The sequence below is a fragment of the Gymnoscopelus microlampas genome (assembly GCF_963454915.1).
Source record: "Gymnoscopelus microlampas genome assembly, chromosome: 20".
Lineage (NCBI taxonomy): Eukaryota > Metazoa > Chordata > Actinopteri > Myctophiformes > Myctophidae > Gymnoscopelus > Gymnoscopelus microlampas.
In genome coordinates, this window is record NC_139957.1 from 2976183 (window position 1) to 3098078 (window position 121896).

The window sequence follows — 121896 nt, forward strand, 5'->3', positions numbered from 1 at the left end:
GTAAGGGTTTCCGTTTGGTTGCGTTTGTACACTCTCTGAGATACAGACCTGTAAGCGTCCATGTGGAACACCCCCCCCAAGGAGCCCTGAGGATCACTGGACCCCACTTTGTGCTCATTCAGGAGGTCCTGGTCTGCAGCTGGACCCTGTAGCTTTGCCATGCTGGTCTTGAAGTCCTCTTCTCATCACTTCTTCATTATGGAGGAGATGTCCAGGAAAACACTCTGAAATCAACAACGAAAAGTAATGCTCAGTTGAGAAGAATGCTGTTCACTCATGAATCCCTCATGTGTTGAGATCATAATACAGCACCCCCATAACGGTGCACACATGTGCACTCTCAGGGTAACAGACCTGTAAGGGTCCATTTGGAACCCTGGGGGTCCTTGGACCCCACTTTGAGAACCGCACAATAAACTGTGAGTAGCGCTGAAGAATGTGCGACATTTAAGCATCATCAAGCTATCCTATGTGAAGTTGTAAAGTGCCATCATTTTACTGATGTGCAAAATGACATTTAACTGTTTAAACGTATAAAATATGTGATGTATACAATTTTCATCTGATAATCCTTGTAGAGTCAGCAGGTGAGCAGAGTCAGCAATAGGCTTTATGCACAGCAGCCATATTATCACTTCCTTCACAGGTGTTACCAATGATACTAATGAAGGCTCTGTTCCATTTAGTCTAGCACAGTGGTTTCCACGACCCCCATAACTCTGAGAGTGTACAAATGGAACCAAATGGACCCTAACGGGTCCATTTGGTTCCATTTGTACACTCTCAGAGTTACACACCTGTAAGGGGCCATTTGGAAGCCCATGAGGGTCCCTGGACCCCAACTGTAGACCCACTGGTGTAGCAGAGTGTTTCCAGTGAGCCAACATGCACAATATCAGCACCCTGACTCTGTTTGACCAGAATGGAACAGAGCCTTCATTAGTATCATTGGTAACACCTGTGAATGTCTTCATAATATGGCTGCTGTGAATAGAGCCTATTACTGATGACTCTGCTCACCAGACAGAGTAGAAGGCGCTTGTTGTGTAAGAGAACACACTGACCCCTCTGAGAGGAGTAAACACTGTGCAGTACAACAAAGGTTGGAGTTACTGACTGTGAACCGTAAACTGCTTACTATGCTTTGAGTGTGTTTCCCTCTCGGTACGGAACGACGGACAAAGACCAAGTGAACCCCCAGTGAGTGGACTGCCCGCGGTAGAACATTGGACCTCGGATTTGGATCATGGACCAACGGACTTGTAAGATTAACATTCCCTTGCTGCCCACATTGTTCTCACACCTGCTTGCTGTGTCTCCCCCCACATCAACTCACCCTCCAAGGCCAAATGACGGTGCCCCCCCCCATCTCAACACCCTGAAGCAAATATCATTTAAATATTGCTATTGCTTTTCCAGACAATTACTTACTGTACTTATCTGCATTCAATAGGATATTGCTCATAGATTATTTGGGGAACAGCATTGTCTATTTATTTATTTTACCGGGGAGTGAGAGTAAAAGTCTTAGCATGGTTTCCCCGCAATCATTTTTCACACCACTGTTAATTTGTTTGCGGTCACTTGTGAACTGAAGGGCGTTGCAACATCATCAGCAATTAATTAGTTTCTTCTCATTAATTCTAGTGAGGACATTTGCTGGACAGGTCACAGTCAATGCTGCCAACTCATCCTTTTTGGATCCATCTCTCTCTCTCTCTCTCTCTCTCTCTCCCTCAACCTCTCTTCTCTCCCACTAATTGTATCCCCCCCCCCCCCCCCCCCTACATTTGTGTTAATTTCAAGTAATATATGTAACAATGTTCCTTCTTCAGGTCTGGATGTTAAAGGAGAAATTTGCCTACTGAATATTTAACTTGAATCCTACTGTATCATTCTATTGTCAGAGGTCATATGAAAACCCTTCCTAGTCTGTCAGAATGTTAGTCAAAAGGAATATATATACTTTTTGTACCAACCAGGTAATTTAGGAAACGATTATTTGCTTGCAACTTTGCCTTGACCTCAAAGCAAAAACATTTCTGCTGTATTCATGGTCAGACAGTCTAGAGAGTGAGCACAGTAAGTGGGACAACATACAACATGTCCCCATTCTGGAATAAAACCAGGGATATTCTCTGTTACTGTATATGGGCAAAGCTCCAACTGGTTTGCAAATGAGTAAAACATGTTTGAATGCTACAACAAGTGAGGAAACAAATCAGAGATTTGAAAGCGGCCATCTTTGGCATTTATTCACCATGGACATCCTGCGACCTCCGGCTGGTGACATCATGGACATGTCCCCGTGCAGAGAGCCCAGTTCATCGGACTCCTCGGAGCTATGGACGGAGTTGCTGGAGCCGCTGATGTTGGACATGCTATCGGACGGCGGTCGGGCCATGAAGCTGGTCTTCCTGGGGTTGGGGAACAGGAGACCACTCCCCAGTGAGCCCCTCCAGGCTTTAACCTCCTCTCTTACCACGACGCTGGGCCTGTGGACCACGGTGCTGCTGGACACCAGAGCCTCCATGGAGCGGGGCTGGAGATGATTTCCGCTATGCGGATCATCGCGAGGAGCCCGGTTCTTGGGATCCGCTTTCCCGCCGGATGGAGCAGTTCTACAGGTTGGCAGAATGTGCTGTTCTGCTGGGCTGCTGAGAAGCTCCTGACTTTCACGGCACTGAGGGCCTTCAACGGCGGGCGCAGACAACGGCGGGCTGATTCGCTGTAGGGACTCGATCGGCTGGGTTCCGGTGGAATGAGCCGAGCTGTTGTGACTCGATGACTCGTGGTCGGGTTTGACCTCTGTGTTATAATGAGGAGGCCTCGTGTTCACCTCCGGAGTCAGTTTGGGGACGGTTTGAGTCGAGAGCCCGCTCTGCCGTGACACGTGGCTCATCACGCAAAGGTGCTGCGCGAACGGCTTGTTCAGAGGCTCGCTTGTCAAGCTGTCATCGTCCGAATACTTCTCCCCGTTGAGCGTCTGTTTGATCTTCCTCGCGCCCAGGTGCGATATCTCCAGCACGTTGAGGAAAAGCGACACGCTGGCGATGGCGACCATGAACACCATGAAGATGGTCTTCTCCGTGGGCCGCGAGACGTAGCAGTCCACGACGTTGGGACACGGCAGCCTGCTGCACCGGTACAGCGGGTCCACCCGGACGCCGTACAGGACCCACTGCCCCAGGATGAAGCACACCTCCACCACGGAGCGCGTCAGGATGTGGATGATGTACGTCCTGAGCAGGGAGCCCCTCAGCGGCACCGTCTTCACCCTCCTCCGCTCGTGGAGCCTCCGCAGCTCGCGCTCCATTCGCTTGTGCTCCTCCTTCGGCGCCGCCTCCGCCTCGTCCATCTCGTCCATCTCCTCGCGGAGCCGCACGCGCCGCCGGTGGCGCCCCTTCTCCAGGTTGCGGATGCGGTAGAGGGTGTGGCCCATGAAGAAGAGCGAGGGCGCCGACACGAACACGACCTGGAGCATCCAGAAGCGGACGAGGGAGATGGGGAAGGCGCGGTCGTAGCACACGGCCTTGCAGCCCGGCTGGTGGGTGTTGCACACGAACTCGGCCTGCTCGTCCTCCCACACCTCCTCGGCGGCGACCCCCAGGACCAGCATGCGGAAGACGAAGAGGACGGTGAGCCAGATCTTGCCCACGATGGTGGAGTGGGCGTGGACGTCCTCTAGGATGCTGCCCAGCAGCTTCCAGTCACCCATGGTCAGCTGCCGAACTCTTCACTGCCACATGCCTTCTGTCTGCGAAGAGACAAGCATGCAGTGGTGGGAAAAGTACTCAAATGTTTTACTTAGTAAAAGTATCAATAGTGCAATGTAGAAGCACTCTGTTACAAGTACAGTAAAAGTCCGGAATTCTAAATTTACTTGAGTAAAAGTAGAAAAGCATTGGTATTAAAATGTACTTAAAGTATCAAAAGTAAAAGTACTAAAATGTTTGAAAATAGCCGATCTACAAGATGTGACGTGTTGTGAGCTTGTAGATCTACTATTTTCAAATAGCCTAGATATATAATAGGGCTGAAGTGGTTAATATATGTTTTATAACTTAATGATTTTATATGCAAAGTAACTAGTAATATAAAGTTTAAAATAATTGTAGTGGAGTAAAAGTACAATATTTCCCTCTGAGATGTAGTGGAGTAGAAGTAAAAGTACTGAAAACTGGAAATAATCCAGTAAAGTAAAAGTACCTCAAAATTGTACTTAAGTAAGTAACTAAGTACAATGTACTTAGTTACTTTACACCACTGGAAACAAGCAATGCAATATACACACACACACACACACACACACACACACACACACACACACACACACACACACACACACACACACACACACACACACACACACACACACACACACACACACACACACACACACACACACACACACACAGGTGACTGAATAGGTTCCCAGATTGACCATCCCCAAACCCCTGCCAGTGCAGCCCCCTGGGATTTTTCACAAACAAAAGTGAAACCGACCAAATTTTTTTCTTTATCTTCTCTTTTCTAAGAAACTTTAATAGACAAAGTTCTGACTATAACAAATAACTGCGTTAGTGACAAAAATGAATGCATGTATTGTTTGATTCGATTTTCAATTCAGGAGTCTCAAGTTGTTGTCGACTACTAGTCCACACTCTTGCATAGCAATTCAATGATTTATGTTTTATTGATTTATTTATTGTAAACAACATGCAAACAAAGGCAGTAAAATGTTGCACAGTATGTTGTCCTACAGCACCATCAAATGACCTAAATATTACAAATAATGAAAATGTCTTTCCCCTTTTCTGCCAATTTAGTCATAATGCCAATTCTTCTCATTTTCTCACACAAAGTCACTGCTAACCCCTATATAGTTGGTCATGTGGGAGGGTGTAAATAACCACGTGTCTCTTCCGATGCACGCAATACATATAGAGCAGGGGTCTTCAGCGTTTTTCAGGTCAAGGACCCCTTAGCTGAGAGAGAGATAAAGCAGAGACCCCCACTACACACAAGTTGTGTTGCATATTAAACCTTTAAACCCTCCCAAATCTACGCCTAGATCCGTTCAACTCACAAATACACAACATCCTCAATCTTACGGTTGGTGGTAATCAACATCTGATAGCTGCAATGCACTTTATATAGTCTGTCACCCAAGGTTACAGTTGCAGATTCAAGCTATTGAATTCAAGTGAATCATCAGTTTCAGTGATGTTATGGAGCGGATAATTTGAGCATTGTTTTTTAAGGTTACAGTATTACTGCATCAACCAGCAAGAGAAGACCAGAGTTTGAAAAGTGCAATTCGCCTAATTCCACTTCCAATCAATCAATACGCCTGTCACTGTGCATTACACAAGTTGTTTCAATGTCACACTTTTCCGTATGAGTCGAAAGGAAAAAATAAAACTCAATCGGACTACGTTGGCAAAAATTGTATAGCTACCGCAACAAAAACAGACCACTTACATATCAATGGTATGGGTTCCCTGTGTCGTTGTTGATGCCGTTTATCATGTTTAAATGGACTAGGAGCAACCAGAGAGTCACTGGCGCCGTGTGATTACCCCATGGAGAGATCTGGCGGTTGAAGTCCCATTGCACCGGTCAAAAACACCAATCCCCATCCCTGTCATCGCGGGTTGTTCGTCCAGTGTGCCTGTTTGAGCGAGGGGGTCTGCTCTCCCGTGTTGTTGCATGCAGGATGTGGACATTGATTCTCCCACTGATAGGACAATGCCCCATGGCACATCTTGCCAGGCAATTGGTCCACCCCCCCCCCTCCTATATCCCTGTTGTTTGCACCATGCAGTGCCATGCACGCAGCCCAAACCAGGGCCCTCTAACTCGGTCAATAACATGACAACTGGACGCTGGCTAAACATAGATGTAACCAGGGACGTGCTGGGCCCCTAATTCAGCCTGGGAATCTCAGAGGCCCGTAAATTGCGGCACCGGATTTTTTACTTAATTTAGGCCGTTTTCCACTTAATTTCGGACGTTTTTTTTTTAACGGCGGGCCTGGTTGGCCTGGAATGGAGAGGCCTTTCTGGAATTGTCCCACATTTCCCAGTGGCCAGCATGTCCCTGGATGTAACTGAAATACTATTCTGGGGGACTTTGGTTTTGAAAGTAGAAACGTATTTAAACAGCCGTGCCTCCTCCTGTCTGCTTAATCGCAACGTCCCGTCCCAGCTCGTGATTTTCTTTTGGAGTCGTGTTGGGAGGGAAGCGGCTCGGGAGGTAGAGCAGGGAACCGGAAGCAGTGGTGTAAAGTAACTAAGTACATTTACTCAAGTACCGTACTTAGGTACCATTTTGAGGTACTTTTTTACTTATCTGGAGTATTTCCAATTATCAGTACTTTTACTTCTACTCCACTATATCTCAGAGGCAAATATTGTACTTTTACTCCACTACAATTATTTGAAAACTTTAGTTACTATACATTGCAGATATAAATGATTACATTATAAAACATAGATTTACCACTTTGGCCCTATTTTATACATAGGCTATTTGAAAATAGCCGATCTACAATCTCACAACGCGTCGCGTCGCATCGCGACACGTTGTGAGCTTGTAGACCTGCTATTTTCCAACATTTTAGTACTTTTACTGTTGGTAGTAAGTACATTTTGATACCGATACTTTTGTACTTTTACTCAAGTACATTTTTCATTCCGGACTTTTACTTGTAACAGAGTACTAGTTTGAGCAAGACACTGCACTCCTAACTGCTCCCGACGGGCAGGTTGCTGGTGCCTTGCAATGGATGCATGGGTGGCCTGCTCTACTGTCAGTGTGATTGGTAAGCGTAAGCGTGCCACGGAGGGCGTAACAAGGGCGTAACACACTATCCCTCCAGTTCCGCTCCCTGCTGAACAGGTGTAGGAGTCACTAGTGCAGAAACAAAGAACGCCCTTACTGTGTTGACCCAAACACGGCCAATGAAGTTTGTTGGTGCGCCCGGCCAAGCCGGATGCACCATGATCTGAACACCAGTCTCCACTGTGGTGACGACGGCTGCACGTCCCGGAAACCCACTTTTTAATAATTCAAACATGTTGGCCCTGTCAAGTCTGCCACTGGCAGCAGGTGACGGGTAACCCCACGTCAATGTCAATTGGTCAGCGTTTCTGTTGATTCTGGTGATTGTTCCCACTCGTTCCCTACCTGTGAGAGGTTTGGAAAAACCTCACAGAAGCGATTCTTTTATAGGTTTAAAAACATTCAAATAATGATCTCTTCGTAACAATTTTCACATTTCAACGCATGAGTTGAAATGTGAATAAATGTTTTCGCATTTGAATTATCTGTAAAGAGTTGACAACAATTGTGAGTGTGCGGGGGAATGTGAAAAAAAGAGCGGAGCACTCACATTCTCCAATTAATTTTAACGACAGCGTTCGGCGCCCGCAGGCTCTTCGCCGCGTCAAACGAGTTTGATCTGACGAGGAGCCTTAGGCTTGAAATCAATCTGATTCACAGGCAGATTACTGAGAATCGGTATTGCGAATTTTCACATGAAACACAACAGGATCAACAGCCTATACTTATACGCTGTGCCACTTATTTGAATGTACTGTATGTAGCCCACTGAGAAAAAAAAAAAAAAAAGAAGAAGCTTGCTCAACTGAATGTTACCCCATGAACCCAGCCACACTACGCGGTAAAGGGCAATAATGCAGGGTTGATTTGAGAGCAGAGGTGATTGGCTGCACCGGTCGTGCCCGCGGGCGCTTTAATTAGCTTTCCATCGCGTGCTGGCAGAGTCGATGCCATTGATTTGATTTTCCCTTCTGAAGCCACTGTTGGCAGTTGCTGCCACCGTGGCAGAGGCCAGATGTCACAGCATGATCGTGATTGGGGTGGGGTTGGGGGGGACGTTACGCAATGAACGGCTGGTTCATCAAGTGCTCAGCAGCCGATGCTGTCCATTTGACCTGTGCCATGCGATCGAATGCTGTGTAAAGTCAGCCGAGCGCAAGCATTTCACTTCCGGTATAGACTTTCAATATAAAATTTGGGTCGACAGATCATTTTTACAAGTTATATACTGAAAATATATCGTCGCTGTCGGGCAGAAACCTCTTATCTCCATTTTAAATGTCTGTGTATTTTTGTAAAGTAACGCCAGAGTCACACAAAATCATTAAAAGTAGCAGATCTGCAAGCTCAAAACGCAGTGCAAAGCGACACGTTTCAAGCTTGTCGATCTGCTACTTTTGCTATTTTTGTGGCCATATTTGATTAAACTTTTATTGGCGACATATTCTTTGCAGGTACTTCTTTCTTGTCTTGTAGAACACGTGTTATTAATCACGATGGGGTCTCATAATGGCATGGCTTACCTCTACCTCTGATGTCATAAAGATGACGTGATATTGATTAAATCCTTCGCCCAAATATGGAGGTGGATCTGAGATTTCCAATAAAATGTTGTTTTTTTTTAATTTTCACACAAAGAAATATTCACAATATGAAACATATTCTGGGATTTCATTCCTTAGCCTACTGGCAAGACATTTGGCACTGATCGTTCCAGTGTTTTGCAAGATTAGCCTTGGACAGACAGACAGACAGACAGACAGACAGACAGACAGACAGACAGACCCTCTTCTAGATGTATCACCCTCTAGCAGTGGTGGAAAAAGTACTCACATTTCTTACTTAAGTAAATGTATCAATTTCCTTGAGTAAAAGTACAAAAGTATTGGTATCAAAATGTAGCCTACTTAAAGTACCAAAAGTAAAAGTACTAAAATGTTTGAAAATAGCAGATCTACAAGCTCACAACGCGTCACATTGCGACGCGTTGTGAGCTTATAGATCGACTATTTTCAAATAGCCTATGTATAAAATAGGGCTGAAGTGGTTAATGTATGTTTTATAATATAATACTTTATATCTGAATAGTAACTAGTAGCTAAAGTTTTCAAATAATTGTAGTGGAGTAAAAGTACAATATTTGCCTCCAAGATGTAGTGGAGTAGAAGTAGAAGTATTGAAAATAGGAAATACTCCAGTAAAGTAAAAGTACCTCACAATTTGACTTAAGTACAGTACTTGAGTACATGTACTTAGTTACTTTGCACTACTGCCCTCTAGCAACCATACCCGTGCCTTTTTTTTGAAATCCACAGACTGGAAGTAAAATGCTCATGATGGTCTGCCTTGACACTGGTTTTGTGGTTTATTTTAAGTGGGTTGACTGTTTGCTGACAACCCCATCGACCTACATATAATTTAGATCAACAACCAACGCGTAAAACCCTCGGTCAGTGCTCTATCTAGTGATGTGTTGTAGTCCTCCATGACCGTGGGTGGTGTTTATTTGTCGGTAACTCCTTAATTGAATCATTAGAGACACTCTGGCAAGACAGAGATGGCAGATTCAACACCTACCTGCTTGCAATAACAATATGCAATGTACCTATTCAATATTTGCCACTACCAAATTGCCTTCAGAACGACTGCATTCACATACAGTAGCATAATATATGAGACATGTATTGTGTCAGTAAATTAAGTTTAAAGTATAAGATCTAAAGGATTTTGCCTGTAATCTCATATCACATGTAGGTATTTTACTTTATAGGCCTATGGCAAAATATTTTACATGCCAAATTAATAAAGCCAGAGTAACCTGTTACTGAATTTAGGTGATGCACTGCTACACCGAACGGAATGAACAGAACATTACAATACAGTATATGCACGCACGCACGCAGACAGACAGACAGACACGTGCTGTGAGAAGGGCCTTATGTGACAGGGCCTGACATCCATTCTCCAATTCTACTTAATAATCAGGCTTTTTCTTTCTCTCCCTGGGAAGTAGGCTAGTAATGACATAATAATGACAAACTAACAGTCCAGTTTAATGTAAAATAAGATATTTGGAAATCAATGACACGTTTTCTAAATGATATAAGCAACACAATACACAATAAAAAGCTTACATTTTAATTGTGGGTGTGTGTGTGTGGGGGGGGGAGCCCGTATATTGGATAGGGGGTACTGGCTCAAAAAAGGTTGAGAAACGTATACAGTGTCACACAAAAGTATCTGCTTTTTTGTATCCTATTTTTTTGTTGTGTCTGTAGGTTTTATAAGATGAAAAGTCTGAACAACATATTGTGACTAAATAATAACTACATCCTTCGAAACACAGGTTATTTTTTCCACCCATTTTCCCATTTCTGTTTTTTGGACAGAAGAGGTATCCCCACCGACAGTGATGATATCCTCTCTGTCGTGTGGAAACCTCATATGTCCAACTGTTGCTTTTCAGGATTCAAATTCAAAAATAGCAAAAGTAGCCGATCTACAAGCTGAAACAGCGGCGTTTCGAGCTTGCTGATCTGTGTGATTTGTGTGACGCTGCAGTATGATCAAGTAGGGCGTTCATTTACTGAAAAAAACGCCACAAAAACTTAAAATCTGTCTCTGTTCCCCACGTGTCTTCAATTTGCTGCAGCTGTGGGTCATGTTCCTCTAAGTGGTCATCAGTTTCGGTGTCCGCAGCTCTCTGCGTCGCCATTGGTCCTGAGCTGCCGTAGCTCCTCCTCCAGGCTGACGATGCGCTGCAGCAGCTGCTCTCGGTCCTCTCGCGCCACGCCCTCCGTCTGCTGCCGCGCCTCCAGCACCTTCCTCTCGTACCAGCGCTCCAGCTGAGTCGACACCGTCTCGAAAAAACGCTGAGTCACCTGACGGCACAGTGGTGGAAAAAGTACTCAAATGTTTTACTTAAGTGAAAGTATCGATAGTGCGATTTAGAAGTACTCTGTTACAAGTAAAAGTCTGGAATTCAAAATTTACTTGAGTAAAAGTACAAAAGCATTGGTATCCAAATGTACTTAAAGTACCAAAAGTAAAAGTACTAAAATATTTGGAAAATAGCAGATCTTCAAGCTCACAACGCATCACGATGCGACGCGTTGTGACCTTGTAGATCGGCTATTTTCAAATAGCCTATGTATAGAATGGGGCTGAAGTGGTTAATGTATGTTTTATAATGTAATACTTTATATCTGCAAAGTAACTAGTAACTAAAGTTTTCAAATAATTGTAGTGGAGTAAAAGTACAATATTTTCCTCTGAGATGTAGTGGAGTAGAAGCGCTGCGCGCGCGTGCATGTGTGCCTTGTTGGGCACCCGCTAGAGCTTATAAATATCGGCGCCCCTGACTCAAGTGGTTAAGACACACAAGATGGTGTGTGTGTGTTTGTGAGTGTGCACGCACGTGCGTGTGTGTGTGTGTGTGTGTGTGTGTGTGTGTGTGTGTGTGTGTGTGTGTGTGTGTGTGTGTGTGTGTGTGTGTGTGTGTGTGTGTGTGTGTGTGTGCATGTGTGTGGAACAGGCCTGGCATCACGGGGGGCATGAGGGGGCAACGTCCCCCCCCAACGGCACCATCTTGACCCCCTAAGTCAAGCCAGTTAAAAAAACAAACCTTTTGGTACTTTTTATGTAATAGATTTTTGGCATCAAGCCTTCCTCAAAGTGTTAAGAAAGTGATCAGTGGTGTTGTGTGTACCTAGCCTGGTTCCAGACCCTAGACCCCACCCACTCTCTGAGTGAACTTCAGTCTGATAATAGGCTCTATGCACAGCAGCCATATTATCACTTCTTTCACAGGTGTTACCAATGATACCAATGAAGGCTCTGTTCCATTTAGTCTAGCACAGTGGTTTCCACGACCCCCATAACTCTGAGAGTGTACGGGTCCATTTGGTTGCACACCTGTAAGGGGCCATTTGGAAGCCCATGAGGGTCCCTGGACCCCAACTGTAGACCCACTGGTGTAACCGAGTGTTTCCAGTGTGCCAATATGCACAATATCAGCACCCTAGCCTCGATTTCCAGGCTTTTATTGTTTAGTTTTGCTAAAAAAGAAAAGCCTGGAGGAACGCGTCGGTGTACCCGGTATGGGAAGTGTTTCGTTCCCCCAACCAACCAGAGTGCAGTGGGCGTCGCTCGTAATGTTGTGTTAACGGGGCGGGGGTTGACGGACAGATCGGTGAACCAATGGGATCAGGCACAATCTCTCCGCGCCTCTATACCCGCCCCTCTATACCCAAAAACAGGAGCGCTGGTGCAGCCTATCAGCACCCTGACTCTGACCAGAATGGAACAGAGCCTTCATTAGTATCATTGGTAACACCTGTGAATGTCTTCACAATATGGCTGCTGTGAATAGAGCCTATCAGGCTAGTGTGTACCTAGAATAAAAAAGAAGGATGGATTACAGGGGCGTGTCCTAGCGTAGTACCGGGGTATTGCACATGCGCAGTGTTATCAGGAAGTGCACGACGGAGTGTTCCAGCAGAGGCGCTACATAAAAACCCCCAGGATCCCTTCTCAGTCGGTCGATGTGTGTGTTTGTTGTTCTCTCCACTCAGCACCTAAACAGCTGGAGGTTTGTAATTCTAAAACACAAGTGGACTAAATGACTTACATAGTTATAAAGAACAACAACAAAGTGACATAAACCCCCATATCCAAGTTTGGGCTAATATTCATTCAGTGACATGCCACACAATTTAACATTTAACATTTAATTTCAGCAAATAAAGATCTTCAGCAGGTCTCCGTGGCTACTGAAGTGACACAAAACAAACACTACCGTTTAAGGGTCACACGCTGCCATCTACTGAGCCTTTTTGTATGTTCAGGCAGGATTTTACTGCGCATGTGCAATACCCCGGTACTACGCTGGGACACGCCCCTGTAATCCATCCTTCTTTTTTATTCTAGGTGTGTACCAGGAGGGACTGATAGACAGACAGACATGACAAGGACTTCAGCTGCTGCCGGTAAAAAAAATAATAGAAAAAGAAAACGGGCAACACCGTAGTCGGCAAGAGGGTCTCAGCATGTGTCAAATGTAAGAAGGAGGGACTCCAAGGAAAAAAGGTATAGCGAACTACTGTAGAACACCTATATTTCAACCCTAGAGACACTAAGGCGCTCACTTCCATGGCGTGCAGGTTGTTTCTCTCCTGGATGAAGGTAGGCTCTGAGGGCCGGTCGATGAAGAACTCCAGGGTTCCGGTGTGGTCTCTGGGCCTCCCCGCTCCGTGTCTGTGGGCCAGGATCCGCTCTCGCAGACGCTTCCTTTGGCTCCAGTCATAGCCGCGGCGCTGGTACGTGGGCCCCCAGTCGCTGCTCGCTGACTGGCTGCTGCTGGCACTGCTGGGGTGGCCCTCTCCCACCAGGCCCACCACGGCCGTCGTCGTTGTAACTGGGCGGTCTTGCCGTTTTGGAGGCTGCCAAAAGGGGTCAGCAGAGCTCAGCAAGGGCAGAGGAAAGATGGCTGTGTTCTCGTAGTCATCTGGCAAGAGGGACAGGGAATGTTGAAACATTTTGTAAAAGCAAAAGTAAAAAAGTGAAAATGAACTGAACACCTAGCTAGAGTGAGCCATTGTTTTTCCCTTCTGTTTATGTTTCCCTTTGTCTTGCTCTCATCAGATTACTTTTCATTATAAACAAAAAAGTCCAACATTTATGAATCTTCTGTTCAGTGTTATGTCAACTAACTTATCCCATTCTGATTTCAAAATCTTGCAGTAGAACCAACCAACACTTAATATTCTTCTATGAATTAATATAATACGATCATTCTAATACGCAATATTATTGCAGGATTTCTTTTCAGGAGACTTGAAATAGTACAAACCAGGCTCCTGCCTGCATGCACTGTGTTCCTCTGCTTCTCCACCAGATGTCCTCAGCGTGTCATCTTCATTTGTGTTCATTACCCTCACCTGTGTTGATTGTGTATCGTGCTCACCTGTGCCCCTGTTCCCCTCATGTATTTAAACCCCACCCTATTCAATGTGTTTTTAGTTGCTCTCTGAGTTTGAGTTGCAGTTTTGGCCGCTACTCTCTTAGTAGCATGTTTTCTGTGCCTGTCAACCTGTTTTAGAGTTTTCCTGCCTGCGTTATTTGTGTGCCTGCACACCCATACCTGTCTACTTGTACATCGTTTGTCTGCCTTCTGCCTGTGTGTTCTCCATATTGGTACTCTTTCTATTCACCTCGACAACAAACATAGTTCCCAACTTCAGGGATTTCTCTGGAGTCTGGGGAAATCCCTGCACTGTAGGCTGCTCATATTATATACTGTATGGGAGTATTTGTCAAAAAGCATGACAAAGTTGACAATTAATTGTCACTCAAATAATTGCGATTTAATTGTGTGCTTGGCCATTGAACATTGGAACATATGAAGCCTTTAAGGCTTCGTAATCAAAAATTGCACATGGCAGATATGACAAATAACTGAAATTATTGACATATAGAAAAATATAAAGAAATTATTGACATATTTAATCATTTTTATTCATGTAAAAATAGCAGAAATAGCTGATCTACAAGCTTACAACGCACCACTTTGTGACGCGTTGTAAGCTTGTATATCTGTTATTTTTTCTTTTTTTTTATATTAGAAGATGTACGAAAGTCTTTCAACATAAAAAAAACGATTATGACGATTATGCAAAAAAATTCGATTATTTCAAATAATTGCTATTAGACGATTATGTAATAATTGTGACAGGCCTGCCAGAAGCCCGTAGTCCTTCACTCACCCGACGACCTGTCTACCTTGACCTCAAAGTACTTCCCGCTGGCCGTGTACTCGTGCTCGGCGCCCACCAGGTTGTAAGCGCCGTGGCGCGTCGGGACGTTGACGTACGTGGCCAATGAGCTGCTGCTCTCCTCGGACACAACGGACAACAGGGGGAGGGACTCCAGGTCGCCGTCTGACTGCACAGAGGGCGAGGGGAGGAGTTTGTAGTACTGGGGGTTGGCAGCGAGGTCGACGTCCTGAGACATGCACAACGTCTTCAGCTCGCGGCTTAACACCGCCTGCTTTTGACAAACGAAAAAGAGGCTATTTTGGTAATTTATAGACGGAAAATAGGGGTCTTGTCAATGCCTTAACACCCTTTAAGACCGGGAACGCATCTGTGTGTCATTTTAAGATTTCTTTGGCTATTCAAAAATCGCAGATATACAAGCTCATAGCGTTCCATTTGTTCACTCTGAGAGTGAACAAATGGAACCAAATGGACCCTAACGGGTCCATTTGGTTCCATTGGTACACTCTTAGAGTTACAGACCCATAAGGGTCCATTTGGTTCCTTACTATCCATCATTTAGCTGGGGACCTCCTGGAACTCCCTCAAGGACCCCTGGGGGTCCCCGGACCCCACTTTGAGAACCAAGGGCCTATACTGTACTGAGGGTCAATGGGGAATACTGACTATATGGCAGTGGTTCTCAAAGAAAGCATCACAATTATTTTAATCAATTCATCCATTCATACGTTTGGTTATTCAAAATACACAAGCTCACAGCGCATCACTTCGCGCCGCGCTGCAAGCTGTTTCGTTTTGAAGAATATCGAAAATGTTTGGAAACTTCTGAATGTGTATTTTGATTATTTTCTTACATAAATCTTCTCTTCTGCGGGTCCCTGGCTCAAAACATTTTCAGAAGTGGGGGGGGGGGGGGGGGGGGGGGTTCCGCGGGCCAAAAACATATCAATTTGGGGGTCCATGGCACAAAATTGTTTGAGAAACAGTTCTCTGTGGAACTCTCAAGTAATGACGTCCATCACACACCTGTCTCCTGTCAGCGTCCTCTCTGCTCCGAGCAGCCATGTGGTCTATTCTGTACAGCATGTCCTGTTTCTCTGCAGACACTCTCTCCTGGTTCAGCAGGTCCAACACCTGGATCTACAACACAACACAGTTTAATGTTTGGAATGTTTTCAAGGCGTGGGATGAGCTCCGTGCGGATGCAAATATGTCATCATTTTCCAAAACCTTTCAAACATTTTCAAAAAGTGTGAAAATAGCCAACCTAGATACACACTTACAACTGTACTGTTGTGGGCTCGTACAGTGGTAAGTGGGGTCTGGGGACCCCCAGGGGTCCTTGAGGGGGTTCCAGGGGGTCCCCAGCTAAATGAGAGCTAGTTGGGAACCAAATGTACACTCTCTGAGTTAAATGAACACTGATTTTACAGTGTAGTTCAGGCTCCCAGAGAAGGAAAACAAGCCAAAAATGTATGCATATCAAATGGTGGGTCCTTGAAATTAAGAATCACTGCTATAGCAATGGTGGACCCTGGCATTATCTTTTCAAATGGGGGCTGCGCGGGCTAGTATGTGCCAATCAGGAGGGGAGGTAAACTCATTTTTCCCATGAAAAGGAGGTTCACTGCCGACATGTTGTACTTTGTACATAAGAGTGTTTTATATTTGTTGATGATATGTATGTTGGTGTTATTTTAAAGCCAAGTTGAGGAATTGAATACACAGGACCACAATGAAAACAAGTCCCCAGGACTTTTTTTGTGTTATCCTTTTAGCCTAAATGTTCTGACTGACTGTACCTCGTGCTGTTTACATTTATGACTAATAATATTCAATCAATCGATCAAATTTGAAATCAAACCGGACCTGGTGTCTGTTCCTGCGGTCCATTTTGCCCAGCCTGCAGCTGACCTGATCCTGGACTCGCAGGACATGCAGCTTCATCTCCTCCTGGGTGGCTCTGAGCTGGCCCTCCAACTTGCTGACCAGCGGCTTACACTGGCAGCCATTTGCCGGTCGCTGGGGGAACAAAACATCAGACAACCAAAATCAGGTCGGATTTTTACAAATCCTACCTGAGCCACATTCAGAAGTAGTTTCAAATCTGACTCATATCTGATTTCTAAAGATTTGTCTCAGTCTGAATGCAGTAACCTGATCTAACCACCCATGTCGCATATCAAACTGTCCAAAACGTCACTTGCAGCGCGACGAGCACCACTGACCTTATTACAGAGTGTGAGAATTGATTTAGATTTACGAGAGCGCAAGGGGTGTAATGAAAACCAAAGAATAGTGCAGCATAAGTTTTACAGAAGAAATGGCAAGCAGCATTCAGTGGACAGACGGAGATATTCAATGTCTCCTATAGCACTTTGGGGGGATGCCTCAGTACAAGCGAAACTTGTTGGAATGTACAGGAAGTCAGGAACAAGGCAATATATGAAGACATATCTCGCGGCACGACAGAAAATGGGTTCACAAGGTCCTATATGCAGCGCCAGAGGAAAATAAATAATTTTAACAACACGTATAAAGAGAAAAAAGTCATGACGTCAGGGCGCCTATGTCCTTACCATATGAAAAATAAATTGCATTATACTGAACTAGAGTTTCGGGGGGCTACGCCCCCCTCAACCCCAGCCGCGCACGGGGCCCAGCGTGGGTGCGTGTATATTGGGGTACCCAAATCGCCGGAGTAAAAGTGTCCAAAAAAAAAAAAAAAAAAAAAAAAAATTGGAAAAAATGTTAATAGTGATTGTTACTTTGGTGGTCCGCGGACCCCCTGGTGGTCCGCCGACCCCTGTGAGTGTTGGGACCCCCGGGGACCCCCCTGGAACATGGCGGACCCCTTCGGCAGTTTTTTTTTTTTTCATGCACGGTTTGCTTGTTTCTGTCGCTTGTTTTTTAAAACCTGGCAGCAAACTTGGCAACCCGACTGACATCACTGACCTATCCTTGGTATTTGTACTTCCGGGTTGCATAATGATGACATCACTGTCGAGTCCTGTGGTGTCATGAACCTAGGCAGGTTTGTTTACCAGATGACCCTGGGCAGCGTGCTGTGCTGTGGCGGTGGCTGTTTGTTTTTGTGTTTGGGATGAACATGGCACGTGAAGGACGGACATATTGTGATCGAGACATGAGTGAAGTGAAAGTAACGGCCTGGGTGGAACAAAGGAGGTACGTAAGAAGGGGGGGGGGTTGAAGCAAAGGAGCTGTGTGTGTGCTGTTGTGGAGGACATGGGCAGAGTGCAATGGCGGCCGCTCGTGTTGTTTCGGCGAAACCCGTCGCCGTGCGGTGTCGGTGGTGTGCACGGTAAACGGTACGAAGCTGCCTCCCCTTCCGTTTTGTCCGACATTTGGTGAGTAGAATTAATTATGTTGCGCGGTGGAAAAGGTGTAGTGAGCAATGAGAGGTCCCCTACGCGACGCGTAAATTCAGCGCCGCCGCCGTGGCGAGTCAGTTGGCGACATGTGGTCTGGCGGTGCGTTGTTTATTCGATAACAGAGCTGTGGGGTGTCGCACCTAGGGTGCGGAAGTCGCTCGCCATTTATATAGTTAGATGTGACTGCAGTCTAAACGGGGCCTAATCGTACTCCTCGGAGGCATAAATGCATGCTACGTAATGACAAAATATGGCATGAACATGGATACGGTAAAAAGAAAAAATCACATGGAATTCTGTACAAATCAGGGAATAGAAGTGCTGGACTTACAGCAACACAATTAGGGCCAATACTGGATTCACCTTTTACTGTACCTGTACTTATCCAGGGATTTGTTGCTCTATATACACACTTGTTCTAAGCTACACTGTGTGTGCTTGATATAATAATAATAATAATACAAATAATATTAATAATACATCAGACTTATATAGCGCTTTTCTTAGTACCCAAAGTCGCTTTACAAAACAGCTTAAAAATAATTTTATTAGGAGCAAATGAAAAAAAGAAGTTAAAATGCTAAAAACATTAAGCTAAGACTAAGGAGCAGAAAGGGAGATTTGGTTTGAGTTAGGTGGGGAAAGCAAGTCTGAAAAGGTGGGTTTTGAGGGAGGCTTTGAAAACGGCAAGAGTGGGGGCAGCTTTGGACACTTACAGTATACAGACAGGACGGATAGGACACTTATACAGACAGGAGGGATAGGACACTTACACAGACAGGAGGGATAGGACACTTACATAGACAGGACGGATAGGACACTTATACAGACAAGACGGATAGGACACTTATACAGACGGATAGGACACTTATACAGACAGGACGGATCGGACACTTATACAGACAGGATGGATAGGACAGTTAGAACATAGGAATTAGAACATTCCCAACATTCCCAACACAAGTCTGGTAAGAGTGAGGTAAGACAGGAACAATCACGAAATGGTTGAGAAATGGCGGATACTGTAACAATTGGATAGGACACTTACACAGACAGGACGGATAGGACACTTACACAGACAGGACGGATAGGACACTTACATAGACAGGAGGGATAGGACACTTATACAGACAGGACGGATAGGACACTTATACAGATAGAACATTCCCAACATTCCCAACAGCGGAGAGTTGTGCTCCGAGGAGCACTTTTTCTAGTTGATATTGAAATGCCAGGCACCCAAGGGCAGCTGCTAAAGTCAGCAGTAAACATTTGTGTGAGGAACAACATTTGGGCTTTTGCATCTATTATGTAAAATTGTGAGTCACTCATTCACCTGTCTAATGTCACCGTCCTTGTCCCGGTAGAGTGTGTAGAGTTGATAGGCTTTCCCCTCCAGCGGAGACGGTATTTCTCCATTGTAGGAAGACAGCTCGTTCTTCCCAGGGTACTCTGAGACATCATTCTCACCTCTTCTGAAAGTGTCTTCTTCCAAAACCTGGCATTTAAGAGGTCTCGTCAAAGTAATAACTGTTACATGAATATATTTAAATTTAAGTATGAGTCATTAACCGAGAATATATTGAAACATTTAGAACCAACAACCGACTTAGTTCTTCTATCAATGAATTGACACAGAAAACACAGAAGAAACCTTGGGTCTCCCCTTAGCATTGTGGTCTGGAGGACGCCCTTCTGTACTCCTACCCACCAGTTCCCTGAGCCTGTGTCTCTGGCGCTGCCGGTGAGGGCTGCCGCCGGCGGCATTCAGGGCCTTGCGGCGGTGGTGCCGGTGGCGGCTGTGGAGGCCCGTCCTGATGAAAGCCGTTCTGCTCACCAGCTGGTCGCTACTCAGAGTGTCCTCCTCCGCCAGAGAGCTATCCTCCTGCTCCTGCTCAGGACAGACAACCAAGAGGGGGAAGGGGTTAGCATCCATGCACAAGTTTAGGAACTAACTGGGAACTTGTTCAACTGTAACTGAAAAAAAAAAGAAGAAAAAAAGAACAACATTATAAATACTTTTTAACAATAGGGTTTCAGCTACCAGAGGTATGTTAAATGAGAGTTAAAGGATGACTTCACCCATTTTCAACCTATCTTCATATAATTGGTCCTCACTATGCAAGGGCTAATGTACGGCGAGGTGGTCATGAAAATTAAAGCCCGACAGGGTGATTATTCACCGACACGGAGCGGAGGTGCATAATCACCCTGAAGGGCTTTAATTTTCACTAATGACCACCTCCCCGTACATTATATTAACAAAACTAAGTATTTCCTTGCTTACTCACTCATTTCTCACTTCAAATGTTTTCAAAAACATTCTTGAGAGCAACGTTTAGTTGTAAATTACATTGTTTGTGTGTTTACATGGCTGTCACGTTGGATTACAGCATAAAACCAAGCAGCGCAGGTTGACATGAGCAGGCGCTCTGAGTCTTTGATTAGACAGCGGTCTGTTATAGAGCTCATCGGCCATTATACACTGATAACATGCCCAATCAGAATCAAGCATTCAACCAAGCCGTGTAATAGTTAAGCAATATTGTACGAGAGGGTGTGCTTTACCGTCATTATTGGCACGCCAGTGATGCGGTCAGGAACGAGGCGGAGCCGAGTTCCGCAAGCATCACTGAAGTGCCAATAATGTAGGTAAAGCGCACCCTTGAGTGTAATATTGCGATTATACAACAGTTACCAGCAAAACACATCCAAGTGTATTCATATTGTGGGGCAATTCATAATAAAAATGTTTCGCTATTATCCGTTTCCCTGTAAAGAGAAGAGTTTATTTGACTGAGACATTAAATAGTCCCTGTAACAGCGCTCTGAGGCACCGTCTCATAAACACATCTGATTCCAGTAGGCTATATGCTCTGTCGTACGACCGTGTCACGTGGCCAAAATAACTGATCTACAAGCTGACAACGCGTGGCGATGGCGTCGCGTTGTGAACTTGTAGATCGGCTATTTTCGCCGTGCGACCAAATAAGTCAAAATTAACAACATAGTCCATTTTGCATAGCTGTTTGTTCTCCGGTGGCGGCGGTGGGTCAGGCTACTGTCTGTTTGTTTTCCTACCGTGGGACAGCGTGATGTCACAGCACAGCTGTGCCATATATGGTCTAATCAGGTGCGGACTGCAGTGCGGAGTGATTTATTAATGTGATTAGGCCCGTGCTATCATGCTGGTTTGAAGCACGGCTAGATAGCTATTTCAACCAATCAGATTGCTTGGTCGGAACTACTGTTGTATAATGTTCATTATAATATGGTACCATTTTTGTCTACTCAGTCTGTGTCTCAGAGGAGGGCTATGGACAGTTCGGAAACCCGCCTACCGGTCACGTCATCGATGGGGAATCCGAAACCGCAGGCTTTCCTATTCCTGGAAAGCTAGCTATGAAAGTTAGTTATGCTAAAATGGAAGCCATTGTTCTAGCGTTAATAATACAAAAATGTTGAAATCGTGTCGGTGTCCACAGCCCTCCTATGAGACACAGACCGAGTAGAATAGGCTCTATTCACAGCAGCCATACTGCCCTGCCAAGCCAAAGTGCAGTAACTACGTTTTTGGACACACCGACTTATTTGTGTATCCCAAAGGTCAAATTAGCCTTTGTGATTTTGGGGGATAAACAATTACCTCAAGAACAGATGTACAATTAGTGTAATATCACTTGTATGCCGATATCTCATTTGGCTGACCAGTTGAATCACTTTTAAACCCATTTTTCAGTGTTTTTTGTTTTCGTAGTTACTGCTCTTTAGCTTGGCAGGGCAGCATAGTATGAAGACATTCACAGGTGTTACCAATGATACTAATGAAGGCTCTGTTCCATTCTGGTCAAACAGAGTCAGGGTGCTGATATATTGTGCATGTTGGCCACTTCATTTATACAGTCTATGGTTGGCCCACTGGAAACACTCTGTTACACCAGTGGGTCTACAGTTGGGGTCATGGGCTTACAAATGTCCCCTTACAGGTGTGTAACTCTGAGAGTGTACAAATGGAACCAAATGGACCCGTAAGGGTCCACTCTCAGAGTTATGGGGGTCGTGGAAACCACTGTGCTACACTAAATGGAACAGAGCCTTCATTAGTATCATTGGTAACACCTGTGAAGGAAGTGATAATATGGCTGCTGTGCATAGAGCCTATTTATCATGAGCATTAGTGAGGACCAATTATATGAAGATAGGTTGAAAATGGGTGAAGTTGTCCTTTGACACCATTTAGGCTTTCTTTGCTACAACATGAAGTTATTAGTAGGCTATACAGCTAAAACCCTGCTCCGTGCTGCAAGGTTTTTTATTTTTCTGGCAAGCTACTCACTTTCTGTGGCAGTATTTCTACTCTGGTGACGGACTGGGTCCTGCGTTCGGCCTTCAGTTCCTCTCTCCGTTTCCGCACCGTTCGTCCTCGCAAGAAGCGATGTACCTGCACAACACGTGCGCAAGTTAACCCTATTGCCAAGATATACTGTATATATGCCATTGCTAATGCATACACCACAGAGTCACTGAGGTTGTTATGGGTAACAGCAGTGGTGGAAAAAGTACTCAAATGTTTTACTTAAGTAAAAGTATCGATACTGCAATGTAGAAGTACTCTGTTACAAGCGAAAGTCTGGAATTCCAAATTTACTTGAGTAAAAGTACAAAGTATTGGTATCAAAATGAACTTAAAGTACCAAAAGTAAAAGTACTAAAATGTTTGAAAATAGCAGATCTACAAGCTCACAACGCGCGTTGTGAGCTTGTAAATCGGCTATTTTCAAATAGCCTAGGAATAAAATAGGGCTAAAGTGGTTGACGTATGTTTTATAATGTAATAATGTATACCTGCAAAGTAACTGGTAGCTAAAGTTTTCAAATAATTGTAGTGGAGTAAAAGTACAATAATTTGCCTCTGAGATGTAGTCGAGTCAAAGTAAAAGTATTGGAAATAGCTACTCAAGTAAAGTACAAATACCTCAAAATTGTACTCAAGTAATTGTAATGCGTGTGAATACAACCACCAACCTGTGGGGCTCTGGCCAGGAGAAGGGCCACATCTCTGTGGTTGTTATCCCTGGCTTTGTCTAGGGCTGTCTTTCCTGCCTGGAGGTAACAGAATGCAGGCACATTTACACCATTATTAGAATGATTTCCTTCCTTTTCATGTTTTGTCATAGGCTTACAGCACTGTTCCCCAAAACACTGGGTCGGAACCCATTTGTGGGTCACGGACACATTTTTATGGGTCACAAGTGAATGTCCCTTCATTTTTTGTTTTCCTACATTTTGTTTTTATTTACTGTTATTTCAAAACATTTTCAAAAAACATTCCAAAAACCGCAAAATTTGTCATGAATTAAAAACAAATTCAATGGTTTTTCAAAAATAATTTCATGAATAAATCAAAATAAAATCAAAGAAATTCCATAAATTAGAAAACAAATGTTTAAGAAGTAGTGAAAATCTACAAGTTGTGAGCTTGTAGATCTGCTATTTTCACTAGTTTGGGTCCTGGGGAGACATCAAATGTCATGTACAACATGTAGCGTTGTGTTTAGCTTTGTAACGTGTTGTATGGAAATAAGAGAGGTTTAACAGTTCACTGAACTAAATCAACTTAATCAATGGGGAAGGTGTGTTGAACTAATCAATATTAAAATACATGCTCATAAGTTGACAAATGGCCGGAGCTAGATGAATTCTGTTACTATTCTTCACTGAAAAGAACACTTAGGTCTTAGCAATGGCATGTTCATTTCATAGTTCACATTCAAAGGGGAACGTACACAGTTTTTGACGTTGCCGTCAGTCCCAGCCTCTAGTAAAAGCTGAACCGTCTTCTTATGGTTGAGGAAAGCCGCAACATGGAGGGCAGTGTCCCCTGCCTGGAGAGTCAAAAACATAGAAAGTGCACCGTAATCAGAATTTACAGTGTTGTGTTGTTGTCAGTGGTGTAAAGTAACCAAGTACATTTACTCAAGTAGCCTACTGTACCAATTTTGAGGTAGTTTTACTTTACTGCAGTATTTCCAATTGTTAGTACTTTTACTTCTACTCCACTACATCTCAGAGGCAAATATTATACTTTTACTCCACTACAATTATTTGAAAACTTTAGTTACTAGTTACTTTGTAGATTAGATTATTACGAAACATACATTAACCACTTTAGCCCTATATACATTTCGGCCATTTGAAAATAAACGATCTACAAGCTCACAATGCGTCACGATGCGACGCATTGTGAGCTTCTAGATCTGATATTTTCAAAATATTTTAATACATTTTATACATTTGAATACTTGTGAAATGGGACATTCTGCATAATGAGTACTTTCTACTTTTGGTATTTTAAATACATTGTATACCAATACTTTTGAACTTTTACTCAAGTAAATGTTGAATTCCAGACTTTTACTTGTAACAGAGTATTTCTACATTGCAGTATTGATACTTTTATTTAAGTAAGAAATCTGAGTACTTTTACCACTTTTTTTTTTTTTGGTTGTTACATATTTGTGTTTTGTTCTGTTTCATGTAGTGTCATTTGTATGCACAATGGTACGTATTGTATGCATAAGTGTTAATCCCTGAATGAAAATAATAAGCTACTGTATATAAGCCATGAGTAAAATGCCCTACGTAATCATCAATTATACTTTCATGTGCTTTAACGCACTGTTTCTCAATGTCGGTTCCGGGGACCACTAGGGGCCCAAATGGACCCTTACAATAATGTAACTTGTAAGGGTCCCTTATGACCCCTATGGTTACATTTGGTTCCATTTGTACACTATCAGAGTCATAAATGACACTGAGGATTTTACAGCGTAGATTGTGGTCCCAGAGATAAAATAATAATGATAACAATAAAACAAAACTGTATCAAACTGGGAGTCCTTGAAATGAAACAGGTTGAGAATCACTGGTTTAGCCTGCAGATATACAGCACCTGGTTTTTCTTGGACACGGAGCACAACGCTCCGAGGAGAGTCTTCACTATGGTCAGATTGTTGTAGCGAGCCGCCACATGCAAACATGTATCACCCACCTGAAACAATCAATTCAATCAAGTCAATTCATACTCACTTTACTTGTCTAATAGACTTGTCACAGCAGCCATATTGGAAAGAAATTGGGCCTCTTCTTACTTCCTTCACAGGTTTTACCAATGATACTAATGAAGGCTCTGTTCCATTCTGGTCAGGGTGCTGATATTGTGCATGTTGGCTCACTAGAAACACTCCATTTTGTTTCCCAAATGGCCCCTTAAGGTGGGTGTGTAACTCTGAGAGTATACAAATGGAACCAAATGGACCCGTCAGGGTCCATTTGGTTCCATTTGATTTGTACACTCTCAGAGTTATGGGGGTCCTTGAAAATAAGACAACCACCGTGCCATGCTAAATGGAACAGAGCCTTAATTAGTATTATTGGTAACACCTGTGAAGGAAGTAAGGAAGGGGCTCAATTCATTCCCAATATGGCTGCTCTGCATAGAGCCTATTCCCTGTGTACTTGCATACGTACAGAAAATGAAATACTGCTCCCCCTTAGACACTCACAGTGCAACATTAAAGACATCAACCATCCAACAAATCATAAAAAAACAAGATCTAAGAACAAGTCATTTGTACATTTCTGGGGTGGCTATTTACGGAATAACTAGCTTTACGGAATAACTTCCTTATCAACAGTGACCTGTTCACCAAAACCAGCCTGTCTCAGGACTGCATCCTGCCAGTATGCAGTGGATTCATTCCCAGTTTCCAGGTTTTCTTCACAATAGCGAACCAATTTAACCCTGACATCGTAATGTTGGCAATGCGATTATATGAAAAAAAAAGTCAAAAGAAAATAGCTGATCTACAAGCTCACACCAGACACGTTGTGATGTGTTGTGAGCTTGTAGAAATAGTTTTTTTTGTGGTTAATGCAGAAATACTATCGTTTTAAAATGTGTAGCACAGTGGAATAGACACTATGGCACATTAGGAGTCCATTATTATACATTTAGGGCTAGGCCTATGTGGTTCAGGAAAAAAATATTGACCACTTATTTTGCATGTCCGTGGCAAAAATAAAATATTGAGGAAAATGTCCATCACATGGCATGGTGATGACCCAACAACAACAGGCACATCATGCAAAAATGTTTTTAATTTTTTTTGTATAATTTCTTTTTTTTTGTTTGTTTGTTTGTTTTTCTTAATTTTTCTTAATTTTTCATATATTATTTTTAGGGGGTGCTGCAGCCCCCTCAGCACCCCTACTTCCCACGGCTATGCGCTACACGTCCTACCGGGGAAACTCCCCCCCTGTCAGGTGATAAGAAGCGGCTTGCTAGCTCCTCATGCATTGAAGGAGGCATGAGCTCAGTTCGGGGCTCTCCCCGGGCTGGCAGAGGGAGAGTAGCGCCCAGGATTACATAGGCAATAGGCACTGGGTGAAATAAATGGGTTTACACAATCGTGGGATAAAACATTTAGAAAAAATAAAAAATAAACAGTGAAATACAATTATCATTATTTAAAAAAAAAAAAAAAAAGGTTTCCCCAAGAGTCACACACTGTGACTGTAATGTTGTTGACGTGGCATAACGGGATGGACTCACTCACATTGTTCTTGGCGTCGGGCCTGGAGCCTCCCAGGAGAAGGACCCGAGTCGACTGAGAGTGAGCGTTCTGACAGGCCAGGTGTAGGGCCGTGTTTCCTGCCTGAGAGAGGGGGGAAAAAAACATATAACTGTTACACAGGTGTTGTGTTAATCCCAGAGTACATTTATGAATGCTGGAATACAAAAAAATGCAATCTACTGCTATATGACATTGGTTCTCAAAGTGAGAAGGGGTCCTGGGGGGGGATACCAGGGGGTCCCCCAGCAAAATGTGTTAATATAGCTTCATAATAATTTTAAGGTCCTTGAGATGAAAAGGTTTGAGAACCACTGCTACAGTACATGACTCTGAGCAGTATGACTCAATATGGGCTGTGTGTGTGGGGGGGGAAACAACACATTCTCGCTCAATACCTGATGAATGCTTGGTCAGGTATCTTCTTATGCTGAGGCAGAGGACTCCCTGCACTCACTCCTCAGTGGCTCTTAAACTTAATTTCAAAGACCCCCCCCCCATAACTCTTTCTGAGAGTGTAGAAATGGAACCAAATGGACCCTTCCATTTGCACACTGCTCATTCCATTTGCACACTCCCCATAATAACCACTCTCATAACTTACCTTGTTCTTGATGAGGACGTCAGCCCCCGCCTTCACCAGCAGCTTCACACACTGACAGAAGCCATGCCACGCCACCTCATGGAGCGCAGTGTTACCATCCTGGTGGAGTCACGCACGCACCCACACACCCCACACACCCACACACACACACACGCACGCACGCACACACCCCCACGCACCCACACACCCCCACACCCCCACACACGCACGCACGCACGCACGCACGCACGGTCGCACGCACGCACGCACGCACGCACGCACGCACGCACGCACGCACGCACGCACGCACGCACGCACGCACGCACGCACGCACACACACACACACACACACACACACACACACACACACACACACACACACACGACACACACACACACACACACACACACACACACACACACACACACACACACATATGCTTTAAAAAAATGTTTGAAGATTTTTGTAAATCTTAAGTCCCTGTCAAACTGGCTCAATAAACGTTTTAATTGAATTTGAATTGAAAATATTTTTTTAAATATTTTTTATGACTCCCCCCCCCTCCTTCTTTTCCTTTTTCGCCTTTTCCTCTCCGTTCCATCGGGCCCCCTGGCTCCCACTTAGAAAAAATCTGTCCAATTGAAACAGAGCAAATAATCAATGGCTTAACTCATTGTTTCATGTCAGTATTGACTCTCTCTTCCATTCAACACAAACAACTAAATACCACAGAGTTCTCTGATGGTAAGTCACGTCACGTGTCCATGCTTGTTACATGTGAGGGTTCTTTCTTTATTTCTATTATTGTATGTATTACTATATGGATGGCAGTTATATGGCAGTCCCACTGGACTCCTGCTTATCCAGCTCAGGGCCTACGTGGGAGGAGACCTGGTTGAGGAGGAGACCGTTCATCTGACCAGTGGACCAATCAGGAGGACGCCTGGCCATTATAAAAGCTGTCACCAGCTGTGCACTTTGACAGTGTAACATGCGATCAGTGCGGTTACATGCTGTCCTACTGAATGTATCAAAAGTCAATACACGTACTTGTATATATGAATTCTGTGTTACTTTCTGTCAGCATTAAAAAAAAAGGGTCAGAACCAATAAAGCTCATTTCACTCACGAACTTTATGTCACAGTCCTTCACTCCTAGACTTAAGGATCGTAACAATGCATCACTCACATACACCAGAGGATAGCTAAAATCCTCATTTCCAAAATCTTAGTTCTATTCTTTTAGCTACAGTGACATCATGCCCTATAGTATGCAAACAGGGGAAGGGACTCGGCGTATGTACATTGCACTCATGTTTAGGCTACTTATACTGTCTACTTTTTTACTTTTTATGAGCGGTTGTATTCCTGAATTTTGCACTCCTTGGTTTTAACCCATTCAATCCGGGAACTCATCTCTGTCATTTTAGATGTCTTTGGCTATTAAAAAAATAGCAGATCTACAAGCTCAAAGCGCGGCACTATGAGCTTGTAAATCAGCATTTTTTGGGGAAAAACCGTGAAAATGTGTGCCGACATTTTATTTTTATTTATTTTTTTACTCAAATCTTTGCTTCTGGGGGGTCCCTATTACAAAATATTTTGTGATGGGGGTCCACGGTCAAATGCATATGATTTTGGGTGGTCCTTGACATGAAAAAGTTTGAGAACCACTGATATAGAAACATACGTTTTTCAAAAAACAGTAGGATTTAGAAGACCTTTGTAGAATCGCCAGAATCAAAGATTTGAGTTGAATGCTTTAAGATATATATATATATAATATTCAAAGATTTTCACAAACTTTCACGATTTTTCAAAAATAGCAAAAAAAAATCTAAAAATGACACAGATTCTTTCCCGGTCTAAATGGGTTTATGTGCAGCCCTTTGGGACATAATTTGTGATATTGGGCTATAATAACGTTTGACTTGACTTGCTGGTGGTGCATGTGGGCCAAAGCACTGAGAATGTCTTTAGACAAAGGTGCTTCTTTCGTAGATTTGGCTCAGGAACTTGAAGGAGAAATAGTTGGATGCACCATCTTCATTTTTCATCAGATCGGTGGTTGTTTGACTTCCCTGCACTACGATACATAACCATAGTTTTGTGCTCGGACAGAAACACATACGGTATCACTGTATAAGATCTGTCTCACAAACTCAATGCTTATACCTGTGTTGTTTGTACCTCCATGGCCCCAAATACCCTTTTGTGTGTGTGTCTCCAATAATCACATAAAAGACTACATGTATGTACCAAGTATGCCTCTTTGATAAACGATACTCTCCTTCAGCAGGGTGAATAGGCTCTATTCACAGCAGCCATATTATGAAGACATTCACAGGTGTTACCAATGATACTAATGAAGGCTCTGTTCCATTCTGGTCAAACAGAGTCAGGGTGTTGATATTGTGCATGTTGGCTCACTGGAAACACTCTGTTACACCAGTGGGTCTACAGTTGGGGTCCAGGGACGCTCATGGGCTTCCAAATGGCCCCTTACAGGTGTGTAACTCTGAGAGTGTACAAATGGAACCAAATGGACCCGTAAGTACACTCTCAGAGTTATGGGGGTCGTGGAAACCACTGTGCTACACTAAATGGAACAGAGCCTTCATTAGTATCAATGGTAACACCTGTGAAAGAAGTGATAATATGGCTGCTGTGCATAGAGCCTATTAAAGCATTGGTTCTCAAAGAGCTGTCCAGGGACCCCCAGGGAGTCCTTGAGGGGGTTTCAGTGGGTCCCAAGCTAAATGATTGAAAGCTAGGAACAAAATTTGACCCTTGCTGGTCTGTAACTCCAAGAGTAAAATGGAACAAATGGACCCTTATACGCGTCCATTTGGTGGGAAACTGGGGGGCCTTGAAATTAAAAAAAGTATAAGAACCATTGATATAAACAATTGTGTAAAGTAAAGTACATTTACTCAAAACAAATATTTAGGTCCTTTGACTTTACTGGAGTATTTCCAATTTCTTTATACTTTTACTTCTACTCCATACGTCTCAGAGGCAAATATTGTGCTTTTACTCCACTAGAATTATTTGAAAACTTGAGTGACTAGATACTTTGCCGATTTGGATTACTATCACAAAACATACATTAACCACTTCAGCCCTACTGTATGTAAACTTTGGCTATTTGAAAATAACAGATCTTCAAGTAAATTTTATTTTATTACCGGACTTTTACTTGTAACAGTGTTTCTACATACATTGCAGTATTGATACATTTTCTTTAAGTAAGAAATGTGAGTCATTTTCCCACCACTGGAAATAAAGAACCACACATGTGTGTGTGAGCTGTTCCTCTGACTCACCCGGTCTTGTAGATCCATGGCACACCCTCCCTGGACCAGGGCAGACATGGTGTCATAGTGGCCCACCATGGCTGCTCTGTGGAGGGCCGTCTGGTGGCCCTGGGCAGGGCATGGTTGTGGGGGGACATGGACAAGAGCCTGCTCACTCATCACTGCTGTTATGGACAGGACACACACACACGTTGTTGTATTTCAAAGGATAGGTGCGCTCAACTCAAAGAGTCTAACCAGGTGCAGATTCTTAACAACCAGAACAACAAAAGAAACATCCGCAAACACAAGTTTAAAACTAGAAAAAGTGCTCCTCGGAGCACAGGTCTCCGCCAGGTCTGGTAGGTTATTGTGACCTCCTGGTGGCGCTATAATATGACACTGCATTCATGATTTGAGTCATTTTTCCCCCAAAATGTGTGTTGCTAAATTAGGCCTGCTGGTGGCGCTATAACAGGCCAATGTTAAAAGGGTGACATTTGTTCCTCAACATAGTGTGAATGTGCGTGCAAAGTTTGACCACAATCGGACGCTGCGCTCATGATTTGCGGTATTTTGTTGAAAACAAGCCACCACTGCAAACTTGGAGTATGGAATATGAAAAATGTATCCGCCTTGATCACATGACTATAGAGATCATGTGTACCGATTTGCGTGAAATTTGGATAAAATAGTAACATAAAAGTAATATAAAAAAATGTTTTACATAAGTGGACCTCCTGGTGGCGCTATAAAAGGCAGATGTAAAAAATGCAGGGTAAATGTTTTACCTTGATCTCTAGGGAGTGTGCATACAAAGTTTTACACAGATCAGTGCAGTTAAAGCTAAAAACACGAATCGGCCTGTTATAGCGCCACCATGAGGCTGACTTGAGAAGTTTCAAGCGCCATTTCTTCCTCGGCCTATAGTGGGAATGTGCATACTTTCCTGGTAATTGCATGCTGTGTTCATGATTTGAGGCATTTTGTCCAAAACGGAGCACTACTGCAAACTTTGGAAGCCATTTTTAGCCAATCAGGATGGAATATGAAATGATAGTTAAATGTCATGTTTATGTGAGCCAATACAAAAAGTGTGTGTGTGTGTGTGTGTGTGTGTGTGTGTGTGTGTGTGTGTGTGTGTGTGTGTGTGTGTGTGTGTGTGTGTGTGTGTGTGTGTGTGTGTGTGTGTGTGTGTGTGTGTGAATGAATGAATGAATGAATTTTTATTTCCGTGTCTTGTCAAAAAGACCCATCCCTTACGGGATTATTAGACACCAAAACATAAATAAACAATATCAAATTCTCTTCATAGAAGACTGCACAAAGGAAAACGTTTGGCAAACACCCAAAACAAAACAATAAATAAAATAAATTACACTTCACATGTATGTTCTTTTTGCCCGTCTGTCCCAGGCCCCTTCCAAATACTCTGCAAGTGCAAATACCCTGTGCTCAAAAATCCATGTAAATCTCTGTGCGTCATCCAACCAAATCAAGTCCGCGTTTCTACACCTCTTAAATATTTTTTGACGCAAGTCATGATACAAAGGGCAATAAAAAACAAAATGGAACTCACTCTCAATATCCGCAATGTCACAATAAATACAAACCCTCTCCTCTTCCACTACTCCTCTATACCTACCGGTCTCAAGGTGTAGGGGCAAGATCCCAGAACGGAGTTGGGCACATAGAGATCTTTGTCTTTTGGACAATGGAGCACAAACATACTTTTCTCTAGCATAACAGCTTTTTAACGTAACAAATGTTCTAAGCTTTGGTTTATACAATATGTCCTGTGACCATTTGCCTTGATACAAACCATAAAGTGTCTCCTTCACCACAGAGATGTTTGCAATGCTGTTATTTTGAAAACTGTTAAGCAACCCAGCCCTCAGAAGTATATCCTCTACTGTACTTGCCCATGCACCTTTTATCGAGACATCCCAATTAAAGATTCTTGGCAACTCTATTCTCTGGCATTTTGATCAGTCTATTCCATAAGGCTACCATGCTGCCTTTCCATCTGATCTCACATGCCTCCCATCCCATGTCTCCTGTTATTGCCAGTACAGGTGCAAATTTATGTACTCCAAGGAAATAACGTATAGCCCTATTCTGGACCATTTGTCCTTTCATATTTGTGTTTAACCCCCATATCCCAGCCATATAGTCCATGACAGGGCAGACACAAGTGTGAAATAATTTGGAGTAGGCAGCATATCCCAGATCACCAAGCTGTTTAGTTTTTGCTATAATACCACCCAAAGCTCTGCTTGCAGATCCGGCCAAGACTGATGTACCATATTCAAAATGTAGATGTTCATCCAAGTTAAGACCTAAGTATTTGTAATTCTCAACATACTGTAGTTTTTGTTCCCCTAAATAAAACTGAAAATCACTCCTCTTTACTCTTGCTTGTCTAAAATGCATGATCTGAGTCTTATTATGATTAACTGTCAGTTTCCACTTTTTACACCAGTTCTCTGTACACATCAACATTTTCTGTAAATCATTTTCATTTTCTGCTACTACAATTATGTCATCTGCGTACATCAGGATATCTAGTTTGGTACTGCCATCATAGTGTAAACCCAATCCGAGTTGTTTGATTTCTTTGGCCAGATTGGTGATGAATATTGCAAAAAGTGTAGGGGAGAAACAATCCCCTTGCTTGACACCAGATGGCGTTGGGAACCACCCTGAACAGTAATCATTTACTCTAACACATGCCTGGGGGGCTTTATACAAAGATTGTATGGCCCAGTAAAACTTTCCGTGTATACCCTCTTCCAGAAGACGATAACCTAGTAGATCTCGGTTAACAAAATCAAAAGCCTTTTGGAAGTCGATATAACAGGCAAAGGATGACTTGTTTTGCATGATTCTGTTGTTAACTACGGTTGTAATGGAAAATACATGATCAATACAGGCTCTAGTCTTTCTAAAACCATTCTGTTCTTCTACTAAAAGGTTATTTTCTTCTAGGTAGTTCATAAGCCTGGAATTAAGAATAGAAGTATACACTTTATATACTGTGCTCAAAAGACTAATGCCTCGATAGTTTAAGGGTATTCTGGGTAATTTTTGGCGGATTTTGGTATTGGGCTTACAATAGATTTATACCAAGCTGAAGGAATAGTCCCAGTTTCAAAACAAAAATCAAATAAAACATAGAGTGCCTCTGTGAACCAGGTACTTTTGAGTATTTCATTTGTTATTTCGTCAAAACCTGAAGCTTTGCCCACCTTCAGAGCAGCAATAGCTATTTTCACCTCCTCAATATTAATAACATTGTTTAGAACATTTCCATGATTAAGAGTGAGGTGAGGTGATTGATTTTCTAGCTGGGATTTAAGTAAACAAATATTATCAGCAAATGCTGCATCAAAATAGTCTCCCTCTTGGTTCCCTGAAAACAAATCCCTAAAGCACCTTTCCCATTCATTTAAAACCATTGGAATGTCAGTTACTAATTGACCTTCATCACCATACACCTCTAATGGTATTTTCTTCTGCCTTTTTGGACCGAGTTTATTTATCTGATCCCACAAACGTTGTGGATTGGCTGCGTGTGTTTCTTCCAAATGTAAAATATATCCTTTATTATACTGCCTTTTAAAATAACGTACCCTTTTATCAAACATATTTTGACTTAACTTGAAATTTACTCTATAATGTTCTCTCTGAATCTTATCTCCTTTATATTTCAAGTAAATATGTTCTGCTTTACGCATTGCCTTCCACAGACCATTTAACTCTTCATTCCAAAACGGTTTATTTGGCCTATGAATTTTATTTTGAAAGTTAGACCGGCCCTCCTGCCTTTGGCCATTCCCCAACTCCCCATACAAAAGTTCACAGATTCCACTATACCAGTCGTCAAGTTCATGCTGTGTTTTTTGCATTGTCCGCATCTTATTGACCTGTTCTTTTAGACATGTTTCCATTTTAGATGAACAAAATGAATTTGGTACACATCTGCACATTTTAAGTTTAAATGTATTATTACTCACTTCTTTATTTGGAACATGGTTAATTAATTCATCAATACAACCAACTTGTGGCCGTATGAAATTTTTTATAAATAATAGTGAGTGGTCTGGAGCACGACACCGATCACCAATTAAATCAAAACATTGGCAGTCTGAAATAAGTTTAGTTGAGGGTAGAACCTTAACATTTAAGCAAGTCCCCAGACAGTCAAATGGTACAGCTATATAATCAACTACAGCCCTTCCTTTCGTTGAAATGGATGTAAAGTTATCTTCAAGTGGGTTTATACGGCCGTTTAGTACGCACATTTTAGAGTCAAGTAGAAATTCTAAAAAGGCTTCGCCGTGTCGGTTCACACAGTCAACGAAACTATAATCTGAGGGTTTGTGCGTAAAGCGGATCCCTATAATCCCATCCACTGTTTTATCAACAATTTCAATTTCAAATATAGCTGCAAGCAGCAATGAGCGGTTTCGAGAATAATGGCAGACTGGCAGACTGTGACAGAGTGGCAGACTGGCAGACTGGCAGACTTTGACAGAGTGGCAGACTGGCAGACTGTGACAGAGTGGCAGACTGACAGACTGGCAGACTGTGACAGACTGTGGCAGACTGGCAGACTGGCAGACAGACAGACTGTGGCAGACTGGCAGACTGGCAGACAGACAGACAGTGACAGAGTGGCAGACTGGCAGACTGTGACAGACTGGAAGACTGGCAGACTGTGACAGAGTGGCAGACAGACAAACAGACAGACTGTGACAGAGTGGCAGAGTGGCAGACAGACAGACAGTGACAGAGTGGCAGACTGGCAGACAGACAGACTGTGGCAGACTGGCAGACTGGCAGACAGACAGACAGTGACAGAGTGGCAGACTGGCAGACAGACAGACAGTGACAGAGTGGCAGACTGGCAGACAGACAGACAGTGACAGAGTGGCAGACTGGCAGACAGACAGACTGTGACAGAGTGACAGAGTGGCAGACTGGCAGACTGGCAGACAGACAGACAGACAGACAGTGACAGAGTGGCAGACTGGCAGACAGACAGACAGTGACAGAGTGGCAGACTGGCAGACAGACAGACAGTGACAGAGAGAGAGAGAGAGAGAGGGAGAGGGAGAGGGAGAGGGAGAGAGAGAGAGAAGGGGAGAGAGAGAGAGAGAGAGAGAGAGAGAGAGAGAGAGAGAGAGAGAGAGAGAGAGAGAGAGAGAGAGAGAGAAAAGAAAGAGAGAGAGAGAGAGAGAGAGAGGGAGAGAGAGAGAGAGGCAGTGAGAAAGAGAGGCAGTAAGAGAGAGAGCGAGAGAGAAGAAGTGAACATGCATTAATTAACAAAGTCATGATTTTTGTTCAGTAAATTATATTTGGACCGGTTAAATTGAGGTTTGAACCAGGGACCTATAGACTTGTGGGTAGACAGTGTAAAGGATAAGGATAATTCCAGGTCCGTTCATGAAAGTCCTTGCGGTCTTGTTTCCAATGAGGGCCTGTGAGCAATTAGGGGTTAAGAGTCTTGCTCAGGGACAAATTTCATTTCATCGACACATTTGCTGGCCTGGCCTGGAATCGTACCTGGGGCAACCAGGGCCTCTGGCTCCCTAGGTGGGCTCACTAACCACTCAGCTATGGCCACAGTACAGACTGAGCCATTGGATAGACAGAATTGGATTTCATATGTGGTAAGTTATCATACAGCATGGGTTGCTTATTATATACATACAAGCTCATAACGCGTCACATTGTAGATCGGCTGTATGTGGTTACTGTAGGTGTTGTATTAATAATTACATCTGCAAAGTAACAAGTAACTAAAGCTGTCATCTGCTGTAATTGCAGTAGAGTAGAGTAGTAAAGTAAAAGTACCTAAAAATTGTACTGTGCATGTGGCAGGTGTGATTGGTGATGAGTGAGAGGGGTGGATCCAATCCATGGGAATAGGGGGAATTCCAAATGATGATCACCTCAACGCATTGTTAGGGACAGGGATCGAACCAGCGACCTATGGATTCACAGGCTGCCTCTCTTCTCATTGAGCTAGAGATATGGCCTCCCTGATGGTGTCTGTTGACACTCTCACACTCTACTGGTGGAGCTATTGAATCGACAGCATCAGATAGTGAGAAAGGAGAATCCAACAACACAAAACAAAAGGGCAAATGAATTACGTCATACATTGAAAATAACTACTTTCAAGTATGCATTTCTCGTTATCTTTAACAATTGCACATGCATTGATACAGTCATGTTGTGTGCAATGCAATTGAGTTGAGGTCTGCATGAGGTGAGATTTGAACCAGCGACCCTGTGGTATCAAGGCAGATGATTAAGCCATTAGGCCAACAGACCCGAACTGATGAAAAAGGAGTTCACACACATGACACACTTTCACGCAAATTGCTCAGAAATGCTGGATTTAAATGTTTTTCAAACTGCTCAAAATTGCAGACAATCTAAGGGCGGAGCTTACTGGTCAAAGTGATAGATATATTCCTCATTGATACAGTCATGTTGTGTGCAATGCAATTATAATGAAGTCTACCTGAGGTGGGATTCGAACCAGCAACCCTGTGGTTTCAAGGCAGATGATTAAGCTATCAAGCTATTGAACCTACACACCTGAACTAGTGAAAAGGGAGTTCAAACACATGACACACTTTCACGCAAATTGCTCAGAAATCCTGGATTTAAATGTTTTTCAAACTGCTCAAAATTGCAGACAATCTAAGGGCAGAGCTTACTGGTCAAAGTGATACATGTGTTCCTCATGAGTCAAGGCACATGTGTAAGCAGGTTTAACGGCTGTCGGCCAAACGAGGCATGACTTTTGCCTGTTTAAAGTTTGCATTTTCAAAAAATTGCTATAGCGCCCCCCTTTGACCAATTGGAGTAAGATTGGTTTCAGTGATACTTGGAATGACCTTCTACAATATTGCAAAGTGTCAAACAAATGCGAGTCTGCATGTATGTTTTAGGGGCAGATGAATAATTGTCATAAAACTGCAATTTTCATTGGCTTATAAAAAGCTTAACGTTTTCACTTATGGAAAATCTGCTTGCTCACGTCTGTCGGCATTGGTCATTCATTGATACAGTCATGTTGTGTGCAATGCAATTGAGTTGAGGTCTGCATGAGGTGAGATTTGAACCGGCGACCCTCTGGTATCAAGGCAGATGATTAAGCCATTGGGCCAACAGACCCGAACTGATGAAAAGGGAGTTCACACACATGACACACTTTCACGCAAATTGCTCAGAAATAGTGGATTTAAATGTTTTTCAAACTGCTCAAAATTGCAGACAATCTAAGGGCGGAGTTTACTGGTTAACAATTGCACATGTATTCATTGATACAGTCATGTTGTGTGCAATGCAATTATAATGAATTCTACATGACGTGGGATTCGAACCAGGAACCCTGTGGTTTCAAGGCAGATGATTAAGCCATTGGGCCAACAGACCTGTACTAGTGAAAAGGGAGTTTACACACATGACACACTTTCACGCAAATTGCTCAGAAATCCTTGGTTTAAATGTTTTTCAAACTGCTCAATATATTTCGGAATGGAAACTAGTGGAAAATAGTCGATCTACAAGCTCACAACGCGTTGCTATCTAAAAAGGTGTGAGATTGTAGATCGGCTATTTTCACAAGAAAGTATGTCATACATAAAAAACAACTACTCTCAAAAGCATTTCGTGTTATTGTCTAAACATTGCACATGTCTGAATTAACAGGGTCATGTTTTGTACAATGCAATTTAAATGTGAACTGTAATAAGTGGGATTCGAACCAGGGACCTTTGGCACATGAGACTCACACATACTGGTGGAGCTATCCAATACACAGCCTTAGACAGTGAAAAGGGAGAATCCAACAAAACAAAACAAAAGCGCGAATGAAGTACGTCATACATTGAAAATAACTACTTTCAAGTATTCATTTCTCGTCATCTTTAACAATTGCACATGTATTCATTGATATAGTCATGTTGTGTGCAATGCAATTATAATTAAGACTACCTGAGGTGGGATTCGAACCGGCTACCCTATGGTTTCAAGGCAGATGATTAAGCGATCAAGCTATTGAACCAACACACCTGAACCTGTGAAAAAGGGCCTCAAACATGTATTTGACACAGTTTCATGCAAATTGCTCAGAAATCCTGGATTTAAATGTTTTTCAAACTGCTCAAAATTGCAGACAATCTAAGGGCAGAGCTTACTGGTCAAAGTGATACATGTGTTCCTCATGAGTCAAGGCACATGTGTAAGCAGGTTTAACGGCTGTCGGCCAAACGAGGCATGACTTTTGCCTGTTTAAAGTTTGCATTTTCAAAAAATTGCTATAGCGCCCCCCTTTGACCAATTGGAGTAAGATTGGTTTCAGTGATACTTGGAAGGACCCTCTACAATATTGCAAAGTGTCAAACAAATGTGAGTCTGCATGTATGTGTTAGGGGCAGATGAATAATTTTAAAAAAGCTGCAATTTTCATTGGCTTATAAAAGCTTAACGTTTTCACTTATGGAAAATCCGCTAAGTTACGTTTGTCGGCATTGGTCCAAAGTTCATGTGTATACAGTTTCGTACAGATTGCTCATAAATCCCAGGAGAAGTGATTTTTTTACTGCTTTTTACTGCTTTTCATAGAATTCGAAATGGTGGGAGATCTAAAGGTCAGAGGTCAAAAGTCAGAGTGTGAAAGTTGTTAGGCATGAGGAGACGCATGTGTGCATCGAAGTTTCATGGCTGTAGGTCGAACAGGGCATGAGCTGTACCTGTTCAAAGTTGGCATATTTCAATTGAGTGCTACAGCGCCACCCTTTGGCCAATGTTTGTGAGTTTCGGGTTTTCGCCGTTTGGCATAGCCCTCTACCATATTGCCGAATTTCATAAGAAGTGACCACGCGGTTAGGCCAGAACTGGCAAAACCGGCGGAAGAATAATAATGAAAGTGTAGAGATGTAATAGGGTTCGAAGCCTTACAGGCTCTCGAAACCTAATAATGAAAGCCAAGGAATGCAATAAGGCTTCGAGCCTATTGGCCTCGAAACCTTAATAAGTGGGATTCGAACCAGGGACCTTCGGCACATGAGACTCACACTCTACCGGTGGAGCTATCCAATACACAGCCTTAGACAGTGAAAAGGGAGAATCCAACAAAACAAAACAAAAGCGCGAATGAAGTACGTCATACATTGAAAATAACTACTTTCAAGTATGCATTTCTCGTCATCTTTAACAATTGCACATGTATTCATTGACATAGTCATGTTGTGTGCAATGCAATTATAATTAAGTCTACCTGAGGTGGGATTCGAACCGGCTACCCTATGGTTTCAAGGCAGATGATTAAGCGATCAAGCTATTGAACCAACACACCTGAACCTGTGAAAAAGGGCCTCAAACATGTATTTGACACAGTTTCATGCAAATTGCTCAGAAATCCTGGATTTAAATGTTTTTCAAACTGCTCAAAATTGCAGACAATCTAAGGGCAGAGCTTACTGGTCAAAGTGATACATGTGTTCCTCATGAGTCAAGGCACATGTGTAAGCAGGTTTAACGGCTGTCGGCCAAACGAGGCATGACTTTTGCCTGTTTAAAGTTTGCATTTTCAAAAAATTGCTATAGCGCCCCCCTTTGACCAATTGGAGTAAGATTGGTTTCAGTGATACTTGGAAGGACCCTCTACAATATTGCAAAGTGTCAAACAAATGTGAGTCTGCATGTATGTGTTAGGGGCAGATGAAAAATTAAAATAAAGCTGCAATTTTCATTGGCTTATAAAAGCTTAACGTTTTCACTTATGGAAAATCCGCTTGGTTACGTCTGTCGGCATTGGTCCAAAGTTCATGTGTATACAGTTTCGTACAGATTGCTCATAAATCCCAGGAGGAGTAGGATTTTTACTGCTTTTTACTGCTTTTCATAGAATTCGAAATGGTGGGAGATCTAAAGGTCAGAGGTCAAAAGTCAAACAGTGAAAGTTGTTAGGCATGAGGAGACGCATGTGTGTATCGAAGTTTCATGGCTGTAGGTCGAACAGGGCATGAGCTGTACCTGTTCAAAGTTGGCATTTTCAATTGAGTGCTACAGCGCCACCCTTTGGCCAATGGTTGTGAGTTTCGGGTTTTCGCCGTTTGGCATAGCCCTCTACCATATTGCCGAATTTCATAAGAAGTGACCAGGCGGTTAGGCCAGAACTGGCAAAAACGGCGGAAGAATAATAATGAAAGTGTAGAGATGTAATAGGGTTCGAAGCCTGATAGGCTCTCGAAACCTAATGAAGTACATCATACATTGAAAACAAGTACTCTCAATAAGCGTTTCATTTAACAATTGCATGTTTATTCATTGATACAGTCATGTTGTGTGTAATGCAATTGAGTTGAGGTCTGCATGAGGTGAGATTTGAACCGGCGACGCTCTGGTATCAAGGCAGATGATTAAGCCATTGGGCCAACAGACCCGAACTGATGAAAAGGGAGTTCACACACATGACACACTTTCACGCAAATTGCTCAGAAATACTGGATTTAAATGTTTTTCAAACTGCTCAAAATTGCAGACAATCTAAGGGCGGAGTTTACTGGTTAACAATTGCACATGCATTCATTGATACAGTCATGTTGTGTGCAATGCAATTATAATGAATTCTACATGACGTGGGATTCGAACCAGTAACCCTGTGGTTTCAAGGCAGATGATTAAGCCATTGGGCCAACAGACCTGTACTAGTGAAAAGGGAGTTCACACACATGACACACTTTCACGCAAATTGCTCAGAAATCCTTGGTTTAAATGTTTTTCAAACTGCTCAATATATTTCGGAATGGAAACTAGTGGAAAATAGTCGATCTACAAGCTCACAACGCGTTGCTATCTAAAAAGGTGTGAGATTGTAGATCGGCTATTTTCACAAGAAAGTATGTCATACATAAAAAAAAACTACTCTCAAAAGCATTTCGTGTTATTGTCTAAACATTGCACTTGTCTGAATTAACAGGGTCATGTTTTGTACAATGCAATTTAAATGTGAACTGTAATAAGTGGGATTCGAACCAGGGACCTTCGGCACATGAGACTCACACTCTACTGGTGGAGCTATCCAATACACAGCCTTAGACAGTGAAAAGGGAGAATCCAACAAAACAAAACAAAAGCGCGAATGAAGTACGTCATACATTGAAAAGAACTACTTTCAAGTATGCATTTCTCGTCATCTTTAACAATTGCACATGTATTCATTGGTATAGTCATGTTGTGTGCAATGCAATTATAATTAAGTCTACCTGAGGTGGGATTCGAACCGGCTACCCTATGGTTTCAAGGCAGATGATTAAGCGATCAAGCTATTGAACCAACACACCTGAACCTGTGAAAAAGGGCCTCAAACATGTATTTGACACAGTTTCATGCAAATTGCTCAGAAATCCTGGATTTAAATGTTTTTCAAACTGCTCAAAATTGCAGACAATCTAAGGGCAGAGCTTACTGGTCAAAGTGATACATGTGTTCCTCATGAGTCAAGGCACATGTGTAAGCAGGTTTAACGGCTGTCGGCCAAACGAGGCATGACTTTTGCCTGTTTAAAGTTTGCATTTTCAAAAAATTGCTATAGCGCCCCCCTTTGACCAATTGGAGTAAGATTGGTTTCAGTGATACTTGGAAGGACCCTCTACAATATTGCAAAGTGTCAAACAAATGTGAGTCTGCATGTATGTGTTAGGGGCAGATGAATAATTTAAAAAAAGCTGCAATTTTCATTGGCTTATAAAAGCTTAACGTTTTCACTTATGGAAAATCCGCTAAGTTACGTTTGTCGGCATTGGTCCAAAGTTCATGTGTATACAGTTTCGTACAGATTGCTCATAAATCCCAGGAGAAGTGATTTTTTTACTGCTTTTTACTGCTTTTCATAGAATTCGAAATGGTGGGAGATCTAAAGGTCAGAGGTCAAAAGTCAAACAGCGAAAGTTGTTAGGCATGAGGAGACGCATGTGTGTATCGAAGTTTCATGGCTGTAGGTCGAACAGGGCATGAGCTGTACCTGTTCAAAGTTGGCACATGTTCAATTGAGTGCTACAGCGCCACCCTTTGGCCAATGGTTGTGAGTTTCGGGTTTTCGCCGTTTGGCATAGCCCTCTACCATATTGCCGAATTTCATAAGAAGTGACCACGCGGTTAGGCCAGAACTGGCAAAACCGGCGGAAGAATAATAATGAAAGTGTAGAGATGTAATAGGGTTCGAAGCCTTACAGGCTCTCGAAACCTAAATATACTAAAAAGATATGATTTGACCAATATCCCCACACCTCCTGACCCTCTTGGTGCTTTGATGTGTGTCTTTCTATTATGTCCGTACCAAACATACCCATCTAAACAAATAGTTTGGTCTCCAGATAAATGGGTTTCATTTAAAAAAATTAAATCGGGTGATAAAGATGTTAATACAGTGGATCGTAACCTACTGTTCAGATCAGTCCAGGCGTTAATGTTCCAGTGAGCCAGTGTTAATGTGTCCGGTAAGGGATGGATAGATCATCATGTACGTTCTGGACTACGCTGACCCGTTTCAGCAAACCCCGAACCCCCCGATCGTTTCTCTTTTCTCCGTAGACGTCCATTTCCAGCCACATAGAAGTCTGCCCCTCCCGGGAGCTCCTGGAGAAGAGTCTTGAAGTTGATTTCAATCAACCTGTCGGTATGAGATTTTGCCGATCGTATACACCTTGGCGAATTCCTCCTGCTCTCGTAGTTGCTGCTTTTTCCGTAGTATAGCGACCTTCTCGTCCACGGAGCTGAACTCGGCTTTCACCAGCCCCGGTCCTCTCCCACGGCTACGCATTCTCTCCATCGCGACAGGTACGGCCTCGCTGTCGAGGCCCTTCGAGACTGGAGATCTTCATTCTCGTCCTCTGGGAGACCCGAGATGACAAGCGACACGTCTGGATCAAACCGTGGCTTTGATGCGATGGCCGGCCCTTCCATGTTTCTTTCCAGGGTGTCGATTCTTGCCTCCAAACGCCCGATCTCCAGGTCCATATGCGTGCGTATCTCTTTGCCTTGTTTGGCCAGCTCGGCCAGAACCTGTCTGGCTTTTCTGGATAGTTGAATCGAGCTGATCCACTTTGCTGTTAATCTCTTTTCTGATGTTCCCATTCATCTCGTTGATTTTTTGAGAAAGCTTTCTGAGCTCTTGTGCAACATTGTCTTTGTTGTCTTTATTGGACATGCCTGCGGTTGTTGTATCCACGTTCTTAACACCACTTCTTAACGTTCTGGCGGCGTCCATAAACCGTGTGCCTCACGGCACTGATGGCATAGTATTATAAATGAGTTAAATCAACAAATTTAAATCAAAGTTTTGACTTTTACCAAACTTTTCGAACAAACTTTTCGTGTGTGTGTGTGTGTGTGTGTGTGTGTGTGTGTGTGTGTGTGTGTGTGTGTGTGTGTGTGTGTGTGTTTGTGTGTCTGTGTGCGTTTGAGAGTGCAGCTGTGTGTGTGTGTGTGTGTGTGTGTGTGTGTGTGTGTGTGTGTGTGTGCACGCGCGCACAGAGCTCCCACATGAGCGTGAGTGCACCAGGCGGCTGAATTAATAGTAGTAAACAACATTTAATCCATGCAGGCGGAAGGAAGGGATAGAACCTGGATCTGCACTACAACGTCCAGCTGGGCAACAGAGCAAGAAGCAGCTGAAGCACACTGAACCAACCAGGTCAAATCAAAATCAGCCCAATGCATGCTGCTCCCCAGTGGTGTAAAGTAACTAAGTACAATTACTTAAGTACTGTGCTTAAGTACACTTTTGAGGATTTTTTACTTTGCTGGAGTGTTTCCCATTTTTAATACTTTTACTTCTACCCCACTACAATTATTTGACAGCTTTAATTCATACAGTAGTTACTTTGCAGATTTAGATTATTATCACAAAACATACATTAACCACTTCAGCCCTATATATATTTCTGCCATTTGAAAATAGCCGATTTACAAGCTCACAATCAAATGCTTAAAAAAGAGATATATGTACTGTATATGCAAAGATTAGCAAAAAAAGCTGATCTACAAGCTCATAGCACAAAGATCCCACTGTGAGAACCAATGATTTATAAGGCTGATTTAAAAGGCAGTGCAGACCATTTACAGCCCAAAAGAAATAGACAGACCTTTAAGGACAGTAGACAGACCTTTAAGGACAGTACTGACTAGTTTAGTTTAATTTAATGTTGGACTTTAATAAATGTGTTGTGGCTTTTACCCCTAATGTGTCTGTCTGAGTCATTCATCATCATCAGTACGTCAGCACATTATATCAGTGTCATTTATGCTTGTTCATGTGCACTTCCAATGAAAATAAACTGGAAATTATACAGATGATACAGATTTCTGTGTGTTGCGACAGATGACATACATTACATATCAAGAATGACCTCACGCATTAGTTTCAGGAGAGACTCACTGCAAGTGTGTGTGTGTGTGTGTGTGTGTGTGTGTGTGTGTGTGTGTGTGTGTGTGTGTGTGTGTGTGTGTGTGTGTGTGATAGATCCTAATCTGGTATGAATGGTATGAATTTTGATCATGACATGTGTTGCATCATGCATGACATCATCAAACAGGGCCATGAGCCAAATTGATACTGCATGCAACTTGCAAGTCATCTTTCCTTTCCTACCTTTCTCATCGTACCCAATAAATAAAAACTCTAGTTGGATTCTTCTATGTACAATGTAAGGCAGTGGTTAACACACTTTTTGTAACCTTATTTGTCACCAATAAGTCATAAAGTCATAAATCTCAAGGCACATCTGTATTCATACAGGCGATGTTTTCAATTAAAAATTAACTTTACTCTTCTACCCCGGATTTGAACCTGGTGTCCTCCGCAAGTGCTGACATTTTTAGCATACTAAAATAGACTAGCCTTCCTGCTTGCTCAGGGGATTTCTTTTTCTTATATTATTTGACAATTTGGCCAATGTTTGACTAGGTTTTATACTGTAGTATAGTTTGTTGATTGCTTTTGATGCTGTAATGGTCTTTTTTCATTTCATTTCTCGTTTCATTTCTTTTTTAGGTATTAAAAAGGTCATAAAAGGCCCAAAATCATGTGGGACCCGAGTCGACCCACAGGTAGAGCACCACCGATCTAGACATTTTCAGTTCTCTCATTCCTATGTTCAGTATAAGGCAGTTCACTAACATGACACATGTCATCCCATTTGCCTAATATGCGGCTACCCTGCTCCTGTCATGTTAAGCGCCTGACCCACATGACAAAGGATTTCCATGTGGTCGCCATACAGAGTGAGATTATAGGCTGAATGCCAGGGGACAGATGCTAATCTCCCGTCCTGATTATGAACAGAGTCTTCTTTACCCAGTGTTGTGTGTATACATACATGAAGTAAAGACTTGGGATCATCTTCTGCGTGTTGCTTCGTTAGCTTCAGTAATCTTATCTCAGGAAAGGATAAGCCTTATGTATTTCTAGACCCGCAATCTGATATAAACATTTGTGTTAATGGTTAATTTTAAGATTGTGCGTAAATAGTCAAACATCGGCCAAATTGTCAAATAATATAAGAACTTTTTTTTTTAATAGCGAATGTGCAAGCTCAAGCTTGTAGATCTGCTATTTTCGCAATATTTATCTGTGGAACAGAGTCAAACTAAATGTAACAGCGTGGGGGTCCCCGGTTCAAATATGATTATTTTGTGGGGTCACAGCCTGAAAAGGTTGAGTCGTGAGATGCAGACAAATATAGTAATGTCTATTTTATATATAAATTACGGAGTTCATCAGGGTATTCTTGTATCCAAGAAATTATTTGTGTGCCCCTTGGCTCAAGTTTAGAACTCCAACTCTGGTTCAACATTTCATGGTCAGCAGACCATTGAACAATAGGCAGTTATAAGGGCATCTCGATGACAGAAGTGGAGGGGGAAGAGCATCCCTCCCTTTCGGAGTGACTTTTCCAGCTGGTCCAATCATGTTTCAAAGCAGATTCTCTCTATATATATACAAATATTGTGCCTTCAAAAGAAACATATAGCCTATAAAGGTTGAGGTGGAGAGTAGCCCCATGATTCCCTCACGTCCTCACACTGACATAGCACCTGTGAACCTTTATACTTTATTACAGTCACTGTGCCAACACACAGAGAGGTCAGTAAGCTATAGCACCTGGTGCTCTGTCGTTTTATTCACCAACCAACCAACACACCAGGACTGGGCGATATTACTTCAAATCAGTATTATTTCAAACTTTGCCTCAAATACAATTAATAAACCAAAAAAATGTTTTAATGTGAAAATAGCTGATCTACAAGCGCAACACGCGTTGCGATGCGATGTATTGTGAGCTTGTAGTGAACACCTGTACTGTACAACAAAGTATAATAACAGGGTTAAGTGATCAGACTAATCAAATTAGTCAATTATACAAAAATCGCTACAATTATACAAAAATCGAGCTAGATTAAGTCCGTTATTGGTTCTAAATATCACTTTCGATATATTTACGGTTAATTACACACACACACACACACACACACACACACACACACACACACACACACACACACACACACACACACACACACACACACACACACACACACACACACACACACACACACACACACACACACGACTTTCTGGAAACCATGATTATGCTCAGCTAGACTTATACATGTACCAAATCTCCCCTATAGACTGTAACAGTCTGCATCACAATTAATCTTCCTTTCATTTCGATTCCAATATTACTAAATTGTTTCAGGTGGTTGTCGGATTTAAATGATTAGCTAAGTGAATAGAAGAGTCTGAACTGTATCTGTCCCCTGTGTCTGTTCCCACATTCTACAAACTACTGTTCATTCTATGTATGTCCAATAATGAAGACTTAATCAATCATGTCAGCAGGCCTTTTGAACCTTTCATGAAATATTGATCCTGAGATAGATAGATAGATAGATAGATAGATAGATAGATAGATAGATAGATAGATAGATAGATAGATAGATAGATAGATAGATAGATAGATAGATAGATAGATAGATAGATAGATAGATAGATTTATTTACTGTGAGTAGGCCTATTGTCACTTTTTTATACACTTTACACTTTCACTCAACCAGATCCCAGCGACAAATATTATTATTACAAAACATTTATTAAACAATTAAGACTTAATTCATAATTTGGCTGTCTAAAATGACGAATACTTTTTTACATTTGGTGCTTTAACTAGATTTTGAGGCAAATACCTTTCTACTTTTACGCTAATGTTCTGAACGTATAGGCCTTTTGACTTTTTACTGAGTATTTCTACATTGTGGTGTTGCTAGTTTTATTTAACCACCTAAACCCCAGCATCCGTATTTGCTGGTGTGTTCAGCGAAAGCTTTCTCCACAATAAGAGAAAACGGAAAAGGCACTAGTATACAGCCCTATGATACTTAAGTGGTTAAGTTAAAAAAATCAGGTGGCTACTCACTGTGATCCAGAAGCCATCAGAAGGTGAGGTTGAGTAAAGACGATGCCAGTGGCTAACAGCGTCAGCTAGCAGCTATCGGGTGAAAGAGAGAAGAGAAATAGAGACTGGAGGGTCGTGAGAGGGAACAGGGGGAAGGGAAATAGAGCGAGGGATGAGATCAAACACAGTACACAACAAATATGTGTACGCATATACATGGACACACACTCTCATTCACCCATCTGTCTGTCAACAAGGACCACAGCATCATCCCTGTCATCACCACATCTTAGCAAATATAGACAACTTAAGTCGACTTGAAGACACGCTTATTGTCAGTTCAGTCTGATTATGATCGAATTATGCACGATTAAAAAGAAAATGAAAAATAAAACATAATGTATTTATTGTTACAGCTTGCCCAGGGAATAACGTACCCATGCACTGTATAACGGCACATCCGTATGAGTCTCTGGCAGATCTCCTCAAAAGCATTATGCGTGGATTAGGATAAACACACCCAGATGAAATCTCATGGCTCTGCTCTGCATGCTGGGAAAGTAGTATTTTTTTAATCCAGGCATTCATAGCACACGATGGGTGGGGGGTGGGAGGCGGGGGGGGTATTGCACTCACGGAAACAACTAATAACTTCTTGTTTTGTGCTGAATAAATCGAACTAAGACCTTAACACGCACGCACGCACGCACGCGCGCACACATGCACGCACGCACGCACGCACGCACGCACGCATGCACACACACACACACACACACACACACACACACACACACACACACACACACACACACACACACACACACACACACACACACACACACACACACACACACACACACACACAAGTGAGAGAGAGAGAGAGAGAGAGAGAGAGAGAGAGAGAGAGAGAGAGAGAGAGAGATAGAGAAAGAGAAAGAGAGAGAGAGAGAGAGAGAGAGAGAGAGAGAGAGAGAGAGAGAGAGAGAGAGAGAAACAGACAGACAGTGCAACACCTGATTTCAAGCAAAATTCAAATTAAACAGGCATTCAGTTACATACATTTACAAACTGTTTATTATACTATATTGCGAGAATGCATCACAACAACACTGAAACTACTGTGAAAGCATAGTTTTTACAAACTAAAGAAGTTAGAAGAATATAGAAGTTAGAAAATGTTTTTACTTAACTAACATTACTCATCAAATAGTTCCACAATGTAATACATACCTGTAATTGTATTTAAAAAAAGTAATTTAAAGTCTTGACAACAATAATGAGAGGGGGTTAGGGGGTGGGGGTGGGGGGAAGACTGTTGAAGTTATAACATACACCCCAATATATGATACATTAGAAATCAACTACGAATCTACAATCACTTTGAATTTACTTTGAATCAAGTAGAATCTTGTTGAACTATATGCAGTTCAACTATACAGCCTCAGTGCTGATGATTACAGTATCAGTGGCAGATATGGATTTGTCAAACATAGTCATTGAACAAAAATGAAAATATAAATAAATAAACACAGAAAATGTATAATAGAAGTATACACAATGACGACACCCTCCTCCTCCTCATCATCATCATCATCATCATCATCATCATCATCATCATCATCATCATCATCATCATCATCATAATCATCATCACTTCTGACCCAGCCCAAGTTTGTCTCTGTGAACCTGGGAGAGAATGTGAAGATCTCCTGTACTGAAAGTGGTAACAGCAGCAGCTATGTTTTGTTCTGGTACCAACAGAAACATGGTGGTGTTCCAATGTTTTTATTTTTCACAGAGAGTACCAGAGCAAGTGGACTCCCCAGTAGGTTCTCTTACTCTGGTGCCTCAAGTGATAAAACTGAGTATCTGCTCATCAATGGAGTCCAGGCTGAAGATTCTGTACTACTGTGCTTGTAACAACAACTGTGGCACAGACCACAGTGTTACAGTTCAGTGAGGAGCCCATACAAAAACAAGCAATGGAAGAGCAGAACCTGTTTGAGTTGTGTCGATCATACTGGAGATAAATATTCTGTGACTACTTGAAAAGGTAAGAAAATCGAAACATCGCTGGCAGTCTGGGCCTTATTTATGTGTATATACTCTGGCAGTGAAAGAGTTAAAGTGCTGTGATGTCTGGTACAGTGATCCTGATGAGAGGTTCAGAGGTGCATTTAGTTTCAGAGGTATAGAGAGCTTCAGGACAGAAACCAAGACAACATCTGGACTCACAAAAAGACATGAAAGAGGAACTGAAATGGACTGTAACCACATGCTTATTGTATGAGATGAGTTTTTTTGCATTGCACACACTTAACCATTAGCATGGGAAGGATGATCACTGATTTAGCAGCCCAATGATATGTAGAACAGGGACAGAAAGATGAACAACGTTAAGCTAAGTATAGTAATTGTGTCTCAAAACGCCCCATATCAGTTCTAAGACTTGTTGAGATTTGAACACCTGCTGTTAACAAACCATTTTGGGATTCAGTATTCATCTGTTGACTGCATGCAAATGACAGAGGAAGAGAGTGTTTCTGGTTGGCTGCTTGTTTGAAGAGAATGGATGACTGGTTGTAGATTGTGTCTTATAGAGGATGAGTGGAATGGTTTCAGTCTGTGAGGCTTCTTGTATAGAAGGCTTTAGAGTTCCACTGAAGTACAGAGTATTGTGAACAGAGACATCATAGGTATCTTTCTGCAGCACCTGAACTGATCTTAGACCAGACAATGGCCTTTTCTACAGCTTCACTCACTGCCCTGCTGTTGACCCTGAGTGGTAAGAATTATTCACACACTAGACCAACACATTCTGTTTAATCAGAATCTTTGATTTTTCTTTCTTGTGACGCAATAAGTGAGTTTCTTATGGTCTTCAAAGTTAATGAATTAAAGCGTATTTTTTCCACAGGTTTGGGAGCAGCTATTGTTCTGACCCAGCCCAAGTCTGTCTCTGTGAACCTGGGAGCCAATGTGAAAATCCCATGTACTCAAAGTGGTGGCCAAAGCAACAGCAATACTTTGTTCTGGTACCAACAGAAACCTGGTGGTGTTCCAAAGTTTTTACTTTATACAACTGGCTCCAGAGCAAGTGGAGTCCCCAGTAGATTCTCTACCTCTGGATCTTCTTCAGACCAAACACAGCCTCTGCTCATCAATGGAGTCCAGGCTGAAGATTCTGCAATGTACTACTGTGCTACTTGTGGAAGCTGTGACCCAGACCACAGTGTTACAGTTCAGTGAGGAGCCCATACAAAAACCCTACAAACATGTTTAGAATGAACTAAAAGCAATGGAAGAGCAGAACCTGTTTGAGTTGTGTCAGGTAAAGTGATCATACATTAGACATAGGTTCAGACTCTTCAGAGTCTATATTTAGTCTATTATCAGTCTTTTCATGGATTTAAAGTTCTCACTTGTAGTGAGTGAAGCATGAAGAGAAACCCTGAGCAGCAGTTTACAGCACAGAGGTTTTTGTACGGAGACAAATCACTGTGAGACACTGCCTTTGGTGGAGGGACTGAAGTCATTATTGGTAAGTTTGGCTTTTCTCAAGTTATTGAAAGTAATACAAAGGAACATAATTGTACAGGCAAGGAGATACAAGTATTTTTTAATGTATTTAACTTTTAATTAAAGATAATCAGGTACAAAGATAAATGGTTCCATATAGTGATTATGTTGCTATATGTTTTTATTAACTATAATCAAGCATAGTTTTAAACATGCATTGAAACTCTGAATGGAATTTACAATAATGGATTTTACAATCCTCTGCTGATGAATCTATTAGATGGTAAAATCTATTGAAAGAATATTGGAATTCATTCAAACATTCAACAGACATATTTGTATTTGTATTTTTTTATATTGCAGTCATTTCATCAATCTCAACTCAACTTCAATGACTTCACTTTATTGTCATATCACAAGTATACTGGTGTAAGAGTGGGTGCTATTATTTTTGCAAATATTTTTAGTACAACCACAAAATTGCTGTTAATTTAAAATAGAAAAACAAGTATTAAATCTACATACAGCTTGTAATAAGTACACCTTTTCAGATAAATAACAACAGGAACATAGGCTATTTCTTGTTGAAATTTTGATAATTTTAATAGATTTCACTTTTATTTTCTGATCCACCAATTAATTTTGTCAATGGTGCTTTATTAATAATACTCAAGTCTGGCTTTAAAATTATAATATGGGGACCATGTTCGCCCTCCCCTATGTTCCCTCTAAACTAATCCTAACTCCTAACCCCAAGCCTAACCGTAAATTGAGGAAACATAGTCATGACCACAAACATGCCCAAAATGTTTGTGTATCAAAGAACATAAATTAAACAAATAATTAAGCTCTGGATGAAATTAACAATACGTGGCTTTTACAATATTAATGAATCTATTAGATAGTAAAATCGAACAAAGTAATATTGGACTTAATTTCAAATGTAATAAAGAATATTTGTAACATTAAGTGACATGTTGTCATGTGTCCTCTCCTCTCAGCTCGTCCTCCGTCTCCCCCCAGTCTGGTCCTGATGGCTCCAGTCCAGCCTCCTCTCTCTGGGGACAGCAGTGCCACCCTGCTGTGCCTGGCCAAGGGCTACCACCCTGACGGTGCCACCCTGTCCTGGTCTGAGGACGGAGCCTCTGTGACGGGCACCCAGGTCCACACGGGCCAGTCCCAGCGCCAGCCTGATGGCACCTACACCCTCAGCAGCCATCTCACCCTGCCCTCCACACGCTGGCACTCAGGACACAGCTTCAGCTGTCACCTGAGTCACTCAGCTCTCAGCAGCCCACTGAGCAAGAGTGTCAACAAGCAACAGTGTTCCCTCTGAGACAAGAAGAACACATTATCTATTCTCTGCTGATGAACAGAGAATAGATGGACCAGGAAAACACACACACATACAATTACAATAGTCTGCAATGTTATACAGCTTTATAGTCTATGTGATGATGATATTCTCTTTTATAAAGCCACTGACTGAGGCTCTCTGGTGATGAGGGACAGACATAGAGGTGAATTTCTTAATGTTTTGCTGATTTCTTCTCTGTGTTGAATAAAGTAATTAAATCATGACCCGTCTCCACCACATTTGTCATAGACATATGTTTTACAGTACTTAACACGTATTATTTCAGGTTCAAGGTTATTTATTGTTACGTCTTGTGTAACAGGTCTATACAGTATAGTTAAAAAAAACCCTACTGATTACTAAAAGTAAATTGTATCACTAATTGGTCAGACATGAGGGTAACATCATCCTCCCGCTTTAGTCTGTTTAATCCAGATGTTCAGCATCTATTTGACATGCTAACAATAAGATGTTTTAGATGTTTTATTAATGAATCTCCTACCAGCAAAGCTTCTGGACAATTATCAAGAACAATCTAAGAAGTTGAATATATTGGGGTATGAATACTGATAAGGCAAAGAGTAGTTGCTATTACTTTACTCTTTTTACTTTCAATGATTTGTTTTCAAACTACATCTTACAGTTATAATTCTAAACTTGTATTAACATACATAACTTGATTTAGAAAATAACATAATATTTATAGTTTTATAGGTCGGTTACCTCATGGTAAAAAACTAAACTAAAACCACGACTTTCCTCAAACTCTACAATTGGGTAATTAACCACATGAACCCTATAGTGTCCCTATTCTGGGCAGGTCATAACAGGCTACATATGGAAAAAATAGGCGAATATTCTGCAGAAATGGTTCTTGAAGTGCTGGCTGTAAAAAAAGTGGAGCTTCTCTAATAGGTTTGTCTTGAAATGCTACAAAATGCTCATTGCTCACAGGAAACAATTAATTTACTCTGCATGTTAAAGGGATGTCTGCTACAGTGATCCTGATGAGAGGTTCTGAGGTGCATTTAGTTTCAGAGAGAGGTAGAGAGCTTCAGGACAGAAACCAAGACGTGCGGCGTACGTGAGATCTGCACTCACGAAAAGACGTTGTTACTGCTGGCATCAGGTCATTGTTTTATTTTTGTGTATTTGTCCTTCTAGTGGCATGTCTCTTGGGGGCGCTCTATGTGTGTTCTATGTGTTGTAAGTTTTCCAATTAGGTGCCACTTGTTACAGCTGTGTTTTTGGTAATCAAGTATGTTGGTGACACCTGTTATGCTGGAGAAGAGGGCAGCAGCATTCATTCCACTGTGAGAGAGCAGGAGGAGAGAAGGAGAGTTTAACAGAAAGAAAGAAATTAAAGTAAAATAGAAGAAAGTGAAATAAAAGAATGTAAAGAAGAGAAAAGCAAAGGTTTTGCAGAAAGACTGAAGTTCCAAGTCGACCCCACCCCCATTCGTGTGCAAGCAGGCAAAGTGGTCAGTAGTTGTTGTGAGTCTGTGAAAGTCATGTATATTATTGTGAACGTCAGAATGCCCAAGTTGATGTTTTGTTTTTTGTCTTTCTGTATGTAATTGTCAGTTCTACGTTGTTTGAAGAGAATAAACACCAGTACAAGGTACCTGAGTCTTACATGCGTCGGATGGGAGTCACAGACATGAAAGAGGAACTGAAATGGACTGTAACCACGTGCTGGTTGTATGAGATGAGTTTTTGTAGAGAACACACTTAAAACCATTAGCATGAGAAATATGGTCACTTATTTAGCAGGACAATAATATTGAGCCGGTAGACAAAAACACTAAAAACTAGACGCGTCGCAATTCAGGGCAATTGCAGAGTGTGGTTGCGCCGACGCGAGTCGCGGATCGCTGCCGTCGGGACTCGAGGAATACGCTGGGAGGAATACCATCAGAGGCTGCGCCAATTACATTGTCACATAACTCCTGAGATCACTTGCGTTTCATTTTGAGAGGATTGATCCCCCCAACATAAGGTTTTTGCATCAAACTGTTACAGTTTGAGCATTTGTGGCGCCCCCTATGGATCAAAGTGGAAATGCTTTTGGGGATTTGTTGAGTAAACCACCCTTGACATGTGATTCAAATTTGGGATTGACTGGACGTTTCGTTTGTGATTTGTGGCCTTTTTTGTAAAACGGGCCCCTTCCGCTAACTTTGGAAGCCATTTACGGACGAATGGTATGGACTATCAAAATTCTGTTTCGGTCCAGATTATCGCATGGGTCCAGAGATCATGTGTACCGATTTTTGTGAAATTTGGACAAAATATATGGGAGGAGGAGCTAAAAGTGTGTTTTGAAGAAAATTCAAAATGGCGGAAAATCTATCCAGACGCAAATGGGCGTGGCCTATATGGAAAGTTGCGTAATGACCCAAGAAATCCAGGGAAAATTTTTTGATTTTACGACCTACGGTTCAAAAGTTATAGGCCAAAACGTAAAGGGGGCTGTTATAGCGCCACCATGAGGCCAATTGGTTTAATTATTTTTATAATAATTTCGGACAATATTATGAACCTTTCCTCCAAATCTAGTAACTCTAGCTCTTACGGTTTCTGAGAAAAAAATACTTGAATTTGAGTTTTTTCACTTTTACATTAAAGTGGATGGGGCAATTTAATGCACTAATAAATCAATATCAATAAAACTATTTAACCAATCTCTTAGCAAAATACAAGCACACGATTCCCGGTGAGACCGGTCATTTTGACATATGGCACTAAATTGGGAAAAATAAACTGTGGGAGGAGATGCGGCTCAAAGTATTGTTTATCTATAATAATAATAAGTAAAGTGTGAAGATATCTATAGTCTGGTTGCCCTGTTGGGCAACCACACTAACTATAATCCTGTCTAGTCTCACAACACACTATATGAGATTCTAACACCTGGCTGTTCACAAATCCTTTTGGGATTCAGTATCTATCTGCTGACTACATGCAAATGACAGAGGAAGAGAGTGTTTATGGTTGGCTGCTTGTTTGAAACTAATGAGCAGAGATAATAAAATACAACTTTAAGGGGTGTATGCCACTCTTACATTTGTACACACTCTGACTTAAATTATTGCTGAGAATTTTAATGTGTGTGTGTGTGTGTGTGTGTGTGTGTGTGTGTGTGTGTGTGTGTGTGTGTGTGTGTGTGTGTGTGTGTGTGCGCGTGTGCGCGTGTGCGTGTCTTGGGTAAAGGGCAGGGGTCAGACATACATGTTTGTAATCAGCATAGGGTCGAAGGGGCTGCAGTCCAACAGTCTATTTCAGCGATTCCCAATCTATGGGTAGGGGCCCACTTGTGGGCCGTGAGGATATTGCAAGTGGGCCCCCTAAATAATTGGCACAACACTATAAGATTGTATTGATAATATAATATCAGTATTTAAAAATAAGAATGATGTAAATAAACTGTCTTTGTTTTTTCTCAGAAACCTTGAAAAATGTGTTTTTATTGTTCTAATGAATACGGAACATAAAGTATACTACATTAGTTCCAATGATCCAAGCCAGAACACAATCAGTTAATGGATTATTGAACTAGCATGTTGAACTATAGCATGTTCTGAAAATGGAAAATGCACGGCAGCTGAATGGCTGCAGTGTTAAGTGGTCAGATGGGGGGGGGGGCCACAAACACTTCAAGTGGGCCCTGATCTAGAAAAAAAATACTTCCTAAACTATATTTAGTTTAGGACTGAAATGACCCAGATGTATCTCATTATTTAGCAGCATTCGTAAGAGCTGGTCAAAATCTTTAAATTAGGAAAAGTGTCACCTCTTCAGACTCCACCTCAAGATAGTATGGTTTACTGTATTCATTTGCCTGATGGTGTGAACCTGCTCAGAGAGCTGAGGCATGACCTACCCTCAGGCATGCCATACTTAACAGTTCTCCAATATGATGGATATATTTTTGTCAACAATAAGAACACATTAAAATTACATTACATTAGATTACAGTCATTTAGCAGACGCTTTTATCCAAAGCGACTTACAATAAGTGCATTCAACATAGGTAGGGAACGAAACTACTAATCACCAGAGGTCTTAAGTGCATTTCCTGTAAAAACAAGCAACCAAGAGTATACCTAGCGCTAAGGTAAAAGTGCAATATATCAGCTATCTACTTTCATAAACACATGAGATAAAATAGCCAAATCAGATGAGCACGAGCTAATAGATCCAATACAACAATACAACAATAGTTCCTACAACTAGTTAACAACAAGTAGGCCAGGCAAAGAGGAAGGGTAGTGTTTCCTGAAGAGGTGGGTTTTCAGCCTGCGGCGAAAGATGGGCAGTGACTCTGCTGTCCTGACATCAGTGGGAAGTTCATTCCACCACTGTGGGGCCAGAACAGAAAAAAGTCGTGACCGTGTCGATCGACCAGAAGGACCGTTGAGTGGGGAGGGAGTCAGTCGCCCCGAGGTGGCAGACCGGAGTGGTCGGGCAGGGGTGTGGGCATTGACCAAAACCCGGAGGTAAATATAAATGATATTCTTACTAGTTGAGATGCTCACAGCAAGTGCATAATGTCACTCTTTTATCTTTTTAAATTTGTCCACCAGAGGACGCTGCAACTTCACTCTGCACACCTATAGTCTGCCTTGTGATCTTTCTTACTATGTGTATGTAAGGGAAAATAAGCAGTGGTGGACAAAGTACTCAAACCCAGTAGGCTACTTGAGTCAAAGAATAGATACTCCTGGTTAAAGTGAAAGTTGATGTGTCAAATGTGTACTTGAATTAAAGTACCGGAGAACTTAAAACTTAAGTATTCAAAAGTACATGTTTACATATAATATATAATACAAATACAAAAATACATTATATTTAACATTAACATTTTGACATTTCCCCCCCAAATTTAAATATTTTCCAGACATTTAAAAAATATATCAATAATAGTAAAAATAGCATTATCTACAAGCTAACAATGCACCTCATGGCGACGAGTTATGAGGTTGTAGATCTGCTATTTTCACATTATTTGAAATAGGGTTTAAGTGGTTAATTCATAATGTACCCTTTTCCTTCCTAAAAATGTGTCATTGAAATGTAGTGGAGTGAAAGTCATAAATATCCATAAGTACAAATACTCACGTAAAGCACAGATACTCAAATAATTTACTCAAGTACAAATATATAGCTTTGTCTTATCAGCAACAACTGCACTGCTCAGCAAAGCTGAGGAACAGGAACTTGGGACGACACCTTCTGACAAATCACATAATTTCAGAGTTCTGTGTGTACCTACAGTACATGAAACTGAATCAGGTCCACAGGGCCAGTCCCAGCGCCAGCCTGATGGCACCTACACACTCAGCAGCCATCTCACCCTGCCCTCCACACGCTGGCACTCAGGACACAGCTTCACTCAGTCACTCAGCTCTCAGCAGCCCACTGAGCAAGACTGTCAACAAGTAACAGTGTTCACTCTGAGACAAGAAGAACGTGAAGAAGATCCACTGATGAGCAGAGAGTAGATGAAAACACACAATTACAATAGTCTGCAATGTTATACAGCCAAATCTTTGTGATAGTGTCTTATATGTCCACTCTCTGAGGCCCTTTGGTGATTAGAGACAGAATTACAGGTGTGACACAATGTTTTGCTGTCTGCATCTCTGTGTTAAATAAAGTAATTAAATCATGACCTATCTCCTACCCATCTTTGTCAAAGACAGATGTAATATTATTTACTTTACACTCACTGTTATTCTCTAAAGTATTAACTTCAGTCTCCGGATTAATTCAGTTTATTCTGATGTTCAGCAGCTATTTGACATGCTAACAATCAGTTCAGTTGTGTTATTAAAGAATTGTCTACCAGAAGTTGAATATACTGGGGGATAAACACTGACAAGTCAAAGTGTCATTGTTATAGTAGTTGACTGATTTCTTTCAACAACAAAAAATCCAATTACATCATAACCTTTTAAAGATTTAGACAATAATATAATATTTATTGTTGACTTTGGTTATGGTACAAATAAAGACATGACTTTCCTCAAACTTCCTCAAGCTTTACTCTACAATGTGGTAATTAAAGGAATGTTTGTGAATCTCTAAATTGAAATTATTACTATTAATATTTTAGAAATGTAGTGGCATAATTCCTCAGTTGATATGGTAGGATTTATTTTTGTTGCAATATATGAGTTAAAATGTTAAAATTACTCGGGTGTCTCATGTCATCCAATCCATTTAATCCACATGATCGACGCGTGTGCGCACGTGTGTGTGTGTATGTGTATGTGTGTGCGTGCGTGCGTGCGTGCGTGCGTGCGTGCGTGTGTGTGTGTAAAGTGCTGTGATGTCTGCTACAGTGATGCTGGAGGGAGGTTGTGAGGTGCATTTAGTTTCAGAGAGAGGCAGAGTTTCATCACAGAAACCAAGATATCTGCACTCACAAAAAGACATGAAAGAGGAACTGAAACAGCATGCTGGTTGTATGAGATGAGTTTTTGTACAGCACACACTTAACCATTAGCATGGGAAAGATTATCACTGATTTAGCAGCCCAATAATATTGACGACAAGGACAGAACAACTTTAAGCTAAGTACAGTAAATGTGTCTCAAAACGCTCAATAAGTTCGAACACGTAATGAGATTCTAACACCTGGCTGTTCACAAATCCTTTGGGATTCCGTATTCATCTGTTCACTGCATGCAAATGACAGAGGAAGAGAGTGTTTCTGGTTGGCTGCTTGTTTGTAGATTGTGTCTTATAGAGGATGAGTGGAATGGTTTCAGTCTGTGAGGCTTCTTGTATAGAAGTCTTTAGAGTTCCACTGAAGTACAGAGTATTGTGAACAGAGACATCATAGATATTTTTCTGCAGCACCTGAACTGATCTTAGACCAGAAAATGGCCTTTTCTACAGCTTCACTCACTGCCCTGCTGTTGACTCTGTGTGGTAAGAATCAATCACACAATATTTGACCACAACATAATTTGTTTAATCATAATCTTAAATAAGTGACGCAATAAGTGAGTTTCTTATGGTTTTCAAAGTTAATGAATTAAAGTGTATTTTTTTTCCACAGGTTTGGGAGCAGCTATTGTTCTGACCCAGCCCAAGTCTGTCTCTGTGAACCTGGGAGACAATGTGAAGATCTCCTGTACTCAAAGCCGTGGCCAAAAAAACAGCTATACTTTGTACTGGTACCAACAGAAACCTGGTGGTGCTCCAATGTTTTTAATTAGAACAGAAGGTACCAGAGCAAGTGGAGTCCCCAGTAGATTCTCTACCTCTGGATCTAACTCAGCCCAAACACAGCCTCTGCTCATCGATGGAGTCCAGGCTGAAGATCTGGCAATGTACTACTGTGCTACTTGTGCAGCCTGTGGCACAGACCACAGTGTTACAGTTCAGTGAGGAGCCCATACAAAAACCCTACACACGTTTAGAATGAACTAAAAGCAATGGAAGAGCAGAACCTGTTTGAGTTGTGTCAGGTAAAGTGATCATACATTAGACATGGGTTCAGAGTCTATATTTAGATTAGTATCTGTCTTTTCATGGATATAAAGTTCTCACTTGTAGTGAGTGAAGCATGAAGAGAAACCCTGAGCAGCAGATTACAGCACAGAGGTTTTTGTACGGAGACAAATCACTGTGAGATGGGCAAGACTCTGGTTTTGGTGGAGGGACTGAAGTCATTATTGGTAAGTCTGAGCTTTTCTCAAATTACTGGAGTAATGTATGTGCAGACTAGAGTAAAACAATTTCATAAGCCAGTACATGTATTTTATTTATTTTATTTTAAACTAGAGGTCCGGGCGGCCTACGGCCGCCCGAAACCCCTAGCCGCGCACGGGGCGCGTGTATATATGGGATGAACATTTGGGGAAAAAAAAAAAAAAAAAAAAAAGTTGTAATGTAAAAGTAAAAAAATTGAGAAAAAAATTGGGAAGAAATAATATTTTTTATGTTTCAGGGGGTCCGCGGACCCCCTGGTGGTCCGCGCCAAAGTCGTCGGATGAAAATCTGCAAACGGTAAAAAAAAAAAAAAAAAAAAAAAAAAAAAAAAAATCATGCAGGTTCTTGCTTGTTTCTGGCGTGGCATCCCAACCTGGCATCCCAATGCCGGCGATGTGTACTTGCGGGTTGCATAATGATGACATCACTGTCGAATCCTTTGCTGTCATGAACCTAGCCTGGTGCGTTGACCAGTAATGATGACATCACTGGCTAATCCTTTGGTGTCATGAACCTAGCCTGGTGTGTGGAGCACAGCAGAGCAACGTGCTCTTGTTGTTTTGGGGATTTTCAATGGCGGGCCGTCGTGTTGTGTTGGCCTCGGTGGTACGCACGGTAAGCGGTAGGAAGCTGCTTCCACTTCCGTTGTGTCCGACATTTGGTGAGTAGAATTAATTATGTTGCGAGGTGGGAACGGTGTAGTGAGGCATGCCAGGTGCCCTACGCGAAACGTAAATTCAGGCCGCCCGCCGTGGCGACAGTGTTGGCGACATGTGGTGTGACGGTGTTGTGTTTAGTCGATAACAGAGCTGTGGGGTGTGGACACCGAGGGCACGGAAGTTGCTCGCCATTTATATAGTTAGATTGAATATTTTTTTTACCAAACAAAGCAAACAACAAAATAACTAAATTAATTATTGACTTTGTTGACTATTTTTAAGTAATTGGTTTAACTTCTCTTTTCTGATCCACTCATTTATGATGTTAATATTAATGTATTAATAATATACAAGTTTAGCTTTAACATTATAACACAAACGTGTATCACAGAACATCAAATGAAGCTCTGAATAGAAAACACAATAATGTGCATTAATGTGAATTCATTTTATAGTCCTAGTGGTGAATCTATTAGATGGTAAAATGGTGAAAAATTGGTTCCAATCTGCCCGAGGCTCTTTGCTGCATGTCGAGCTCTTTCTCTCCTGGCTTTCCTGACTGTCCATTATCTGCCACTGTTGAATAAAACAAAAAATGGCAGCAGAAATAAAATAAAAAATAAAATAAATTATTGTTTGTTTTTAATCATTGGAATGAATTTCAAACCTACAACAAACATTTTATATTCACTTTTTAAAGATGACTGTATTTTATTCAATATAATCAAATTTGAGGTACATTTTTCTCCAATTTTCTCTGATAGTGTGTTTTTCCAGTAACCTTTAACCACGTAAACTCTAAATACTAAAATAAACCGCTGTCTGTAACCCAGGGGTCTATACTTCGGTCCCCTACGTGACACGTTGTGAGCTTGTAGATCGTCTATTTTCGTCAAATGTTCCTATTCTTTCTGAATGTTTGCCTATTATGACATGCCCATAATAGGGATGCTAGCGTTCATGTGGTTAAGTGACATGTTGTTGTCATGTGTCCTCTCCTCTCAGCTCGTCCTCCGTCTCCCCCCAGTCTGGTCCTGATGGCTCCAGTCCAGCCTCCTCTCTCTGGGGACAGCAGTGCCACCCTGCTGTGCCTGGCCAAGGGCTACCACCCTGACGGTGCCACCCTGTCCTGGTCTGAGGACGGAGCCTCTGTGACGGGCACCCAGGTCCACACGGGCCAGTCCCAGCGCCAGCCTGATGGCACCTACACCCTCAGCAGCCATCTCACCCTGCCCTCCACACGCTGTCACTCAGGACACAGCTTCAGCTGTCACCTGAGTCACTCAGCTCTCAGCAGCCCACTGAGCAAGAGTGTCAACAAGCAACAGTGTTCCCTCTGAGATAAGAAGAACACATCCATCTATTCTCTGCTGATGAACAGAGAACAGAAAGAGCAGGGAAACACACATACAATTACAATAGCCTGCAATGTTATACAGCTTTATAGTCTATATGTGATCGTTTATTTTATATCCACTGTTTGAAACCCTGAGGGAGAGAATTACAGGTGAATTTCAATGTTTTGCTAATTGCTTCTCTGTGTTGAATAAATTCATTAAATCGTGATCTATCTCCAACAAATATTTGAACTCATTACAATGTGTAACTAACTAATATGATATAATGGCAAAGAGCACAGTACGTTGTAATAAAATGGCAATTTTAATACTTTTCAATAATCTTTCAAAATCTTGGTATCCTACACAAATGTTATTTAGAGTGATATAGAGGCCACTGGACATAGACAGTAATAAATATCAGTGTTATACAGGGCAATATTAACACACCAGTGAAACTACAATTTGAACAGATTGTATACATCTAATCACAATGTTCATTATCCTGTCCACAGCATTGATAAGGAATTATGTCTGTCTGTGTGTGTCTGTCTGTTCATCTGGTCTGTCTCTAATTTATCAGTAGATTGCCATGGAGAGATGGTTAACTTTTGGGTCCATGTGGCCAATGGTGTAGTTCACAAAAAACAAAAAGGTTAAGGTCAAATGATTTGGGCAGGGTTTGAACCTCAATTTGTGTGTTTCTTTTTTCATTAGTTTTAGGTACACTGTTGCCATTTTAGCTCAAAGATAATATTAGAAATGGTCACAATCTGTGTGTGCAAAATGGGGAGACAGGCGCAGTTCTGTTCAAGGGTTATGTGTACATTCTATCCATAATTTTCTATCTACAGGTGTGAGACATTTTTAATTTGAAAGGTATTTTTATACCAACACCCGTGGGGCCCAAAAAGATCCATAGCAGATACATTAACTAAATGCATATTGCATCACATTTCCTGTGTCTTTCCAACAAGTGGTAACGGCCCCATTTTATGCAACTCATCATAATAGCTAACAAGAATAAAAAATAACAGTTTTTCAGAAAACATCTATACAAGGTAGAGCAGCAACGTTTTTTCATGAAGTGCTGATTGTGAAAAGTGGAACATCTGTAATAGCTTCATATTTAATAAATCATGTCTTTACTGCATTTATTCAAGTGTTGTTTTGTGTGCTACAGTGATCCTGTTGAGAGGTTCTGAGGTGCTTTTAGTTTTAGGGAGAGGTAAAGAGCTTCAGGATAGAAACCAAGACAACATCTGGACTCACATACATGTCACAAAAAAAGACATGAAAGAGGAAATGAAATGGGTTCTAACAGCATGCTGGGTGTATGAGATGAGTATTTGTACTGCACACGCTTAAAACCATTAGCATGGGAAAGATTATCAATAATTTGTGATTCATTTAGTAGCCCATTAATATTGAGCATATCAACAGAGAAACCACAACAAAGCCAAATAAATCTATATCAAAAATCAATTCTAAGACTTATTGAGATTTGAACACCTGCTGTTCACAAATCCTTTTGGGATTCAGTATTCATCTGTTGAACTGCATGCAAATGACAGAGGAAGAGAGTGTTTCTGGTTGGCTGCTTGTTTGAAGAGAATGGATGACTGGTTGTAGATTGTGTCTTATAGAGGATGAGTGGAATGGTTTCAGTCTGTGAGGCTTCTTGTATAGAAGGCTTTAGAGTTCCACTGAAGTACAGAGTATTGTGAACAGAGACATCATAGGTATCTTTCTGCAGCACCTGAACTGATCTTAGACCAGACAATGGCCTTTTCTACAGCTTCACTCACTGCCCTGCTGTTGACCCTGAGTGGTAAGAATTAATGACAGATTAGACTAAAACACATAATGTTTGACCACAAATGTTCTTTTTTCTCTTTTTAAGCAATAAGTGAGCTTCTCATTCTTTTCAAAGTCTGTAAATTAAAATATACCTTTGTCCACAGGTTTGGAGGCAGCTCTAGTTCTGACCCAGCCCAAGTCTGTGTCTGTGAACCTGGGAGACAATGTGAAGATCTCCTGTACTCAACGTGGTGGCAGCCAACGCTATAATTTGGACTGGTACCAACAGAAAACTGGGGGTGTAACAAAGTTTTTATTTGATTCAGAAAGTGGCACCAGAGCAAGTGGACTCCCCAGTAGGTTCTCTTGCTCTCGCTCTGAGACTCTGCACATAAATGGAGTCCAGGCTGAAGATTGTGCGATGTACTACTGTGCTTGTGCAGGCTGTGGAGACCACAGTGTTACAGTTCAGTGAGGAGCCCATACAAAAACCCTACAAACATGTTTAGAATGAACTAAAAGCAATGGAAGAGCAGAACCTGTTTGAGTTGTGTCAAGTAAAGTGATCATACATTAGACATGGGCTCAGAGTCTATATTTTGGTCTATTATCAGTCTTTTCATGGATTTAAAGTTCTCACTTGTAGTGAGTGAAGCATGAAGAGAAACCCTGAGCAGCAGATTACAGCACAGAGGTTTTTTTTACGGACACAAATCACTGTGAGACTGGCAAGACTCTGCCTTTGGTGGAGGGACTTAAGTTATTATTGGTAAGTGTATCTTTTATGAAATTACTGGAAGTATATCATATGCAGAGTAAAACAATTCCATAACCAAGTACATTTATTTATTTATTTATTTATTTATTTTATTTGATAATTGAATAATTTGAACTTTTTCCAGATTTCAAACAAAGCCAACAAGATAACAAGATTGATTATTGACTTTGTTGACAAGTTTTATATAATTGATTTAACTTCTCTTTTCATATACACTCATTAATGATGTTAATATAATTCTATTAATAATATAAATGTCTACCTTTAGCACTGTAACGCAAATGTGTATCACAGAACATCAACTGAAGCTCTGAATAGAAAATACAATAATGTACATTAATGTGTATTTATTTTACTGTCCTGGTGATGAATCTATTAGATGGTAAAATTATGACAAATTGGTTCCAATCTGCTCGAGGCTCTTTGCTGCATGTCATGCTCTTTCTTTCCTGACTTTCCCGTCTGTCCACTAACTGTCACTGTTGAATAAAACAAAAAAATGTCAGCAAAAAGAAGCAGAAGAAATTATTGTTTGTTTTTAACCATTGGAATTAATTTCAAACCTACAACAAACATTTTATATTCACTTTTTAAAGATGACTGTAGTTTCTTCAATATAATCAGATTTTAGGTAAATTCTCCAATGTCTGTTAGTCTGTTTTTACAGTAACCTTTAACTGCGTAAACTCTAAATACTAAAATAAACCGCTGTCTGTAACCCAGGGGTCTATACTTCGGTCCCCTACGTGACACGTTGTGAGCTTGTAGAACATCTATTTTCGTCAAATGTTTGCCCATTCTTTCTGAATGTTTGCCTATTATGACATGCCCAGCATAGAGGTACTAGCGTTCATATAGACGGATTTCCGCGCGACGTCATCACAGAGCAGAATGCGCAATCTGCGCATGCCCGGGTGAAAGGCGCGTTCGAAAATACAGCCCTGAGCGGCAGTGAGCGCACTGGCCAATACAAACTAATAGGCGAGTGTGCTCCGGTGCGTAATTTCCAAACGCACCCATAGGCTTCCCCCTCCTCTGCGCGGTCATATTCCTCTCATGTTTACTAACAGGAAACCCGTCTATGGTTAAGTGACATGTTGTCATGTGTCCTCTCCTCTCAGCTCGTCCTCCGTCTCCCCCCAGTCTGGTCCTGATGGCTCCAGTCCAGCCTCCTCTCTCTGGGGACAGCAGTGCCACCCTGCTGTGCCTGGCCAAGGGCTACCACCCTGACGGTGCCACCCTGTCCTGGTCTGAGGACGGAGCCTCTGTGACGGGCACCCAGGTCCACACGGGCCAGTCCCAGCGCCAGCCTGATGGCACCTACACCCTCAGAAGCCATCTCACCCTGCCCTCCACACGCTGGCACTCAGGACACAGCTTCAGCTGTCACCTGAGTCACTCAGCTCTCAGCAGCCCACTGAGCAAGAGTGTCAACAAGCAACAGTGTTCCCTCTGAGACAAGAAGAACACATCCATCTATTCTCTGCTGATGAACAGAGAGTAGATGGAGCAGGAAAACACACACATACAATTACAATAGTCTGCAATGTTATACAGCTTTATAGTCTATTAGTGATGATGATATTCGCTTTTATAAAGCCACTGATGGAGGCTCTCTGGTGATGAGGGACAGATATAGAGGTGAAATTCTTAATGTTTTGCTGATTGCTTCTCTGTGTTGAATAAAGTAATTAAATCATGACCCGTCTCCACCACATTTGTCATAGACATATATGTCTTACAGTACTTAACACGTATTATTTCAAGTTCAAGGTTATTTACGTCTTGTGTAACAGGTCTATACAGTATAGTTTTAAAAGTAAAGTGTATCACTAATTGGTCAGACATGAGGGTAACATCACCCTCCCGCTTTATGTAGTTGTATTCAACGCATGTTCAGGAGTGGAGACCTCCCTCTGCTCAACCTCTGCTCAACTTGGTAAGGCAATCACCTTACCAAGTTCAGCTGCGCTGATTATCTCTCAGCCAATCCACGCTGCAATCACCACAGTATAAATACACCTGCGATTGTATCACCTACCTGTTTGATTTGGCTGCTCGCAAATCTAAATTCCCTCCTCCTCCCCAACCACCTCCTTTCTCACCAATTTTGCTCATCTAACTTCGTTTTTTCTCCATCCTCCAGGAGCCCCAGGGCGGGGCAGTGTCGGAGCGAAGGCGACAGACCGCTCCTGAGCATATAGACCGCTCCTGAGCAGAGCAACCGCAGCGGTCGCCTGGCTCCCGAGACTATACCCCCACCCCGAGTCTCGCCATTGCGGCGCATTCTGCCTTCCGCCCACCGTCCAGTTCCCCCCCGCTCCCTCACCAGCACGCTGGCAGGTGCTTCAACGCACCTCGCCCTCCTCCTCCCCCTCCCCCCCCCGCTCTCCTCAGGGGGACCAGCGCGGACAACGAACGTTTGCTTCCCCCCGCCCAGCCGTGCCAAGGAGAACAACAGGACAGCGGACCCGCTACACCTCCCCACCAACAACCCACCACCTCTCGCCAAGGAGCGTCGGCAACCTGCGGTCGTCCGCAGGCGCAAGCCCTGCCCCCCCCTGCACGGCAGCCATCGCGGCACCCTACGCCTCCTCCTCACTTTCCTCCCCCTCAACCTCACCAGCACGCCGGCGAGTGGTGCAGCAGCGCACCCCGCCCTCCTCCCTCCCATTTCTCCCCCCCCCACCCCCCCCCCCCCCGCTCCCAGCCTCCCCCTTCCCTTGCACGGCAGCCATTGCGGCGCATTTTGCCTTCGCTGGCAGGTGCTTCAACGCACCGTGCCCACCTCCTACCCCCCTGCACGGCGGCCATCGCGGCACATTACGCCACCTCCATACCTCCTCTCCCTCACCAGCACGCCGGCGGGTAGTGCAGCAGCGCTCCCCGCCCAACTCCAACCGCCTCCCTCCCTCCCATTTCCCCCCCCCGCTCCCCCCTCCCTCGCACGGCAGCCATTGCGGCGCATTTTGCCTTCGCCGGCGGGTGCTTCAACGCACCTTGCCCATCTCCCCCCCCCCGCACGGCGGCCATTGCGGTACATTTCGCCTCCTCTCCCTCACCAGCACGCTGGTGGGTGCAGCAAACGCATCCGCCCTCCTTTCCCCCCCCCTCCCCCGCATCCCTCCCACCCTCCCTCGCACGGCTGCCACGGCGGCACAAACCGCCTCGTCCTCAAGCTCGCTCCTCTACCTCACCAGCACGGTGGAGGGTGCAGCAAACGCACCCGCCCTCCTTTCCCCCCCCCGCTCCCCTGCACAGCAGCAACCGCGGCGCACCGCGGCCTCTCCCCATGCTCCCCCTCTCCCTCACCAGCACACCCGCAGGTGCAGCAGCGCACCCCGCCCGCCTCCCAGGCACAGCACCATGCCCCCCGCCCGCCCCATTCCCCTGCTCAACCTCCCTACATCCCCCCCTCCTCCCAGTCCCAGCTCCTCCCCCAGCGCATCATCGGCGCTCGGCACGCCGCCATTCACCCCCCGTCTCCCCTTCTCATCCCCGCGCTGCACGCCGTCCCGCACCCCATCCACCCTAGTCCCCTCCCCCCGCTAGACGCCCCCGGACAGCACTCCACCATGCTCAGCCAGCCCCCCCGCCTCCCCTGCTGCCCTACGACCCACTCACTTCCTCCCGCCTCCCCTGCCTCATGCGGCGCCTTCCACCCAGACCATGCCACTACCCGACCCAGCTCAGCTGTTTCTCCAGCAACTGTCTTGCCCCTCGGCTTCAACCCCTTCCCCGCACCAGCCTCATCCTACACCCTAGCCACAGCTACCCCAGCCGCCGCACCTCAACAGGATGCAACCCGGCACTCTCCAGTCCCCGCCTCCCTCCCCTGCACAGCAGAGAAGCCTCAGGATTACCTGGACCTATCAGCAGCTCTTGCCGCACGCCCACCTGGACCTGTCACTTCCAGATTTCCCCCAAGCAGCCCACGATGCTCGCCCGCCTGGACCCTCACCTCCAGGCTTCCCCTAAGCAACCCACGCCGACTTCGACCAGCTACCTCCAGGTTTCCCCCAGCATCCCAATACGCACGCCCATGCCTACCCAGACCCAACACCTAAAGGTCATCCCTCAAGCAGCTTTCGTTACATGTTCAACTGGACCCAGCACCATCGGGTTTTCAAGCAGGCCATGCCACATGCTCATCCGGACCCGTCACGTCCAGGTTGTCCTTCAAGCAGCCGCGGATGGCTTGGCAATCTATGGGGATCACGTCGCCCACGTTGACCTTCACCTTAACGACAACACGCTGGGACCCATCCACATCAAGGGGGTAGCGGCTTGCTTTCTCCAGGTCCCGGCCGAGGTACACCCCACTGCTTTGGACTGGCCGAAGCCCCGGGCCAGGATGGACTCGGCCCCTTGCCCGGAGGTTCCACAGTACATGACTTAGCTTCTACCAGACTTCGGAGCTGACCCGTCATGGCGGCGTTCTACTCCAGGCGGGAGAGAGAAGCCATCGTCAGCCCATCTGAACCTGCTCACGTCGGCGCCAAGACAAATGCAGAGTAGTACAGACTCACTCACAAGGGATCTACAAACAAACTTAGCATGCCATTTCTCAGTAAACAGAACCACAGTTCTCGCCCCACGTTCGCCTCGCACTGCACGTTCACCCAGACCCGTCACCTCCAAGTCATCCCCTGAGCAGTTCACGTCCCACGGCCACCGGGGTCTGTCACTCCCAGGCCATGCCGCAAGCAGCACACACTCCTCATGAGCACGCCCACAGGTGCCCACTGCACCTCGTCCATTCCCTCCCCCTCCCTCGGACCGGCGCCGTGCGCCCCCTCTCCCCTTGCCGTGTGCCAAGAAGAAGAAAAGAAAGGCGACCTTAACCCACAGGCTCACCTCAAGCCGTTCTCGCTCCACGATCACCTCAACCCAAAATCAGGGAGGTAGCCCAGGTCGACTCACAAGCAGCTCACGTTCCTCGCTCACCTGGACGCATCACTCCTCAGCCATGCTACGAGCAGCTCACGCACTCGTTCGGGCCGCCAGCCCCAGCACATCTCTCAAGCAGCTCACGCAGCCTCTCCACGGCCAAGTCGGTCTTCTCAGACCTCCGATTCCCTCCGGCACTACCTCCCCAACAAACGGAACAGCATCACCTTCGTCAAGGCTTCGATACTCTCCCTGACGACACCCAGCGCTACACCGACGCAGCTCCATTCACTCAGCTCGGCTACTGGCGTCAGCGCCACTGGTGCGCCTCCGCCTGGCCCAACACCTTCAGCCCCTCCGTCCATCAACCGCACTCCGTGAGCTTACCCAATAGCTTCCGCCGCGCCTTTTGGGGCCTACAGATCGTTGCAATAAGCGCCCTAACCCACAAGGTACCACAGCCCAGCCGACACTATCAATAACAGCCGTTCCTATTCTCCCGACATCTCGTCATTCCTCCGTCCTCCCACTCGGACCTTCGCCACCCAACATTCCAACTTTGGTGCAGCTCACCTCCCACCACATAACCCATTACCGAATCCATTGCCAGTTCCTCAATTTCCAGCGACAGTCATCAACCAAACCTGCCGATCCAATACCTAACTGACCAGCCATGTCACTCCAGTTCACCACCAAGCCCGGTTCCATCGCCACCCGCTTCTGGTTCCACCATCACCTCCGCCAAATCCTCTCCTTTCCGGCCTTCCACCTCAGCTTTACTCCGGCCACTCTTTCCGGATCGGCGCCGCCTCCACCGTGTCCAGACACGGCCGTCAGACCGCGTCGTCCGCATCCTCGGTCGATGGTCCTCGGAAGCTTACCACTCCTGCATAAGAACAAACGCCCAAGACCTGCGCAACGACCATCTCCACCTGCGGCGACCGTAACTGGCGCGTCGTTTCCTAGCCTGTCCGCCCTGGAAGGGGGTCCCCTCCTTCGCGATCCTTCCCGAGGTTTCTTCCTCCTCCATCCTCCCCGGAGGGAGTTTTTCCTCGCCCGACCGAGGGTCCAAGGACAGGAGGAATCACTCGACAGTTGCCCGCCTAGAAGCCACCCATCTCCACCTACCGGCCATCGTCAAGAGACCAGCCGTCTCCACCTCCCGGCCATTCCCACCTTCAAGCCAGGAGGAATCACGCAACAGTTGCCCGCCTAGAGACCACCGTCTCTACCTCCCGGCCTTTCCCACCTTCAAGCCAGCCTTTTGGGGGCAGTGTCGGAGCGAAGGCGACAGACCGCTCCTGAGCATATAGACCGCTCCTGAGCAGAGCAACCGCGGCGGTCGCCTGGCTCCCGAGACTATACCCCCACCCCGAGTCTCGCCCCGCCTTGGGCTCCCCAGCAACACACATTCATTTCATTGTATTGTGTTCAATAAATAATGTTTACCTTGAGCAGAAGGTGTGGTCTCTTACTAGTGAAATGTAGTTGTATTCAACGCATGTTCAGGAGTGGAGACCTCCCTCTGCTCAACCTCTGCTCAACTTGGTAAGGCAATCACCTTACCAAGTTCAGCTGCGCTGATTATCTCTCAGCCAATCCACGCTGCAATCACCACAGTATAAATACACCTGCGATTGTATCACCTACCTGTTTGATTTGGCTGCTCGCAAATCTAAATTCCCTCCTCCTCCCCAACCACCTCCTTTCTCACCAATTTTGCTCATCTAACTTCGTTTTTTCTCCATCCTCCAGGAGCCCCAGGGCGGGGCAGTGTCGGAGCGAAGGCGACAGACCGCTCCTGAGCATATAGACCGCTCCTGAGCAGAGCAACCGCGGCGGTCACCTGGCTCCCGAGACTATACCCCCACCCCGAGTCTCGCCCCGCCTTGGGCTCCCCAGCAACACACATTCATTTCATTGTATTGTGTTCAATAAATAATGTTTACCTTGAGCAGAAGGTGTGGTCTCTTACTAGTGAAAGTCTGTTTAATCCAGATGTTCAGCATCTATTTGACATGCTAACAATAATATGTTTTAGATGTTATAATTAATGAATCTCCAACCAGCAATTTTCTGGACAATTATCAAGAACAATCTAAGAAGTTGAATATATTGGGGTATGAATACTGACAAGTTAAAGATTTAGAAAATAACATAATATTTATAGTTGACATCATGGTAAAAAACTAAACTAAAACCAAACTTTCCTCAAACTCTACAATTGGGTAATCAACCACATGAACCCATAGCATTAAAACCATTAGCATGAGAAATATGGTCACTGATTTAGCAGGACAATAATATTGAGCCGGTAGACAAAAAAAACTAAAAACTATAATCCTGTCTAGTCTCAAAACACTCTATGAGATATAATGAGATTCTAACACCTGGCTGTTCACAAACCCTTTTGGGACTCAGTATTCATCTGTTGACTGCATGCAAATGACAGAGGAAGAGAGTGTTTCTGGTTGGCTGCTTGTTTGAAACTAATGAGCAGAGAACATAATACAACTTTAAGGGAGTTTTGGGGGTGGGGGGAAGACAGTTGAAGTTATAACAATATATGATAAACTAAAAATCAACTACGATCACTTTGAATTTACTTTGAATCAAGTAGAATCTTGTTGAATTATATGCAATTCAACTACAGCCTCAGCGCTGATGATTACAGTATCAGCGGCAGATATGGATTTGTCAAACATACTCATTGAAAAAAAAAAATGCTATTAGAAAACAAACAAATAAACACAGACAATGTATTATAGAAGTATACACAATGACGACATCCTCCTCATGCTCCTCCTCATCATTATCATCAGACTGTCACTCATTTGCATAGTAACAAAACAAATTAAAAAAACAGTCCAATTCTAACTTATAAATACTTGGTAAAGTTCTGCATACATACAGACTTGTGGTAGTATATGTTTATTTAATCATTTGTTAACAAAGACAACACAAGCAATAGCATTTGCCTTTGACACATTAACTGAATGAATATAATACAATGACTATCAACAAGTAACTGCCCCGGCAAACTACAGTACATGGTATTGTAGTCCCACTAGGCGGTCGGGTGGGGGGGTGGCTTAGAACGTGGCGGGTGCACATACAATTAGTAGTACATACTAATTACATACAGTACATACAATTGAATCAGTCCCCTCACCCAGGGCAAATAAATTCTGGGCCTGTGATAATGATCATATTTAGTGTATTTAGGATATTATTATGATAATTATCAGTCCACACTGAACTAAGAAACATTCGTAACCAATAACACGTGAACGTGTTGCAGATTAAGAACTTGCGTTAGGGTGAGTGATCTGATGCGTCGGACATAACTGAATCATCTTGTTTTGATCCCCAGCTCTGGACCTGTGCTGTGTCACGTCCCATCCTGTCTGAAACCACCTTCCTCTTTCTCTTCAGTGTCCTGATTGAATAAATCAGTGCTTTAAAATATATATATATATTTTGAGAACTCTTTTGGGTTGTACCTCGCATAAAGTCAGACACACATAGCCTCACCCTACGAGATCTAGTCGTTTTCTTCTCTGATCATGTTCATTTCCACCCCACGCTCGTGGACCTCTTCATGTTCCTCTGGCAGGTTCTCACCAAACAGGTTTGCAGCAAAGATATTTCTGATTTCAGGATGTCTGACCTTGACTAGAAACCAAAATACGTAAAGTCATTCAAATTACAACATTTTGCCAGTAACATAATTTTTGTTTTTATTGATATGCACTTGTTGGCTTAAAAAATATGTATAACAAAACAACATATTTTTTCCACATACATTTAAAAAAAAAATGCTAGTACTATACTTATTGGCTTAAAAGTCTTTAAAAAATCAACAACAAAACAAAACAATAAGAACAAACAATCAAACAATCTCACCTATCTTCCATGTTCCAAAGGTGATAAGCACCAAGATACTGATAAGCACCAAGATGCTGAATCCTAAGACAATTGTCATCATCTTCCATTTCTTTTGGGCAATTAATTGGCTGGTAATTCTTTTGCCATCAAGAGTGTGGCCATCTGCCATGGGAAAGAATATGATTTTGGAAATGATTTTATCATTTAATTCATCTACACGATCTCTGCAGCAATATGTTGTGTTGGAAAAGTTCTCACCCCACAAAACAGAGATGTTGTTATTTCCTGTCTGCACTGTACAGACATAAGCGCTGTTGTGGTTGGTGAAGATCTCTGCAGTTCGTCTGAAGATCACAGCTCCATCTCCAGTTGGCAGCGGTCCAACCTGGTTCACCATGGGAGCCCCGTCTCCAGTCAGATAGACTTTCAGTGATCTGTCACTGCTTGTCACGTGACACCTCAGTGACACCTTTGCTGTGTTAGGCATGGGCTTTGCGAAGATAACGGGCTTTGCAAAGATGTGCTGGACTGGAGACAAATACAATAAGATCAGTGTCTGAGTGCCAGTGGTGTAAAGTAACTAAGTACATTTACTCAAGTACTGTACTTAAGTACACTTTTGAGGAGTTTCTACTTTACTGGAGTATTTCCAAATTTCAATACTTTTACTTCTACTCCATTACATCTTACTTTACTCCACTACAATTATTTGACAGCTTTAGTTACTAGTTACTTAGCAGATTTAAATTATTATTACAAAACATGCATGAACCACTTCAGCCCTATATACATTTCGGCCATTTGAAAATAGCAGATCTACAAGCTCTCAATGTGTCGTGAGCTTGTAGATCTGCTATTTTCAAAATATTTGTATCCATGTTGAACTTGTGAAATGGGACATTCTGCATAATGAGTACTTTTACTTTTGGTACTGTAAGTATATTTTGATGCCAATACTTTTGCACTTTTACTCAAGTAAATTTAGATTACCGGACTTTTACTTGTAACAGAGTAATTCTTCACTGCAGTATTGATACTTTTACTTAAGTAAAAAAATGTAGTACTTTTTCCACCACTGCTGAGTGCAAACATGAAGACAAGAAGGTAGTGTTGTGTACTCATGTGAGTGTTTGGTTGGTACTGTACAGTAGAAAAAAGAATGTGTGTGCATGCGTGTTTTTAAAAAGTATAATGATAAATTGCGGGAGTGCCGGTGAGGCAAAAGTGCGTCTACTCCATTCTGTGACCCGGACGTGCATGCGTGTTTTTGCTGCGTGTGTTCATGTGTGCATTTTCTCTAAACAGCACCTGTTTGTCATTATTACTTACCTGTACTTTGAGCTATACTTTGCTGTACTTCTATGTACTTCATGTTCCGCATCATTGAGGGACACTGAAACTTGAGAAAGTGGCTAAATTCACGATTCCATAATTCTCTTTTGTTCCAGCTCTGTTCAACTGCGTTTGCAGATGGAGATTGAGACGTCCATTTTAGCAAGTAAGGGTCAAAAGTTAAAAACTCTATCCCACTCACGGCCCATTTTTCAAAAGCAGAGACGGTTCCATTAGTTGAACAGACACAACCACGCTGTCGCTGGATAACATCTAGAAAACAACACGATGACATTATCAATTGACTTCTCATGGCACTCATAAAGAGCAATGATTATTATAACACAGAAACTTAGCTTTAATGGAATGTTACTTTTATTTTTGTTTTTGTTCTTGAGTAAAGCACAGTACATTGTCCTCCAAAGTTATTGTGTAAGATACATTCATGGGATGTTTTGTGAAAATAACTACATTTGGCAACTCACCCACTGTCATGTTGAGTAAGCGTTGAATCAGACTGAAAGATGCTAAGATATCACCATATGCCTCTTTACAATTTTGATACTGTGTTCTATCTTCTTTGAAGTTGTCGCAATAAGAAACTGTGACTCCATTAAATAACGTCAGCTGTCTAACTTGTATTTGACCTCCAGTCTTGCTGAGCCCAAAAGAACGGAACTCTAAAGAATTCTGGGAACTGCCAAATGTAAGATGACACCTGGCAACCTGATTATTAAAGGCGCCCTTTAATAATCGAAGAACACTAGCAGGACTTAATATTCGAATAACCCTATCAGGATATGTAATTTTTTTCCTTGATCCTTCTCCTTTCTCCTTCTCTGCAGTTGTGGGTTGGGATGTCCTTTTGAGCGAGCCAGGGCCAAAGGTTGAGGCCTTCAAAATAACCAACCATTTAGTGATGGTTAGCTCTACAAAAGAACAAGAAAACATGTTCTATTCATCCTATAATTTAGAACACAGAATCTAAGTGTGAATTACACGCACGCACGCACGCACGCACGCACGCACGCACGCACGCACGCACGCACGCACGCACGCACGCACGCACACACACACACACACACACACACACACACACACACACACACACACACACACACACACACACACAGTATATCTATCTATCTATCTATCTATCTATCTATCTATCTATCTATCTATCTATCTATCTATCTATCTATCTATCTATCTATATATCTATATATTAGTGCTGTCAAATGATTACATTTTTAATCACAATTAATCACATGACTTTGAATAGTCAATCGCACGATTAATTGCAAATTAGTGATCAGTCATCAGTTGTTTGTTCACAATGTACCATATAGGAGAGCAGAGGAGGACCTGAGTGTTCTGGTTGGAACATAAAACTGTATAGTATCCTTAATATGTGAAGGTGCCAAGTTATTAATGGTAGGGTAAGTGATCTTTTTTGGTTAAAACAAAACGTTTTTTGTTAAAAAGTTAAAGCACTATATTTTGATAGTAATCATTGCTATAAAGTCTGCCAATTAAAATACAGTGGTCAACAGCGTCGACTGCAGCACTCAAATCTATAATTAATCGCGTTTAACATAACGGTGAGTTAATTGCGATTAATCAAGTTAACTTTGACAGCCCTAATATACATATATTCCTATTGTATCCCTGAAATCAAGATTGAATGATGAATGTAATTGTAAGTCTGCTACTAGCTGTGTATGTGACAATACAAGGTCTGAGAAAAATAGTCTGCAGATAATGTGCCTATGAACATTTATTGGTATACTGTACCACCAGGGATTGGGAGTGGAGTCAATTCGAGCAAGTAAGGGTCAACGGTCAAGAAGTCCATCCAACTCACTGCCCATTTTTCAAAAGCAGAGACGGTTCCATTAGTTGAGCGGACAAAACCATGCTGAATATTATCTATAAAAGAACAAGATGACGTTATCTATTCAGCAACAGAATGACAACTTAACCACTGTTAGGTTGATTGTTGTGACCTTTTAGAAGCTGTCACAATTTGTTTTTAAACTGTGACCACACATCCTGTCTCTTTGAGCCCAAATTAAAGGAACAAATGAAAGAATGGGAATCTGAAACTTCAAGATTAGTACCAATCATAATATCGGTGGTAAATCATTCAGTCAAGCAATTGGGATCAGATAGGTAGGTCACAGACCTAAAGCAAAAATCTGAATTCAGTTGTATTCAAAAACAATTCCTTGACTAAGCAAGTGACTTCAAAAGTATGTTTAGTTAATAATCCATTCATCAATATTATCCATAATAATGATCTTTATCACTTACCTAGTGTTGATGGCAGAATACATGCAATTAAAAATAGCATCTTAATCATCCTCATTTTGTAGCTTGCTGAATTTCCCAAAGGGTACAATATGTTTCGGTGTCGAGGAGTGTAATGATAATCGTAGGAGCTGTGATGATTTACAGTAAATCTACTGAAAAGAGGTTGAACCGGATGGACCCGTTTGGTCTGACAGCATCTGTGCTGAGAATGCAGCCAGTTGTGACACCTACAAACAAACATAGACAGAAATAGACAATATGATCTTTAAGAAAATCATAATAACAAAGTAAATGTAATCCGTCCCATTATTATGATGTTTTTAATTAATTGTACACTTAAAGGACCACTTCACCCATTTTCAATAGTATCTTATTATTATGAAATGGAACTATTTCTGTCTGTTTCTGTCTGTGTCTAAGAATAGGGCTGTGGAGAGTTCAGAAAACTGCCTAAGAGTGACATCATCGGTAGACAGGTTTAGTCATCTCAACAACATTCGAAAAATGTATTTTTTATTTTTTATTAATGCAAGAACAATGGCTTCTATTCTATTTCAGAATGCTAACTTTCCAGGAAGACAAAAGCTGTGCAGTCAATTATTAGCTTGGAATCCCCATTGATGATGTCAGTGGGAGGCAGGTTTCTGAACTGTCCCTAGCCCTCCAATGAGAAGCAGAGTGAGTAGACACCAAATGGTGCCATCTTATTATGAGCATTACTGTGGACCATTAACATGAAGATAAGGTTGAAAATGGGTGACCTCCTTTAAGTGATGATACAATTGGTTGATACACCACTTTGTTTTAAACTGGCAATGACATAAAACGACTATATGGTTTTAAATGGAAAAAAGCTACTGTTCTAGACACTTTTTGTTGGATGTTCATCGTCATCAAATCTGTTTTATTTTTTTTTTCTTTCGAAAATTATTTTCGAAAACAATACAAGTTTTCAAACTTTTCTTTAAAAAAAAGTTTGGGCCATATATCCAGGTATAAACCAAACAAAAAAAACAAGAATACAGCAGCACATCAACATGACAGCACTACAAGACAGTACTACCATGTAGGACATACAGCCGTTAAAAACAGTTTTTCTTTTCTTTTTCTCCCCCTTTTTTTTAAGCATCACTTAATTTTCATCCTTTTCATTATAGGTTCCACGAAAGAAGATAAGGTCCTTTTCATAAACCTTTACATCAAAACCAAACCCCAACATTTTATGACTTCTGTGCAAAGCATGAGTCTATATTGGTCAAAGGTCAAAAAGTTTAGAGGAGCCTCCTGGCCCGGTATGACCATGGAGGCTTCTCCTACCCCGGCATTTCATAGTACATCCATATATACAATCGGTCACAATCTTTAAAAAAGTACTCCCCCTGCCCATCTTATAGGGCAATCATCTAAGTAGTGTGTATCTTCAGTGGCCTTACAGCCATTTTCATCCTCGCCACTGCATGTTATCGTGAGGCATTTTTCTTCCTCATGATCATATGCACAATTCCTGCATATTTCGTAACTTGGGGCCTTCGATGAGGCCTTCTCTGGGGCTTCCAAAGAGGCCTCCTTCACCCCGCTTTTCTTTGTGTCCTTTGTGTCCTTTCGGCTTCCCTCCACATTCGGAGGAATGGGGAGGGGCGCTGGTGGAGTGGACACTGGATCCTCAGGTGAGGCAGGACCGAAAAGATATCCACTGAAAAGAAAGCATTGATTGTGGCAAGTACAGTAAATAATGTGTGATGCAAGAAATCATTTGTGATGGAGAGGGATCATTTAAATGCCATAATACTGCCTATTTTTCTTCATTTATAACGGACGCCTGGGAGTGTTATAATGATTTATATCTCAGGGAACAAATAAAAAAAGCAAGGTCCGTGTGTGAATGAAACAAACATCACATTTTGTACTAAAGCGAGTATATACATACACAACAATAGTTACTATAGACGGCCATTTTGGAATTTAACATTGAAAGTGCCACCCCATTGCTGTGGCAACGGGGTGGCACTTCATTGACTTAATAGAAACATGGCTGCCGTGTGAATATGGTCTATAGGCTCTATTCACAGCAGCCACATTATGAAGACATTCACAGGTGTTACCAATGATACTAATGAAGGCTCTGTTCCATTTTGGTCAAACAGAGTCAGGGTGCTGGTATTGTGCATGTTGGCTCACTGGAAACACTCTGTTACCCCAGTGGGTCTACAGTTGGGGTCCAGGGACCCTCATGGGCTTCCAAATGGCCCCTTACAGGTGTGTAACTCTGAGAGTGTACAAATGGAACCAAATGGACCCCTACGGGTCCATTTGGTTCCATTTGTACACTCTCAGAGTTATGGGGGTCGTGGAAACCACTCACTGTGCTAGACTAAATGGAACAGAGCCTTCATTAGTATCAGTGGTAACACCTGTGAAGGAATATGGCTGCTGTGCAGAGAGCCTAGATATATATATAATGGAGCCTATTGTGTAAAATGAAATGTGCTGTTTAATTGACTAATGAGGCCACACCACACGGAATGTTAGGAAAGTGCCCCATCTTGTGACAAAGCAAAGGTACTATAGTGTCATTTTCATCACTGTGTAATATATCAGTTAACGTTGTTTATTCTATATATCATCTGTTTCAACAAATATCTACATGTGCTTTTTCACAAGAACGGTGGTTGTTGCAATTACCTGCTCTACAATACTTCATCATATGCAGTGGTGGAAAGCATAACTAATTATTATTTACTTAAGTACAATTTTGAGGTATTTGTACTTTACTTGAGTATTTCCAATTTCCAATACTTTTAATCTACTCCACCACATCTCAGAGGCAAATATTGTACTTTTACTCCACTACAATTATTTGAAAACTTTACTTACTAGTTACTTTTCAGATATGAATTATGATATTATGAAACAAACATTAACCACTTTTAGCCGTATTTTATACATCTATTCTACAAGCTCACAACGCGTTGTGAGCTTGCAGATCTGCTATTTTAAAACATTTTAGTACTTTTTACCTTTGGTACTTTAAGTACATTTTGATACCAATACTTTTGTAGCCTAATTTACCCAAGTCAATTTTTAATTCCGGGCTTTTACTTGTAACAGAGTACTTCTACATTGCAGTATTGATACTTTTACTTAAGTAAAACATTTGAGATAGATATAGATAGCCTGTTGTCATTGGCAACCGTGCGGGGCGTGTTTGTCTCGACGCGCTGTCACTCAAGCCGTGGGGCAGGGTTGCCAGATCTGCTTAGGCCTATTATGATTTCCCCGCAAGATTTGATTTGAAAATAGCCGATCTACAAGCTCACAACGCGTCGCATCGAAAATAGCCGATCTACAAGCTCACAACGCGTCGCATCGCGACGCGTTGTGAGCTTGTAGATCGGCTATTTTCAAATAGCTGATGTACATGTTAAAGTACTCGATCATGTGTGGCCCATAGTCGCTTCTTTTTTGGGCTGGTTTTCCTAGACCTGGTTGCTTGTTTCTCTCACAGAATCTGGCAACACTGCTGCCGTGGGGGCGTGTTTGGGTTCAAAAGGCGCGCTCTGGGTACAAGCAGACATCTCCGTTCGCGACGGAACGAACGGCCGGAAGTCCCATCCACTCCCATGTTAAAAAAAAAACGGGGGCGTGTACCCGTTTTTTTTTTTAACATGGGAGTGGATGGGACTTCCGGCCGTTCGTTCCGTCGCGAACGGAGATGTCTGCTTGTACCCACTGGATAGAACACTGTGGGTGGGACCATAGATATAGAAACCTAGATACCTCATTGGCCTCTGCAGTTCATTGGAGCGACGTGCTTGATATGGTGGCCGCCATTTCCGGGGGGAACGGGCACTGGCCAATCACAGCGCGTTGACTACTGGCCAATCACAGCGCGTTGACTATTGGCCAATCACAGTGCGTCTTTTCCGGGAAAAGACGCGCCCCCACCTTCCTCTGATTGGCCTACCGAACGCCCCCTTCTGTGACGCACACGGAAGTTTCCAGCTGGCCCCCACAAGCATAGAGGAAGCGGAAGTGCGTCCGAGATGCGAACAGTCTTCTCCCGGGTGGTTGAAGCCAGAAGGCACCAAGCGAGCTGAGACAGAGCGCAAACGTCGAGGCACAGACGGCTGTGTTGTTGACGGACAACGGATGATGAGAAACAAAAATACAACGGATGCACGCTTATGAGAAACAAAAATAAATATTCACTACTACGACTACTTTTGTATTTGACATTTTTCAATTTCTCTAAATATTATAAACTTTCACATATCGCGTATGAAAAGGCTACTATGGGCTACAGTGAAGTCGGACCGAATGACTGAAACGTTTTTTCTTTTTTTACTCTTGGTGTGGGGATTATGTTATGAAAGAAGAGAAATTGCAACTGCTATAGTCCATGGGAAACCATAAACCTACATCTAAATGAGTTGCCATATTTACATATTAACATTGAAACTCCGCAAGATATTCCTCTACACTTATTTAGTGAGAACATCGCTCCTCCTGCTGCTGAGAGTATCTCAGCACTAGCATTACTCCTGCCTGCCCCTGCCGCCAGCCCCGCCCCTCGCCCCCTTCTGGCTTCAACCACCCGGGAGAAGACTGTTCGCGTCCGAGATACACACGCTTCAGAGCCAGAGGAGGCGTCTACCTTTATATGTCTATGGGTGGGACCGTTATGTGAAGCGCGCGGTAGTGGCCTAGGCCTACTTGCCGTAGTGTCTTTAGTCATCATCAGCTGCCGCGTTCGTTGGGACGTACTAGAACAGTGAGTCTCTTCATTTGGCATGAAAAGAGTATGTTTGAGTGAGATCTCGGACGCACAATGTCACTAAGTAGGCCTACATTCAGATCCCAGCTGGTAGAACCTTGCCTCAAACATCGACTATCAAAATGGACCGAAGATGAACTATTTGGGGTTTTTAAAAGCCTCTCAACAACAATGGTGCCAGAGGAGGAACAACAGTCAGAGATCTACCATGATGGACGCAGACTGCTGGAAGCCATGCTGAAACCTGTGGTCAAGTTACACAGAATAGGTAATGAACTGACTGAGAATCAGACGTTAGTGACTGTCTAGCCCAGTGGTTTTCAACCAGTGGTCCGGGGACCACCAGTGGTCCTTGACGGGGTTCCAGGGGGTCCCCAGCCAAATTAATAGTTAGCAACCAAATTAACCCTTATATGTCTGTAACTCTGAGAGTGTACAAATGGAACCAAATGGACCCGTTAAATGAACACTGATGATGGTGATACAGTGTAGATTGGGACCCCCAAGAAATCAAAATGGTTGAGTCCCTGGCATATCTTTTCGAATGGGGGTCCGTGGGCTAATATGTGTCAATTTGGGGGTCCTTGATGTGAAAAAGGTTGAAAACCACTGGTCTAGCCCCATTACGAACTTCCCACTGCGAGCTCCACCGGAATCGGTGGAACGGCCGCAATAAAGGGTCCGCGGATTGCCCTTTTCGCCACATCGTATCCAAAAATGAATGGTAGTTTCCAAACTGTGCAGATGTTTGAGGAATGGCCGGCACCCTAACTTTTTGGTCGGGGCACGAAACAACCGTTTAAATCGCTTATTTAGTCTTTTGAGCTGTGTAGGCTGTCTGGTCAAGGCCCTTTTCGTTCAGTTTCGTTCCCATCAGGTGGATCTAAATAATATCTGCTTCTTAAAAAAGATCTATTGGTAGTAAGTAAGAAACAAAAAGTTCTCCGTCTGCTTTCTTGCAGTATTTTTATAATCAGTGTTTAAAGTCGGTACTATTTCTTACTAGGCGTAGTAATATTTAGTGTGGTTGCCCTAACAGGGCAACCAGACTATTTTGTCCCGCTACTCCTCCCACAGTTTTTGCGCCACACACTTATGCCATATGTCAAAATGACCGGCTTCATCGGGAATCATGTGCGTGTATTTTGCTAAGAGATAAGTTGTATAATTGAATTGATATTAATGTATTAGTGAATTCATTTTCCCCATTGACTTGCATGGGAAAATGCAAAAACTCCCATTCAACAATTTTTCTCTCCGAAACCGTAAGGGCTACAGTTACAAGACTTGGAGGGGAGGTTAAGAGTCCAGTGCCAAATATATATATATATTTTTTTACACAAGTCGACCTCATGATGGCGCTATAACAGTCCACTTTACGTTTCGGCCTATAACTCTTGAACCGTACGTTGTAGAATCAATAAACCTGGATTCCTTGGGTCATGACGCAACTCCCAATATAGGCCACGCCCATTTGCGTCTGGATAGATTTTCCACCAGTTTGAATTTTCTTCAAAAGTTTTTGCACCTTTTCCTACAGATTTTGTCCAAATCTCACAAAAATTGGTACACATAATTGCTGAACCCATGCGATAAACATATCAAAGCAGAATCCATACCGTTCGTCCGTAATAGACTTCTAAAGGGGAGGGGCTTGTTTTACAAATTATGCCAAAAATCATGAAGAAAACGTCCAGTCAACCCCAAATTTGAATCACATCTCAACGGTGGTTTTCACATGTCAACGGAGTGTTATTATAAATGTCCAGCTTGTGTATATTATATTTTATTTTTGCCACGGACACGCAAAGTAAGTGATCAATAATATTACCAGAAACACGTTGGCCTAGCCCCAAATGTATACAGTAGGCCTACTAATGGACTCTTGGTGTGCCTTATAGTGTCTACTCTATTCCACTATTTTAAAACAAGTCACTTATCAATTAAATTTGGGGGAATTTGGGGAGAAAAAACTATCTACAAGCTCACAACACATCAAAGCATGTTGTGAGCTTGTAGATCAGCAATTCTCTTTTCTTTTTAGCCTATAATGGCATGCCCAAAATTTGGGAACGTGGTTAGCTAGCCTATACTTTAGAACACCTGGAGACTGGGAAGTTAATTATCCACTGTATACTGGCAGGTGGCAGTCCTGAGACAAGCATTCAATGTGGCATGGTCCAAGTATATTCCACGTTTGGGATTTCAATAATTGGGTCTTACCAGTACAGACAGTGCTTCCATCTGACATTGCAGAAGCAAAAGGGCCTCTTAGCTGCAAAGGTGAGTGGACAGATGGCCTTTCAGAGGACAGTGTTACTTGAGGACAGGAAGTTCCAGCTAAACTCGTTTTTTGTTCGTCTACGTAGCTTCAATAGGTGTGGTTTCCATTAAGGTGAACAGGTACAGTAGACCTAATCCAAGTTGATGAGAAAGCATGCCGATGGGACAAAGGAAAAATACTTGCGTGTCAAAACAGATAATTATCTACATGATGAGTAATTCATGAAGGGCATGTCATGATCTAAAGGAATGCAATGTCACAATAGTTTGTGAGGTGAGGAGTAGGTCTCATTGTGAGCCTGTGGATCAAGGGTTTCCATGGATTATGCTTGTTGAGTGTTATTATAATTGAGTTGTTATTGTTATTATTGGACACTTTGAAACACTTTCTCTCAAAAAAAATGTTTTATAGAAAAAACAGAAAAAGAAAAAAGTGCCACGGACATAGAGTTTCATGTCCTTCCTAGGTATTTTAGGAAAAGGGTTTGGTGATGCAGGGCTGCAAGACATACTCATTGAGTCTGAAGTTGGTGCCCCAGAATCCATCAATGATGTGGTCATTGGTCATCCACAGGAGATGCAGTCTGCACTTTCATATTTTGTCATATTTGTGTACTATTTTGCTGCTGTTGCACTGTCTGACAATGTCACACCAACATTTCTCTGTTCATACCTGTGAGTGACACAGAAGGCCTGATCTGGGGGGTGGATGGGGGGGTTGATGTATAAATGACACATGCTGTGACACACTGTGGTATTTTAATACATATTTTATACCATATTTTGTAATAATTTTCAGCTTTAGTGTATTTATTTTAGTCTAGTCTATTTTTGGCATTATTCCAATCTAGGGGGGCGTGGTAGCATTTTGATTGATTTTCAGCCATTTTGGGCCAAGGTGTGCTGCTTTTTTTTCTACCTTTCATTACACAGTAGGTTGTGATTTTTGAAACATAAGCTTTTAGCTAAATGTACTATATGTATGTTTCATTGTGCTGGGTGCCAATCACTTCCGTAGTGTTTTCTTTAACAAATTTGCTACATTTCATGATCTAAATTCAAATATGAGTATACTAAGGCACCAATACTTGTTTCAGATGTTAGGTATATGTATTTATGACATTTGAGAAATAATTTGTGTTGCCAAAATCAATATAACACATTTTACAAGCAAAAACAGCAGCACAAGGTTTTCGTTTTTTGATTATTCACTTTTATATACATTTCTGGCTTGTGAAAAAAATACTGCAGGATATTGTGCGGAGACCTTTCAACCCAAAGTCCACAAGGGTATTGTCTATGCAAAAATGCATTGAAAAAGTAGATCCAAGACGTGGGAACGAAATTCATTTTCTAGGCACTTTTTGGTAGGTCACCACATGGCCTAGTGTTCCTGCCTCTGGCCATGTTTTCCCATTGTAGCCGAACCGGGAGCAGTACTGGCACCGGACGTGGGGGGGGGGGCGGGGGGGTTTCCGGGTTGAATGGGAATTGGCCACAGGCTGACTAAATAAGCGATTTAAACGGTTGTTTCGTGCCCCGACCTAATTGTTAGGGTGCCGGCCCAAACCTCAAACATCTGTGCAGTTTGGAAACTACCATTAGTTTTTGGATACTATGTGGCGAAAAGGTAATCCGCGGACCCTTTGCGGCCGTTCCACCGATTCCGGTAGAGCTCGCAGTGGAATCTCGGAGCTGCATAGCGGAGTGAGAGGTTCGTAATGGGGCTAGTGACTGTCGTGTTATTGAATGAAATTGCTGCACGTGAGTCCTGTAGAACAGTATCTGTAACGTAATTATAACATAATGATGTGCAGCTCTCTCCACATGTGAATCTCTTTGTTGTTCTAGTCTGCGTTATAAAATCCTGCTCTGACGTCATCACGAGTCGCCTCTGTAGTCTTTCATGAAAACCAACACAAATAGGCTCTATTCACAGCAGCCATATTATGAAGACATTCACAGGTGTTACCAATGATACTAATGAAGGCTCTGTTCCATTTAGTCTAGCACAGTGGTTTCCACGACCCCCATAACTCTGAGAGTGTACAAATGGAACCAAATGGACCCGTTAGGGGCCATTTGGAAGCCCATGAGGGTCCCTGGACCCCAACTGTAGACCCACTGGTGTTTCCAGTGGGCCAACATGCACAATATTAGCACCCTGACTCTGTTTGACCAGAATGGAATAGAGCCTTCATTAGTATCATTGGTAACACCTGTGAATGTCTTCATAATATGGCTGCTGTGAATAGAGCCTATAGACTACAGAAGTCCTGAAGCCAGACCCATGCTCTGTCCGTGGGTCACGGCCCAGGGACAAGGTTTATATTAATCATTATAGTTTTTTAATTTCGTTTTGACTTCATGTTTTCAATTACAGTTGTATTTTGAGTTTTACATTTTAGATTTTAAAGCAGGCGTAGTATTCTTTCTTTCTTAGTTTTAGTTTAGTATGTATGTATTAGTTTTAGTGACAGTTTTAGTTTTGTTATTCTAACAATCATTGATCATGAACGACCCATCACTAGTTTCAATGCATTCCGTTCAATCCATATGTCAATAGGGCTCACAAGATGGTGAGAACAAGTACATTCTATTCATTAATTCAGAAGGAGAAATGTTTGTTCCACTACCACCACACAGGTTGATAATAACAAACAGAAGAATAATAAAATCAATGGTATAAAGTACGGCACCGCAACACACTCTCAGGATACAATGTTACCAAATGGACCTTGATACTTCACATATGGTTTACTGTAACAATTTGTAGCTGGATCTACAAGCTCATAACGTTATGAACTTGTAGATCGTCTATTTTCGGCTAGCGACAATGTCAAATTAATAAATATAATTGGTTAGCTTACTTGTATCAGTGTGACGTGCGTGACTCAAGGTTCAAGGTTGTACTTTATTGTTGCATCTTTTGTACTGGTACATAAGAATACAACTTATTTTGGTTTGGCTTCCTTTGCAGCAGCATAGGTAATAACAACAATAGAATAATGATAGAAAACGTAAAAAGATTTAAAGAAACAGTGCAAAAAGAGAATGCAAAGAGCATCATCAAATCAAATGTACATGTGCATAAGAATCAAGAAAAAACTTGGTAGGCTATGTTGTATACACCACCAGCATTTTTTTCTTCAGTAGCTGCCACCTAACTTTGCGTAAACAACTTCACAGTATATTCTATATACAGTAGATTAGGTACGGTAGGTGCAGTTCAGGCATAGTAGTGCAAGAAAAGGGTGTTCTGGTTCTTGTCAGATCGTTCATGTACCTGATTGTACGTGGAAAGAAGTTTTTTTGCAGTCTATTGCTAGTAGCTTTGAGACTGCGTAGATGTTTTCCATGCGGCAACATCTCAAACAGTCTGTGGTTGGGATGGTTTCGATCTTTCATGATTGGTTGGAGCTGAACAAAGCCACGCAGTTGTAGGTGTACAGGGAGTAGAGAAGGGGGCTCAAAACGCATCCCTGAGGGGTTCCTGTGCTGAGGATTATGATTGGGTCAGAAGTCATAGTTCCCATCCTTACCACCTGACGTCGCTCTGTGAGGAAGTCAAGAATCCAGCTGCAAAGGCTTGGGTTTAGACCTAGACTCCGTAGCTTGGTGTCTAGTTTGAGGGGGATTATGGTATTGAACGCTGAGCTGTAGTCTATGAACAGCATTCTCACATTTGACTTGTCACTCTCAAGGTGTGAGAGTGACAAGTAAAAAATAATAATAAAAATAAATCAAGGTGTGAGAGGGTGGTGTGATGTGGCAATGGCATCATCCATGGGTCTGTTCTTACGGTAGGCAAATTGCAGGGGGTCAAGTGTGAGTAGCAGCTTGTTGATCATCACTCTTGACATGCATTTACTCACTATGGGTGCGAGTGCAACAGGCCTCCAGTCATTTAACCCAGTTACCTTGCCTTTTTTAGTGACCGGGACAATGAATGCTGTTTTGAAGCATGATAGTACTTTGCTTTCACGGAGGGATTGGTTGAAAATGTCCGTGAAGACACCGGCCAGTTACATTGCGCATGCTTTGTAGACACGCCCTGGGATTCCATCAGGTCCTGCAGATTTTTCGTGTTTGTGTTGATGTGCCAGAAAGTCCAGCAAAGTCTGACTCTGCTATGACCAGATCAGTGTCACATTCCATCACTGAGGTGTGAACTGCAGTCCCATTGTTAAAAACCCTGGGAGCCAGGCAGTGTGGGTGCTGGGGGGAGGTGGGGGTTGGGGATGCTTTCCTCTGAGCTTTTAATGTTTGATTAGCTCATCAGGGAATGACGGGGATAAGGCATTTTCTTTGGAGGTGGGGGGTTTGAAGTCAGTGATAGTTTTCAGACCCTGCCATAGAGCTCTGCTCTTGTTTGAGCTAAAATGGGCTTCCACCTCCTTTGCATATTCCCTTTTTGCGGTTTTCAGTGTTTTGCGAAGAGCATAGTGTGTTTTTTTTTTCTTCTCCTCCTCATCTCCAGATCTGGATGCAATGTCTCTCTGTTCTATGGCCCCACGCACAGTTCTGTTTAACCATGGCTTGTCATTTGGATATACTTTGATGGTCTTTGTGGGGACTACATCATCTATGCATTTCTTAATCACGGACAGTATATTCATCAATGTTTCCCCCGGCAAGAAATAGGGTCTACAGAGCCGAGCAAAAATGTCTAGATCTGGAGTGCAAAACGACTGAAGCTCATGTACAGAGTTCTGATTACACCAGTTGTCATTAATCATAAAACACACTCCCCCACCCTTTGACTTTTCCGTTATTCCATTGTCTCTGTCCATTCGGAACGTGGAAAACCCAACTGGTGATGTTACTGCGTCGAGTGGCTTTAGGTACGTTTCCGTTAAGCAGATCACGTTGCATCCATGTGTCTCTTTGTTGTACCTGATCCTATTTGCCAGACCCAGAGGGTCGGCCTACATGAGGCTTTGTCTGTCCCTCTTTTCCTCTGTCTGTCCCTCTTTTCCTCTGCACACACGTCATGCGAAGTCCGGCCATTCAGATTTCAACCACTAGGGGTCTGGCAGTACCAGGTCTCCTGGTTCTATTTTATACAACATTGGCTAGAATAATACTTCAGACAATTTCTTTGCTAAATTATTCACATTGTTTTATCCATTGGCAAATCCCCAACATGTATGATATACATTTTTAGACCTGGGTAAATTTGCTTTGATATAAAAGTCAGTTCTACCTGACGTGTAGAAATCTTACTTTGACAATCAAAACATTTTTTTTTGTGTAAAATAATGTAATTCTACTTTCCAGCCAGTTGTAAATGATGGATGGTTACTAGATTTAAGGTCTTATGACAACACAGTTTCCTACTTTTCTAGGGGTGGTTCAACTTACCCACTGGCTCATCTTACCCCGTTCTCCCCTAACTCTATTTTTTTAAATTGTATTTATTCATAGTGCAAATATTATGACAGTGTCGTAAATGCATAACATACACACACATTATATGTTATACATTTACACATTATATTATTCATCTTCACCATTATATATCGCCTCATCTTCATCATCACAGGTTCAAGTTAGAAGCACACACAGGCCATGTACTTGCAGATAAGCACACAGGACAAACAAACTCGTGTTCGACCCCAGATTATTATCGATGAACAGACTAGGGCTGTCCCCTAAAAGTCGACACGTCTGGCGAGGAGCCTAACGTCGACTCGCATTCCTTGAGTCGAGCCATCAAAACATGTGGGGGGGGCGCATTAGAGATTTAATCGGGCCTAAATATTTGAGCCCGGCTCGACCCAGCCCGACAGAAAGTCAAGCCCGGCCCGACCCAAAGCCCAATACATAATTGACAAATTGGGCCCAGCCTGAAACCCGTCATTTTTCTAAACAAGCTTAATTGCTGCATGCAGCCTTTTTTTCTCATTAAATCTTGGTAATTTGTTAAGAACAGGAGTCATTCATGAATAGTTTTATATTGTGATAGTAATCATCACATTTTTGTTCACTAACAGGGGTCTATGCGTCTGTCCAGCTCTTTAGTAAACACAAAATACATTTTCAGGTTGGGATATCAATTTCATCCAATCAGGAAAGAGAACTCATAATGGGACACAAATAAATGAGCAGAAAGAATTGGAACTGAAACACTAACATTGAAGCTGATAAATGAGTACTCTCTCCTGATAGGCTGAAATTAGCAATCCACCTGCAAATGTATTTCTTGTTTATCTCATTCAGTGCCAAGTAAATAAAAAAAGTAATTGCCCATAGTGCCAGCGATTTTTCAATTTTCATACCTTTTCAAGTAGCTAGTCACAGAATATTTATCTCCAGTATGATCGATCCCTTGATGGTTGCTAATTACGGAGGGGTTCACTGTGCTTCCGAGAAAAAAAAAATGTCATTGCGACCTCCCGCTAGGGTTAGGTTTATGCTTGTTGTATGCCGTTGAAAATAGCACGTCTCGCCAAAAATACATAGTAAAACACAGGAGCCGAAATACAGAATATTTCCCAAATACTTATACCAGGAAGTGAATGGAGCAGTAAATCTTGGCATTATGTTATCTCCTGGTTCTGTGTGAAAAAACAAAAACACGTCAAACACATCATTGGCACTGATTACTAAAGAGATGGGGAGGCCCCTGCCACGGAACAAACACTCTATAGCAATGATTACAATTCCTTCTTTCTATTCCTGGAAAGTGAACATGATATAACAGAAACCATTGTTCTCGCATTAATAAAAAACAAAAAAACATTGAAATGATGTTTGAAATGACCAAACCAGCTTACTGATGATGTCACTGGTAGGCGGGTTTCTAAACTGTCCATAGCCCTCCTCTGAGACACAGACCAAGTAGATAAAAATGATATTTTAATATAATGAGCATTAGCGATGACCAATTGTATGAAGATAGGTTGAAAATGGGTGAAGTGGTCCTTTAGCTATAATAACCCTGTTCATGGGATTATTTTTCTCATTCAAAATCCCAGATGTCTTTTAACTCGCGTCATTTCCAAGAATAGTGCAAACAGCAGATCTTCAAGCTCACAACGTGTCACGATAAGACGTGTTAATATTTAAAATATTTTATATATTTAAAATATCGTGTTCGGGAAGCGCCTCTGACGCAACCTCCCAACTCCATTGGATCCTCAAACTGTCCGTCAACACCACGCAACTCCCTCCCTCTCCTCTGCTGCTGCCTTTTCACAACACAGAACAGAGCGCGCCGGCTGCGAGGTGTGAGAGGAGTACCACGTAAACAAACTAAATGTTTTTTCTCCCCGAAGTCTGTTAAAACTATGCAGTGTACCTGTTCATCAAACTTAGCACTGACGCTAATGTTATGAAAACAATTCATTATATTTCTAAAATCTATGAAGTGTTTAATGAGGAGAGCAATGTGACAAGAAGAAAGGCGTTCATAGCATTTCTGTCGCGCTAGTTCTACTCCAACTCCGACTCTGAACCCCTCTTTGCAGAAGTTATTGTAATGTTTAAAGTCCTGTTTATTATTGTAGGCCTATATAATAAGTGTCATGAAGCATCAGGGCATTAATTCACACGTCGTTGTGATGCATTGTGAGCTTGGAGATCCATTGTTAGCTTTTGGGAATTTATACCCTTTTGAAACTCTCCCTCAGCAGCGAGTGGAGCTATTGTTGTTCGGACTCCTAACTCCATTTCAGCTTGATTTCTGCTCGTATGAAACCACTAACTCCACTTGCGCTGGATTTGGGTAAAGTGTTGATAATATAATGACACATGCAAGTATCTGACAATATATATAAAGTCTAGGGGTGTGCCGATATATCGTCCCGCGATATATCGCGATACGTTTTCGCGACGATATGTATCGTTTTGGGGGGAAAAAATATCGTTTTGGAAAAAAAAAAAATATTATTATTATTATTATTTTTTTTACCAATCAAAATAATCAGGCATGCAAACAGCCCCGAGGTGAAAAGGGTGACAACATGTTGTTTTTTTTCGGCTCAGGTGTCACACTATTGCCCTATTTGGATTCAAAACGGCTGAAAACCTACAAGTTTGCATGTCTGAATAATGCAAAAACAGAATTATTTGTTTGCATTTCCTTTTTTTCTCCCCTATTTATTTTCATAATAAAAAAAGTGCGTATCGTATCGTATCGAAGTTGTGAGCCAAATATCGTATCGTATCGTTTCGTGAAATTAGTGTATCGGCACACCCCTAATAAAGTCACTATTACAACTTTGAGACAGTATTGCTTTGTTTTAAAAATATAAGGGTTTTTTCCTGAAAAACGTATATTTTGTTTTTTCGTTTCCTGAACAATGAGCGTTTTGGAGTTAGCAGGTTCGCGCTGGACAGCAGAGATATATAAAATATGAACTTATTAAACATCTCAGTTATTTCTTATTTGTCATATCTGCCCTATGCAATTTGTGTTTACAATGCCTATAGGGCAAAGAGAAATGTGATCTTTATGCAAAGTTCAATGCCAAAAACACAATTATTTGAAGGACAATTAATAAATTGTAATTCATTAATAAAATGCCATGATTGTTACAGCCCTATTTATTTCTCCAACGCACACTAAACACCACTGAGCACCATCAAACACTGAAAACTAAAAGACAAATAAATTTCCATACACAGTTCAAATAATATTATGACAACAAAAAACACTATTACTCTCAGCTCTAGAACCTTGAAACAACATTACTGTTACATGTACACTTTTTATATGAAACCCATTTCAAAGGTAGGGCTACTTTCAGTTTTTCCGTTCACAGTTATTTTTACACAAGATTATTAACACACAAGCCTATTAAAACATTTACCAATGGTGTGCATCGAGACTATATGCATATTAAATCAAGTAAATGTATAATTGTGCATTAACTTGCATCTCACAATAATTGAAAGGAAAGAGTTGACGAGTTTGCTTTTTTGCCTTGAAAATAACGAGAGGCAGACAATATGATGTCTGTTTTGCATAGCTAACTCACTCTTCTGAAACAGGAAGAATTTATTGTATCTTTGACTCTTTTGACTCATTAACATTTAACCATGTTTGAGCTATGTTTATTAAGTCAAAGGAGAGAAAAAAAGACAACTAAATCATTCCCAGCACTTTCTGTGATATAGTATGCTTGTTTCTCTGGCATGCTTGCATGTAGGAAGTCATTAGGTCATTAGGTATAGTTATGCTATACCACTATAGTAGCCTAGTACGTTGTTTTTCATCAAAACAATGTTTCACAACCTTCGCCAGTTACCCCATTTTTCACAAGTTTCTGCAATTTTACCAAATTCCCAAAATGTCTCAGCATACATTTACTTAAATCCCCTGCATATTCAAATCGTTATTTTCTTGCCCACACAATCAAGGATTTGTGTCCACGTTTTTATCGAGGGACTGTTTACTCATGCAAGTAGGAATATACACACAGTGCAAACTCAAGAACTAAAAGTCATTGGAAGCTCACAACTTTTTACAAGTGGATTTATCTGCTTATTTGGTGTCACCAAATCACACAGGAACTAATCAGTATTTTTAGTCAACGATAGCAGATCCAGTGTTTTCCCCCACAGAGCAAAATGGAAGTGATGTTTTGTGGGCGTTTCCTGTCTATTGCCAACTGTATCTATTGCGTTCTATATAACAAATATGCTGTATTGACTGGTCAAATGGTGCATGAAAAAGACTCTAGGAGGCTTAGATACATTTTAAAGATTGAAGTAATGTGATACTTTTCAAATTCAGAATATCAGTTTTTAACGTTATTTCAAAACATTTCATGGTTGTTGTTTTATCTCCCCTCATTCTCCATCCCAGATGTCTTTCCTGCCCAACTACCAGTGAAGAAACATACCCAATGTAACCAGGGTGGTAAAAACCTCAGAAACAAGAGACTCAAAATACACCAGAGAACTCATACAGGAGAGAAGCCCTACCACTGTGACCAGAGTGGGACAACATTCAGCCAAAACAGTCACCTCAAACGTCACAAGATAATTCATACAGGAGAGAAGCCCTACCACTGTGATCACTGTGGGAAAGGGTTTAGCCTGAGCAGTCTTCTCAAACGTCACCAGAGAATTCATACAGGAGAGAAGCCCTACCAATGTGACCAGTGTGGTAAACGTTTCAATAACAGTGGTTATCTCAAACTTCACCAGAGAATTCATACAGGAAAGTCCCACCACTGTCCCCAGTGTGGGAAAGGATTCAACAACAGCACTTATCTCAAACATCACCAGAGAATTCATACAGGAGAGAAACCCTACCACTGTGACCAGTGTGGGAAAAGATTCAGAGACGGGGCTGATCTAAAAGGACACCAAAGAATTCATACAGGAGAGAAGCCCTATAGTTGTGACAAGTGTGGGAAACGGTTCAGCCTTAGTAAAAGTCTCAAACTTCATCAGAGAATTCATACAGGAGAGAAACCCTACCAATGTGACCAGTGTGGTAAAGATTTCAATAACCGCAGTCATCTCAATCGTCACCAGAGAATTCATACAGGACATAAGTCCCACCACTGTGACCAGTGTGGCAAACGTTTCTACGACAGCGCTGATCTCAAAGATCACCAGAGAGTTCATACAGGGGAGAAGCCCTACCACTGTGACCAGTGTGGAAAAGGGTTCCGCATAAGTGGTGGTCTCATACTTCACCAGAGAATTCATACAGGAGAGAAACCATATCACTGTGAAAAGTGTGGGACAAGGTTCAGCCGACAGCTTAATCTCAAACGTCACCAGAAAATTCATACAGGAGAGAAGCCCTATCACTGTGAACAGTGTGGGAAAGGGTTTAGTCAGAGCAGTAATCTCAAAAGTCATCAGAGAATTCATACAGGAGAGATGCTTTACCACTGTGACAAGTGTGGGAAAGGGTTCAACCAGAAAAGTAATCTCAAAGTTCACCACCAGAGAATTCATACATCAGAGAAGCCTTACCATTGTGAGCAGTGTGGGATGAGGTTCAGCACAAAGGAAAACCTCAAAAGTCATCAGAGAATTCATACAGGAGAGATGCTTTACCACTGTGACTATTGTGGGAAAGGGTTCAACAAGAGCAGTAATCTCAAAACTCATCTGAGAATGCATACAGGAGAGAAGCCCTACCATTGTCACCAGTGTGGGAAAACGTTCCGCACAAACATTCAACTCATACATCATCAAAGAAATCATACAGGAGAGAAGCCCTACCACTGTGCCCAGTGTGGGAAAGATTTTAGCCAAAGAAATAGTCTCAAATATCACCAGAGAATTCATACAGGAGAGAAGCCCTACCACTGTGCCCAATGTGGGAGAGGGTTTAGCATGAGCAGTACTCTCAAACGTCACCAGAGAATTCATACAAGAACACCTACCACTGACAGCTAATGACGTTGAGGAACACACCTCTCTGTCTTATTTCGTGTACCATCATCAGATATCCAATCTTATTGTCATCTCTGAAGGTGGTCTATTCAGGGGGGTTGTGATTATGTGGTCGGCAGTATGTTCAAGCTGTTTGTTCAGGCACTTGCATGCTGCTCTGTCTGCAGGCATGTAAACGTATTGCTTTTTAGTGAAAATAGCCTTTTTGTCACTCCCTCCACCCAAGTCCGTAACCTTGGTGTCATCCTGGATCCCACCCTCTCCTTCCATTCAACCTGATCACGTAAACAGCATTTTTTTTACCCCCGCAACATTGCCCACATTATCCCACACTGCTGAAGAGACACTAATTCACGGTGTCATCACATATCACCAGACTGCAATTGCCTCCTCTTCCGTTATAGCGGTGTTAATGTAACTCTATAGCGGTGTTAAGCCCCAGCTGCGTGATTGAGAGAGGGGGAGAAGACAGGGGAGGGTGGGGGGGTTATGATCCCATAGCATGAGAGGATGGCCGTCGTTCAGAGTATGGGGAAGTCTCGGGGAAGTCTCCCCATTGGTTTAAAGGACAGCCAAAACGGGGAAGTCTCCCCCATTGGCTTAAAGGATTGAAGGACAGCCAATGACGAAGAGGTAGCTAAAAAGTGTTGAGTAGTTTTAGTCTCTTTGTAGACCCGGTTATTCTTCGAGCAACCTGGTAAAAATAATTGGCCATCATGTATAATGTCATCACTTTTTTTGTATTACTTACCTATGTTGTTGTTATGGAGTATATCAATGGAACTAAATGAAGAAACACCAGTGCTATCCATGTCGGCATCACAAATCATTTCATTTCATTTTATATAGTATATCTTGTAATTGTTCACCTGGTGTACGTGCTTTAAAATATATTGGCTTTGGATCAGGCCAAATGTGTGTGCATGTTCAATTCTATCATTTTGCTACTGACTCAAAGATTTCAGACAGTTTTAAATGTTTAGTCTCTTGAACTTGAACAATCTTTTATTTATATAAATATATTATTGTTGTTTTTATTCTGTTCTATTCTTTTTTACTCTGATAATTAAACTGTAACCTGAATTTGAAAGAATGAATATATGACATTTTCCTACGTCAAAGCTATACTACAGTATGTACTGTACTTTTCACATCCTCCCCCTGGAAGAATTATTTACGAAGAGGGTTTTAGAGCACATACTAACAGACTTTTTATGTTTAGGTTTATTGAAATGTTTAGATTTAGTTGAACTACCAACATTATTTGTGTACAAAGTACAAAGAGTGTTACCAGAACAGTTATTTCAGTTTAGTTCAGAGGATGAGGACCACATAAGAAGATTAGATTTTAAACATCAGTTTGCTCGGACAACATTAACATTCTGTTACAGGTATAAAGTTATGGAATTCTCAAAGCAAGGAGTTGAAGAGTTGTACAACGATGTTTCAGTTTAAAAACGTGTTTAAAAGGAGAGAAATTATGAATTGGATAGTTAATTCTTCTTCCTTTTTTTCCTTTCTTTGTTTTTTTCTTTTTCTTTGATGAATCACTGTATAACTTGTATGCTATACTGTTTGTAGTGATGTACTGATTGGTAGCCATTGGAAAGATCATCTATTATTGGTTGATTTTTAATTGAAGATAGGAGTAGGTATATAATAAGATTAATCTTCTTCCTGCTCCTTTTCATTTGTGGAATATGTAAAGGAAAAAAAATGAATGTAATCATGTGAAACCGTAAGTGGAATAAATAAAGATGAAATGAAATGATAAGGCTGTGAATTAGTCTTTTATCTGTCACGAGTGAGTAGCAAGCAGGACCCAAATGACAAGACCATGACGGTATCCTTATATATTGGGTTTTTAATTTTTAAAAATAAATAATGCCCTATTTTATACTTAACACACAAGTGTTTTGTAATTAAAAGTTGCAAAAATAGCCCTTCCACATCTTGTAGATCAGCCATTTTCACACATTTTGAACATTTAAACATTTTGAATTTCTTTTCTAAAATGTTGTGACAATGTGGACTGGAAAGCGGCTGAGGATTCTCAAAGCTTGGGGCTCAAGACTCAGGAAGAGTTTGTTTACCCTGCGGCTTTTCAAAACTTAAAAAAAGAGAAACAATCCACAGTCAGAATGTAAAATAGTGTATGATAAAAATGGAGATAAGTTTCTGCCTGACAATGACAGATGAAGCTGAAGTGCAGCTGTAAGCAGTTACTAAGCACACAATGTTATAAGTGTGTGTGTGTGTGTGTGTGTGTGTGTGTGTGTGTGTGTGTGTGTGTGTGTGTGTGTGTGTGTGTGTGTGTGTGTGTGTGTGTGATATCACCTGATTTCAAGCTAATTTCATTGCAAACAGGTACATGAATGTATACAATTGTACAAAATAGCTAGAGGTAAACACTGATAATCAAAACATCAAACGGCAAACAAATTATGCCATAGCCGCCTGACGCATTTAAAGATATGACAAACATTTATTTTTGGCAGAGAAACAAGGAAGAACACAAACAACTAGAAGGGTGCAGTTCCTGGTGAAACTGCGTTTGCTGCAAGTGGGGGAAGACTAAAATAAAAACATCAATAAAAAATGTAATGTACAATATGACATGTTTGAGGGCCCTTGGACACTGCCACATGTTCACTCTCTGGCAGCTGTAACAACTAAACATGTTTCAATGTCAAGATTGTCTTCATTATTCTGCTAGGGGGCAATTGTTTTGCAGCCAGGGTTCACAATAAAAGCATAATATGAAACGACAACATCAACGGCAACACCAAAACAATAAAACACAGTTGTACAGGGAAATGGGAGTTGATACCAAATACAAATGTGCAAATATACAAAAGTGCAGTGTCGAAGGAAATTTAGGTTTAAGGAATGCTTGGAATGGAGGAAGGGGCATGAATCATCATTCTAGCATTCATGCATCAGATGATGGCTTTGGCTGCCTCCCTGCTTATTTTTATAGAAATAGTATTGGTTGAAGCTCGATATTTTGTTCGCAATGAGACACAAAAAATAAATAAAGGAGATGAAATTATCAAAATTGCATTTACTGTGCACTTTTTTTGGGGGCGGGCAGATTTGTGCTTTGTCACCTCTAAGAGCCAAACAGTCAAGTCAAGTCAAGCGTTAGCCTACTTTACTTCAGTTAATTCATACCTTTGATTTATGAGGTTGATTTAAAGCCTCACAATGGAGCTATTTCTTATGATAAATAAAATGTGATTTTGACCAATCTGGGTGTGTGTATGTTAATGTGAACAGGGCCGAAATTGTATCACATTGACTTGCAATTTGTTTGTACTATTGCACTCTTCTCCTTTAATAAATAATCCAGAATAAAACTCACAACAATAAAATATAAATGCACAATAAAGTGCTGGGTGCGTAATTACTGTGAGTCCTATCTGAACTAATTGTTTGTCGACTACGCCACTTTTGTTATAGAGGGAAGTCCCCTTTGAATACACTTTAACTTCTTCTTCAGGCTTTCACAGGTTCGAGGTTAACTGGTAAGTTTCAATACTTTTGGTTTTGAGAATACAACACTGGCATGAGAATATCCCTTTAAGAAACTGGACACGAATACAGTGTATCAAAAAAGGTAAGTCATATTTATTGGGTCCCTAATACATTGGCTTCTGTGCCTTAAAAACAATCAAATAAACACTATACTAATAAAACCTATATAAACATACAAAACACAAATAATCTACACAACAACTATAAAATAAATTATAAAGTTGTGCAAATTACGCGGGGCTTAATCACAAGGGTTCCTTAGCATGGGGGGTTTCTGTGCAACAAATACTTTTCAAGTAAAGTGCTGTGCCAATAAAGTGCTTCAAGATACTCAACACGGTTTGTTCAGGGGTAATGCTGCATGTCCATATATGGGGGTAAGATGGGAAAGGGTTTGAGGCCAGTCGTCTTCGTCTTCTCTCTTCTTTCTCTCCGCCTGCAATTATAGAGATCTAGACCAGTTCACTGTGCATTTACACGATACATTTGCGTTGTCTCAGGCAGTGGTTATACAGGGATTCAACGTTGCTTGTTCGAATACTCACTCGCCAGCCAGGTTTTTACACCTGGCGCTGAGTTGGTTGCGTATGCAACGTTATCGCCACTTTCCAGTCTCAGCGCTCCTTATATGGTCTGGTCTCACTCGTCTCTCATATGGTCTGGTCTCACTCGTCTCTCATATGGTCTGGTCTCACTCGCCTCTTCCTCCCCTTCGGTTCGATCGCTTTCTCCTCTTGGTTTCTCCTTTGAATGTAGGCACACCTCGGCTTCCAAACTCCTAGGTGGCTGGTATGTCTACTTCATCCATGCACTCCTCTACTCCGTGTCTCGGCACAACCTTCCCCTCTGCTGTCCTTCTCCTCACTGACGCCTCTGTCACTTGGGTGCTCTGTTCTCTCTTTCAAACGGTCCCGCCTCCGCTTTTGTACCTGCCAAACCACACCTCCCTCTTCTTTCATTTGTCCGTGGTGACAGTCTGTCTGGGGACATTGGCCATGACCGTGGCCTTGGGCGGGACCGCGTGACTGCCGCTCTGCCACTCAATGTCTCTCAATACATGTGACCAGGGGATCATGGGGAAAACAATTATAAACAATACAGTGCGTAATAATAATTGGTACAAAAATAATAAGATGGTGGGGTTAAATGAGGCAATTATACACATTAAGCACCAATAAAAACAAATTACAAAAGTTTTAAGAACCCCTCATTTCACCCTTGTCACATTCCCCCCTACTTTTTCGTTGGCAGTCCCTGGCAACTGGTTCTAAACGTCATGCCCGTACCTCTCAGGTGGCTGTCCTTGGTTCGCTCTTCCAGAGCGCCGCGGACCTTCAGGTTCCCTAGGACCGGGGAAAAACCCTACATAAGGCGGCCATATTGGTCCCACCGGTTCGGCTACTGGGGCAGGTTCGGGGCTCTCCATCGGTGACCTGGGGGCTATACACACTTTTAATGCATTCCTATGGATCGTTCTATCTCGCCCTCCTTTTTCAGGTCGGATCCTGTATACTAGGCCCGCATCCCCCACCCTCTCCAATACCACAAAAGGTTCTGGGTCCCACCATGGGCCCAGTTTACCTTGTCCCTGTCGGTTCCGGTTTCGTACCCACACCCTCTCTCCAGGTAACAATGGTGGCATACCGGCTCGGCGGTCATAGACCTGTTTACGCTGTCCTGCTATATGCACCATTTTTTTCTCGGCTGTCCTATACGCTGTGGCCATTCGTTTCTGGTGATCTTGCACCCAATCTCCCACTCCCATTCGATTTTGTGACAACGGTACTCCTAATGCTACATCTACCGGACGCCTCAGGTGGCGACCAAACATTAAGTACGCAGGCGCATAACCTGTCGCACCATGTTCAGTATTGTTATAAGCGTGTACTAACTCAGGTAAGTGTTCATTCCATCTGCCTTGGCGATCAGTATCTAGAGAGCGCAACATGTTTAACAGTGTTTGATTAAACCTCTCCACCCCCCCATTACCAGCTGGGTGGTAAGGGGTGGTGCGACTCTTAGTAATACCGTATGTATGACACAATTGCTGCATTAATTCGGATTCAAAATTCGGGCCTCGGTCCGAATGGAAACGAGCCGGGCAACCGAATGGCTGAATAATATGTGTCCAAAGCGCACGGACAGTCGTGGGCGCAGTTTGGTCACGCGTTGGAATAGCCCAACTGTACCTGGTGAATAAATCGGTTGCTACAAGAATATTCTGCCATGCGTCATTCGGCCTACCTAATGTGAGAAAATCAATAGCCACTACCTCCATAGGATACGATACTTCGAATGGCTGTAAGGGGGCCCTGGGCTCTATCCTGTCTTTCAGTAGGCTGCAGGCAACACAACCTCGCTGGAACTGTCGCACCGCCCCCTCCATGCCCGGCCAGTAGAACCGGCGCCGAAGCTGCGCCAAAGTCCGGTCCACTCCGGCGTGTGCCGAGGCCTCATGGAGTCCTTTCCACACCTCCTCTCGTCGCGCCCCTGGACAAACAAGCTGTAAGTAACATTCTTGTGTATGCTGATCAATCACTTGCCTATACAACACATTGTCTCTGATGCGCAACCGGTCCCACTGTCGTAACATTTGCCTGGCTTCCCGTGACCAACTCCTCTTCTCCATAAGGGTAGGCAGTTTCCTCCGCTCTACGCAACTCTTCACCATCTGGATGTCCGGATCTCGATCCTGTGTTCCCCGCCACTCAGCTCCAGCCCACCCGTCCTCTCTCTCCACCGGTGCCAACTCCACTACGGCCACTCCTACAGGTTGAACAGGGAACCTAGACAGGGCATCTGCGTTCGCATTGCTTTTTCCAGGTCGGTACTTTATATCATAGGTGAATGATGCTAGCTGGGCTGCCCAGCGCTGTTCCACCGCGCCTAGTCGAGCTGTTTGAAGATGCGCAACAGGATTGTTATCTGTATAAATCGTAAAATGAGCGCCAGTTAAGTAATCTTTAAATTTTTCGGTCACTGCCCATTTAAGTGCCAAGAGTTCTAATTTAAAGGAGCTATAATTTGCATCATTTTGTTCGGTAGGGTGTAGACTTCGGCTGGCGTAGGCGATTACTCGCTCCTGGCCATCTTGGACCTGTGCCAGAACGGCGCCGAGCCCGCGGCCACTCGCATCAGTATACACTACAAACGGTCGGTCATAATCTGCATAAGCCAGTATTGGAGCCTGCGTAAGGGCAGTTTTAAGAGCATCAAACGAGTTTTGGCATTCAGGGGACCACTCTATTTTACACTGATGGGACTTCACATCTTTCGGGACTCCGATCAACAAACTATTTAACGGCCTAGCTATGGCAGCAAATGAGGACACGAAGCGGCGATAATAACCAGCCAGACCTAGAAAAGCGCGGACCTCGCGGACAGTCGAGGGTGGGTTCCAGTCTCTTACCGCAGCCAACTTTTCAGGGTCCGGGCGCACTCCCTCTTTGTCTACAACGTGGCCCAAGAACTTTACCTCCGGTTGGAGAAGCTTGCATTTATCGAGGCGCAGTTTCAATCCGTGTCTCCACAGCCGCTCGAAAACCTGGTCAAGGTGCTGCATGTGAGAGGAAAAGTCAGGTGAATATACAATAATGTCATCGAGGTACACTAATAATGACTCTGTCACCTGGCCACTCAAGCATCGCTGCATTAATCTTTGGAAGGTCGCGGGGGCGTTACATAAACCGAACGGCATACGTTGGAACTCGAACAGTCCTAAAGGGGTGGTAAACGCTGTCTTTTCTCGATCCCGAGGGTCCATACCCACCTGCCAATAACCGCTGGCCAGGTCGAGTGTGGAGAACCACTGAGCCTTGGTCAGGCTTGTTAAAGTCTCTTCAATCCGAGGTAAAGGGAAGGCATCTTTGTGCGTCACGGCATTCAGTTTACGGTAGTCGACACAGAAACGCCAGCTGCCATCTTTCTTCTTCACCAGGACAATGGGCGCTGCCCAGGGACTGCAACTCTCTTTTATCACTCCCTTGTCCAGCATGTCACTCAATAAGGTCTTCATTTCTCTATACATGGAGGGCGGCAGCGGTCGGTGCCTCTCGCGGATGGGTGCCGCGTCTCCAGTTGGTATTTGGTGTTGCACCACGTCCGTCTGCCCAAAATCTTCATTATGGACTGCAAACACCTTCTTCCATTTACACATCATCGCATGCAGCTCTTCTCTCTGCTGGTCAGGTAGGTCATCTCGCCGGGTCAACGCCTCCATCTCCTCAGGTAAGGTCTTCACGGGTCCCTCGTCTTCGATGCTCACCAGGGACACTTCCACGGCTCCGTCGGTTCCTAGGGACAGGTTCAGGTCTCGTCGTCCACGGACGTCGGCCTCCTCCACTGGATATAGCTTCCCTAACTTTTGATGTCTGCCCACGGTCACGCTATACGCGTGGGGGTTGCAGATGCGCACGGGGACTCGGCCATTACGCACGGTGACCAACGCTCGGGCCACTCCCAGATCAGTTCCTTCCGGCATGGCCTCCATCAGGGCCTCGTATTCGGCTCCATTTGGACCTTTCCAGGCACGGCCCCATACTACTAACTCACTGCGGGCGGGGACTCGGATTCTCCGTCGGCCGACAGGCCACACATAGCCCAATGCTCCGTCTTCGTGGGTCACTGCCTCCACTCTCCTACAGGCGGCGAATGCTTTTTTCCATGGTGTCCTCTCCTGTTGGCATGGAAACACAGACCTCCCAGAGAGTTTAAATAATGCATGCCACACTGCGTGGACTACGTTCATCCCAATGATCAGCGGCTCAATACAATGTTCATCTTTTACAATTACGATTCCTCTTCCCGGTATTTTCAGTCCTTCTAATTCTAAATCGAATATGGCATAGCCAGAATAGGGTAGATCAAGGCCGTTTGCTGCCCGTAGGCTAAACACCAGAGGCCCATTTTCCATTTTATCTTGCGAGAACTTTTCGTTAAACAAACTCTGCTGCATCAATGTGACTTGAGACCCCGTATCTAATAAACCCCTCATTTGGACTCCCCCCATTGTTATCCCAATTGTCGGACATTCCCCCACAAACACTTCATTGGCCCTTAGCTTTTTTTGTGAACGTTGCACCTCTGCCCCCCGGACCTCGGCGACAGGGCGTACTAGTTTAACTGACTTCGGTCGGATCTACAGAATCTCGCTATATGACCCGCCTGTCTACACTGGCTACATATCGGCCTACCTCCTTCATCCCATTCGTAGCGCTGAGAGGCCGTATACCGTCGCTCAGGTGGCGGTGGAGTGCGCGCTCGTGCGTCATTGGTGCCAGTGCGGAGGAGCGGTCTGATTTCCTTCATGAGTTCCTGCGTGAATCCTTGCATTTGAGTTTTTACGTCGTCCATGATTTCCTGTTTTAATTTTTCTCTCCAAGCAGGGTCCTGAGAAGGGTAGGGGACAGAAATAGGATTAACAGCGTGGCACGTTATTTCAGTAGTTCCATGTTCAGCAGCTAACAGGTAGGCTTCTTCGCGTAAAGCAGCAAAATCTTCATCTGGGTGTCGTCGAGCATATATTTTTAAGGCTTGGCCCAGGGGGCCCTCAGCTAAACCCATAACAAACTGATCACGAAGAATGGCTTCGGAGGGAGCGGTGCTTGGGTCGTGCTGCCGCAGCCCACAAAACAGCTCTCTAAGTCTCAGGGTGTAAGTTTGTACATTCTCTCCTGCGCGCTGTGCGCACCGATAGAATAGTGAGCGCATTTCTGCGACAGAGACAGTTTCTTTATATAAAGCATCTAAGTATTTAAAAACTTTTGCCACTGTGTCGCGTTCGCCCTCCTCAACCACACTAATCTGCCGTTTAGCTTCGTTGGTTAGCGTTTTAATTATAATAGCAACTTTCCTGATTTCTGGTAGTTCCTGGGTACTTAATAATCCTCTAATCTGGTCTTTCCATTCCCTATATTTACTCTCGCCTTCTGTTCCACCAAAGGTGGGTAACCATGGGGCACCGGGATACACCGCCATCATCATCATTCTGAATCCGTAAAGCAAAAAACAAAAAGCAACAAAAACAACAAAACAGTACAGTTTCTCTTAAGGGTATTCTCATGTGTTTGTTCTCAACCAGTCCTGCCGACTGCGCCAAATATGTGAACAGGGCCGAAATTGTATCACATTTGACTTGCAATTTGTTTGTACTATTGCACTCTTCTCCTTTAATAAATAATCCAGAATAAAACTCACAACAATAAAATATAAATGCACAATAAAGTGCTGGGTGCGTAATTACTGTGAGTCCTATCTGAACTAATTGTTTGTCGACTACGCCACTTTTGTTATAGAGGGAAGTCCCCTTTGAATACACTTTAACTTCTTCTTCAGGCTTTCACAGGTTCGAGGTTAACTGGTAAGTTTCAATACTTTTGGTTTTGAGAATACAACACTGGCATGAGAATATCCCTTTAAGAAACTGGACACGAATACAGTGTATCAAAAAAGGTAAGTCATATTTATTGGGTCCCTAATACATTGGCTTCTGTGCCTTAAAAACAATCAAATAAACACTATACTAATAAAACCTATATAAACATACAAAACACAAATAATCTACACAACAACTATAAAATAAATTATAAAGTTGTGCAAATTACGCGGGGCTTAATCACAAGGGTTCCTTAGCATGGGGGGTTTCTGTGCAACAAATACTTTTCAAGTAAAGTGCTGTGCCAATAAAGTGCTTCAAGATACTCAACACGGTTTGTTCAGGGGTAATGCTGCATGTCCATATATGGGGGTAAGATGGGAAAGGGTTTGAGGCCAGTCGTCTTCGTCTTCTCTCTTCTTTCTCTCCGCCTGCAATTATAGAGATCTAGACCAGTTCACTGTGCATTTACACGATACATTTGCGTTGTCTCAGGCAGTGGTTATACAGGGATTCAACGTTGCTTGTTCGAATACTCACTCGCCAGCCAGGTTTTTACACCTGGCGCTGAGTTGGTTGCGTATGCAACGTTATCGCCACTTTCCAGTCTCAGCGCTCCTTATATGGTCTGGTCTCACTCGTCTCTCATATGGTCTGGTCTCACTCGTCTCTCATATGGTCTGGTCTCACTCGCCTCTTCCTCCCCTTCGGTTCGATCGCTTTCTCCTCTTGGTTTCTCCTTTGAATGTAGGCACACCTCGGCTTCCAAACTCCTAGGTGGCTGGTATGTCTACTTCATCCATGCACTCCTCTACTCCGTGTCTCGGCACAACCTTCCCCTCTGCTGTCCTTCTCCTCACTGACGCCTCTGTCACTTGGGTGCTCTGTTCTCTCTTTCAAACGGTCCCGCCTCCGCTTTTGTACCTGCCAAACCACACCTCCCTCTTCTTTCATTTGTCCGTGGTGACAGTCTGTCTGGGGACATTGGCCATGACCGTGGCCTTGGGCGGGACCGCGTGACTGCCGCTCTGCCACTCAATGTCTCTCAATACATGTGACCAGGGGATCATGGGGAAAACAATTATAAACAATACAGTGCGTAATAATAATTGGTACAAAAATAATAAGATGGTGGGGTTAAATGAGGCAATTATACACATTAAGCACCAATAAAAACAAATTACAAAAGTTTTAAGAACCCCTCATTTCACCCTTGTCACATTAATACAATATATTTTTTGTATATTGGGGTTGGTGTTGTTGTATTTTGTCTCCCTGCTCTTCTATTGAGACATTTAGATTGTGTCAAAGGTCATGTCTCACCTAGACATAGGATCTGACACAGATTTTGACCTGATGGTCAAGATTTCAACAAAGCTTTGGTTTAGAGCCTAAATCTCTTAGTTGAAAATAGCCGATCTACAAGCGTTGTGAGCTAGCGTCAAATAAAAGCTGAGAATCAGAATAGGATTGTAAAAGAAACATTAGTAAATGGGTCATGGAAATACATGAAATACAACAGTAGCCTAAAACTAAGAGTACTACAGTAACCCCCTGCCCCTTCTTGTGTCATGAACTGGGTTACAATCATGACAAAAGGTGGGAGACGACACACAGGAGTACCTTAAAAAAGTTATTTTATTTTAACTAAAAGCAACAAACTTTACAGAATATACAAATTGGTGTGAGTAGTCAGTGGTATCAGTAGTGCAGTGAATGTATGGATATGTGAAAGTGTAGTGTATTTTTTATTATTTTTGTATCTATTATTATTTAATTTCATTGCAAACAGGCATTGAGATTCACTAACACATTGTTTACTATAAGATATTGCGAGAATGCATCACAACAACTACAGGCAAACTTCTGTCCTCAGCACTGATGATTACAGCATCAAATGCCAGATATGGATTTGTCAAATGTGATCATTAGATAAAAAGGGAAAATAATTAATAATCAATGTACAATAGAAGATTATAACAACATCACGTTTCTGCATTTGCGTAACAAAACTAAAGAAATTACAACCCACGTATAACGTGTAAATACTTGGTAAAATGCTACAGACATATTATAATATTTTGGTAATAATAGAGTGTGTGTATACAGTATATACTGGACAGTTGCAAAGTTGACTGAAAAATATAAATTCATTTGAAAATGAGGAACTGTGGCGGTGCACATACCTTTTAATTAGTCCCCTCACCCTGGGCAAATAAATGCCCAGGGTGAGGTAATTATAATAATCACTAACAATATTAGTATAGACTGGCTTAAGTTCCAAGGCACTGCAACTCAAAATGAAATAATGAAGAAAATCATGCATGTACACACAATGTAACCAAGATCAAATGGAATAAAACACAAGCCCAGCAATTATGGAAATAAGTTGATCTGTCAGCATGACACTTCACCTTCTGCATCATTGAGGGACACCGAATCTTGAGAAAGTTACTAAAGAATTGATTCCTTATTTCTTTTTTGTTCCAGCTCTGTTCAACTGGGGTTGCAGATGGAGACTTGGGGTGGGACTTCCATTTGAGCGAGTCTGGGTCAAAGGATAAGAAGTCTATCCCACTCACGGCCCATTTTTCAAAAGCAGAGATGGTTCCATTAGTTGAACGGTAACAACCACGCTGTCGCTGAATAACATCTACAAAACAAGATGACATTATCTATTCATGCTATGATTTTAGTACACAGTACCTATAGCTTGAATTACTGGATGGAAAATAACTTTAGTTTTTGAGTAAAACACAGTACTCAATGAAAAGTGTAATAGCATAATTTAAAAAGCAATTAATACTGTCCTTCAAAAGTATTGTGTGATTTGTTATTAATCAATGAATTTGACAACTCACCGACTGTTATGTTGACCAATATTTGAATCTCATCCAAAGAAAAAATAATGTCAGACGCTCTTTCACAAATCTCTTTGAAGTTGTCACAATAAGAAATTGGGACTCCATCAAATAATATCTGCTCCCTAATATGCATTTGACCAGAAGTCTCTTTGAGCCCAAAAGAACGGAACTCCAAAGACTGGGAATCTGAAAAGGTAAGATTAGCATAATCATTACATCAGTGTTAAATAGTTCAGTTTAGACATCAAGCACATAAAGGAAGCTGTTAGTAAATGTCTGGATTTCAAGGATTTTATTAGTTTCATTTTTCCTGGACTAAGCTTAATTCACACTTGTATGTTTTTATCCATTAATCAAAATGATCTACAATAGTAATGCTGTTGCACCCTCACCTGTTGATGCTAGTAAACACAACATTAAAAATAGTATCATCATCACTTATTTTCTAGCAGGCTCTGCTGAGTTTCCCAAAAGATAGGAAAGAGGTCTAAAGTTTAGCATCAATTTCCGTGCAATGATTGTCCTAGGAGTTACATTGGTATAAATGTACTGAAAAGAGGCTGCACCTGATGAACCTGTTTGGTGTTGGCAACTCATAAATGTCTGACTACTGTTGTGAGGTGTGATACTCTGTCCTTTAAATCAACCCATTCTACAATCTTTCTCTATTGCAAAATCTAAGTCACCCGTTGAATTAATCAGGTGTGATGGTATTGTCTTCACTAAACAAAATAAGCGTTTTATGGCATTTGTTACAATATGTGAAGTTCCATGGACCCCCGCCACTTGTGAAATTGCAAGTGGGTAAAACATGTTTTTGTTTAACCTGTCAATAGGGACTCAATGTGTTTGTTCCCAGACGGTTACCTATATAATTTTCTCTTGTTACATTGAACCTCAAAACTCAACTACTCACTATTACAAATACCACATTTACGCTATATACAGAGATCGCTAGACAACAAAAAAATCAGAGTAAGCGGTGCCTACTGTTTGATGAGTGTGTGCTGTCAGTCAGGCGGTACAAATCTACTCAATTTAAGTACTCTTAAGTATTGTTACTCAATGTGTTTACTTTAAAGTATTTTAATCACTTTATTTACTTTTAAGTATTTGTTTTACTATTTTGTACAACTTTTAAGTATGTTTACTCTTTTAGTACAAAGTAGCTAAAGGTAATCATTGATAATCAAAACATCAAACAGCAAACAAATTATGCCATAGCCGCCTGACGCATTTAGAGATATGACAAACATGTATTTTTGGCAGACAAACAAGGAAGAACACAAACAACTAGAAAGGTGCAGCTCCTGGTGAAACTGCGTGGACTTGCTGCAAGTGGGGGTATGGGGTGTGGGGCGTGTGGGAGTGCTTGTGGGGTTATGTTGACCAAAATAAAAGTAAAAACATTAATACAAAACAAATACATCAATAAAAATGTAATGTACAATATGACATGTTTGAGGGCCCTTGGACACTGCCACATTTTCACTCTCTGGCAGCTGCAGCAACTAAACATGTTTCAATGTCAAGATTATCTTCATTATCCTGCTATAAGGGAATTGTTTTGCAGCCAGGGTTCACAATAAAAACCTAGATAGATAGGTAGATCTGCTATTTTCAAATATTTTAGTACTTTTACGTTTGGTACTTTAAGTACATTTTGATGCCAATGCTTTTATACTTTTACTCAAGTAAATTTTGTATTCTGGACTTTTACTTGTAACAGAGTATTTCTATATTGCAATATTGGTACTTTTAAGTAAAGAATTTGAGTACTTTTTCCACCACTGACTATATAATAATAATAATAAACTTTATTTGTATAGCACCTTTCATGACATGAAATGCAGCGCAAAGTGCTTTACAGAGCAAGAATACAGTTACAGTTACAACCAATTTAACAATAAAGCAAACAAAAAATAAAATAAAATAAAGCAAAAGCATAAAACATTAAAATAGGCAATACAGTGAGGACTTAAAAATCAACCAAAGAGTCAGCTAAAAGCAAGAGTGAAGAAATAGGTCTTGAGCTGTGCTTTAAAGCTATCGACAGAGGCTGCCTGTTTTAGGTGTAATGGGAGTTTATTCCACACTGTTGGTCCGTAAAAGCAGAATGCTGCTTCACCGTATTTTTTATATGTCATTTTAGGCACCTCGAGTAGGTCAGCACTTGAAGACCTGAGGGTCCGGTTTGGAACATGTCTCTCTAGGCAGTCATAGAGGTAGGAAGGTGCCAGACCATTTAGAGCTTTATAAACTATTAAAAGAATTTTAAAATCAATCCTAAAAACAACCGGGAGCCAGTGTAGTGAAGCTAGAACTGGAGTGATATGTTCTCTCATTCTAGTTTTAGTTAAAATTCTGGCTGCTGCATTTTGAACAAGTTGTAATCTGTCAGTTGTTTTCTTAGGCAGGCCAGAGTAGAGTGCATTGCAGTAATCAAGCCGAGAGAAAACAAAAGCGTGGATCAGCGTTTTTGCGTCGTCTAACGACAGATAGTCTCTAATTCGCGCAATATTTCTAAGATGAAAGAAAGCAATCTTGGTGACATGATTAATGTGTGCATTAAAATTCAATTCAGAGTCGATAATAACCCCCAGGTTCTTTACTGTGGTGTTACTTTCTACAGCCAGGTTACCAAGTCTACTTATTATTGATTCTCTCTGCTCACTGGAGCCAATTATGAGAATTTCTGTTTTATCCTCATTTAGCTTAAGAAAGTTCTCACTCATCCAGCATTTTATACTGGACAGACAGGTCAACAATGGGTCTAGAGCGCAGGGGTCGTCTGGAGCTACCGAAAGATACAGCTGGGTATCATCAGCATAGAAATGGAAGTTCACTCCGTGATCGGCGATGAGTTCTCCCAGTGGTAGTATATACAGGGAGAACAATAAGGGACCCAGAATTGAGCCCTGTGGAATACCAGAACAGATGTCATGTTTGTCTGAGTCAAAATTAGCTAGGCTGACAAAATAGCTTCTGCCTGTTAGGTAAGAGTAAAACCAAGACAAGGCTGTGCCTGACAAACCAATCCAGTACTCCATGCGTTGTAGTAGAATTTTGTGATCAATCGTGTCAAAAGCAGCGGTTAAGTCAAGGAGTAGGAGAACAGATATATTTTTGTTGTCAGCAGACACCCTAAGATCATTAATTACTTTTACAAGTGCTGTTTCTGTGCTATGACCTTTCCTGAAGCCAGATTGGAATTTGTTATGAACCTTATTGTTCTGTAGGAACACATCCAGTTGATGAAAGATAGTTTTTTCTAAGACCTTTCCCAGAAATGGCAGATTAGAGATTGGTCTATAATTACCCAGCACCAATGGATCAAGGTTGTGTTTCTTGAGTAACGGCCTGACTACAGCCGTTTTCAGTGAGTCTGGAAAGACGCCTGAAAGTAGAGAGCTGTTTACAATTCTTAGGATATCTCCAATCACGCTGTCTAAAACCTCTTTGAGAAACGGGGTGGGTATTGCATCCAGTGAACAAGATGATGATGTCATCTGTGATATAGTTTTACGGAGTTCCTCTTCATTAATTGTGCAGAAAGATATTAGACTTCCTCTGGAGTGATCTACGTTTTTGCACCATGCACCATTTGCAGCATTTGCAGTGCTAGCAGCAGCATTCATAATACCGGCTCGAATGCTAAAAATTTTGTTTGCAAAAAAGGACGCAAACTCATCACACTTAGCTTTAGAAGCAGGGAGCGACTCCTTGTAAGCCTGGGGGGGGTTTAAGAGATGTTCAATGGTAGAGAATAAGACTCTGGCATTTTGCTTGTTGTCATTGATAATGCCTGAAAAATATGCTTGCCTTGCCAAGCGCAGTGCTTTGTTATAGGCCATTGTTGACTTCTTAAAAATCTCTAGGTGGACAGTGAGTTTGTTTTTTCTCCAAATTCGCTCAGCTCTACGACATTCTTTCTTGAGTGAGCGCATGTGCTCGTTGATCCAGGGTGTTACTCTAGAATTAAGTTTCTTTTTAGTTTTCATAGGAGCCACTATGTCGAGAGCTGACTCTAATTTGAGATTAAAATGTTGAACCATATCATTCACTGAGGGAGCAAGTAGGGGGGGCACCTGCACACACGCCAGATGACGAGGAAACTCGTTTGCTGCAGATGAGCTAAAAAAACGTTTTTTTATAGTATATTCTGTATTGTTTTTCCTTAGATCAGAGACAGTTATATTAAAACACAATAAATAGTGGTCTGTTAGTTCGGGCTTATCAATAATACTGTCAACAGTGATATTCAAACCTTTAGTGATCACCAAGTCCAGGGTGTGGCCATGTTTATGTGTTGGCCCAACAACATGTTGAATAAAGTCAAAATTGTGCAGTAACTGTAGGAAACCCATAGCCACAACATCTGAAACAATGTCAACATACAAATTAGCATCTCCAGTAATCAGAGTTCTGTCATAATTAGTGGAACAGATAGATAAAAGTTCTGATATTTCTGTTAGAAATAAGGCTTTGCTGCACTTTGGAGGTCGATACATACTAATCATAAGCACAGACGATTGACTCTCCAATATGGTGGCCTGGTATTCAAATGATTTAAAACTGCCAAGGTTTGTCAGAGGTTTGAATTTTAAAGTGTCAGAAAAGATATTCGCCAGACCACCTCCTTTTTTTCCCTCACGTCCTGAGTGAATGAAACTGTACTTTGGTGGGCATGCTGCAGATAAGAGCACCGCTCCATCAGAACCAAGCCAGGTTTCTGTTAGAAAGATAATATCTAGTTTCTCTTTACAGATGATATCATTTACAGAGGAAGACTTGAGATTAAGTGACCTGATGTTAAGTAGGGCCAAGTTTAGCTTAAGGCATTCAACTACTTGGTTGTTGCCTCTACATGGAATGCCTGTTAAATTTGCTGTATTTGCAGAGCGTTTAAAGTCACTCCTTGTCCTGGGGACTCTATTTGAGATAACAGTGGAAATATTGTAAACCTTGTTTTCTACAAGGCTAACTAAAATAGCCTTGGGCCCAGACATGATTTTGGCTATGCATAATGGACCCTGCCTATCTCAGCAATCAAATGTATTCTCTAGACGTAGGGAAGCCGACAGGACGTTCTTGTTCTTGCAATGGCTCCGTCGAGGGGCGATGGGTGGGGGGCAGGGCACGGTTGGTGCTTGGCGTTTGATTTGGGGGGTGAGTCTAGTCCCCGCTCTAATCAAGTCGTTCATGCTACTGGTGAAATCCAGAAGAGGTATTGGGGACAGGGAAAAAGATGATGATGAGGAGGAGGAAGGTGATGACGTTGGATAATCTTCCTCATTGAGAGACTCCTCTTTGTCTCCTTCCTCTTCCAGCATGACCGTGGCTGCAGAGTCGACGTCAGGGGCCGTGGCAATCTCCTCCTGTGGATTTAGGCTGTTATCAGCGGTTGTTTTCAGCACGCTGTCCTTTGTTTTTGTTTCCGAGTCTTCACTATCAGAGAGTTCATTTGTTATGGATGTTCCTCCACCATCAGCTGCAGCGGTGGGGGGTGGTGTGACAGCGTATTCGTCCACACAGAGCCATTCACCTTGGCATTCTTCAGTGGCAGCAGCATTATCTGTTGTTATGGAAGCTTGTTCTCTGGCAGAGGTTGACGAAGACAGGGGAACATTGTAGAAAATGTTTGACATAAACAATTTTGTTCCCAGCTTGTTCAATTTAAGGCCATCCGAAGAAAAAAGATGTCTTCTATCCCAAAAAAAATTGAAATTGTCAATAAAATGTACAGATTTGTTGGTGCACATAATTGAAAGCCATTTGCTCAGTGCAGACAGTCTACTGAAACGTTCATCGCCGCCTCTTGTAGGTGGTAGTGGGCCGCTGATGCACACCTTTACATCAAGTGAGCTGATTTTGCTGAATAAGGCTGTGAAATGCTGTTTTAGGATTTCGGACTGTTTGTTCTCTGTATCACATGTGCCAACGTGCAAGATCAGGGTTTTCACCGTTGGGTGTTCAGCGATAAGATTCAGAATTCTGTCATTCATGTCAGAGACTTTGTCTTTAGGGAAGCATAACACTTTTGCCTTTCTTCTTATCATGCTTTTAACATCTTTAACAGCGGCATCCCCTATGATCAGAAATTCAGGCTCACCATATAGCCTTTTTTCATCTGAGTTACTCTTGGTTCTTACCCTGCTGGGTGAAGAAGATTTGTTTTGTCTGCCATCAGACGGGCATCTGGGGTCCTGGAGCAATGGGGTGAATCTGTTTCCCAGCTGCACAGGACACTCAGCACTCGATGTTTTGGGAGATTTGTTTGTAGATCTACCTTTGGCAGTTTTCCACTGTTGACGCTCAGCACTCGATGTTTTGGGAGATTTGTTTGTAGATCTCCCATTGGCAGTTTTCCACTGTTGAAGGGGGGTAGAAGACGCGGTACCCTGTGTCCGGGGGCATCGATGATGGTGACGCGCGGGTGGTAGCGCAGGCCAGCCGGTCAGATCTGTAATCACAGGGCTCCGAGTTCTGCCAGTTATTCGCCCCTTCAAATCCTTTGGCTTTGCCCCAAAAGTGTTCCATGAGAATGCCTTGTCCTGGGGTTTCTCGGAAACCACACTAGGTGGCTGCTTGTTGGCATGGTCTTGTCCGTTGCTCTGAGACTGTGGAATTCCATAATGTTGATTCACTTCCACATTCACTCTTAAACGGTGTAATTCCGTTTCCAGCACTGCAATCCTTTGCAGCAATTTTTGGTAGTCCTCTGTTGAAAAAGTCGGGTACATCCTGATGCTAATTAGCTTTGGCTATATGCCACGCACCCAGTCACTGGAGGTCGACAAATAGGTCGAAAAATAGTAGAAATATGGCTTGTATCTATAGAAGAAATAGAGTCCCATGGGTTTATAAATATCCAGGATCCATTCGTGGTTTCTCAGGGAAAAAAATTAAAATAAAAAACATGGATATCAGCAGAGGAATGTAAGCATAGGGCAGAGCGAGCAGCAAAAGCGTCCTCACAGTACGAGAGCAGAAGCGAATATGTTGCGCTATGACGAAATAAACCCACAAAATGTAACAATGTGTGCCAATGGTGAAAGCTGTGTTGTTTCACCCGGTGAAATATAATAATTGCGTTGCGCGATCGCCATAGAACAGGTTATATCAGGGTGGAAAACTTTGATGAAAGAGAGGGCCACTATATTTCCACACTGACTCCAGAGGGCCACATTACATATACTGTCGGGCCACTCTATTTGTCACACAAAGGTAGCAAAAATAGCCGATTTACAAGCTCAAAACGCGACGCAGTGAGCTTGTAGATCGGCTATTTTCTTATTGGAATCCAGATTTCTTTTTGCTATTTTTGAATTGGAATCCTGAAAAGTAACATTTTTATACAATTTCAAATGCATTTAGTTGGTACAGTAGGTACTTATGTAACTTTATGAACTTAAATACAAATACATTGGACATAAAAAAGACAATACAATTTTAATACTAGTCATTAAGCTACTAATATAGACTGATGTAATTAAAGCGGTTCATGTTTGCAGGTTTGGAATTGTAACAGCTGAAATCAATAATATATCAGTATACCGATAATAACCTGGGCCGCATTAAGTGAAGGTGGGGGCCGTATGCGGCCCCCGGGCCGCCAGTTGCCCATGTAGTGGCTATAATTATAGATATAGATAGCCTGTTGTCATAGCAACCGTGCGGGCGTGTTTGTCTGGACGCGCTGTCACTCAAGACAGCCGTGGGGGCGTGTTTGGGTTCAAGGGGCAGCGGCCTCCGGATAGAGTGTGGGTGGGACTCGCAGCAGCTGCCTTTCTTACTCCTGATATTCGTCATTAAGCAGCCGCTTTGGGACATACTAGAACAGTGAGTCTCTTCATTTGGCATGAAAACAGTATGTTTGTGAGATTTCGGACGCACAATGTCACTAAGTAGGCCTACATTCAGATCCAAGCTGGTAAAACCTTGCCTCAAACATCGATTATCAAAATGGACCGAAGATGAACTATTTGGGGTTTTTAAAAGCCTCTCAACAACAATGGTGCCAGAGGAGGAACAACAGTCAGAGATCTACCATGATGGACGCAGACTGCTGGAAGCCATGCTGAAACCTGTGGTCAAGTTAGACATATTAGGTAATGTGTGCTGAGACTGTCGTGTTATTAAATGAAATTGCACGTGAGTCTAACTGTATCTGTAACGGCCCAGGGACAAGGTTTATATTAATCATTATAGTTTTGCATTTTTCATTACTTTTCAACTCGTTTTTTAAGCAGGCTTGTTATTTTTTCCTTTTTCTTTGAAAAAACGTAGGCTTAGTTTTAGTCTAGTATGAATTAGTTTTAGCGATAGTTTTAGTTGTGTTATTGTAATATGGATTAGGCAGGAAAGGGGCCAGATTCAACAAGGTCAGAAAAATTGCAAAAAATAAAAAAAATCTTGTAGATCTGCGTTTTTTATTTTAGTTTGTTTTAATTTGTTTTGTAAACACACTAAACAGTTAGTTATTTAACGTTGTTCTGTAAAGCCTCATTTTTATTTTTTAATCTCAGTTATAGTTAAGGGATATTTCACTGAAAAAAGTCACGGGCCCCTGACGCATTAGATTGTCTTGAGGGGGCTGTGATATTTGCGAGGCAAAATGAGATTTCACAAATAATTTCATATTTGCATTTGTTAATACAATATTGCAAACTTCTCTTAAATGAGTATATTCATCCAAATTAAAGGTCATCCAGCATAATTTGAGTAGCAAATAAATAATAAAGAATATGATATTAGGATAATTGGCTGGATAATATACCCCGGGGCATTTGGTTCATTTTACCCCACAGCCACCATCTTAGACAAAATTGGCTAGAATAATACTTAAAGGGGAAATCCACCCATTTTCAATATTTAACTATGTCATTAATATAGCATAAAGGAGTTGTGTGGAAATAAGAAAAAAGTTCCCCCCTTTCTGTGTTGCCTTGAACTGGAGGATTGATTGTGGGTTTAACATTGCAAATTACAACGTGATGACTCATCATGTTGTAATTTGCAATGTTAAACCCACAATCAATCCTCCAGTTCAAGGCAACACAGAAAGGGGGGAACTTTTTTCTTATTTCCACACAACTCCTTTATGCTATATTAATGACATAGTTAAATATTGAAAATGGGTGGATTTCCCCTTTAAGCCAATTTCTTTGCTAAATTATTCACATGGTTTTATCCAGTGGTAATTCCCCCACATGTGTGATGTACATTTTTGGACCTGAGTAAATGTGCTTTAATATAACATCATTCTACCTGACGTGTAGAAATCTTGCAAAAAACTGTTTTATGTGAAAGAATGTTTTCTACTTTCCAGCCAGTTGTAAATGATGGATGTTTACTAGATGTAAGGTCTTATGACAACGCAGTTTTGTAGTTTTCTAGGGGTGGTTCAACTTACCCACTGGCTCATCTTACCCCGTTCTCCCCCTATTCCCAACGCAACCTCTTGAATAAAGTAACTCTATTTTTTTAATTGTATTTATTCATAGTGCAAACATTATGACATTATAGTAAATTGATAACATAGACACACATTATATGCTATACATACACATTCACATTGTATTATACATCACCATTATACATCGCCTCATCTTCATCATCACAGGTTAAAGTTAGTAGCACACACAGGCCAAGTACATGCAGATAACCATAAGTACACAGGACAAACAAACTCATGGTCGCCCCCGGATTATTATCGATGAACACACACAGAGCATCTATACATAGCCAGTTCATGACAGATAACCAGATCACAGCTGGATTTTTCCCCATCACACACACACACACACACACACACACACACACACACACACACACACACACACACACACACACACACACACACACACACACACACACACACACACACACACACACACACACACACACACACTTTCATGTACTCTCATGCACGGGAACCAGTGACCTTTAACATGCCGAACAAACAAGATCCAGGCTTCCCTGTTGGACCACGCACGCACGCACGCACGCACGCACGCACGCACGCACGCACGCACGCACGCACGCACGCAGACACACACACACACACACACACACACACACACACACACACACACACACACACACACACACACACCTCCATATTTCGACACACATGTATACATACACACACCCACACATACACACGCACGACATGCAAGTACATACACACCCAGGTTATTGTAAACTATAAATACTGTGTGAGCAAAGGTGACGGTTACCCTTTTCCCCCCCAGCCTGAAATTAGGCCAGACAGCCTGACCATGTATGGCTTTGTCTAATAATCTCTATTCTTGTTATAACCTATAACTCGACCTGGGGCCTATTACATGAAAGGGGAATTAAATAAGCCTGGATTTAAGTCAAATCCAGGTTTGACAAAGTCTGGTCCGTACAGCCTGGTTTATTCCGTTCCATGAACGCCAAGCCAGGCTGAAAAGGAGCGACTTTGTCGAGCTAGACCTTGTCAAGCCAGGCTGTGTCGAGCCAGGATGGTAAAGCCAGGCTTCACATATTCCTGTAAAAGACCATGAAAGTCGATAGCAGAATCCTTGAACTTGACCAATCATGGAGCCCAAAACCAGAGCGGCGTTCTTCTCTGTGGCTGAACAGCAGTGCTGCAGCAGTTAATGGAATCATATGAGGAAGTAAAATGAATAATAGGCAAGAAAGGAAACACGGCCGCAATAAATAGATCCAGGGAGAAAGCGTGGCAAAGTATTGCCGACAAATTAAATGCACAAGTCGTCCAAAAATATATACAATTTATATATATAGTCCATAAATATATAGTCCATGAATATATAATACATAAATATATAATCCTGTTAGGCTTAAACATGAGGAGTTTAAGTGAATATCGCCAACTAACCTACAATGCTATTATATGCGCCATGCATGCAATGTTGAGATTACATGGAATCCATCTATTTCAGGCGGTAAGCGAATACTCCACTATTTCCCTCACAATTGTAATTGCTGGTGAAATGTAGAACTAAAAGACTGTCTCTTTTACTTCATAGGCAACCTGTGGAGAGATGTAAAGCAAGGCTGAATTATGATGCATGCACACCCCGAACCCGGGAAGAACTTATGTTGACCCATGTTTTCCTTATGATTTAAAACGTATAAACAATGCTCTGTTGAGCTGATTCTGAAAATAAACGCCCTTAATTGGGTTTGTACCCTGCCTTCTGTCTTCTTCTGTCGTATGTCCTTAGACCTTCAGCTCCGTTGCAGCAAGCCAGTCCAGTGTGTCATTGTCTAGGTCAATTAAACCACGATCACCATTAGGTGGCCGGAATTTGGGGCAGCTGGTCATAACGTGTTCCACAGTCTGTTCTGGATCCCCACATTCGCAATGGGCATTGTCTGTGAGACCCCACTTGTGCATTGATGCATTGAAACGTCCAACACCTGTCCTCAGGCGATTGAGGGTTGTCCACTCCTTGCGTGGGAGGTGCTGGCCAGGAACATCTGCTGGGTCCTCGATGTATTTGTGGAGCCTGGATGGTTCTGCTGCCTTCCACTGGTCCCTCCATCTTGCCTTCACCCAGGAAGCCTTGGAGGTGTCCGCTGGTGTTGTGCGGAGCAGTTCCTGGGCCTGTGTGGCAAATGGGCGCCGGGACTTGAGGCGCACGCGATGTGGTGTCTCCGTGACGACCTTGTGGAGGAGGTGGGATTCACTCATCTGTGCCTTCCGAGCGAGGGCCAGCGTGGCGGCTTCTCGTCTGACCTCTGCTGGAGCAATTCCAGCGAGGACAGGTAGTTGGTATGATGGGGTGGCTCGTAGACATCCGGAGACGGTCCGTAGGGCGGTGTTGAGGGCAGCATCCAGCTTTTTCACATGAGGGCTACGGCTCCAGACTGGGGCACAGTACTCAGCGGCGGGGAACACCAGAGCCTCGGTGGAGATGCGCAGTGTTTTTGTGGTGGCTCCCCACGTAGTACCGGCTAGACGGCGTATCAATGCGGCACGGGCGGTGGTCTTTCCCTTGACACTGTCCAGGTGTTGTTTGAATGACAGTGTTCTGTCCAGCTTCACCCCAAGGTATGTCGGGGAGGACTGAGACTGTAGCCGGGCATCTTCAACCATGATGTTAATTTCACGGGTTGCTTCCTTGTTGTAAAGGTGGAACATTGTTGATACGGTCTTCTCAACACTGAGCTTCAGGCGCCAGTTCTTCAGGTATGAGGACAGAATGTTCATGTCCTCAGAGAGGCCCTCTTCTACTGCTTCCCAGGATGGCTTGCTGAGCAAAATGGCCAGGTCGTCTGCAAAGCCGTACTTCCTTGATGTTGTTGTGGGTAAGTCGTGGATGTAGATGTTGAATAACATCGGTGCTAGCACTGAGCCCTGCGGGACACCGTTCTTGAGCTTTCTCACCCTGCTGCTTTGGCCGTTACTGGTGTGTAGCCGAAAGCTGCGGTTGCTCAGCAACTCCATTATGAAGCTCACCATGTGCTTGTCTGGGATGGTCTCCAGAAGCTTCATATGTAGCCCACGCAGCCAGACAGTGTCGTAGGCAGCCGTGAGGTCTAGGAAGACGGCACCCGCCTTCTCTCCTGCCTGGAAGCTGTCTTCTATGTCGTGGCACAATAGGGTCACCTGGTCTGTTGTTGACATACCGCTTCGAAAGCCAGCCTGTTCTTTGGGCAGCTGGGGGTCGATCACTGGGGTGAGGCGTGCCAGGATGAGGCGTTCAAGGAGCTTGAAGGGTACGCACAGCAGTGAGATGCCTTCTGTGTCTTGGCCTTGATCAGTATCCCACAATATACATATATGTATGTATATTGTGGGATACTGATCAAGGCCAAGGCCCGGGTCAACAGAAATTGTCCTCTCTCACGCTCACCCCCTCTCTCTGTCCAAATTCCCACACTCTGCCCAGGTGAACGCCATGACTGGTATTAGCGTGGCAGCGCCCCCAGCTCCTGTGATCACGCCCCCAACCACCTACTTAGCAGTGCAGTGCCCAAACTGTCAATCAAGTGAAATACTAATATCAATAATAATAAAACACTACACTTGGCAAAAGGTCACATTATGGCTCCTACAATATGTATATATA

At 42.5% G+C, this 121896-nt stretch overlaps 3 protein-coding genes and 3 gene segments (V, D, J or C); 4 read left to right on the top strand and 2 right to left on the bottom strand.

Moving 5' to 3' along the window:
- Positions 1 to 185: 185 nt before the first annotated feature.
- Positions 186 to 3718, bottom strand: LOC311036966 (gap junction alpha-10 protein-like; the record flags this gene model as incomplete). Its single annotated transcript, XM_084045972.1, has 2 exons — positions 186 to 224; positions 2261 to 3718. The coding sequence occupies 2 exons, from the start codon at positions 3716 to 3718 to the stop codon at positions 186 to 188; spliced, it is 1497 nt and encodes a 498-aa protein (XP_083902098.1).
- A 46939-nt stretch (positions 3719 to 50657) lies between these two features.
- Positions 50658 to 52874, top strand: LOC311035900 (immunoglobulin kappa constant-like). The segment is given in 3 exons: positions 50658 to 50794; positions 50927 to 51550; positions 52530 to 52874.
- A 7656-nt stretch (positions 52875 to 60530) lies between these two features.
- On the top strand, positions 60531 to 62696 carry LOC311036342 (immunoglobulin kappa constant-like). The segment is given in 2 exons: positions 60531 to 60576; positions 62275 to 62696.
- Positions 62697 to 66328: 3632 nt separating this feature from the next.
- LOC311035903 (immunoglobulin kappa constant-like) lies at positions 66329 to 66723 on the top strand. The segment is given in 1 exon: positions 66329 to 66723.
- A 5885-nt stretch (positions 66724 to 72608) lies between these two features.
- LOC311036517 (uncharacterized protein) lies at positions 72609 to 109319 on the bottom strand. 3 transcript variants are annotated; one of them, XM_084045245.1, is made up of 8 exons: positions 77608 to 77723; positions 77092 to 77223; positions 75780 to 76223; positions 75292 to 75567; positions 74221 to 74490; positions 73981 to 74124; positions 73609 to 73749; positions 72609 to 73513 (listed from the first exon to the last, which is right to left on the bottom strand). In XM_084045245.1, the coding sequence occupies exons 1-7, from the start codon at positions 77660 to 77662 to the stop codon at positions 73619 to 73621; spliced, it is 1452 nt and encodes a 483-aa protein (XP_083901371.1). In that variant the 5' UTR covers positions 77663 to 77723; the 3' UTR covers positions 72609 to 73513; positions 73609 to 73618. The 3 variants fall into 3 exon arrangements, with proteins under 3 accessions (XP_083901371.1, XP_083901370.1, XP_083901372.1); XM_084045244.1 differs by having other exon boundaries at positions 77089 to 77223; XM_084045246.1 differs by lacking the exons at positions 75780 to 76223; positions 77092 to 77223; positions 77608 to 77723 and adding exons at positions 108803 to 108991; positions 109198 to 109319.
- On the top strand, positions 94877 to 96223 carry LOC311036859 (uncharacterized protein; the record flags this gene model as incomplete). Its single annotated transcript, XM_084045870.1, has 1 exon — positions 94877 to 96223. A coding segment is annotated over one exon (1158 nt), but the record flags the coding sequence as incomplete, so codon positions are not given.
- Positions 109320 to 121896: the final 12577 nt, after the last annotated feature.

What these genes read in the sequence shown, in the direction of transcription:
- LOC311036517 (XM_084045244.1), bottom strand. Translation starts at nt 77,662, where the DNA reads ATGAGGATGATTAAGATGCTATTTTTAATTGCATGTATTCTGCCATCA. An exon ending in AAGTATAGCTCAAAGTACAG is followed by an intron (nt 74,491 to 75,291) that starts GTAAGTAATAAT and finishes ATTTGTCTCCAG; the next exon opens with TCCAGCACATCTTTGCAAAG. An exon ending in CAACATCTCTGTTTTGTGGG is followed by an intron (nt 74,125 to 74,220) that starts GTGAGAACTTTT and finishes TTCCCATGGCAG; the next exon opens with ATGGCCACACTCTTGATGGC.